A 144179-nucleotide genomic window follows, 5' to 3' on the forward strand; every position below is an offset into this window, starting at 1 on the left:
CAATTGAGTATCTGTTTGTGGGGTGTTATTTCTGCGCCGCTCTCCTCTACTTCATAATGTCTTATCGTTACGATCGCATGAGCGTGTAATGATGCCATCATGTCCCCTTCATCATTGACGCTTTCAATATCACCAAATTATACTAAGGAGTCCGTTTGTTCTGTCTCCGCTGCACTGTTACTCGACGCTAACTGCTGAGCTGGAGACTCGTCTGGTCTCTGTCTGCAGCAATTTCTCCTTCACCATGATGTGCCTCCACGCCTTCTAAATATTTTTCTTCGCTAATACTGTTTCTAATTTGGTTTGCCTTCTAATTTTCATTTGCTAATAAAAGAATCGAAGAAATAAAATTTTTTATACTGTACCACATTTGCGATATCACACTCACTATAACATTCCCTATTATCACACACTTAGATGGAATGTCCCCAAAATTATCAACACTATTGTGGAATTAAGTAAATCGCTCTGGAGTGGTAAAATGGTTCCAATATCTCTGAGCACTATGGGACTTAATCTCTGAGGTCATCAGTCCCCTAGAACTTAGAACTACTTAAACTAATCTACGGACATCACACACATCCATGCCCGAGGCAGGATTCGAACCTGCGACCGTAGTGGTCGCACGGTTGCAGACTGTAGCGCCTAGAGCCTCTCGGCCACCACGGCCGGCGATGTGGAGTGGAGCAGTATCCGCAAGACCTTAGTGAAAGCTGAAAAAAAAAAACCATGATAAATATTGGCGTCAGCAGCTACCCTGATTTGGGAAGAAATCCGATCACAATATACACGAAAAATCGAAGTTTCCTCACTGCATTATCAAATCTCCTTTTACTGAATACTAATCTTCAATGAGACGGTCATTTTAAGCTTCACACAACATCTCAGTGATATTCGTAATCCTTGGCAACATTCTCCATTTTTTTGCGAATGCCGCCTGTGAGCTTGTAGATGTGCATCATCTCGGCCTACTGAAAAGCAGATCGCTCCTTGTCCAAATGCTCAAAGAAGTTACGCAACGAAGTTTAATTCTACGCAGTTTTACTAACAAGATGGCGCTAGCATTGAATTTCAAGTACGGATATTACTACAATTATTTGTGGTGTCGTTCCCACTCGTCTCTTATAGGATGCCTAAAGGATGCTGCTTTCGCGGATAGTTATACAACAATTCAAACAAATCACATTAACGGTTTTTATTACAATAAAGTAGATTGGTTTACAAGAATATGTCGCAAGAGATTGGCGATATGCAAGCAATCAGTGTCTTTCGCTATATAGAATTTCCATGCCAGTCGTCAAACTCAAGTTCCTATGGATCATTAACAACGGCTCCACTAGCGTCCATCTTCTACTGGCCGGCCGAGGCTGGCAGGAGCGGAGCATATATCCTCTTCGGGTGGAGGCCGCTCCTGTCGTGGTGATGTCCTAGGCAGCGTACTATTTGCTGACATCGTCTGACTGCCCTCTTTGCTCTTGCGTTCTTCATCTTCGTGCGGGGTTTGTCGATATGCCGAAATATTATTAAACTGAATAATTTCATGAGAGACATTTACTGTTTAACTGTATTGTCCGGGTATACTCCAATATTTTTTTATAATATTGTGTGTGTAGAAGCTGACAGACATTATCACATTTCATTAGACGTACTTCAAGAACATTCCACCGAAACGTCAGTTCATTTGCGAAAAGACATACAACAAGGTTCTGGGAAGGTTAAAAGAAGGATACGTACAATAATGATTAACCACTTCCTAATAGATTCTTTAAGCGAAATGGAATTGCCTGCTCGAGAAAAATAAAAAGGATTACACGAACAGTATGCTGTGAATTCAGTTTAGGGAGTCCGGAGAAGTTTATTTGAATCTAGCAAAGCTTGTGCATGTGAACTGTGTGGTGGTGTCTATAGAAGCCTGCTCAAAAGGTCAGCCTAAGGAATCTGCTCCTGAAGTGAACACACAAGGTGCATGCAAAATGTCTCTTTAAGAATTCGTGTGTTCACTAAATGGAGACACTGTGCTCACGGCATCTCCTCTGCGTGCAATTTTGCGCTTAAACACTTCGCTCGCCAATAACAAGATTTTTCCCAGCTTCTGTCAATAGTACTTGTACGAGAGCAGTTCAATAAGTAATGCAACACATTTTTTTCTGAAACAGGGGTTGTTTTATTCAGCATTGAAATACACCAGGTTATTCCCCAATCTTTTAGCTACACAACACTATTTTTCAACGTAATCTCCATTCAATGCTACGGCCTTACGCCACCTTGAAATGAGGGCCTGTATGCCTGCACGGTACCATTCCACTGGTCGATGTCGGAGCCAACGTCGTACTGCATCAATAACTTCTTCATCATCCGCGTAGTGCGTCCCACGGATTGCGTCCTTCATTGGGCCAAACATATGGAAATCCGACGGTGTGAGATCGGGGCTGTAGGGTCCACGAGGAAGAACAGTCCACTGAAGTTTTGTGAGCTCCTCTCGGGTGCGAAGACTTGTGTGAGGTCTTGCGTTGTCATGAAGAAGGAGAAGTTCGTTCTGATTTTTGTGCCTACGAACAAGCTGAAGTCGTTTCTTCAATTTCTGAAGAGTAGCACAATACACTTCAGAGTTGATGGTTTGACCATGGGGAAGGACATCGAACAGAATAACCCCTTCAGCGTCCCAGAAGACTGTAACCATGACTTTACCGGCTGATGGTATGGCTTTAAACTTTTTCTTGGTAGGGGAGTGGGTGTGGCGCCACTCCATTGATTGCCGTTTTGTTTCAGGTTCGAAGTGATGAACCCATGTTTCATCGCCTGTAACAATCTTTGACAAGAAATTGTCACCCTCAGCCACATGATGAGCAAGCAATTCCGCACAGATGGTTCTCCATTGCTCTTTATGGTGTTCGGTTAGACAACGAGGGACCCAGCGGGAACAAACCTTTGAATATCCCAACTGGTGAACAATTGTGACAGCACTACCAACAGAGATGTCAAGTTGAGCACTGAGTTGTTTGATGGTGATCCGTCGATCATCTCGAACGAGTGTGTTCGCACGCTCCGCCATTGCAGGAGTCACAGCTGTGCACGGCCGGCCCGCACGCGGGAGATCAGACAGTCTTGCTTGACCTTGCGGCGATGATGACACACGCTTTGCCCAACGACTCACCGTGCTTTTGTCCACTGCCAGATCACCGTAGACATTCTGCAAGCGCCTATGAATATCTGAGATGCCCTGGCTTTCCGCCAAAAGAAACTCGATCACTGCCCATTGTTTGCAACGCACATCCGTTACAGACGCCATTTTAACAGTTCCGTACAGCGCTGCCACCTGTCGGAAGTCAATGAAACTATACGAGACGAAGCGGGAATGTTTGAAAATATTCCACAAGAAATTTCCGGTTTTTTCAACCAAAATTGGCCGAGAAAAAAAATGTGTTGCATTACTTATTGAACTGCCCTCGTACTTTTACTTTCATCATGGATTGCAAAAGCATAGCCTCCAGTACGGTGTCTGTCTGCCCGCTCGCTACTGAAAATTGTGGGCCCTGAGTCTCCGTCAGGAATGCATGTTCTTCAGTCAGCCAATTACCGGTCGTCTTAGCACGGAAAAATATTGAAACGGCACACTGTTTTTTCAAAAGTTCTCAGGACGTTGGTTTTTGCCTGTGGATGGCGAATTTATTCCATCTCAAAGTCATGGCGTCTGCCAGTCATGCCGCGCGGGGTAGCCGTGCGGTGTGAGGCGCCTTACCACGGTTCGCGCGGCTTCCCCGTCGGAGGTTCAAGTCCTCCCTTGGGCATGGGTGTGGGTGTTGTCCTTAGCGTAAGTTAGTTTCAGTTAGATTAAGTAGTGTGCAAGCCTAGGGACCGATGACCTCAGCAGTTTGGTCCAACAGAACTTACCACAAATATCCAATTTCCTGCCAGACATCTCTACACCTGGTGGTAAAAAACTAAACACAAGACATCTTTCGGAACGTTTTTCTTGATTTCAGACAAGAGGAAAAGATATGAATGTCTAGATATGAGTCTCCTAAGTCCCATCTTTTGGGAATCCCGCTGGATGTCCATCTGAGCTTAAAAAACAGGCCGGGTTTCCGTAGGAATGCCACCCAATAAAAGTAGGTTGCTCCTTTGCTGGGAAGACTCGCTACGGTGCCGAGTGATTCGAGTGTAAGTCCGGCATTACTTCCTTTAGGCTGGCGAAAGCGTGCTGTGATGCAAAGCCTAAGTGCATCTGCCGTGTCTTTCTGCGATGCCCTAGGTTCACTCTTTCGCTATCCGTACCCCAGACGTTGGCTGCTCCCTCACCGCTCGCCAAGGACTGAGTTTCACAAGGGGAACCCAACCACTACGTAAGCCAATATTGTTAATTAGAGAAGAAGAAGATGATGATCTGACCTCATTAAATCAGAGAAAGACTCGATCGATCTGAACGTGATTTATCCAAATATTAATAGGATTTGTTTGTCACAAAGGGGAAAAAGAAGTGAGGAGAAGCACGTCACAGACAGCCTGAAACTTCTCACAATCATTCGAATTAAAAAAGTGCAGTAACTTGGGTTCGAAAAGGCGTACATTGAAAATCATAAGCACTTCTTCATCTTAAATATCGTGAAAGAAATTTCTTCAACTGAGAGCTGCTTGCTTTCCATATTTTGAGACGTAGTAGTATGGACCAAAGCAAGAAAAAAAAACGACAGTACTCTTGCGTTCTGAATTTCATATCTTACGATATATGAGCACTTGATCACTTTCGCTAACGTGAACATCATCTAATCTCATGGAAAAGTGCTCACAGTGTGAGTGGTTGAAGGCCATACTACTTGCACACAGCCTCACTAAGCGTAGTGTACGTTTTACTCTATGATGTTTCAAGAATGGCATGGGCGTCGATTAATCAATCACATGGGATTTGTACGATTTTTCAACACGTACTGAATCCGAGGCTAATGTAGGGGCCAATACCTCTCGCTAACCACGAGATTGTGTCCACGTGACGAGATGGACAGACAAATTGGCCCTCTAGTATTCCAGAAATAACATAAAAATGACCACGAATCTGTTCCGAATTGAACACGGGATGTAACAAGTTACAGCACTCTAATTGAACCACATTTGTCGTGCTGACGCAAATATGTGCCGAGCCTGGAAAATAAAAGTGGCCTTCTTTATCACAAAGGAAAGTCCCTCAAATTTCTCAGAAATATTACTAAAAATCTACCATGAACTATTGGCATTCTCCACAACTAATAGATGCGGACTACTCGGGACAGTTAGCACTTAGGCAGAATATGGTAACTTAAGGGAACACAAAAGGAACTGTTTATCACTCTACACTTTATATTCGCCAAATTACAGAAATGAGGAAAGTCAATGAACTCTGACTTCCCTAACAACTACGAACTTGACGGAGATAGAAGTATTGCTTTTATGTCCGTCCCGAAAGCTGAGTGGTCAGCGTGACGGATAGCCGTCCTTTGTGCCTGGGTTCGTTTCCCGGCCGGGTCGGTGATTTTCTCCCCTCAGGGACTGGGTGTTGTGTTGTCTTCGTCATCATTTCATCCCCTCAGGCGCCAAGGTCACCCAATGTGGCGTCGAATCTAATACGACCTGCAACAAGGCGGCCGGACTTGTCCTGCAAGGGGCCTCACGGCCAATGATGCCAAACGCTCATTTTCATTTCCATTGCTTTTATTACTACACGACATATCCTGATACCTAAATCTTTACGGCGTGGAAGACGTATTTATGTTGCTACTGCACACTTACCCCTCCTAAGAACGAATGCCTTAAACATAACGGATTTCACACAACGGTTCTCAGTTCAAAACAAGTGGTGGGTGAATTAGACCTGTGACCGTGGCGAACCATGGAGCCTGCCAACCGTATGTGGCTTGTCTGCGCGATTATTTAGACCTGCGGTATACTCATGCCCACACATCAATACATTCGGCACTGAACGAATGCAAAATGCATAAAAATGGTAATAGTAATGAAACGGTACAAACAGTGCTGTTTCAAGCCGATTGTGCAATATTTTTCGCACTCATCTGCCCTTGCTGTCTTCGGAATTAAGTGGATGACAGTTTTCCGAAATCCTGATGGTATGTCTCCATACTCACAGACTCTACACACCAACTTGATCGCTAGTCCGTTACTTCACCAGTGATGGGAGAAGTCCGGCAATACGAGGTGCGCCTAGAAAAAAACCGGACTGATGCTGGAAAAAACATTTATTTACAATTATTTACAATTTCATGTTATCTCCTTCAATGTACTCTCCTCCTCGGTCTCTACACCGCTCCATACGAATTTTCCACTGTTCATAGCAATGCTGCAGATCATTTTCGGTAAGTCCATACATTACTTCCGTCGCTTTTTCTTTTACTGCTTCAACAGTCTCAAATCTAGTTCCTTTCAAAGCTGACTTGACTTTAGGGAAAAGAAAAAAGTCACAGGGGGCCAAATCAGGTGAGTAGGGTGGATGATCTAAGATGGGAATGTTGTGTGCCAAAAACGTCTTCACTGACAACGCACTGTGAGCTGCGGCATTGTCTTGGTGAAGGATCCATGACTTTTTTCTCCACAAATCGTTCCGTTTTCTCCGTACTCGCTCACGTAGGGTAGCCAGGACGCTAATGTAGTAATGCTGATTCACTGTTTGTCCCTCTGGTACCCAATCAATGTGCACAATCCCTTTGATGTCAAAAAAAACAATCATCATTGCCTTCAATTTCGATTTTGACATTCGTGCTTTTTTTTGTCGTGGAGAACCAGGAGTTTTCCAATGCATCGATTGGCGTTTAGTTTCGGGATCGTAAGTAAAAAACCACGATTCATCGCAAGTAATAGCATTTTGTAAGAAGGTGGGATCACTTTCAATGTTTTCCAGGATGTCAGAACAAATCATTCTTCGGCGTTCCTTCTGTTCAATTGTGAGACACTTTGGAACCATTTTTGAACACACTTTGTTCATGTTGAAACTTTCATGAAGAATCTGCCGAACACTTTCCTTGTCAACTCCTGTTAACTCAGACACTGCTCTGATTGTTAAACGGCGATCTTGTCGAACAAGTTTACCGATTTTTTCAATGTTTGCATCAGTTTTTGCTGATAATGGTCTGCCAGTGCGAGCGTCATCACTGGTGTCTTCGCGGCCATCTTTAAATCGTTTAAACCACTCAAACACTTGTGTTCGCGATAAACAATCATCGCCGTACACTTGTTGTAACATTAAAAACGTTTCACTTGCAGATTTTCCTAGTTTGAAACAAAATTTGATGTTAACACGCTATTCTTTCTGTACACTCAACATTTTCCGACGCACAGACAAAACGTCAACTACTTAAAACAGACGCCACGGGCAGACTGAGTGCAGGAGGCAGATGAAACTCGAGCAGTAGGCGGAGCGAGAGTCACGTGACAGGTCACGCGACTTTCAGCCTTATTGCATTCGTTTTATTGTTTCACCAGTACTAGTCCGGTTTTTTTCTAGCCACACCTCGTATGTGATGGAATCAACCGTGAGGAGTGGATTTTCCGTAGTCCTCTGGCGAAAACCTGAGAAAGTCGCAGCAGTGATGCCGATTATACACACTGTAAAGCAACAGCGAATCCAGTACGCTATGAAGAACACATAAAGCGGTGAAACAGGGTAAAGCAATTAGTTCGCAATCCGAGAACCGGGGACGCTCTTTTATGTGTGTGCAGCGTTGCGACACCCGCGGTTTTGTGGAAGTCCTTCCGTAGGATGGGTGTTGGAAAAGCACGTCACAAAGTGCTCCAGATTTCTGAAATGACGAACTGAATTACTGTACCTGCACCAATCAGCCGATGTGCTGCAAAAATCTACCGCTTCCAGGCTATATAGTTACCGACGATACTTTACACGATACGTCGTTACTGCCAGTACCTAAGAGGGCCTGCTGAAAAGTAATGCCTCTTAATTTTTATGTGAAAATTCTTCAACGTTCTCTTAAAAAAGAAAAAGAAAGAAAAACGTTATTAGCATTCCACAACCGTGTCCATGTTTACGTAGGAGTTTCAGCCTTCTCCTAGTAGAGGACTTGGAATTGTGGCGTGTATTATGATGATGTGTAACGTAACAACGTCGGCGCGTGAGAAATAGTGTCCTATAATCGAGATTGGATTTTTAATAGTTCGTCCACTCATGGAACACCCTCTTCCTCATCATGACAGTGTCAGACCACACAGGAACGCTGCTGCATTTGCAACAATGCGACGCCTTGGTTCATTGTCATCGCTCACCCTCTTATACAGTCCCGACTGGGCCCTGTGCTATTTTAACCTGTTTCCGAAACGTAAAGAACACCTTGGACTACTTCACTTTGATAGCGACGAAGGGGTTCAAGTAGAAGTGATACAGTGACTCCGTCAACTAAGACGAACATTCCGGAGTGACAGTATTAAGAAACTGGTCTCTCGCTGAGCGAAATGTGTTCGTCGCCAGGGTGGCTATGTTGAGTAATGAATATGTAGACATGAAGAACAAAGACGTAGAATTTATAAAGGTTGTTTGACTTAAAAAGCTATAAGAGTTCTCATATAAAAAATTCCGTGGAACTATTTTTCAGCACGCCCTCGTACTACGATTCAAGCCACAAGCATACTCTCGGGCAGCGAATAAGCATGCAATCGCTTTATCAAACTTCCTAGCAGATTAAAACAGTATGTCGAAGCAGGGTTCGAACGGGAAAACTTTACCTTTCGTGAGCCTCTTGAGCTACCTGACCAGTTCTCGCAGCTTTACTTCCGCCAGTATCCAATCTCCTACGTTCCAAAATTCACCGAAGTTCTCCTGCGAAACTTACACAAGTCTACTACTCCTGGAAGAAATTATACTGCGGAGATGTGGCTTAGCCACAGGCTGGGGGACTGTTTCCAGACTTAATTCTCATTCTATAGCTGGGTGTGTGCTGATATTAAACTCTATGGCAGATTAAAACTCTGAGCCATACCAGGACTCGAACACACGACATTTTACTTCTTCCTAATTTCATAACCAAGAATTGTGAAAATGATGACGGACAAAACTGATAAACAAAAATTCATTTGAAAATATTCCCAGAACTTCGGGTCTTTTGCACTTCACGGAAGAAGATAGCTGTAAAGAAAACTGTACGTCTTCCAATAGTCGTCTCTGGAGAAGTTTTTCCGTATGAAAATATTTTTCGCTCTGTTACCAACGTAAGAGAACTTCTTGTTAATAACGGAAGAGAGATGTATGATTATGCCTCTGCACAACAGCAATGTTGTACTGTTTATGTCAATGGTTAGCACTCTGGACTCGCATTCGGAAGGACGACGGTTCAGAACCCGCGTCCGCCCATTCTGATTTAAGTTTTCTGTAATTTCCGTAAATCACTTCAGATAAATGCCTCAATGGTACCTATGAAAGGGCACGGTCGACTTCCTTCCCATCCTTACCTTATCAGATGGGACCGATGACCTCGCTGTTTGGTCCCCTCCCCCGAATCAACCAACCCACCAACTGTTTATGACAACCCACAATCAGATAGGAAGTTATGAAACCAAATCTTTTACAGAGTATCCAAGAAGATCGGTCAATATTCAGAAATGAGACTGGAAAGAACATTCGAAGGCAAAATTATAGTTAAATTGTGTTGTAAAGTCTATACCTTAGGAGCTATGAGCACTTTTTGATCTTCCATACTTTCCTCTCCCTGAAATAATCTGATTGTCGAGATCAGATAAGCGTCGCTGTCTTGATATGTGCCCATTTTTGGTGTTTATTTTTGTGCAGATAGCGGACTGGTCCCTATCCACCTTTGCTCAATGTATTCAGGAAACCGAGACGCTGTAGCTACCCTTCTGTCGTACGCGGTCATGTTTTTAATTAATGAGCCGCTCTTTGCTTTGCATAGTTATGTTATCGCGGACGCGGCCTGGAATTTTTGCTTGGAGGTCCGGTAAAGACTGATGCTGCAAAGAAGTACGCGCCTCTCGTAACCTACCTCTTTCAGACCCAAGGTTGCACTTTATGTGTAATTTTTTAAAACAGGAACTTTTAGGATGTAAAAACCAGTCAGAAATTCATTATAAAAATGATAAACTTATATTCAGAAACTTCTAGAAATTTGGCAACCGCCTAAGTGTGCTTGCTGGGCCTTTACCACAACTTTTCCTATGATATACATAATCTATGTCAATGTTTCGTTCTCATTTCCTTATGTGATAAAAGCAAAAACAGTTGGCAACTTTTAGTAACTACAGGTACACATCACAGCTACCGCATTTTGTTCTTGTATGCCTTTTTCAATAGGCTATTTGGCAAATTCTTTCATATTTTAAATCATCAACAACAGGCCATTGATCAGACTTGTCCCACCCCCATCTGTGCATAGAGAACATACTGTAACGAGGTATTCCCTCATGGCCATCTGGAATGACGCTACAATGTGTATGCCTCCCGTTAGAACTTTATTTGCTTTACTGTCTTACCTATACTGAATTCACACCTACCATATCCGTCAGATGTTAATTTACCTTTGAGCTCTACTTCTTAGATTTTATATGTACCATACACATCCATCTGCTGATCACCCACATCAGTTTCTTCCATTGATTGATTGCAGTTGCATACAGTTGACGTGCAGAATGAAAAGTTCTTGATATACTGTGAAATTGTTCCTAATTGTTGTCCTGCTTTAGTCATGTAGTAAATATCTGCACAGGCTCCAGATTATTGTTCACTGAAATAACTTAGGAAATTAGATGCTAGATTTGTAACTCCAGCAACTTCCTGAAACGAATTAAATGAAAAAATTATTGAACAATATTCTATACACACAAAATCTATGCTTTAATGTAAGCAGGTAATGTAAGTGGTAAGGTGTACTGCTCTATTTGATCTTCATAAGGTGATGCCACCTCGGAAAAGTCTTCTTTCCGCAAATGTGTCATCGACTAGATTTTTCACCATTTTCTGGTGCAGCTGTAGCCAGATCATGTACGTTTTGTTTCTTCCGCTGTTGCTTATGTTGTTCTTGTTGGTTTACGTTATCCAGATTTCCATTTTAGTGTTGTTGCGTGACATATTCTTGTACTCCAAAGTGGATGGATGTTCAAAATCTTCACCTGAGGAGGACGACCGACAGGAACTTTGCATTCAGGAGCCAAGCAGAATAAAATGCATCACCATTATTGATTAAATCATCTACATATCGTGGGTCTAGCAAAGCAGCAATTGCAGAATCACTCACAGGTACTGAAAAAGCATAAGAAATGTCATTCTCTTCCTTGATTAATAGTAACTATTAGACACAGTGATATGATCAATGTAATGACAAAACATCACAAGATCACATAAAATTAAGTGGCTGTCAGACATGATAGATACAGATATTGAAACAATTGTAGACAGCAACATTTTGACATTATTATGAGCTGGCCGTGGTGGCCGAGAGGTTCTAGGCACTTCAATCCGGAACCGCACGACTGCTACGGTCGCAGGTTCGAATCCTTCCTCGTGCATGGGTGTGTGTGATGTCCTTAGGTTACAAGATTTTAAACATGGCTGCAACAGCAACTCTTGAAATTCTTCACGATAAAGGATGACAGCCATAAACAGTTGCAGGATAAAAATTTATTAAAATTTCTTGACCAAGGTTTCGGTACATATAAATATACCTTCATCAGAAGTAAAAAATCTGAAATTACATCATGTAATGGAGATTAATAAAACAATTGTGCCAAAGGCGTCGTCAATAATTGAGACATCTTCTCCATTAGTACAACATGACTATGGGCACAGGGTCAAAGCGAACAGTTTAGCACCATTACTTCGCCTGTGAACACTCTTGTCTCGATAGTTCACAGGCGAAGTAATGGTGCTAAACTGTTCGCTTTGACCCTGTGCCCATAGCCATGTTGTACTAATGGAGAAGATGTCTCAATTATTGACGACGCCTTTGGCACAATTGTTTTATTAATCTCCATTACATGATGTAATTTCAGATTTTTTACTTCTGATGAAGGTATATTTATATGTACCGAAACCTTGGTCAAGAAATTTTAATAAATTTTTATCCTGCAACTGTTTATGGCTGTCATCCTTTATCGTGAAGTCCTTAGGTTAGTTAGGTTTAAGTAGTTCTAAGTTCTAAGGGACTGATGACCTTAGACGTTAAGCGCTATAGTGCTCAGAACCATTTGACAACTTTATACTGCTGTAAAAATGTGACACTAGGCCCAATATGCACTACTGTCCATGTCCTAATGTTTCACTCTGTATCTCCATTAATTTTCAAATAAACAATTAATTAATGAGATATTTACATAAGACGATCTATTTAAAGTAGATTTATGCCATGAAAATGACCTACACCAACTTCTAAAACAACAACAGAGATAAACACTTCAACACAGGCTTCCTGGCCGCCATCTTAACTCTAACTACAAGTTCGGCGACTGCTGGTGCCATCTAGTGATGAGTAATGCAACTAAAAAGCATCGCACATATCTAAACTCTCCAACTAAAATTGTGCAGTGCCAGGCTGAACTCCGTATCGTTAATCTCAAGGAAATAAATGAGGCAACACCAAAAATGCTTAATTGTGCGTTCAACTCCTGAAAGGGCTACTGTACTTCGTCCTTTGTTCAAGTAGACCATGGTATTTAGTATTTTAGGTGCCTATGTACTATGCGTGAATGGAATATGTGAGTCATTTAATATGTAGCTGCACTGCTCTCCTTTCTTTTCCTCCTGTGTTTGCAAATAATTTCACTCTCTGATAGGTTATTCCGATCAATTTTTCGATACCGTGTTTGGCTTAATAGAGATATTGACTGTGGAGTGAAAAATGTACTTGGCATTTCGCTGAGTCACGAGCGAATAGGAGAGAAGTAGCCTACTGATCATGCAAATAGTTTCATTTTGCTCCCAATCAGTTGAGTAACCAGTCTAGATGATATTTTGTCAGGCAGACCAGTAGGTTCACGGTGATTTGCATAGAGAAAACTAGCGATTTATTCGGTACGTACCTATCCCTGATTGCCGTCATCCATAGCGTTAGCGATTGCATCATTAATCTTTGTCCCAATCAATCATGCCGTTAAAGAGTGATATCTCTTGAAGATATCTCCATTAAACTGATTGTTTTTTTTTTTTTCGCTGGGTCTGACGTTTATCAAGTTACGACAGACTCTTGGTCAGAGAAGGGCACGGTCCGCAAAACACCACCTACCCACGGTAGTTGAAATTATAATAGGAACTAATGGGTGTTCCTTTCCTAGCTTAAGGACAGAACAGCATTTTTGTAAGGGCTTCCACAGTGTGATAGCGGCTTCGTGGTTAAGTGATCACTGTGTTGGACTGTGGGGGTGGCAGCCGCCTTCCGGAGTCAGTGGCACAGCAGGGGACGCAGACCTGCCGGGTGAAAGCGATCTCTAAGCAGTACACGTTTATACGGGCTCGGGCTGTGAGGGTCTTCACGGAAGGTGGAATGGGAAGAGAAACCTGTTGCGGTGAAACGGCTCTAGCACAGACGAAGTCCGGCGTTCAGAAGAAAAAAAGAAAAAAAAAGATAGCCTTGGTTCTTTTGAAAAACTAGGCAGGAGAGGGAGTTTTGCTGGAAATTACCCTTTCAGTTGCTACATAGTACATAGACTAGCACGGAATGGCGGAAGGCTTTACGACTCGAAGTAGGGAGGGGGCACTCGTCTAGAGAGGAGCTCTGTGACGGACAGGAAGATTCAGTCCTTCAGCTGTTCTTTTGCAGTAGCGGAGTTATGAGTTCTGTGTAAGAGTGTTGTTGGGTCTAAGCCTTCTGCGTGATCAGAGAGGACGTGTCTCTGTGTGCGCCATCTTGTGCACAATATAGAGAGACAGAGACTCCAGTTGATCAGCCGATTATCGAGTAGATGTAACAGCGCGTCTCTGGGAGCCCTATATTTGTCGCTCAGCAAGCAGAGTGCGAAAATTAAGAAGCTCTGAGAGCAGTTGGGCATTTTAAGTGATCTTTTTATTCTCGCATGCTTATAGTGAAACTTTCCTTAGCTGCCCAGTGGGCAAGCAGCTGATCTTACACACGGTACGATACCAGAACAATTCACAGAGAGGTGTTAAGGCCACTATTAGTCCAAGTGAATAGGTAGGTTTCATAGCTGCAGCGATAGTCAAGCGACGATATGGGAGCTATAATCAGTCAGGATCAGTAGCTTTCACTGTCGTGTTGGTGATGCCGCAGCTCGATATAATATAGGGCCTTAATTCAATAAATCCGTTGAACTCCGTGCCATTGTGCTGTAATCATAAACAGTCAGATTCATCTGGGAGTTGGCTACTTTTCTTGCTATAACTCAGCGGCATCTCTTTTGGTCAGTATTTAGTCAGATCACGTTGCACAATGTTTTAAGAGGGCGACAAATTTAATACCAATTAATACCAAGGAAAACCCAGAGTGATAGTTAAAGTTAGGGAATATTCTTGTCAATAGTTACTTTTCATTGAATAAAAAATGTTTTTGAGAGTAAATTTTGTGCACATTCATACATAAACTCTTTTTTTCTTTGTCTTCAAAGTTTCCCACCCCCTTTCCAGTACAAAAGGAGTCAGCGAAATTGGCATTCAGCGCTGGGATTCACAGCTTTCTTCATGATCACAGAGAACACAATTGATTTTATGTAACACCTTGGGTATTTTATTGGAGAAGCAGAGGACGCATCACAACTCTCATGACGTTCATTATATTACTGACTCTCTGCCAGCAGAACTGTAATCAGTGGCTACCGTGAAACTGTCGTCTTTTCCGGCTCTTTCTCTGGATCTATATCACTGATATCCTCCTCCATCCACTCACAAAAAATTCCATCAAACTTAGGGTTATTAAAACTGACACGTTCCTGTGAACACATTTCGTACTGTACTGAAGAAAATGGGTACATAGTTCACGAGGTGCCGTCCAGGACACCACAAAATAAGTCAGTATCTCATGTCAACTACAAACAAAGAAGGGGTTAATGCAACCGGCAATAACGCATTTTAGCGTTGGAGATTTAATTGGGGGATGTAGAATAATTCCGGCAGAATTTACCTAGGAGAGAGAGTTCGAAAATTTTGGCGCAGTCTGAGAGACCGCAACCCGTGGGTTAAAGGTTAAATCGGGTAATGGTTATGTAATGAGATTAGGAAACGAGACACTGAAACTAGTGTAGTGTTAGGATGTATTTCACTTCGTCTGTTTGGAAGGTAGCCTTATATGAAAATAGTGGTATCGTCCAGAGATAGTATTGTCACACCAAAGTCGGCAAAGCATATCGATACCATAGACATTAGCGATGTTCGCTGCAATCCGCAACGATGAGTGGGGGCCGCTCCTGGGGACACGCCCTCTCTCACAGCACGGCAGCGTCCTCGCACGGTAGTCGAAAAGAGACGAGGATGGAATTCCTCTGTTCCAATTCGTGACCTCAGCTGAAGCAGTCAGCAGCACTGAGTAGGATTAAAGTGTTATTCAAACGTCAGATGGAAATATACTTTACTAAATTCTGAACATGTTACTTGCAGAGAAGAGTTTGTTAATTAGTGCATCAAGTGGTGATTTAATAGTCAAAGCAATTATTATCAGGCACTCCTTTGGTAAGGCACAGTACTATTTTAAGTAAATTTTTTATCATTCATTTAATAAAGTGAAATAAAATTTCATGTGTTGTAGATCAATATGAGCAATCAAGGAATCCACAGTCATCGCAGGACGATTGTGGTTTCGTCTGGTCATCACGAAAATGAAACGTCGATACTAAGGACAAAAAAAGGACAGGAAAGGAAAATCAGGATTTAAGACCTGGCAACGTTGAGTTCATTCGAGATGGAGCAAAGACTCGCAATGCGGAAGAATGGGGGAAGGAAACTGACCGTGGCGTCTCGAAGAAACCTCAAATGATTTAGGGAAGTCACGAAAAGTCTAATTCTGAATAGTGAACGGATGCGTGAACTTATCTACGTCTATATTTGTGTGACTGCTCTGGAATTCATACTGAAGTGTCTGCCAGAGAGTTCATCGAACCACTTTCACACTATTTCTCTACCGTTCGCCTCTTGAACAGCACACGGGAAAAATGACCACTTAAATCTGTCAGTGCCAGCTGACATTTCTCTAATTTTATTACAAAGATTATTGCGCCCCAAGTAGCTTGACGTCGACAAGTCGCGCGCAAAAATCTTGCAGCAACGAGAAATTTATTTGTTGTAATGGTTACCACCCGTACTTGCATATCACCTTCTTGAAACTCTCTCCCCTACTTTGCTATAGTACAGATGCCCTACTTTGAACTATTTCGATGACCTCCGTCACTCCAACTGGTAAAAATTCCACACTCCCCGTCAATACTATATCAGAAGATGGACAAACGCAGTGCAGGCAGACTCTAAGCATTCTACCAATGAAACGCAGTTGTTGCTCCCCTTTCCACACAACATTATCTACGTGATCGTTCCAAATTGAGTTACTGCTGCTAGTAATCCCAAAGAATTTAATCTACGTGACAGCCTTTGGATTTGTATGATTCATTGTGTAGCTGAAATTTAACCAATTTCCCTCACAAATCATGATAAAGATCTCGGAATTTCCATTATTCAGACTCAATTGTCACTTTGTGTACCACACAGGTATCGTTCCTAAAACTTTTTGCAATTGGTTTCGATCTTCTGATGTCTATACTAGAAGGGAAATGACAGCATCATGTGCAAACAATCTAGGATATCTACTCAGATTGTCTGCCAAATCGTCTGTATAGATTAGGAACAGCTGAGGGCAAGTAATACTTCCTTGGGAAACACCACAAACCACTTGTGTGTACTCAACGACTTTCCGTCAATTACTACCTTTCTGACAGAAAACCACGAATCGAGTCGCGCAACTGAGGTGGTACTTCATAGGGAAAGGCCTTCTGGTAACCTAGAAATATAGAACCTGTTTTGAGATTTATTATCATAGCTCTCATTCTATCACGAGAACAAAGAGGTGGTTATTACACAAGAGTGATATATTCTGAATTTCTGCTGTGTGTTAGTCAATAGATGTTATTCTCCTCGGTAATTCGTAATGTTCAAACACAGTGTATGCACCAAAACACTACTCCGAAACGATGTCAGTGATATAGGTCTGTAATTCAGCGGAAGATCCCTAATTCCTTTCTTCAGTCTTGGTATGCACGGTTTACAGCTGGTTAGTTGGGGACCAAACAGCCAGGTCACCTGATTAGGGAACGATGGGGAAGGACGTCAGCCGTGCTCTTTGAATGGAACCATCCAGGAATTTGCCTGAAGCGATTTAGGGAAATCACGGAAAATCTAAATCAGGATGGCCGGACGCTGGTTTGAACCGTCGTCCTACCGAATTCCCGAATGTGAGTTCAGTGTTCTAACAACTGGGCCACCACGCCTCGCTCTGTGCTTGGTATAAACTGTGCAACTTTGCAGTCTCTAGATACTTGTTCAGTGTAGCCAGGACGTGTCCTCGTTTGACCTTGGACAGTTGGAAAATATGCGCCAAACGACTCTTGTACAGTGACACCGACTTCGACTTTCTCATCATAGAGATGTGTCTGGTCTATTGTTAACGTTGCAACAGATAGCTGGTCGCAAGTACGTTTAAAACCTCCAATTTCTTAGATCAATAGAATTATTGTGTGGCAGGCTTTTAAAAGTAACTGCGATAATTTTACACTGATTTTTGTTAAGTTATGACTATAGATAATTACACCTACTTATCCAGGTGCCTGCAGATGGCGTAATATAACACCGAAATCGATTGAAAATACACTCCTGGAAATGGAAAAAAGAACACCGACACCGGTGTGTCAGACCCACCATACTTGCTCCGGACACTGCGAGAGGGCTGTACAAGCAATGATCACACGCACGGCACAACGGACACACCAGGAACCGCGGTGTTGGCCGTCGAATGGCGCTAGCTGCGCAGCATTTGTGCACCGCCGCCGTCAGTGTCAGCCAGTTTGCCGTGGCATACGGAGCTCCATCGCAGTCTTTAACACTGGTAGCATGCCGCGACAGCGTGGACGTGAACCGTATGTGCAGTTGACGGACTTTGAGCGAGGGCGTATAGTGGGCATGCGGGAGGCCGGGTGGACGTACCGCCGAATTGCTCAACACGTGGGGCGTGAGGTCTCCACAGTACATCGATGTTGTCGCCAGTGGTCGGCGGAAGGTGCACGTGCCCGTCGACCTGGGACCGGACCGCAGCGACGCACGGATGCACGCCAAGACCGTAGGATCCTACGCAGTGCCGTAGGGGACCGCACCGCCACTTCCCAGCAAATTAGGGACACTGTTGCTCCTGGGGTATCGGCGAGGACCATTCGCAACCGTCTCCATGAAGCTGGGCTACGGTCCCGCACACCGTTAGGCCGTCTTCCGCTCACGCCCCAACATCGTGCAGCCCGCCTCCAGTGGTGTCGCGACAGGCGTGAATGGAGGGACGAATGGAGACGTGTCGTCTTCAGCGATGAGAGTCGCTTCTGCCTTGGTGCCAATGATGGTCGTATGCGTGTTTGGCGCCGTGCAGGTGAGCGCCACAATCAGGACTGCATACGACCGAGGCACACAGGGCCAACACCCGGCATCATGGTGTGGGGAGCGATCTCCTACACTGGCCGTACACCACTGGTGATCGTCGAGGGGACACTGAATAGTGCACGGTACATCCAAACCGTCATCGAACCCATCGTTCTACCATTCCTAGACCGGAAAGGGAACTTGCTGTTCCAACAGGACAATGCACGTCCGCATGTATCCCGTGCCACCCAACGTGCTCTAGAAGGTGTAAGTCAACTACCCTGGCCAGCAAGATCTCCGGATCTGTCCCCCACTGAGCATGTTTGAGACTGGATGAAGCGTCGTCTCACGCGGTCTGCACGTCCAGCACGAACGCTGGTCCAACTGAGGCGCCAGGTGGAAATGGCATGGCAAGCCGTTCCACAGGACTACATCCAGCATCTCTACGATCGTCTCCATGGGAGAATAGCAGCCTGCATTGCTGCGAAAGGTGGATATACACTGTACTAGTGCCGACATTGTGCATGCTCTGTTGCCTGTGTCTATGTGCCTGTGGTTCTGTCAGTGTGATCATGTGATGTATCTGACCCCAGGAATGCGTCAATAAAGTTTCCCCTTCCTGGGACAATGAATTCACGGTGTTCTTATTTCAATTTCCAGGAGTGTACTATAAGATCTATAAATACAATTGCAAGTGCCGTCCCTACTACTCATATGCAAAGAACTAATGCATGAAACTGGATGGATTTGTCAAAAATTGCAGCAACACGTCGCACCTGGGTAGACAGCTGTTTATCAGTCTTACTATTGGTGGAGGATTCGCATGCTCTTAGCATTGTATTCAGACGTCAGCTTCGTGTAGAATGACACAAGATGATGAACTGCTACTGTTGAAGCGGAAACAATACAGAACCTTCTTCCCCCTAAAATCGTCGTGAAAGACGCACCTGCGTACAAGAAAGACGCTAAGTAACTTCTACTGAAGACAACAGATTCTCGATCTCAGGAGAATAATATCTAGATAAATTAAAAAATTTACAGTCCTGCTAACATTTGGAGTTATTTACGCATAATCAAACTCTGCTTTACATAATCAGATCCATGAGCGAGAAATAAAAACAAGTATATTTCAAAATTTGTGAAGCATATTAACAGACTTTTGACATACACGCGGGAAACAAGAAAAACATACCTCCAAAGGAGCAGCGATTCAGTGGTCGTGTAGTGTAGAATGGATAAAGAGACGAAATATTGAAATAAGGGGTAAAATTTTCAGAGTTTGTGGCTAGTGGCGATGGTGGAAGGAATGATTTCAGATATTTCTTCTTTTTCTTCGCTTGCCGGTTTAGGCTATTTACTGACTGTTACGGCTCCCATTCTTCCGCCAGTTATGTAGGATATCATTTACCTTACGATTCCTAGCTTCCTAGATATTCAATCAGCGTCTCCTTTATTGTTCTACATATGTTAAAATCATTTCCTGTATCAAGATTTCCGATTCTCTCTGTTCTTTCACATCCCATGCACCTCTTGGAAGATACATCTCTGTGCTATGGAAATATATTTCCTGTTTCGTTTTTGCCACCCACAAACCACTGTCGTATATTAGTATTTCTCGAACAACAATCTTAGAAAACATCAATCTTACTTGTTTGAGAGATTTATTTTTCAGGTCTCTGTTCACTGTTTCGAAAATATTACCCAATTGTTTATTTTACATTGGATGCTGTCATCATAATCATACAATATATTTCAGCCAGAGAATTTGTTCTATTAATTAATTTTTGACAACACATATTTGTCTAACTGTGGTGTCCGCGTCCGCAGCTCGTGGTCGTGCGGTAGCGTTCTCGCTTCCCGCGCCCGGGTTCCCGGGTTCGGTTCCCGGCGGGGTCAGGGATTTTCTCTGCCTCGTGATGACTGGGTGTTGTGTGATGCCCTTAGGTTAGTTCTCGCTTCCCGCGCCCGGGTTCCCGGGTTCGGTTCCCGGCGAGGTCAGGGATTTTCTCTGCCTCGTGATGACTGGGTGTTGTGTGATGCCCGTAGGTTAGTTAGGTTTAAGTAGTTCTAACTTCTAGGGGACTGATGACCATAGATGTCAAGTCCCATAGTGCTCAGAGCCATTTGAACCATTTGTGGCGTCCGCCTACAAAAGGCATTATTTTAGTTTCCTGCATCGAAATTTTAGGGGCGATACTCGCAACGGATGATGGGCCATCAAAAGTTTCCTTTTGAAGGCCGTTCATTCCAGAAGCGGCATGCCAATCAGGAACAATTGCCGTGATCATTGAGGTAATCAAATCTCTGACGCACCATGTTGAAGATAACCATTTGGTAAAACACCATTACTACCTCCTGCACATCCTCGTTGGACTGAAATCGTCAGCCATTCAACGCCTTTTCCGATGGACCGAATGTGTGGTGATCAAGTGGGGAGAGATCAGCACTATAGGCAGGTGATCGAGTGCCTCCTCCGAGGTTGACTGACGTCTTGTGTTGAATCGCAAGCAGCACGGAATTTGGTGCACCATGCCACTACAATGTTTTTCGCTAGGTATGCAGCTCACTACATATAGGTGTACGAGGTGTGGCTAGAAAAAAACCGGACTAGTACTGGTGAAACAATAAAACGAATGCAATAAGGCTGAAAGTCGCGTGACCTGTCACGTGACTCTCGCTCCGCCTACTGCTCGAGTTTCATCTGCCTCCTGCACTCAGTCTGCCCGTGGCGTCTGTTTTAAGTAGTTGACGTTTTGTCTGTGCGTCGGAAAATGTTGAGTGTACAGAAAGAACAGCGTGTTAACATCAAATTTTGTTTCAAACTAGGAAAATCTGCAAGTGAAACGTTTGTAATGTTACAACAAGTGTACGGCGATGATTGTTTATCGCGAACACAAGTGTTTGAGTGGTTTAAACGATTTAAAGATGGCCGCGAAGACACCAGTGATGACACTCGCACTGGCAGACCATTGTCAGCAAAAACTGATGCCAACATTGAAAAAATCGGTAAACTTGTTCGACAAGATCGCCGTTTAACAATCAGAGCAGTGTCTGAGTTAACAGGAGTTGACAAGGAAAGTGTTAGGCAGATTCTTCATGAAAGTTTCAACATGAACAAAGTGTGTTCAAAAATGGTTCCAAAGTGTCTCACAATTGAACAGAAGGAACACCGAAGAATGATTTGTTCTGACATCCTGGAAAACATTGAAAGTGATCCCACCTTCTTACAAAATGTTATTACTTGCGATGAATCGTGGTTTTTTACTTACGATCCCGAAACTAAACGCCAATCGATGCATTGGAAAACTCCTGGTTCTCCACAACAAAAAAAGCACTAATGTCAAAATCGAAATTCAAGGCAATGATGATTGTTTTTTTTTGACATCAAAGGGATTGTGCACATTGATTGGGTACCAGAGGGACAAACAGTGAATCAGCATTACTACATTAGCGTCCTGGCTACTCTACGTGAGCGAGTACGGAGAAAACGGAACGATTTGTGGAGAAAAAAGTCATGGATCCTTCACCAAGACAATGCCCCAGCTCACAGTGCGTTGTCAGTGAAGAGGTTTTTGGCAAAACACAACATTCCCATCTTAGATCATCCACCCTACTCACCTGATTTGGCCCCCTGTGACTTTTTTCTTTTCCCTAAAGTCAAGTCAGCTTTGAAAGGAACTAGATTTGAGACTGTTGAAGCAGTAAAAGAAAAAGCAACGGAAGTAATGTATGGACTTACCGAAAATGATCTGCAGCATTGCTATGAACAGTGGAAAATTCGTATGGAGCGGTGTAGAGACCGAGGAGGAGAGTACATTGAAGGAGATAACATGAAATTGTAAATAATTGTAAATAAATGTTTTTTCCAGCATCAGTCCGGTTTTCTTCTAGCCGCACCTCGTATACCGGTGATTGTACTTCGACAGCCAACAAAAGAATTTCAGCACGTTGGTCCTGTTTGAAGGCATTTGGTAATAACACCACCATAGTTCACGTTGGCACATGAGCCACACGAACGTCGGAAAGGCACGAATGCCACACCAATCCCTAGACTCTTATACACCCGCATCGGAGATGCGCTACATGGCACACACGCTGCAGCATCACCAGCAAACGATAACTTTTTGATCGACGCTTACACTATCATTCAGTTCATGAAGAGATAGCTCTCTGCACGTCATTTTCTTTCCTTTCTACCGACGTACGGCTATCAGCTACTCTAATACTGAGAAATACAGGGTTCGCAAAAAGAAGGAACAGATTTGAAACATTTATTGCTTCCGAACTACATAAGATAGAAAAACACTGTTCCAAAGCTCCACGAATGAGAAAAATTCTAATTTTTATGCATTCAATGTGAGCACCAAGTGTTACGCCACAAATATCAAAACGGAGACTCATTTCCTGCCACACACAAAGCAGCTGGTCTTTCGTTATCGAATTCACAGCTTCAACAATGCGATGTCGCAGGCTCTCAAGAGTGTCAGGGATAGTTGGGCTGAAAACGCGATATTTCACGTAGCCCCTCAGATGGAAGTCACAAGGTGTGAGGACTGAGAAGTTGGATTGGAATATGAGGAGTAGAAGATGACCTTCATAGCTGGTAGCCTCCCAAGTCTCCAGACCTCACACCTTGTGACATTTATCTGTGGCGCTACGTAAAAGACCGCGTTTTTATCCCCCCTATGCCTCATTCTGCTGAAGACCTGCGACATCGCATTGTTGAGGCTGTGAATTCGATAATGGGAGACAAGTTGCTTCGTGTGTGGTAGGAAATGAGGCACTGCTTTAATATTTGTCTTGTAGCACGTGGTGCTCACCTAGAATGAATAAAAATTTGAACTATTCTCTTTCCAGCAACTTTGGAACTGTGTTTCTATTTTTTGCAGTTTGGAAGCAATAAATGTTTGAAATCTGTTCCTTCTTTTTAAATAGTCCTGTATTAAAAACAGTCGTAGGTTGCACAATGTTCTTTATTAACTCATGAACAACATGTTTCACCATAAAAAGGCTACTGAATCACCAAGCCACAATGTAACGGAATAATGTTCATAATAATGAAAGGTTATTTAGCTGAAAAGTATAACTTACTTCCAAACTGCGTCTGTGGATAGTATCGTCGCAGCAGATATGAAAAACGATTGGAGATACCGGATAGAAATGATCCGAACTGAGACGAACATACCACAAGCGGATGTAACTAAGAAAAACCAGCTGTTAGAAAATCCATTTGAGTGGAAGATATATACGTTTGTCAATGACACCTGATGGTCATTTTAATAAGATGACATTAAATGCAACAAGAGTCTTGCAATCACTAAAACCTGAATGTAATAAGACTGCGTGATTTCATTGCACAGAAAAACAAACTGACAAATTAGAATTTATTGTAGTAATATAAAATGAAGTGATGGCTGTCCAGGCAGATATTAGCAGCTTCCTCAATATGTGGGCAGCCTATCATGTATTGTGTGGTTATCCCACTAACAGTGGAACGGGGTGTGGCGGTAGGTGCCTGCCATTTTGCAGTGTATATCGAAGTGTGGCTAAGTGTGGGAATTTTTTAGTTTATCAAAATATACCTTTGCGATGCCGATGGACGCTCACTAATTCGGTGTCTTCGTCCGTAGGATTACACCATCCAGAAAAATACAAAATCTACACAGAAATCATCTACAGGGGAGCCGTAACATCTTCAGTGAACATAGATCTCTTGTGTTTGGAGAGAGGAGTCTGATTATTGTCGAAGAATCCAGAATAACACAGATCAATTGTATTGCCTTAACTACACCAAACAGATGTAATACTTCCAGCAGAATAAATGCTTTGCAAACAACAGTGTTGAATTTACAGTTTACTTAGCCCCTCTTTTAATCGTAAAATACGGTAGACCCTAAGAACAATAAATTTTGCGTGGCAGATGGATGGAAGCATAAACCACACCTGCCTACAAGAAGGGTAACAGAAGAGATTCGCAATACTATTTGATCTATTTGTTACAAAAAATTGTGGAATATGCTAGTGTATCTCGAAGAACTTGATATCCTACAAGCCAGGAGAATGTATGCTGAAAACATCAGTCACGTGGAACCTAGCTCGCACTTTTCTCGTATGAAATTCAAAAGTCATGGATCAATGCAATTACACTGATGTAGTATTACTTGTCTGCTGTAATCAAGAACTCAGAAACGCTAATTAATGGAACTACAATCATATGTGGTATCAAACGTATTTTGTAGGTAAACTGAGGAATTTCTTGGTAGGGAGGGCACAACACGGCACCTTAGGTGGAGAGATACCAAAAGACCTAGAAACAACTTTAGCGGTGCCCCAACGAAGGGTGCTGGAAACGCTATTGCTCTTGTTATATATCAACGAGCTGGCAGTCAGTATCAATAGTAACCAAAGACGTTTGCAGATGATGCAGTCATTTATAACACTATTTCAGAGAAGTTGTGCAGACATCCATCCACGCATTGATAACACTTCAAAGTGGTGCAGAGATGGCAATCTGTTTTAAATGTTCATCAGCTTAAATCTGGGCATTGAGCAAGTCAATAACGTGTTGGTCTCCCTCTGGCCCTTAATGCATGCACTTACTCGACTTGGTGTTGAAAGACACAATTGTTGGATGTCCTCCTGAGGGATAAAAAATGGTTCAAATGGCTCTGAGCGCTATGGGACTTAACTTCTGAGCTCATCAGTCCCCTAGAACTTAGAACTACTTAAACCTAGCTAATCTAAGGACATCACACACATCCATGCCCGGGGCAGGATTCGAACCTGCGACCGTAGCGGTCGCGTGGTTCCAGACTGTAGCGCCTAGAACCGCTCGGCCATCCCGGCCGACTCCTGAGGGATACCATGGCAAATTCTGTCCAACAGATGCGTTAGATCGTCAAAGGGCGGAGATGGCAAGAAGGAAGTGCCAATAATGCTAAAAGCGCAGTTGTGGAGAGATCCGGCAATCTCGCTGGCCAAGCCAGAGTCTGGCACCCAAGAAGCCAATAAATAAACACTTTCACCGTGTAATGGTGAGCAATGTCGTTCTGTAACATGAGACCAGGATGCTTCGTCATGAATGGCAACGAAATGGGGGGGTCGAATATCGTCGACGTACCACTGTGCTGCCAATGACTACCGAAGAGGTCCAGCTACGAAAAGAAGTGGCACCCTGTACCATCACTCATGGTCCCTGTGCCGTATGGGTGGCGACAGTTGGGCTGGTATTCCACCGCTGCCTGGGGCGTTTCCAAACACGATGGATCAAGGGGCCCAGGGTTCGATTACCGGTCGTGTTGGGGATTTTACCTGCCTAGGAACTGGGTATTCGTGTTGTCCTCATCATTTCGTTGTCATCAGCAGCTTTCGTGACAGTGGCTCGATTGAACTGTGTAAAAATTGGACTGTGTAAAAATTGGTACTTTGTACGGATGCTGATGACTGCGCAGTTGCCCGCATCTCGTGGTCGTGCGGTAGCGTTCTCGCTTCCCACGCTCGGGTTCCCGGGTTCGATTCCCGGCGGGATCAGGGATTTTCTCTGCCTCGTGATGGCTGGGTGTTGTGTGATGTCCTTAGGTTAGTTAGGTTTAAGTAGTTCTAAGTTCTAGGGGACTGATGACCTTAGATGTTTAGTCCCATAGTGCTCAGAGCCATTTTTTTGACTGCGCAGTTGAGCACCCCACAAACCAAACGTCGTCATCATCATCAGCCAGACACGACGTCGCTGTCCATTGGGACTCACTGAGAACTGGTTTTAATCAATAAAAACAATTTTACTCCAGACAATGAGATTCCAGGCCGAAGACGTGTCTGGAGACGCCACACACAGCGGTTGGATATTCCTTGACTGCCGCCTGCCATAGTATCCGACAAACAGAAGTGATGGTGTATGATGCCATTTCTTTTCATTGCAGGACCCTTTCTTATAGTCATCTGTGGCACTTTTAAGCACAGCGATTTCGTCGATATTTTACGATCCGTTATGTTGCCATTCGTGGCGAGCCATTCTGGGCTTACGTTTCAGTAAGATAATGCCCGGCTGCACAAGGAAAGAGTTTCTCCTGCTTGTCTTGGTGCGTGGCAAACCCTACCTTGGTCAACAAGTTTGCCGAATGTCTCCCCAACTGAGAGCGTTAGGAGAAACACGGCAGCACCTTCCAACCATCTCAACATTCTGACTATCTACCGCTCCAGTTGGACAGTATTTGGCACGGTATCTTTCAGGAACGCATCCAACAACTACGTCAGTTAATGACAAACCGAATAACTGATTGCGTAAGGGCCAGATGTGAACCAACAAATTATTGAATGGCTCAGTTGGCAAGGCTTTTGCACTTGAATGAATTGTCGAATTTTTCTAAAACTGTAATCATTTCTTTCTCTATAAAGAAACATCACTTCTACCAAATTCCATCCCATTCGGACAATTCCTTCGTGGCCTGCCTTATTTCTCTTTCTTTTCTTTTTTCAGCAGTGATTCTTTCCACGTTCCATATCGGAATGGGATGATAAGACAATCTAATACGAGGTACAATCTGAAGTACCCTCCGCCATGTGCTTCAGAGTGAGTTGGAGAACATGTCTAAGATACAAAAAAATCCTAGAAATGTTCTTTGTGCCAGGGATTTCTAATCGAGCCTGTGACAATGAAACAGCTATGAATTACTTCCGTTTTATCGAGAGCATTAATTGGAAGCAACCAAAACAGTGTTTTTGGCAAGAGTAACATCAGGGAAAATGGATAGCACTAGAACACTAACTTGATTGCATGCACTGCACCTTCGGGGCAAATACAATTATTACAACTAGTGTAATGCCTTGGCGGGAGAACTAATTCTAATAGCAGAAAACTTAATTTTATCAAGCGTTAATATTCTCTAGTGGAGCAAAAACTATACTGTAATTCCAGGGGCTTGTTATAACTCAAAAATTATGCTTCATACGCAGTGAGGATGTTGTACACCACTTAACACGCAAGGGTAACGTTCTTTGCATAATGAGATGCAAATTGCGCTCTCAGAAACAAGCACTTGCGCTTTCTGCACCCAGCTCGTTAAAACTACAGTTGTATACACGCTTTGTTTCTTCGCATTTCCAGATAATCACTCGATTTTTGTTTTTATATCTAATAGTGCCAATCGGGTCGTAAATAATCAAATCAATGAGACATATGTTGACTGTAAAATACACTGAGAATCGTACGAACTTCGAATTTTTAAATTATTGTACTAACTTTAGTTCTTAGCCCGGGAGAGAAATGCTTCTCTGAAGTAACTGATGAGTTTCAGCAATAGCACAAACCGTAAAACGATTTCGTGTTTGTTCTATATTCGAAAATTTTGATTTTTTTTTGAGTGAAAGGTCATATCACTAACTCTCTGATGTCAAAGTAAGCGGGAGAGAGTTGAGGTATTAATCAACGCTCCCAACCTTGCAATTAACAAAGAATCAAACATCTTGTTCTAGTCCAGGTTTCCCGAGAATCTGACGTACAGGCATCCAATTAATTACAAAAACAGCGCATCAACTTTCTAAGGAGACATCTTACAAAATGGAAATGCTAGAATGAGTTCAAAACTACATGGTTAGTCAGATTAATGTGGCCATTGCGTAATTCGATATCAACATGGAAACAGTGTTGTAATGTGGGAACGAAGCGGTTTATCTGACGTACAAAAATATATGATCATTGGTTTTCAGGCCAAGGCTGGAAGCATTTCAGAAAAGGTTAATTCTGTGAACTCTTTTTGCCACTACGGTTAGAGTATACGCTGCAAAAAAGCGCTATCCAAACACGTCGCCGATGCCTCTGTGGTACCATGGGCCAAGATGAAAGGGATGAACGACGGCTTTAGACATCTGTATGGACGAATAGACAGTTGGGAAACTGACCGTCTGGATGAACCAAAGGGCTACCAACAGTGTGTCCTCAAACATCTTTCAGAGGAGGTTGTTCTGTATTGGCCTTCACAGTAGGCGACGAAGGCTGGTATTTGAACACCAGAACCGGAACTAGATATCCACAGACGGGCGACAGGTGGCCTTTTCAGATGAATTACGTTTTATGCTTAACTTCTGAGGTCATCAGTCCCCTAGACTTAGAACTACTTAAACCTAACTAACCTACGGACATCACACACGCATCCAAGCCCGAGGCAGGATTCGAACCTGCTACCGTAGCAGCAGCTCGATTGCGGATTCAAGCGTCTAGAACCGCTCGGCCACAGCGGCCGGCTCGTTTTACGCTAAATCAGACAGAAGGCTGTTGGAGTGTAGAGTGTGAAACGTGTCAAACAAAACACGATGCATCCATTATGGTTTGGGAATATTTTCGTGAAATTCCCCTGGTGACATCGTCATTCTGGAGGGGAAAATGGATACACACAAGTATGCATCTACTCTTGGGGGCCATTTCAAACGCGGTATTCAGGTTGTTTGGCCTCGGCACGATCGCATCTACCAGCAGTCACATAGCTCGCAGTGCACATGTGTGGTTCAAAAATGGGAAGCCTCACAAATAGGTAAACGTACATGGGTATCTTATTAGTAGATTCAGTTTTTTCTGGAAAAACCGTTCTCATAAATGTACAAAGATATCCAAAGAAGAACTGGATTTTATTACACTGCAGTTGATTTTATAATGGTGATACATAAACAAAACGTGTATCAGGTTTTGAAATCTTCTTCTAATTAATTTAATGCATTATCGTATTACCTTTTTGTTGCGTATATTCTTCGCAAAGACATATTTGTAACCTATTCAATAACATTCTCGATAAATGGATATCATCATTCAGTGAGTGGAAGGTACAGAAATACTTTTTTCGTCTATGAGGTAGAGGTCACAAGTTTCTCTGATCGGGGAAATTGTACACTCTCAGAATTTTCGTTTGGTGGTTTATTGCAGGGAGAAAATGTCTGCATGACCTCTTATTATATATTATGAAAGCGATTTCCCTATCACTGAATTTCAAAAACTATTTTATTTTCCCACACACACACACACACACACACACACACATATATATATATATATATATATATATATATATATATATATATATATATATACTCCTGGAAATGGAAAAAAGAACACATTGACACCGGTGTGTCAGACCCACCATACTTGCTCCGGACACTGCGAGAGGGCTGTACAAGCAATGATCACACGCACGGCACAGCGGACACACCAGGACCCGCGGTGTTGGCCGTCGAATGGCGCTAGCTGCGCAGCATTTGTGCACCGCCGCCGTCAGTGTCAGCCAGTTTGCCGTGGCATACGGAGCTCCATCGCAGTCTTTAACACTGGTAGCATGCCGCGACAGCGTGGACGTGAACTGTATGTGCAGTTGACGGACTTTGAGCGAGGGCGTATAGTGGGCATGCGGGAGGCCGGGTGGACGTACCGCCGAATTGCTCAACACGTGGGGCGTGAGGTCTCCACAGTACATCGATGTTGTCGCCAGTGGTCGGCGGAAGGTGCACGTGCCCGTCGACCTGGGACCGGACCGCAGCGACGCACGGATGCACGCCAAGACCGTAGGATCCTACGCAGTGCCGTAGGGGACCGCACCGCCACTTCCCAGCAAATTAGGGACACTGTTGCTCCTGGGGTATCGGCGAGGACCATTCGCAACCGTCTACATGAAGCTGGGCTACGGTCCCGCACATCGTTAGGCCGTCTTCCGCTCACGCCCCAACATCGTGCAGCCCGCCTCCAGTGGTGTCGCGACAGGCGTGAATGGAGGGACGAATGGAGACGTGTCGTCTTCAGCGATGAGAGTCGCTTCTGCCTTGGTGCCAATGATGGTCGTATGCGTGTTTGGCGCCGTGCAGGTGAGCGCCACAATCAGGACTGCATACGACCGAGGCACACATGGCCAACACCCGGCATCATGGTGTGGGGAGCGATCTCCTACACTGGCCGTACACCACTGGTGATCGTCGAGGGGACACTGAATAGTGCACGGTACATCCAAACCGTCATCGAACCCATCGTTCTACCATTCCTAGACCGGCAAGGGAACTTGCTGTTCCAACAGGACAATGCACGTCCGCATGTATCCCGAGGCACCCAACGTGCTCTAGAAGGTGTAAGTCCACTACCCTGGCCAGCAAGATCTCCGGATCTGTCCCCCATTGAGCATGTTTGGGACTGGATGAAGCGTCGTCTCACGCGGTCTGCACGTCCAGCACGAACGCTGGTCCAACTGAGGCGCCAGGTGGAAATGGCATGGCAAGCCGTTCCACAGGACTACATCCAGCATCTCTACGATCGTCTCCATGGGAGAATAGCAGCCTGCATTGCTGCGAAAGGTGGATATACACTGTACTAGTGCCGACATTGTGCATGCTCTGTTGCCTGTGTCTATGTGACTGTGGTTCTGTCAGTGTGATCATGTGATGTATCTGACCCCAGGAATGTGTCAATAAAGTTTCCCCTTCCTGGGACAATGAATTCACGGTGTTCTTATTTCAACTTCCAGAAGTATATATATATATATATATATATATATATATATATATATATATATATATATATATATATATATATATTGAACTTGTGGCTAAGTATGTCACAGATCACAAGTCAGATGTCAGATATTATTATGAGAATATTTACAATTAACAACCAAACTATAATTATAGATCTTAATGCTATTAATGATACTATAGATATGAAATATAGCATGTCCTCAGAACAGCTATGACATTGTTTGTATAGCATAGATCTGTTCAATATCATCAAAAACATGTATGGTAATGACAGACGAGAAAATTGAAATGACAATGGTAGTGGGTGTTACGAGAGAAAAAAAACTGATGGCCTTAATGGAGTGCCGGCCGCTGGTGGCCGAGCGGTTCTGGCGCTACAGTCTGGAACCGCGCGACCGCTACGGTCGCTGGTTCGAATCCTGCCTCGGGCATGGATGTATGTGTTGTCCTTAGGTTAGTTAGGTTTAAGTAGTTCTAAGTTCTAGGGGACTTATGACCTCAGCAGTTGAGTCCCATAGTGCTCAGAGCCATTTGAACCAGTTTTTGAACCTTAATGGAGTGTTGTGTACCCAAGAGGGAAGGAAGGTAGAGGGGTGGGGAAGTTCTTGGATTGAAGTAAGCTTCATACAAATCTTGCCAAGACAATTGAATGCACTAAAATGTCAGTCACATTGTAATTCGCTCTTCTACCTCTAAAAACTATCCCTTCAACACTGTCATGACTTCATTGACAAATTTACCAGTGATATCGTAACAGAAACAAACCTATTGACCATCATCTCAGTTCAGAACAAAGTGGATTTGAGGTTATCTGGTCCCTCACAAGGAAAGTTTGTGAGGAAACGGCTGTGTTACATAGTAATACTAAGAGCTGTTAGTGAGAATAAGTGTTTCTGCTATGGTATTCAGACAGAAGCTAAGTTAAAATAAAGCAAGCAATTTTGTCAGACTTCTTCGTTAATATGATGATGATTCAGTGAGGGAGAGTAATAATAGATTCCAATAGTAATCTTTTATTGAATATATCAGATCACAGTGACATACTTACTGAACTCTCTCTAGCTTCACGTCTTTACGTTTAACATGGTGGTGGACTCCCTTACTGTCTGGATGATTTCTGTGTAAGTGAGAATGCACAGCGTAGTGGACTTGAGACAGGCAGGACAGGGAACGCTGTGAAAAATGAGGCCCCTTGCCTTCAGCCAGTCTTAGGTATTGTCTCTATGAAATTCAGGATGCCGGTCCCAGCCATGGCGGGTAGCACGCTATTGTGTGTTTTACAACCAAGCCCTTCCCACTGGCCAAAATTCGCCAGGTGGTGACTGTAGCAGCACAGGGGGCAACTTTCTCGCGTTTAGAAGGAACTCCTTTGAAGACAAATATCAGAAACTTTGTGAATGACACATAGCTTGCAGAAAATAATGGCGTAGCCTCATGATCAGCTTTATGACTTCAGATGACCTGTGATGCGAAACTAGTTACTGGGCACAAGAACATATCACAGGTAAATTTGTAACTGGTATAGTGACGGAACTGCAGTGACTGTTTTTAGAGTCAGAAGGGCCAGTTGTAATGCGGCTGCCAATTTAGTGGATTGCATTACCTTGGCAGGATTTTGTGTGCTTCAAGAAACCTTGCTACTGCATGGCATGTTGCGTTTTCTGCTGTTAGTAGGCCTGTTGGGTTTGGTGGGAAGATATGGCAGGTTGTAAGCTTTAGCTAAAAATTATAGAGAGCAGAGGTGTACACATTTAGTGCACGTATGGAAGATGACATGGTCAGAGTGATGCAGAGATATGAGCACATTTTGCGTATCAGCTGTGTACGTTGGAGACAGGGAATGGTGTGCATCTCGGCAGCTAAGGAGGGTCCAGACTGCGGGAGTGTGACCCTCTTCTGCAATGCAGGGCCATTCCCACAATGATGGCGTTCAGCAGGACTGTTACTGACAACTACAGTGATCATAACTGCCGCCAACGTCATGACAGGGCTTTTCTTGTTCCGATCTCAAGGAAATCAGAACAATCATATGTCTCCAGTCAGCACTGCTCAAATAAATTTATGAGTTTCTCAAAAAGTATCAGTGTCACTCTGTTTTTCATTGTGGAAAACGAGATTTGAGGATAATTTTGAGACCACCATTAGCATCAGAAGGGCGTTTTATTGTTACTTCAGGTAATACTGCAAATCAACAAATCCACTAGACGAAACTTCCTGGCAGATTAAAACTGTTTGCCGGACCGAGACTCGAACTCGGGACCTTTGCCTTTCGCGGGCAAGTGCTCTACCAACTGAGCTACGCAAGCACGAGTCACGCCCCGTCCTCACAGCTTTACTTCTGCCAGTATCTGGTCTCCTACCTTCCAAGCTTTACAGAAGCTCTATTCCTCTAAAGTTTGGAAGGTAGGAGACGAGATACTGGCAGAAGTAAAGCTGTGATGTGCCGCGCGGGATTAGCCGAGCGGTTTAAGGCGCTGCAGTCATGGACTGTGCGGCTGGTCCCGGCGGAGGTTCGAGTCCTCCCTCGGGCATGGGTGTGTGTGTTTGTCCTTAGGATAATTTAGGTTAAGTAGTGTGTAAGCTTGGGGACTGATAAGTCCCATAAGATTTCACACACATTTGAACATTTTTAAAACAGTCTGCCTTCGGCAGTGACACAGTGCGGACCGTGTTGTCTGCCGGCCGCGCTGTGGTGCGCGCGCCTGTTTGTTTACGCCGGAGCAGCTTCGCGTGTGCGGTGTTGTGAGTCTAGAACGAGATGGCACACTCGTACAGAAAAACGACTTTGAAGTTCAGTTTTGCGAACGACTACACACGACCAAAGGCACACGAGATTGAACGTTTCTTAAGAGAAGAGGTAAAAATCGATCCACAGGAAATCGTGGGAATCAATTTATCGATCGTTTCTACCGTCGTCTATGTCAAGCTTGTTGACGAGGCTGCTTGCGAAATACTTCTACAACGATCACCGAACGGGTATCGTTTCTGTCATGCGGACGTGAATATTGGTGCGGTTACAGTCGATCACGCGGGAATGGGGATCCGCACAATACGAGTCTTCGAACTTCCGTTTGAGGTCCCGTCTGAACTTGTTACCGACTCCTTTCGCCCATACGGTACAGTTCTATCCTATGTGGCCGAAAAATGGACGAGTTTTACCACGTACCCCGTTTTAAATGGGGTGAGACAAATACGGATAGAACTGCGAAAGCACGTTCAAATGGTTCAAATGGCTCTGAGCACTATGGGACTCAACTGCTGTGGTCATAAGTCCCCTAGAACTTAGAACTACTTAAACCTAACTAACCTAAGGACAGCACACAACACCCAGCCATCACGAGGCAGAGAAAATCCCTCACCCCGCCGGGAATCGAACCCGGGAACCCGGGCGTGGGAAGCAAGAACGCTACCGCACGACCACGAGATGCGGGCTGAAAGCACGTCCCCTCTTATTTGTACATAGGAGGTTGTCGAGCGATTATAATCTATGATGGGCAACTTCGAACTTGCTCGGGGTGCGGGAAAGAAGGTCACGTCTGCTCGGAATGCCTCCAGCGACGTTTAGTGCAAACTCCACGGGATGACGTTCAGGCACCACAACAGATGACTGTCTTACCGTTGACCTATGTGGAAGCCCTGAGAGGCGATGTGAGGGAGATTTCCGATGGGCACCAACAGCTGCCGCCTATAGAGAACATGGACACCAACGCACTGGAACTCCGACCACCGGTTCCACCACAGCAGACACAGGACACCACACAAGAGATGCAGCTGACGGCCGCTCCAGGCTCATCCGCGGTGGCTGCCAGTGCTTCCACCGAGAGCGTGGTAGGCTAGGCCCAAGACGGAGGATACGCAACCCAAACAGCCGATGCGGAAGCAAGGCAACGGAAACAGCGTTCGCCGAAGAGAAGAAAGAAGCGTCAACTGACTTCTGCTGACGATAGCCATAGTCCCGAGGGGACAGTGGACGACAACGACAGTATCGACCTGAGACAGTGGATTCAACAGATACCGAGATGACGATGCAGGAATTACACAGCGACGATAACTTGAACTCTCCTTCTGGTGACCGGAAGGCAGAAGTGGAGATGACAACTGTCCAACATCAGAGCGGTGACGACGTTGCCTCCCATCCTTCGACCAGTTCCGGAAATATGCTGGGGGACTGGGCGCAAGAAATGGACCAACAGGAACAGAATGAAAATACGAACGCGACGATTGAGGATAGTCCTGGCCAGAGGCCGGGAGGGGTCGGGAAATGTTGAACAACTTAGTGTGGTGAGAAGCGCTAGGGGTGCATATAGACGCTTAATGACACCGCCCTACAACTGATGAACACACGCCAGGCGTACCGCATTGCCACGATAAACATTAATGGCATTCGGACACCGCTTAAAATTCAAATGCTGAAAGATATGTTACGCGCTGCGGACGTGGATATTGTACTCCTACAAGAAGTGCGTTTCACATCGCCGCCAGAGTTCTACGGCTACGAGGCACATTATTCAGTGCACGATGAAAATGGATGCGGTGTGGCGATTCTCACCAGGGAAGGAATAGGACTGGAGAACGTCATGTCTCTCCCTTCGGCACGTGGCATAGCGATCACTGTCGACAGCGTTCGTTTCATCAATTTACACGCGCCATCTAGCTCCACAAAACGCAGAGAAAGGGCGACCTTTTACACCGAAGAGATAGCACCGTTGTTCGCTGGACGCTGTGATAACTATATAGTGGGCGTCGACTTTGTGTTGTCGACAAAAAGGACCAAGTACCGCATTACGTGCCATGCATGGAACTGCGTGCGTTGATTACCGAAATGGTGCTTCTGGATACCTGGGAACTGCAGCATGGCGACAGACCGGGTTATACGTTTATAACGGGACATTCGTCGAGTAGACTTGATAGAGTGTATGTGACACGAGCTCTACGGACGGCGATACTGGATGCCGAAATCTGGCCAGCGGCTTTTAAGGATCATATGGCGTACGTCTGTACGATTTCACTCACGCGTCAGAAGATGTGGCGGAGTAAGGGTAACTGGAAAATAAATTGTGCACTTTTACGTGACACTGAATGTCGCCGGACGATAGAGGCGGCCTGGGAGACCTGCGTTCGCCGCCAACGAGCATACACCTCGGTTCTCCAGTGGTGGATTAAATGCGCAAAACCAACGTTACGGAGAACGTTGATCCGATACGGGCAGGACAAATCGCAGTGGAACCGCAAGACGGCTGATTTTTAATTTACAGCCCTGAGGGAGCCGATTACCCAACAACCATCGCCGGAAAGGCACACGGCCATGCGCAGGATAAAAGCCAAGTTATTACAGCCGACGAGACTAAGAATGGAAGGTATAATGGTCCGGGCGCGATTGGCGGACACAGTTGCTGCCGAAACGCCCTCCATGCACCACGTAGTACGTGAACGCCAACGACGACGCAGGACATTGATCAGGGAACTAATCTCTGAAACTGGCCAGCAAGTTGTGCACCAGCGTGATATTGCGCATGTGTTTACTGACTATTTCCGCCAGTTATATGGACCTGTACAAGTGAACCACGAGACACTACAATATGTCATCTCGGAAATGCCAGATAGAGGACCACCACTGGATGCAGAGACTTTCATCACAGCGATAACAGAGGACGAGCTGACGGATGCAATTGCCAGGGGGGCTCCGAACAAGTCCCCAGGACAGGTCGGCTTCCCAATTGAATTTTACCGTGCCTTTGCATACCTCATGGGACGGACCTGGATTCAGATGTACAACGAACTCCTGTTACCGCAGACTGAGATACCTGCCGAATTCACGGAGGGTATCATCATCCCAATACCCAAACCACGCGGTGGCAGAAGACCAGGAGATTATAGACCACTCACTCTCTTGAACTGCGACTATAAGATTTTCGCGCGTATCCTTGGGGCTCGCCTGCGGTCTTCAATTTCTGATAGACTCCTCATAGATCAAACTTGCCTCGGCGGTAAGAGTAACGTACATACGGCGCTCGGTGACTACCGAGATATCATCGCATTAGCAGCGGCATGGCGAGTGAGTGGGGCACTCGTCGCTGTTGACTTTGATCATGCGTTCGACAGAGTGGATCATACCTTTTTGCATGCGGTGATGGGCAGATTGGGAATGCCACAGGCCTTCATTCTAGTGATCATGCGACTGTTACACGGCGTGCGATCATAGGTCTCGGTGAATGGACGGGGCACTGACTACGAGGTGCGGCTAGAAAAAAACCGGACTGATGCTGGAAAAAACATTTATGTACAATTATTTACAATTTCATGTTATCTCCTTCAATGTACTCTCCTCCTCGGTCTCTACACCGCTCCATACGAATTTTCCACTGTTCATAGCAATGCTGCAGGTCATTTTCGGTAAGTCCATACATTACTTCCGTCGCTTTTTCTTTTACTGCTTCAACAGTCTCAAATCTAGTTCCTTTCAAAGCTGAATTGACTTTAGGGAAAAGAAAAAAGTCACAGGGGGCCAAATCAGGTGAGTAGGGTGGATGATCTAAGATGGGAATGTTGTGTTTTGCCAAAAACGTCTTCACTGACAACGCACTGTGAGCTGGGGCATTGTTTTGGTGAAGGATCCATGACTTTTTTCTCCACAAATCGTTCCGTTTTCTCCGTACTCGCTCACGTAGGGTAGCCAGGACGCTAATGTAGTAATGCTGATTCACTGTTTGTCCCTCTGGTACCCAATCAATGTGCACAATCCCTTTGATGTCAGTTTTTGCCGACAATGGTCTGCCAGTGCGAGTGTCATCACTGATGTCTTCGCGGCCATCTTTAAATCGTTTAAACCACTCAAACACTTGTGTTCGCGATAAACAATCATCGCCATACACTTGTTGTAACATTACAAACGTTTCACTTGCAGATTTTCCTAGTTTGAAACAAAATTTGATGTTAACACGCTGTTCTTTCTGTACACTCAACATTTTCCGACGCACAGACAAAACGTCAACTACTTAAAACAGACGCCACGGGCAGACTGAGTGCAGGTGGCAGATGAAACTCGAGCAGTAGGCGGAGCGAGAGTCACGTGACAGGCCACGAGACTTTCAGCCTTATTGCATTCGTTTTATTGTTTCACCAGTACTAGTCCGGTTTTTTTCTAGCCACACCTCGTACATTGTTATTTCAAGGTCAGTTCGTCAAGGTTGCCCCCCTTTCGATATTTTTGTATGCAATGGCTTTGGAACCCTGTCTATATGGTCTCCGAAGACGGTTGGAGGGAGTGCCGTTGCCACAACTGACCTTCCATTGCCGCGCTTATGCTGACGATGTGATGCTGGTGGCACGGACAGGCGAAGAAGTACGTACGGCGTTGTCATGGATACAGCGATACGGGATGGCGGCAGGAAGCGTGCTTAATCTCCAAAAATCACGCTGCATGAACGTCGGTCGAGGATTACAACCGGGGGAGGAAGGCGCGCTCATGTTAGTTAAGACCATAAAATGCCTAGGTATTACCTTCCACACGGACGTGCAGCGGACAGCAGCGGATAACTACCGACGCTTATTGAAGCTGATGCGGACAATGGTGCTGTTACTGAAATTAAGAGCGTTGGATATGATTCAGAGGGTGACCTATGTTAACGTATACCTAACACCGAGACTCACTCACGTGGCGCATGTCCTGCCTTTAAGGCGCACAATGGCATCACGGATACAAGCAACTTTCGGAACCTACGTGAGTGTGGGACACCTGTTTAAGATCCAATACACATCGCTTACGCTACCACCTGGAGAGGGTGGACTTGGTATAGTGAACGTATATGAAAAGGCACGGGCGTTATTCGTCAGTACGAGTTTCCGACAGTGGCGCGGTCAATTTCGCAATATGTCGGGTGCGTTGGCCGATGTACTAGCGCCCACTTCAATGCTGCCCCCAGTCAATGTGGGCCATATTTCACCGAAGCTGTCACATTTCAAGTCCTTTTTTTTTTTTTTTTTTTTTTTTTTTTTTTTTTTTTTTTTTTTGGGAGCTTAGCTATGTCAGAGATTCCTTCCCAACAATACGACTACCGACGACGCGAGATGCATACCAACTCTTACTGCGCCGGTGTCCCAGGAATACCCTGGAAAAGAAGTACCCAGACAAGAACTGGCGAAAGATATGGCGCGTTATACGGAACGTTTACCTCCCAACGTCGGTACGCTCAACATGGTATGTGGTGGTAAATAGGAAGTTCGCAACGAATCAACGGCGGCATGCGATTCATTTGGCAGACACTCCACTATGTTTAGGCTGCGCAACAGTGGACACTGATGAACATCGTTTAGCATGTAGTGGGACGGGTCCAGTGTGGCACTTGGCACAACAGATATTGGCGTTCCTGTTACGCTCCGCCCCTCACACAATTTCATCAGACACACTTTTGTTCCCCAAGAATCTTATTTTCCGGTCCAAAAAACCAATGCAATGACATGGGTACGGGGAATGGTGGTGGGCTACGTGTATAACGAATCGGAAAAGGACAAAATTGATTTTTGGCATTTTCTCCTGGATGGACACACGAAGCTGCAACAGAATAATAAATCTGCGCAAGACTTCGCTAATTACTTGCGACTTACATTTACCGACCCGCCGGACAGATGGGGTGTGACGGGTGAGAGATGAGATGGACGAAGAAGCCTAGATAGACATCGATCACACTTACGGACCCTTAGTTAATTTCGAGAAGACGACCCAGTCTTACACCAACGTCTGGAGAACGAGTCGATAGATGGCTCTCTTGCTGTATCGAACGTCGGGTCGTGAGCAGGTGTCGCCCCCGACACGAATTTCATTTCATTGCTACAGGAGCATGTTTCTTTTGCATTTGTACTATCCGCAATGTCTTCATGTCTTTCATTTGGGCATTTTCAGTTTTATTCATTTCCTTAATTACTTAATTTTCTAATTCGGCACTATTTGTCAACATATGGACATTGTAGACACTATTTATGCGTTAGTACAACAAAATGTATGTCAGCGAAGGTGGTAAGCCTGACACTGGCAATAAAAAAAAATAAAAAAATTAAAAAAAAGGTTGGTAGAGCACTTGCCCGCGAAAAAAAGAAAGATGATGGATAGAGCGTCTGCCATGTAAGCAGGAGATAAGAATAAAAAAAAAGTTGGTAGAGCACTTGCCCGCGAAAGGCGAAGGTCGCGAGTTCGAGTCTCGGTCCGGCAAAAAAAAAAAAAAAATAAAAAATAAATAAATAAATAAAAATTGTTGGTAGAGCACTTGCCTGCGTAAGGCAGAGGTCCCGAGTTCGAGTCTCGGTACGGCACACAGTTTTAATCTGCCAGGAAGTTTCATATCAGCGCACACTCCGCTGCAGAGCGAAAATCTCATTCCGCTAGACGAAGTTTGCATAAACAGTTTGTGAAATATTTCATATTCATTCACTATCTGTTTGGAATAATTTTTTAACCAAATAAATTACTCTATTAATAGAAATATTGTTTCTGTTCAGCACCTTCCATTCATATTTAGTAATTTCTCTATGTAAAGCTGCAGTTTAAAATTTGTATTAAATCTTCCACATTATCTGTTAAAATTGAGGACATTAAATTATACCTTGGATCTTAAAGGTGTATGAAGCTCTTAATTAGACTTCTGGATCGGAGTAATATTTCACACACATTGAGTTTCACAGAAATTGATAAAACCTTCTAAGGGTAGGATTTCTTGGATTTTTCTGGGAACCTTTCCGAATGATTGATGTCAGGTTTTTCCTCATTCGTTTCACATTCACTGTGTGACTTATTAAGAGACAGTACATCATACTTTAGAAGATTCTAATACCTACTGGCATAAATTAATAACTCACGTAATTTCTCTTCTCTAGCTTCATGTTCATTGTTCAGTAGATTCTGCTCCACATCTGTTGATTTATCTGTGTTGCAAATAAGATTTACAAAGTTTTGGATGGTAATCTACGTTCAGGAATTCTACAATGGGCTGAAATGAGTACAAATACCAATCGTAATATACTTATGCCAGGTTTTATATCAGTCTCTAGTCAATTTTGAGTGTTGGCAGGAAGCAAAGCGCTAAGGAAATTTAGTTAGAATAGCAACTTGAAGCTTAATGAAGGAAGATAAAGCTATAGGTTTTTGTTTTTCAGGGGAGAATCAAATAATTTACCCCACTGAACAATCAAGTTTCTGAGGTGACGATCATATAGATAGTGTAACGAATGGCACTTCATTAGAAAACGAGGATTGTACAATGGGGAGTAGCATACATCAAGAACACAGTGAGGTCACATCACAACGCAGGCAAGTAGTGATGGTGATTTGAAATTCTATGGATGAAGAGAGCAGGGAGTAGAACCAGGTAGCGATAAATGTTACTTCAGCTGGATCATGAGCAGCCTCACCAGACAGAATGATCGAGATGGTAGATGACGATTTGAATGTCATTAAATTTTTGAAGGCAATGAAGAGAGAAATAAAAACATGAGAAAAATATGCAAGAGAAAGTAAAGACTTTGAAGAAAAGACACAAGAAAAAATAAGACAGTAAAATAAAGGCATAGGAAGAAAAAATACGGGTGACAATGAGGCAAGAGAATAAAGACATGGGTTAAAAGATAGGGAGAGTAAATAAAGACACAGGAGAACAAGAAATTTGAGAAATAAGGGAGAAACGAAGAAAATATCTGAACTGGCAGAAGTATTGAAAGAGATATCACGGAATGTGATGGACAAATCCCAAAAAATAAAAATAAAACAGAGAAATAGATAAAGGAAGATGGTAAGAACAAAGATAAGAAAAGTCGTGTAGCTATTTTCATGATAGAAGAAAGAGACGAAAATGTGGAAAGGTAACAAAACGCAAGAGAGAAAAGGAACATATCGCAAAGGGTTTGGACGGTAACATTATGAAGTGACAAATCATTTAGCGAAATGTGGAAACCCAGCACGGGATTCGATTTGACCAATCCAATATCTGTTGGAGAAACTGAACGAGAACAGGCACTTCTTGTATTGAAAAATCAGCAGGCGGTTATGAAGCTTACAGTAGGAAAAGGAGACAAATGAAGCATTTAAAAATTTTGTGAAACAGCCATGGAAAGTCAGGACCAAGTCAATAAAGGATGATTGATCAAGTGAATGACACAAGTGTACGCCATTGGGTACAAATCATGATCACAGAGAAAGTGAATTAATCTTCAGCCTGAGCAATACTGGGAGCTCTCACGATGTACTATTCCAGAAAAATATGAGAAGAGTGGAAACGATTTTCAGGTGGGAGCACAGAAAGCAATGTATTATTTAATTATAAGCAGTTTTTGAAATATTGGAAATTTCAAAATTACAATGACGGGGGAACATGCTACATCCAGAAACGTGGATGTCCCAGTTCAATATAGTGTTACCTCTGTCTTGGCCATTGATGTACAAGCTCGAATTTATTTGCTGTCGGCCGGCCGGAGTGGCCTTGCGGTTCTAGGCGCAACAGTCTGGAGCCGACGACCGCTACGGTCGCAGGTTCGAACCCTGCCTCGGGCATGGATGTGTGTGCTGTTCTTAGGTTAGTTAGGTTTAATTAGTTCTAAGTTCTAGGCTACTGATGACCTCAGAAGTTAAGTCGCATAGTGCTCAGAGCCATTTATTTGCTGTCACTTGGAAGAAGGGGCAGAAGGAAAGGTGGGAAGCATAGCAATTACATGTTACTCATACAAAGAATTGAGAGACTTTCTTGGAGAACTAATTGTCATGGAAGACTCAAGAGAGAATCAAACACAAATGTTTAATGCCACAGATTACGCAGGGTCAGCATTCAGAAGCCTGGAGCATCTCCTTGAAGCGATGGTAAGGAAAAATCAGCTCCTAGATGTACATTATACACCAGGAGAGATATTTAGATACTGCTACACTAAAATACCATCACATTATCAGCAATCGTTAGCAGGAAGATGTAACAAAGATATCAACACATTCTGGAACATGCTGAGTGAGTTAGAATTTACATTCAGCAAGCAGCACAGGCAAGAAAGAGGACACGATGAAGATACTTCTTGGAACTATTGCGTCCTCAAAATCACAGCAAACACAACAACAGGAATGGACACGTAGGGAGTTGGTACATATTTCCAGGTGCACCAGGAGGAGGATAATCATGGACCCCAAACCAGAGGCTGGAATAATGAGATGAGGGACATTATCGGACTATGAAACAGCGGGTGGAACAATCAACGAAGTAATCGTAATGGACCACCGAACATCAGATGCAATAATCACTGCAGTAACTACAATGGAGAGCGATTAGCACAGAACAACATGGGAGGTGATATGACCTGAGAACAGACAGAAACATTTGAAATTCTGTGATCTAAAGTACGTAATATCCACCGTGGCATAGCACTACATGACACTGATTACAAGATAGTGTGGGAGTGGTTGGTTTATATTTGCCACTCCAGTCAGAATCAGCCTTATAAATGTGATGAAATATGACATTTCGGAAGCATTACTAGAAGAGAAACAAGCGGCGACAATGAAGGACAACCATCCTGTGAATAAGAGCGACAATAGAAGAAAAAGAACTCTCAAGTTTACTGGGTAGTGGTAGTAAAATTTCGCCCTTAGCGGAGACCACTTTTGACAGCTTTAATTGGCCAGAACTTTAGTTGAGAAAAACTGGAAGAAAAGGTGGCATCGTAGGAAAATTACGGAAGTAATGAGACAGATGAGGCTCGAACTCGTACGTCAATGGCATATGCCAAAAGAAAATTTCCTCGTGGTCCCTAAAGCAGCGATTGATTTAATCATCACTGTGGACTTTCTCGGTGACTACAGTGCACTATCAGACGTAGAACTTGGTGAAGTCGTTTTGCAAAATGTGTAGAAGTTCCAGCCAGATTGGATCTGAGGAACAAGCCACCCACGTGCAGATACCGGCGAGCTGTTTGAAAATATGAATGGACAGAGGAGATTGCCGCAGAAGGAATATGGACTGAAAAGGAAACAATGAAGAGGATTCAGAAGATGGAGAAGAAATGGGATAAAAAGGGGATCTGGTCAAGCTATCAATAAATGTGTGGAATAGATCACGAATAGTGATATGGAATATAGATGGAGTTATAGCAAATACTGGGCGACAACTGGGATGTATTTCGACCAATAACTGGGACAATCAGTAATTTTCAGTATGGTCTTAGCGTGATGAACCAATATAAATTCTTTGTACTTCCTCAAGCAATTCCACTCGCACAGCAGACCGAAAGTTAGACAAGAAACAGGACATATGTTACAAGACAACAACTGAACAAGAAATTTGCATATATAACAACCCTCAAGAGTCACTGAAAGCAAAGATAGGCCTACGCACTTTGTGTTAGATTCATAGCAGATTAATATTAGTACGATGATCACGCCAGATATGGAGAGGCGAAAAAACCATAAGATCTGTTACAAAGTTTTCACAGGGTGAGAGTCTTTCCGTCGATCGTTCTTGGATAGGGTTTCTGGCAGATGGAACGGCATGGCTCTGAGCACTATGGGACTCAACTGCTGAGGTCATTAGCCCCTAGAACTTAGAACTAGTTAAACCTAACTAACCTAAGGACATCACAAACATCCATGCCCGAGGCAGGATTCGAACCTGCGACCGTAGCGGTCTTGCGGTTCCAGACTGCAGCGCCTTTAACCGCTTGGCCACTTCGGCCGGCTGGAACGGCATCCATCTCACAGCAGATACACTGCATTTTTCGTATTTGGTCAGTGTTATCAGTTTCAATAGCTAGCCTTTAGCCTAAATATTTCTTTGGTTGCATTGAATCGGATGTTAAGCGGAATTCTTAATGAATCATTGAAACGAGACACTACCTGTTACGTCAATGACCTGCTGATTGCAACAGAAATATGGTAAGGTCACATCAGGAATTGCTCCGTGCTCTAAGAAGGGATGGGGCAACCATCAACTTAGATATATCCTGTTGCAGCTCACAGAAGATGGAGTTTACAGGACATACTGTGTCACCGGAAGGAATATCATCGAACCCAGAAAAGATATAGGCAGTAGCACAGTTCCCGACATCCCACACCGGAAGGAATTTGAGAGGATATCTCGGGATCATCAGTTTCTAACAAAATTATCAGGATGGGTGCACTAGCAAGGAAAAGCTAAGATTACTGCTCACGGTCACGAATGCTAAAGCGCTCAGTCTCGCTTCATATTTCGCTCACCAACACGTCATGCAGTCTGAGCGCGAGGAGGGGAGATGAGGGGAGAATTGCGAACGCCGTCATGCCTATGCGTAGCAGAACTGCAGTGCCCATTGATTAAGTGACTGCATACTAAATATCTGGAATTCTCAGCCCTGTTTTCTGTCATTCTCATACACTTTTAACGCCTTGTGGCGACAGATCGCTAGAGCACCTCTTCCTGTGCAAACAGCTAATGGCTCTGTAAACGTTGTTCATACGACGAACAAATAATGAAGGGTAAACATTGCTGACACTGCCATTCTGCCGAAATGAAGAGAGTTGCACTGTTTTGGGTATTTCCGAGAAGGACCGAGCAAAGCTCAGTGATAGGCCAGGCCTTAGGCCGCACGGGGCCTGCACACACTGCAAGCATGGAGTTTGGCACGGCATGGCCGGCCGTGCAGTAGCAGCAAAAAGACCTTGTGCATTAATAGGTAAAGTCATCATGGGTATGAGATGCGAACGTAGCTAGTACGAGTACAAGACATTTAAAAATGCACTAGTAAATTCTACCATACTGACACAAACACGACCAGTTGGCACATTTCTGTATGGCGACTGACAGCACAGAAACGGACTTTAGAGTTATATTCTTTCAAGAGATTAAGTAGAAAGGAGAGACCATACATAAGACTCCAGTGTTTTGTAGGCGTGTGATATCGAAATGCGAGATAAATTGCTCAGTTACAGACATCTACTGCGAATAATATGATTATTAATATCATATTGACCTCCTCTGTGTTACCATAGACGAAGTGTTAATGATCCCATTAGTTTTAAGAATGGACTGCACGTGAGTTGCCTAGTTGCTTTCACCGCCCTAGTAATATACATAGAGTTCTGTTAAGTTTTACCAACCTAAAGTCTTAGGAAGATGTCCATCCACAGATATCAGCAAGTAAATCGTAGATCCGTTCTCTTGAGGCTGTGTGAACTGTTGGCGAGGGAGTATGTTACATAAATAGCTGGTTCGTTTAGTATTTAAGAATACCACTCGCACTTATTGAAGCAGAACACGAGAAACGCCAAGTGAAAACTTTATCTACTGCCTTTTGCAGAATTCATATGTTAGCGATAAGATCACAAGCTTTATTTCTCAACGTAAATAAATGATGAAATTTTATTAATATCCTTAAATTGGCTGAGGCGTAACATTTCTAGGCAAAATTCATTTAAACCCAACCACACCAGACAACACATCTGCACTCCTGACTGCCTGGTCTGCTCCGATTAACACTATACTAAACTTGCATAAAAATTGTAATATGATGGTCCAGGTCTATCTCCCGATGTGACTACCCAGCCCCATTTCTCGTACTCAGGTTGGGACCTGGACTTCAGTTTTGCATGTAGTTCTGACTTTGAAAATAAGCAGCCAATAGCTTTCTATTTAGAGATACGTATTCCAGAACGTTAACTGAATTTCATGAACCGTTATTAAAATATTAATGAAAGAAAACTAGTATTTTGGTACGCAGCCTCTGAACGTATCAGCCATTCACATCGACAGACTGCAGTTCTGGCGGTGTTCCCCATGAGATAGGTAACATCTGCTAATGACACCTCACTCAACTTATTGCTCATATGCCTAATGCTGCAACCTATACCGCTCTGAGAAAAGAGTATAGGAGCTGAGTATGATGGCTTTAGCTGTGGTTTGGGGTTGGAGAATTATGGACGTACACTGACGTGCTGAAATCACAGAAAGGATAAGGATATGGTAGACTCTAGAGAGATTTGTATGTTGTTGAGACGCACCGGTGTGGAGTACGTACAGACGATTAGTATAATAATTACAGAGAAGGATTGTCGAGCTGTAAGAGATACCTTACATAGCGGATGTTTGCCTTATGTCACATGGCTGTTGCAAGGGATAAAGATACGCAAAAGGATCATCAATTGTCACTTTCTATCTTCTAGTTATTATAATTACCTGATAATAGATAGGTAGGGTTGCACTATGTGCTCTTTTATATCATATGCGACGGCCAGCGCTAAAGACGATGATTCGTATATGTATATACTGACGTCCTTGCAGCTGATGCTAGTGGACGTGAATTTTTTGGGTGCTTTGTATTTATAGTTAACTGATATCATAGAACGTCCGAATGACATTTTTGTTCAGGCTGAACAGTTGTTTCTATATGGGCATGAGTGATACATGTTAGGGCAGGAAAAAAAAAACTTGCGCTACGGTCACAGGTTCGAATCCTGCCTCGTGCGTGGATGTGTGTGATGTCCTTAGGTTAGTTAGGTTTAAATAGTTGTAAGTTCTAGGGGACTGATGACCTCAGAAGTTAAGTCCCATAGTGATCAGAGCCATTTTTTTTTTTCAGAAAAGTTGTTTGTGGAGTGAAGGAAGACATTGATGAGCGATGACTACAGGAATACGTGCTGCGCTGCAGAACATTCAGATCCTCATCAGTCTGCAACAGTCACATCTCCAGCAACAGCATGTACTGAAATATAACATGTAGATTATCCTAAATTTGTGTGCGAGTTTGTAAATGAGTGTGTGTGTGTGTGTGTGTGTGTGTGTGTGTGTGTGTCTTAAAAGCATATAGGAGAGAAGAAGCATTGTAGATAAAAGGATGCTCAATGAGAATGATGTACAGATCATAGGGAAATGAGGGATGTATAATAATGGTAGAGGCACGGAAAGAATCTGAAAGTTAATCGAATACCAGTATGTAATTACATGTGGAGCTTAAGGTAATAAGACGAGCATCTCAATTTGGGAGAGGTAATTTGTTCTATAGATGGTCTGAGGTAAGATCCTGTGACATTTTTTGTGCACAGGAGAGATTGGGACCATATAAATATACTGAAGGAAAGGATCGGAATAGAAATCTGAAGAATAACATGAAATACACAAAGGTGGTCCCATTCAACAGCGAAATATGTAGTTCAATTAATCATTATGCCTTATAATTTATTTCTACGATCTACAGGAATAACTAGATTTACTGAGCAAGCAAATTAATTGGGCTGGGATTATTGGAATGGGGAACATACAAATACATTGTTGATTCGGCACTAACCCACGCACCTACTATGATAGGATCTAATTGCCATCAGCAGTATTGTCAGACAGTCATGATAAGAACCACTGATTAAAAAACTGTTAGTGTACGCCACCTAAAATTTGATGTAAGGAGTTGAACGGTCTTTGATTCACACTTGACGTTTCAAATGGACCTGTATTTGTGGTCATTATTTTGTTGAGTTTACTTTTAGAGTCAGTACATTCTTGTACAAAGTTTCTCTTTACTGTTAGAGTCAGTACATTCTTGTACAAAGTTTCTCATGGAGCTATTCTTTAGGACAGGCTGAAGACTTTAAAACAATTATGTACAGTGTCTGGCCTTAAGGACTATGTCGAATCGTACAGACACAGGGAGCAGCGACATGATGACGGCTTGCAGCGTGCGAACAGCCTGATTTAACGGGGGCGTCGAGCAGCAGGGCCACATATAGAGAGAGGAAGACGGCACACAGCACCACTGGACAGCATGGGGCGAGCAGCAAGCACACCTCAGCTGGTAGTAGCTGGGAACATGGACGCCTGGGCTACAGCTGGCAGGCAACTTGTGCTGAATATTCACATAAATGGTGCATAATTGGTTTCGGAGACACAGCGGGAAGGTCTCAGGAGACGAGTGGCACGTGGCGGAACTAGGTGAACAGCCGTCTGGAAAAGCAGAGCAGCCAATGTCAACAAATGATTCCTATGCATTACGGGATCCCTCTGGACAGGTAACGCTGGCATGAATCACAGCAAACGAGCAGTGTACCTCAGAGAATGCACAACAGAATGTGTTTTAGTACCATGAAGTGACCTTTCCTGTTGCGGAAGACAAGTATTCATTAGCCAGTCTGTATCACAACACATTAATGTGCTACGCAACCATTATCAGTTACAGTTTCTTATCTCTCAGCAAGAACTTCCTGACGCTATCTATCGTCTCTCTTGGTATAAATCAGCATACTATTTTCAGTTGAACCTATGCCTTGCAAAGAATGGCTGACTAAGCTACTCGACAACTAAATTCTGTTCATTTCTAGCGAGTGGGTTGGCAACACAATGTCACAATGTCATGGTTCAATCCAGTGGTCAAATACATGACAAGAAAGAGTTACAGCACCTTGGACATTGGAGACAATGTCGATGCTTGTTCCTCGTTACACACTTTTGGCCAAGGAGCAGCCACAATGGGACAAGACTAGCCATGTAGACATCGAGCAAGGTGATGTCATCCAGCATCACTCTCACGCCTCCCTCTATGAACGCTGGAAGGTGGCCCACCTGCATCCACTGAACTGATTGTATCTACCAGATGCAATATACACATGCAGCGGTTGAACTGCAAGCTATCCCAATGTACTATGTGCCTCAGTGAACTCCAATCACACTCATGTAACAAAGTGAACCCCTGTGAACATGTAACATTCCAAAATAATACCACCCAAAATATCTGGCTGACTTCGTGTTTTGAATTTTTTTAAACATTTATATTGATATCAATGTATTTATGAGTGTTTATTGTCATGCATTCCGTTGTTTTATTCTATTTATTTTGATGTGTCATATATTGTCACTGGACTGTATATTTAAGAGGTTTACACATAAGAATTCCATAACTCGACAGACGTTTGTTTCTATATTTGATTATCATTGTCACACTAGATAGATCTAGTACTCACATAGCGTTTTCAAAGACGAAGTAATTTAGTTAGTCAAAAGGTTTGGTTAATTGTATGTAGAGTTTCATTTGAGCATGCAGTTAATTGATTAAGTATTTGAAAACATGGCCACATGTAAATTCAGTAGTCCAACTTGCTTTCCATCACGTCAGCTAGCTCTAGGGATCATATTGTACAAACTTACTGCATTTTTAAAGATCTCTCTATAATTCTGAATCGATCACACTTATTGATTACTATATTCACAATACATGATTAATAGTCACATGTTCAAGATTATATTTTGAACACGCTTTTGAATTACTACAGACATTCGCTATGTATTTGGTATGAGTAGACCTTTATTGACTATTGTTTTGATCCTGTGAGAAGTTTAGTCGACAAGGAACCATATTTCAGAGGAAGAGCCAGGCAGAGTAAGAGATTTGAAATGAGTAACGTAATCTTCTCTTACCTGAGTAAAAAGACTTTGTTTTTAGTTTCTTCAGCTGATACACGAGCCATTATTTGCTATTGTCTTCCATAATTACGAATGAGCTGGTTTCAACACTTAGTCCAGCAATCAAGTAAGACTGGAATAGTTTTCTTGCAGGGCGTATGTGATTCTGTGTGTTTGTCATTTGATTATCATTTACGTATAGTAGTTGGCAGAGTTACTTGGTGTATGGCGGTTATAGCTAATAATATGACTTGTGATTTGGACAAACCAATGCTTCACCTAAATTTTGCTTGTTGCTGCCCCTTTTCCTATATTGAGAGAATCACCTACTGTAAAAGATTTTCATGGAAATGGAAATGTTATGCAACATGTCACGCAATTTGGCAACCCTTTTGCATTTAATATGAGGATGATAGGATGATTCAGTAATTAGAAAGGGATAACAGTGCAGGTTACAATAACAATGCCTTTAGGAAAATATATCTTATCAGAGTGCCTGTACATGTTGAGCTCTGCCTAAGTTCGTACCTTTACGTTTAACATGGTTCTGGACCTACTCATTTTCAGGATGATTACTGTGTACACAGAAAGGCGTTGCATGCTGGAATTGGGAAAGGTGGGGCAGAGTAGGTAGTGGGAAATGTGGACCCCTTGCTATCAGCAAAGACTGAAGCCTCAGTCGTTGTCTCCACAGGATGCAGGACACTGTCGTCAGCGAAGGGGGGGGGGGAGAGGAAGGCGAGAGGGGGGGGGGTGGTAGGAGACTATTGTGTGTTTTACAACGAAGCTCTGCCGAGTGCACAAACTGATATTGATGTTGTTTCATTGAATGGTTCGCACACTGACACTTGTTTATATGGCCCAGCATTGAAATATGCAGCAGTTTATGGAAGGACTGCACTTCCATCACACTGAACGATTCTCTTCAGTCTTCATTGGTACAGTTCTTGCAGGATATTTTTCCGGCCGCAGTGATATTTGAGATTTGCTGTTTTACCGGATTCCTGATATTCATGATGCACTCGTGAAATGGTCATACGGGGAAATCGTCACTTCATTGCTACCTCAGAGATGCTGTGTCCCATCATGGTGCGCCGACTATAACACCACGTCCAAACTCACTTAAATATTGATAACCTGCTATTGTAGTAGCATTAACCAACTGTAATAGGATGACTGGATGCCGGACACGTGGTCGGGGTTGTAGGGCGTGGCTGGGTAGAAGAAGGTGGCTGTTTTTGCAATCTTCCTCTTTATTGTTGGTTCTTCCAATACATTTTCCGGTAGCTCAGCTCCACCGCTCGTGTCGTGGTGGAGACCTGCTGATGTGCGCAGCCTGGGGAACGTGACGCCGTGCTCGGTCAGCGGCTGCACAGGCGGTAGGAGGTTAGCAGCACGAGGCCCGGCGCAGCGCACCTCCTGCAGCCGCGGTGGCTCGTGACGACGCCGGGAGTCACTGGTGCAGCAGCGGGCAATGCCCTCCGCCGGCCGGTCCTCGGAAACAGCGTCACTGATAGCGACGACGTAACAGCGACCGAGCGCCCAGTCGGTCGAACCGATGCCGACGCCCTTCTCTCATGTCCTTAAATAGTGCAGACCGCTGCTGAATCCGCCGGTTACAAGGCGCCGTGTTTATTAGAACGTTCTCGATGAGTTGGGTAACGCAACCGCACCACTCGCGGCCCGCGCCTGCGTAATTCTGCTAATGGTGCCTTCTGGCTGCCACGCATGTACACACATACCGACGTTCGTTGCGAAACTGTGTCACCTGCATAACGCGCTGTCCAGTCTTCGTCCGCCGTCTGCTGTGAGGCTGGCGCATCGCGCACTGAAAACACACTAATCACAATTTCACACCATATTTCCTAAAAATAACCCCTTGCTCTCTACACAACCTAACGACCACGCCAGACACTTGTTGTCTTATACAGGCGCTGGCGATCACAGCGCTATATTCTGCCTGTTTACATGCCTCTTGAATACGCATGCTGACGCAAGTTTCTTTGGCACTTCAGTGTACACGACAATCACTATACTTGGATATAGAGCAGATAGAAAGATAAATGAATTGCGGTGGTGAAGCACCGTATTTCTAAGCATGGAAGGCCATTGATCTCATTACATACATCTGACATCACTTGGCTTGGCCCCAAACAACGCATGTTTGGTCGTCCTAATGTAAACAAATTTTTTTATGCACGTGTAATTATACGTCCTTAATGTAAACAAACTTTTCTCTTTTAGGGTGCTGCCAGCTCATGACACACCCAATCCCCCACGCCATACCCTCCCCCCACTCATCTACATCAATTGAGTGTTATAAAACAGACAGGAAAGCTGAATGGTGCGCTTCTTGTAGGTTGACGTATAGTAGCATATGTCACTTGTAATTTCTTACCCAATTAGCTTATGACTGTAACTTCTGTCATCCCTATCTTATTTCCTGTAAGTTACATTTTTCCATTTATTTTCATTAATAAAGATTTTGACTGCTCCCAAAAGATGGTTGCGTCTATATTTACATTAATTACTTTTTTTATAACCCAAAAAATTACATCACACAATTTGACAATGCAGTACAGATCTGAAATACGATTGGGCATTATTCTATCAACTGAATTACTCTAGTTTAATGATGCCATAGCTGTCCAGGCCCTCCAACATTTGACCATCTTCCATTTATATTGAACGTTTTGTGGCAATCTGTTACAATTATGATACAGTTTTGTCGAATTTCTCTGTTTTGCAAATACACAGTTTCCAAATCATCATCTGGAATCACACATAAATACAGAAATGCAAAAGTTTAACAACGTAACAGTGTACTGTTTGAAGGAATTACACTGACATACCATACTTATAATTCTAACATTATTCATCAGAATATGCATTTACTGCAGGTCACACACTAGACATTGCTAAATTACGCTAACAGCCTACGTGTAAACAGGTTCCGCAAACCAATTGTGCTGCTGCCACAGCCACCTTTTTATTTAAAACATACAAATTACGGGGAGGAGTTCTATAGTCATGTCTACAACTGCCAATACCACACCATCACCACCACCACCACCACCACCACCACCACCGTCAATCCAGTGTGAACACTTCAGTTCCTGATTCCTATATGAGACGCCAATGACCAACAGTCACCAGCAGCATCGTAGTAAAGCCCCTCATTTCCAAGTATTCTTTGTGTCAGGGGTATAAAGACATAGGATTCATTGTAAGACTTGAGACGACTAGCCTATGCGCTGCAATGTGTGCAGTAGACAGATGAAGATATGCATGATGGACAATGAATGTATGTGGACAGTCTAAAACTTTTACATTCTTATAACAGTAATATATTCAGAAATCAGACGCTATTAACATTGCAATACTCTTTTTTTCAGAAAGACATGCAGAGTAACAGTTTATTGCGTCAACTGTACTTCATTTAAACAAGTAATCCCTGCTTATCCTATGTCAGTGCAGCGGTACATTGCACACAGTCTGGAATATTCTGGCTTTCACCGTTATAAAGTGTAACCCATCTTTTCTTAACACACTTAGTATGTAATACCCACTAAACAGGTACTCACACTATGCAGCTCCACACAGGCACTTTGATTGTGAACTTCAAAATAATGGCGAACCTCCTGTCCTGTATTGACTCAGACACTGCACTAACCACCGCCAAGCCCATGTGTCTCAGGCAGAGGCATTTGATGTGATTCTTCTGATTAAAGATAGCTTTTGTTACCCCAATGAGTCGAAAAGTTATTTTATAAACAAGTCCATTACATACATTCCATTCTAAATACATAGCACAAATGTTGCATGGAGAGAATATCTGTCAGTAAAATTTGGTAATTAGCTGCATTGTAGTCATTTTGCAAGGCATATGTCGTCGGAAGTAATATGCCCACAACATTCTTCATCTGATTTTTGCTGTGATTTACAATTGTTCTTCTGCAGTGACTGCCACTGCAGTGCGTTTAACATTTTGTGCTGACTAAACACTGTTTTCATTTCATGGTCATTCTCAAGATTGGTATGGGAGGAAGTAATGTAAAGGATATTTTGTAGAAAAATCAATTACTCACATTTCATTCCAAAGTCACTGTCTTTGTTGGCAGAGTACAGTCTATCTCTCTTTTATACACTCCAGGAAATTGAAATAAGAACACCGTGAATTCATTGTCCCAGGAAGGGGAAACTTTATTGACACATTCCTGGGGTCAGATACATCACATGATCACACTGACAGAACCACAGGCACATAGACACAGGCAACAGAGCATGCACAATGTCGGCACTAGTACAGTGTATATCCACCTTTCGCACCAATGCAGGCTGCTATTCTCCCATGGAGACGATCGTAGAGATGCTGGATGTAGTCCTGTGGAACGGCTTGCCATGCCATTTCCACCTGGCGCCTCAGTTGGACCAGCGTTCGTGCTGGACGTGCAGACCGCATGAGACGACGCTTCATCCAGTCCCAAACATGCTCAATGGGGGACAGATCCGGAGATCTTGCTGGCCAGGGTAGTTCACTTACACCTTCTAGAGCACGTTGGGTGGCACGGGATACATGCGGACGTGCATTATCCTGTTGGAACAGCAAGTTCCCTTGCCGGTCTAGGAATGGTAGAACGATGGGTTCGATGAGGGTTTGGATGTACCGTGCACTATTCAGTGTCCCCTCGACGATCACCAGTGGTGTACGGCCAGTGTAGGAGATCGCTCCCCACACCATGATGCCGGGTGTTGGCCCTGTGTGCCTCGGTCGTATGCAGTCCTGATTGTGGCGCTCACCTGCACGGCGCCAAACACGCATACGACCATCATTGGCACCAAGGCAGAAGCGACTCTCATCGATGAAGACGACACGTCTCCATTCGTCCCTCCATTCACGCCTGTCGCGACACCACTGGAGGCGAGCTGCACGATGTTGGGGCGTGAGCGGAAGACGGCCTAACGGTGTGCGGGACCGTAGCCCAGCTTCATGGAGACGGTTGCGAATGGTCCTCGCCGATACCCCAGGAGCAACAGTGTCCCTAATTTGCTGGGAAGTGGCGGTGCGGTCCCCTACGGCACTGCGTAGGATCCTACGATCTTGGCGTGCATCTGTGCGTCGCTGCGGTCCGGTCCCAGGTCGACGGGCACGTGCACCTTCCGCCGACCACTGGCGACAACATCGATGTACTGTGGAGACCTCACGCCCCACGTGTTGAGCAATTCAGCGGTACATCCACCCGGTCTCCCGCATGCCCACTATACGCCCTCGCTCAAAGTCCGTCAACTGCACATACGGTTCACGTCCACGCTGTCGCGGCATGCTACCAGTGTTAAAGACTGCGATGGAGCTCCGTATGCCACGGCAAACTGGCTGACACTGACGGCGGCGGTGCACAAATGCTGCGCAGCTAGCGCCATTCGACGGCCAACACCGCGGTTCCTGGTGTGTCCGCTGTGCCGTGCGTGTGATCATTGCTTGTACAGCCCTCTCGCAGTGTCCGGAGCAAGTATGGTGGGTCTGACACACCGGTGTCAATGTGTTCTTTTTTCCATTTCCAGGAGTGTAGAATAGATGCCAAAAGGAGTACATCCATGCCTTGGGCTGCTGAACTAATCCTCCAATACACTGTTCTATCTATACCGTGAATGCAACAAATGAAAAAAAATGTATCCCGACACCTACTAGTGGACATCAATGGGATGTGTGTCTACTAGCAAAAACACACATCGTATTTAGGTCCTTTGTAGAAAGTACATACTCTAAATAATCCAGAGTTCTTCTAATATTATATAAGGGCTACACATGTGTCACTGCGCTACTACGTAAGTAGTGATAATCACAGCAAAATCTATACTTCCACATTCCATGTGATGACTTCTTTGATGCAATGGTGACGGCAGGTTTCTTGGAACTAGACGTTCCTTTGTTACACCATTTTCAATTGAAAGGCGATGAATTCCACTGTACTAGCTTGAAACTTATGGAGGACTTTATACTGTTTTCATTTTACAGATGGTTTATCTGCTATCGAATTCTGTGTTTAGTTATGAGTGTTGCCAGCAACAGGCTGAGAGAATTAAACAGGTCATTGAATTCCACCAACAACTTCTCCATAGGTACTCTCTCTCTCTACTCCCTCCGACGCGTTACATGGTTGTTGTTGACTGTATTGTGGAGAATCTATTAACCCTCATTCCAGCTCCATTCACGAGGGAAATATGGGTGTCAATACAATTTATATGTTAGAACTAACTCCTTGCTGTGGTCATTTTGCTACAAGTATGTGGAAGTATGTTATACACAGCCTGTATCGACTCTCATGGTTTCTTTCTAAACAGTACAAACCTTTTCATGGTAACAGCACCTCTCCTGTAGCATCTTTCATGGGAGTTTTCTGTTGGATTTCCCCGTACTATTCTCACGCCAACTAAGCGACACTATGACAAGCCACACAGATCTTCATTGCTATTTTATGGTAATTACTATTCCCAGAAATATTGTGAGAGAATAGTTCTGGATTTATTATCCAATTAAGCACAATACATTAAGACCTATGGAATAACAGTATTTGTGCAACATTAACAGTTTAGTGTCCTATTTTCTTAAGATCTATGGAACAAGGAGGTATACAATGTGCACCACATATTCGACGGCACACTTACGCTGTAACAACCCTCCAAATACAGCTGTTCAAACAACACGTGTGCTTAACTCAATTCGCAAAGACTCTAGTTTTAGTCGAAGATTTATTAATGGCGAGAATAAACGGAAAGATGGATTATCAGTTATCCACTGCAAGTAAGCCTTGCTTCCGCACTTCTAATTTTACATTGCTTAGTTCAGTTGGCCTGTAATTTTCTCAGTAGCAATTTATATTTTTCAGATGTGTTACTTATTGTCGCCATGCATTCTTGCTATCGTTCTCTCCTAAATTTGCTGTTTTCTTTTGCACACGCATAATACGTTAACTTCACTTAAAACAACAATTTTTTTAATAAGGCATGCTTTAAGCCGCTTGATCACATTGGTTCTTTTCCGTAACACCAGTGAAATATTATTTATTGTGAAAACCAAATATAACTAACTCATATCCACATATAATGGTGTGACGGAGAATAATATTCTAGGGTGATACATACTGCAACCTAAAATGCATTCGCAACATTTTTAATGATTGTGATCTGTAATTAGAGATCTGTAATTATATGTGTATGTTGTGACAATCAATTTGTGTCTGTTTTGCACACACGCTATTATTCCACGCCTGTGGTGGGAGGAAATTTTGTGGCTGTATTTATTAAAGGATTAATCACAACATCTTTTTCAATGTGAGACGTTACTCACAACAGCTCTCCTTGATGGGAAAGTTTTCCGCATTAACTGCACCTCAAGGCGAAACTTTTCTTTATGGTGATTAGCCATAGTCCATTTGATATACAGCTTTCCCTTCGTATGAGATGTGGAATAACAATACGCGCAATGTACACACAAACTACCTGTAACATGAATGAAATGGAAATGAAGTCCTATGGTTCTTGACAGAGTGTAGGGGAACGACGCGGGAGACCCGCACCGCCGTAGTAGGCAATGTCCTAATGGAGGTTGTTGCCTTCCTCCGACCATAATGGGGATCTAGCTGCGTAAACCATACGCATTATAAAAATGGATTGGTGTGTGTGTGTGTGTGTGTGTGTGTGTGTGTGTGTGTGTGTGTGTACTGCACATCTCCCCCTAAACCACTGGTCGAATTTCAACCAAACTTGGTACAGACCTTCATTACAGTCAAGAACAATTGCTTGGACCTCAGAATAATCTACCTATGATAGTTCAGAAGATGTGACGTCATAATCAGTAAGATGCGTGAAAAACGGCTGCATTGTGCATGATGTCTAAGTTTATTACTCCTTTATTACTAGCTCTATCAGCAACATGCTTCGCAGACAGTGTCCACATATCGTGTTGAATGTATCTACCCACATATATCATAAAATGACACATAGTTCAAGAAATATGACGTCATAAACTCTGAGATTCGTGAAGAAACGCCGTACCATGCATGAAGCTATAATATTTTTTTCTTTACTACTAAGACACGCCTACAGTTCAATGAATTTAAGGAGAAAGCGATAACTGTCTGTAGAACTGTGAAGAGGTGTTGCCATAGAGACGATTGCAAAAGTCGCGTTGGAAGCACTCGGAGCAGCTGCTCCAGAAAATGTCCGGGATCATGTTTCTTAATTTGGATACTATACTTATACGTTTGTACGTTATGCATATTTCTTTGTTCGCCTGTTTCATAATTTCAAGGCTGTCTTCACAAACACAAGAATATTAATTTTTTTTTTCATAGCAGTAAAGGAAAAGGTATTAAAATTCATGGAGAAGAAGTAAAAACTTTGAGGTTCGCCGATGACATTGTAATTCTGTCAGAGACAGCAAAGGACTTGGAAGAGCAGTTGAACGCAATGGACAGTGTCTTGAAAGGAGGGTATAAGATGAACATCAACAAAAGCAAAACGAGGATAATGGAATGTAGTCAAATTAAATCGGGTGATGCTGAGGGGATTAGATTAGGAAATGAGACACTTAAAGTAGTAAAGGAGTTTTGCTATTTGGGGAGCAAAATAACTGATGATGGTCGAAGTAGAGAGGATATAAAATGTAGACTGGCAATAGCAAGGAAAGCGTTTCTGAAGAAGAGAAATTTGTTAACATCGAGTATAGATTTAAGTGTCAGGAAGTCATTTCTGAAAGTATTTGTATGGAGTGTAGCCATGTATGGAAGTGAAACATGGACGATAAATAGTTTGGACAAGAAGAGAATAGAAGATTTCGAAATGTGGTGCTACAGAAGAATGTTGAAGATAAGGTGGGTAACTAATGAGGAGGTATTGAATAGGATTGGGGAGAAGTTTGTGGCACAACTTGACTAGAAGAAGGGATCGGTTGGTAGGACATGTTTTGAGGCATCAAGGGATCACAAATTTAGCATTGGAGGGCAGCGTGGAGGGTAAAAATCGTAGAGGGAGACCAAGAGATCAATACACTAAGCAGATTCAGAAGGATGTAGGTTGCAGTAGGTACTGGGAGATGAAGAAGCTTGCACAGGATAGAGTAGCATGGAGAGCTGCATCAAACCAGTCTCAGGACTGAAGATCACAACAACAACAACCCCAATAAAAGCACAGTTAATTTTTTGTTTTAATTTCTGATGGAAACGGTCAAAACGAATACCTGAGGTTTTGAATTAGTAATTTATAAGTGACGGACTCTACTATGCCTCAACCTACAGGGTGACACCCCAGTTTTACGCCACTCAAATGACGGGATGAGCGAGTGGGAGTGGTAATGGGGCGAGAGGGAGGGTTAGTAACTAAAAGAGAACAGTTTTTTTATATTAACGTCATAAATTACACTTGCATAAACAAAGCAACGATGTCATTGTCTACATTAGGAAGTGTACAGGAGCATTATTGGGGGCTAAGGCCAAATGAAGTAGCTATTTACATAAGGAGAACGATAACCATTTTGTGCTAGATTGTATCCAACCCCCCCCTAATGGGCTACAATTTTATGTGTCTGTAGTTTTGGTATGGTAGGGCTATTAACATTCATCTGATAGATGTCTGTTTGCAAAACAAAATATATCTAGTTTTAAAAATAGAAATAACTACTAAAATATAACATTCTCACTACAATCTGAAAAGGTGTGTCATTCAGTTGCATTATGAAATTAAAGGAATCTATATCCTCAGGCAATTATTTTCATGATTCAACATTAATCAGTTCTTTATCACTTAAAATAAAGCCTTTACTGGCGGCATTCGATAGCCTGCAACAAGGTATTTCGTCCATCTGAGCTATCTGAAACAAAACGATCCTCCAATACAAAATTTAACAAACATTATACAGCGTGGCATATGCAGGTCAGCTAGCGAATCATTATGTCACTACGAAATAACTACACTCGCAACGCTCAATAAACGTATAATATGACTTGTATACAAATCTGATACCTGTATGTGTATACATTGGATTAGCGGATACCCAAACGCGTAAAAATGTTCAGTGCGTCCAGTACACGTAAATCAGAAAACTGCAAGCAAAGTGAAACTTTTCCTAGAGCAATACTGACTGTAATAGGATTTTAACGGAAGTATTTCGTATATTTACGTTACTATCCGAATACATTTCCGACTAAAATAAGTCATTAATAGAACCTGTATATACAATTGCACTAATATGTATGATCGTCCTCAGATTAGTTTAAACTTCAACTTTCCTCCTTTCTTAAATTCGGCCTACACAGCAGCTCAATCATTTCTCCCCAGTATCTTTTTGTTTCCCAGGAGTACAGGTAAAGCGCGGTATGAAGGAGATCTTTCGAGAAATTTGGAGCTAAGAGCAGAAGTACTGGCAGAAATGATGCTGTGAAGGTGTGTAACTAAAAATCCTTGGATGGCTCACTCAGTAAGATTATTTGCTTCGGATCCGATTCGCTATACAATACTTGGTGTTAAAAGATTTTTGCATCAAGTGATTGTTATCAGATCTAAAAAATAAATATACGAGAAAACTTTTTGTTTGTTTGGAAATCCACGTCTACAGTCTTAGTATGCGTTGATATCTGTGCACCACAGTATCGTAACTTGTTCCTAAATGAGCAGTTTCAAAAGGTGCACACTACGTACGTAAGGGGTACGCATAATGTTTGAAATAACACCTCGAAGAAACCAACTTGCTAGGATGGATCTTTCACATGGTGTTAAACTTTCTCTACGTATCCACCGTTCAAAACAACATATTTTTCCCAATGGCGGCTGAAATCGTAGGGTCTTTTGTTGTAGCAGTGCACAGTATCGCCATTCAGGAAACGTCCTGTGTCAGACATCACCTCTTCTGCATCCTGGAAATTCATACCGCGCAATGATTCTTTCACCCAAGGAAAGAAGAGTAACTTACTGATAGAAATATTAGGATAATACTTGAATGACGCTATTGTTGTTGTTGTTGTGGTCTTCAGTCTAGAGACTGGTTTGATGCTGCTCTCCATGCTGCTCTATCCTGCGCAAGTTTCTTCATCTCCGTGTACCTAATGTAACCTACATCCTCCAGAATCTGTTTAATGTACTCATCTTATGGTCTCCCACTACCATTTTTACTCTCCACGCTTCCCTCCAATAATAAGTTGGTGATCCCTTCATGTCTCAGAACATGTCCTACCAACCGATCCCTTCTTTTAGTTAGATTGTGCCACAAATTCCATTTCTGACCGATTCTATTCAGTACCTCCTCATTAGTTATGTGATCTACAAATCTAATTTTCAGCATTCTCCTGTCGCACCACATTTCGAGAGCTTCTATTCTTCTGTTCTCTAAACCACTGGTATGTATCGTCCATATATCACTTCCATACATGGCTACACTCCATACAAAGACTTCCAGAATGTACTTCCTGACACTTAAATCTATACTCGATGTTAACAAATTTCTCTTCTTCAGAAATTCCTTCCTTGCCATAGCCAGTCTACATTTTATATCCTCTCTTCTTCGGCCATCATCAGTTATTTTGCTCCCCAAATAGCAAAACTCATCTACTACTTTAAGTGTCTCATTTCCTATCTAATTCCCTCCGCACCACCTGATGAAATTCTACTATATTCCATTATTCTCGTTCACCTTATATTCTTCTTTCAAGACGATGTCCAATCCGTTCAACTACTCTTCTACGTCCTTTGCTGTCTCTGACAGAATTACAATGCCGCCAGCAAACCTCAAAGTTTTTATTTTTTCTCCTTGTATTTTAAGTCCTTCTCCAAATTTTTCTTTGGTTTCCCTTAGTGCTTCCTCAATATACAGATTAAATAACATCGAGGATAGGCTACAAACCTGTCTTACTCCCTTCTCAGCCACTGCTTCCCTTTCATGCTCCTCGACTGTTACGTCTACCATATGATTTCTCAAAATGGTTCAAATGGCTCTGAGCACTATGGGACTCAACTGCTGAGGTCATTAGTCCCCTAGAACTTAGAGCTAGTTAAACCTAACTAACCTAAGGACATCACACACATCCATGCCCGAGGCAGGATTCGAACCTGCGACCGTAGCGGTCTCGCGGTTCCATACTGCAGCGCCATAACCGCGCGGCTACTTCGGCCGGCCATATGATTTCTGTACAGTTTGTAAATTGCTGTTCGCTCCCTGTATTTTACCTCTCCAGCCTTCATAATTAGAAAGCGAGTACTTCAGTCAAAACTATAAAAAGCTTTCTCTAAGTCTACAAATGCTAGAAACGTAGGTTAGACTTTCCTTAACCCATCTTCTACGATAAGTCGTAGGGTCAGTATTGTCTCGTGTGTTCCAACATTTCAACGGAATCAAACTGATCCTCCCCTAGGTCGGCTTCAACCAGTTTTTCTATTCGTCTCTAAAGAATTCGTGTTAGTATTTTGCAGCCGTGACTTATTAAACTGATAGTTCGAATTTTCTGTCGACACCTGCTTTCTTTGGAATTGGAATTATTATATTTTTCTTGAAGTCCGAGAGTATTTCGCCTGTCTCATACATCTTGCTCACCAGATTGTAGAGTTTTGTCATTGCTGGCTTCCCCAAGGCTATCAGTAGTTCTAATGGGATATTGTCTGCTCCCGGGGCCTTTTTTTGACTTAGATCTTTCAGTGCTCTGTCAAATTTTTCACGCAGTATCATATCTCTCATTTCATCTTCATCTACGCCCTCTTCCACTTCAATGACATTACCCTCAAGTACGTCGCCCCTGTATGAACCCTCTATGTGCTCCTTCCACTTTTCTGCCTTCCCTTCAGTGTTTAGGACTGGTTTTCCATGCGAGCCCTTGATATTAATACAGGTGGTTCTCTTTTCTCCAAAACTCTCTTTAATTTTCCTGTAGGCAGTATCTATCTTACCCCTAGTGATATATGCCTCTATCTCCTTACATCTGTCCTCTAACCATCCTTGCTTAGCCATTTTGCACTTTCTCTCGATCTCATTTTTGAGACGTTTTTATTCCTTTTTGCCTGCTGCATTTACTGCATTTTTATATTTTCTCCTTTCATCAATTAGATTCAATATCCCTTCTGTTAACCAAGGATTTCTACTAGCCCTCGTCTCTTTACCTACTTTATCCTCTACTGTCTTCACTGTTTCATCTCTCAAAGCTATCCATATTTCTTCTACTGTATTTATTTCCCCTGTACTTGTCAATCATTCCCTAATGCTGTCTCCAAAACTCTCTACATCCTCCTGTTCTTTCAGTTTATCCAGGTCGCATCTCCTTAAATTCCTACGTTTCTGCAGTTTATTCCGTTTTAATCTATAGTTCAAAACCAACAAATTGTGGTCGGAGTACACATCTGCCGCTAAAAATGTCTTACAATTTAAAACGTGATTCCTAAATCTCTGCCTTACCATTATATAAACTGTCTGAAATCTACCAGCGTCTCCTGACCTCTTCCACGTATACAACCTTCTTTCATGATTCTTAACCCAAGTGTTAGCTATGATTAAGATATGCTCTGCGCGAAACTTTACCGGGCTGTTCGCTCTTCTATTCCTTACCGCAGCCCATGTTCACCTACTTCTTTTCCTTCTCTTCGTTTCCCTGTTATCGAATTGTAGATTATCAAATTTTCGTTTCTCTTAACTATCTGAATAATTTTTTTATCGCACCATTCGATTCTTCAATCTGTTCATCATCTGCGGAGCTAGTTGGGATACAACCTTGTACTACAGTGGAAGTCGTGGGCTTCGCGTCCATCTTCGCTACAATTATGCGTTCACTATGCTCTTCGTATTAGCTTATCCGCGCTCCTTTTTTTTTATTCATTATTTGACCCACTCCTGCATTACCCCTGTTTTATTTTGTATTCATAACCCTTTACTCACATGACCAGAATTCTTATTCCTCCTGTCTCTGAAGCCGGCCGAAGTGGCCGTGCGGTTAAAGGCGCTGCAGTCTGGAACCGCGAGACCGCTACGGTCGCAGGTTCGAATCCTGCCTCGGGCATGGATGTTTGTGATGTCCTTAGGTTAGTTAGGTTTAAGTAGTTCTAAGTTCTAGGGGACTAATGACCTCAGCAGTTGAGTCCCATAGTGCTCAGAGCCATTTGAACCATTTTTGAACCTGTCTCTGAACTTCACTAATTCCCACTATATCTAACCGTTTTCAAACTTTCTAACCTACCTGCCCAATTAAGGAATCTGAAATTCCACACTCCGATCCACAGAACACCAGTTTTCTTTCTCCTCAAAAAGACGTACTCTGAGTACTCCCCGACCGGAGGTCCGAATGGGGAATATTTTACCTACGGAATATTTTACCTAAGAAGACGCCATCATTATTTATCTGTACAATAAAGCGCATGCTCTCGGGAAAAATTATGGCTACTGTTTCCCCTTGCTTTCAGTCGTTTGCAGTACTAGCACAGCAAGGCCGTTTTGGTTAATGTTACAAGCCCAAATAAGTCAATCATCCAGACTGTAGCCCCTGCAACTACTGAAAATGATGCTGACCCTCTTCAGGAACCACACGTTTGTCTGACCTTTCAACGGATATCCCTCCGGTGTGGTTGCACCTACGGTACGGCTATCTGTATCATTGAGGCACGCAAGCCTCCCCACCAACGGCAAGATCCATGGTTCATGGGCTGATGGGGTGAGAGGGGTGGGGGGGGGGGTGTGAGGGGGAATATCATGTGTGACCGTGTCTTGCGCAGCAGAATGAGCGGCTGTGTTGTCTTGGAGGAAATCACATTTTGCTGACATGGTAGTATGTGACACTATCATCTTTCCTCAGACAAAGAGACCACTATCTGGTAAGAATTCAGTGAATCCAAACACCGCGGGCATATAGAGTAACTCTTCATCAGTAAACTTATCTACAGGCTGTAACTAATACTGCTGGAAAAAGAAACTCGAGGTACAACCGAAAGAGTGCTTGAGGACTAAATGTAAAGTGTGCATTACTGAAAATTCAGAAGCGGAGAGTATTGCACCTGGAAGATAGTATACATGCGAACACGTTATGTTTGCTGGATGGTTTTCTAAGAATAATTTAAAGAATGTGCTCCACAAACAGCCATAATCCGTTTCCAGCAATGTTTTATATTTTTAGTGTTGTGAGACATGAGGTTGCACCCCGTCAGTATTTGTATATAGTAAAATTTCTACATACTCAAGTGCTCGATGATATATTGAAGATATTAGGAGGGTATTTTTAATTATTTAATGTCTTAAAAATTTGTTTTAAACTTATAACTGGTTTTTGATAATACTCCATCTTAATTTGAGAACACTGATTGATGGTGTGTAGGAATGGAGTGTGTAACACGTACAATATTAAATACCATATCGGTCAGACTTCCACAACTGCAACACTTTTAATGGATGGAAAGTTTACTTCTAGCTATGTGACCATGTTGTACCTTGGAACAGTTTTTCACGTTAGGAAATACCTTTTGTAATTCCAAAAAAAGACTAACGCACACATAAAGTGATTGCTGTCATTTCGAAACGGAATAAGAATATATAATACAGTGCTATTACAGGGCTGGTAAGAGCCTAAAATTAAAAAAAAATTTCTATTGCTCTTCCGAGTTACAACACTCCGTCTTTGTGTGAGAGAATGGAACTGATTTCTTTCCAAGGAAGACAGACTGAACATACCAGTGACATCTGCACTATCGTTCAAATATTTTCAGTGTAATGCCGTTAGAAGTGTAATTCGGGGTAATAAATACCAAAACACTAAAAATCTACCCCACCAAAATTTTGTCGTTGGTGTTGAGATTCAGCCTGAATAATAGAAAGCTCAGATTAGATTATCAGCAACATTACGAAAAGAGTAGATTGCTACTCACCGTAAAAGTGCCACGTTGAGTTGCAGACAGGCATAGCGCAAAGGCTATTACACATTTAGCTTTCGGCCAAAGCCTTACCGAGCGAGGTGGCGCAGTGGTTAGCACACTGGTCTCATATTCTGGAGGACGACGGTTCAAACCCGCGTCCGGCCATCCTGGTTTAGGTTTCCCGTGCTTTCCTCAAATCGCTTAAGGCAAATGCCGAAATCGTTCCTTTGAAATGGCACGGTCTATTTCCTTCCCCGTCCTTCCCTAATGCAATGGGACCGATGATCTGAGTGTTTGGTTCCCTCCCCAAACCAACCAATTAGTCAATGCCTTCAGAACACAACATACGCATACACATTCACGGAAGCAAGCATGGTCACGCACACATGATCGCCATCTCCTGTAGCTCGGACAGGAATGCATTTCACCTCTGTATGCACAAATTGAAGTTACTTCTCCATCCGGCTGTACATCCAGGCTAATCTAAGGATCTTCTGTATGGATTGTGATCCGGGTTTTGAGAAATAGAAACACTGATTTACGCCGTAGCTTGAGAAACCAGTAGTGTCACGAGAACAACAAACTGGACCAAACTCGCATTTGGTGTGAAAGTCTAGCGATGGAGCGCATGGGTGGTAACCGAAAGGTTGAGGGATCTGATCCTGGCTGCATTCCTTTCCACCACTCGTCTTTTAACTTAGCATTTACCTCTCAATTATGTGGAATTAAGCATATAGATATGACGATAATTCATACGGCCGATTTTTGCTTACCTCCGATTAGCAATCGCAGTTCGCATTCTTAATATACTGCAAATTCTTCCAACAACGTACACTGAGGCACTCAGCAGTAAAGTATATAATAAATACAACAAATAACGAAAAAGTAGCAACCTCATCACTTGGGTGTGATGAGAGACTTACAATTCGAAATAATCACATGTTGTTAGTAACAGTTTCTCGACAATATTTCAAGAACAACTGCATAGCTGAAATACATGTGGATACAAAATGTGGTGCTTCATTTTTAATGCTACAAGTAAAACGTTCCACTTTCTTTCCTCCGCCCTTGACCCTGCCAAGGCCAGAAACACTAACAGGTAGATACAGATAGGCAGTTTTTTGCCTCTTCGGTAGAAGGCATTGTCTTCACACAAGTGCGAGAAATTCTGTTAACCAGCAGTCTGCTCACACAAAGTGCTCTGAAATGTTTCTGTCCCTAATAGCTGCACACGACTACCAAAAACGTAATGTCAACTGCAAGAAACCAAACCACTTGCTTGTTCTCGAATCCAGAAGATACGAGTCGAAGGAGAGTTACCTTAAAGATCCCGCAAGCATTATCAATGTATGTGGTCCTATCAGTGCCTACTTATGTAGATAACTTACTGTCGTCTTACAAAAAATTATGTCTAGTGTGTAATAACGACATTAAGGAATATCATTGAATATGAAAATAAGTTTGAGAGTGACTTGTTCTCTCTAAAGATCTGAGCTGAAGAGCCCAAGGCAAAGAATTGTAGCGATGAGTCTCCCAAATGCATTAGAAGGGAGTGATGTGACACAAGTCAAACATGTACGTCACCTTATATTTTCTTTTATTTTTGTCACCTTAGACAGCCTCCGATACATACTGAATCTCACTCTGTCTCCCTCTCTCTCTCTCTCTCTCCCTCTCCCTCTCTCTCTCTCTCTCTCTCTCTCTCTCTCTCACACACACACACACACACACACACACACACACGCACACACACACACATACATACATACATACTTATGCATGTTATGCAGACAATATATACGTTGATTATAAGCTGAATGAAACGCCAAAAAATTTAATGTAAGCCCAGGTTTCGAACCCTGATCTCCTGCTCACTATGTAGATGCGCTAGCTACTACGCCACCCCGGCCCAGTGGCTTTGTACTACCGCATGGACTACCCTTAGACATTGCTCCCACCTCAACCGAAATTCCCGTTCAAGCCTCAGCCCACTAGGTATTTCTCCTAACCTCGAAGAGCATTGCAAAGCCTCTCCAACTGAATTGGAATAGCGCCTCAGTATCCAATGAAACGAGATATCCTGCATGAAATAGAGAGACACACTGAAGCGACAAAGAAACTGGTATAGGCATGGTTATTCAAATACAGAGAATTGTAAACTGCTGACTGGTGCAGTTGTTAGATCGTTTACTGCTGCTACAATGGCAGGTTATCAAGATTTAAGTGAGTTTGAACTTGATGTTAAAGCCAACGCACGAGTGATGGGACACAGCATCTCCGAGGTAGCGATGAAGTGGGGAGTTCCCCGTACGACCATTTCACGAGTGTACCGTGAATATCAGGAATCCGGTAAAACATCAAATGTCCGACATAATTGCTGCCGGAAAAAGATCCTACAACAATGGGACCAACGACGACTGAAGAGAATAGTTAAACGTGACAGATTTGCAAACATTCCGTAAATTGCTGCAGGATGACCATCAACAAGTGTTAGCGTGCGAACCATTCAACGTAACATCATCGATATGGGCTTTTGGAGCCGAAGGCAGCCCACTCGTGTACCCTTGATGACTGCACGACACAAAGCTTTAGGGCTAGCCTGGGCCAGTCGACACCGATATTGGACTGTTGATGGCCAGAAACATGTTGCCTGGTCGGACGAGTCTCGTTTCAAATTGTATAGAGCGGATGGACAGTTACGGGTATGGAGACAACCTCATGAATCCGTGGACTATGGACGTCAGCAGGGGCCGTTCAAGCTGGTGGAGGCTCTGTAATGGTGTGGGACGTGTGCAGATGGAGTCATATAGTGATATGGGACTCCTGGTACGTCTAGATACGACTGTGACAGGTGACACGTACGTAAGCATCCTATCTTATCACCTGCATCCAACATGTCCATTGTACATTCCGACGGACTAGGGCAGTTCCAGAAGGACAATGCGACACCCCACATATCCGGAGTTGCTAAAGATTCGCTCCAGGAACACTCTTCCGATTTTAAACACTTCCGCTGGCCGCCAATCTCCCCACTATTGGTCATATTTGGGATGCATTGCAATGTGCTGGTCAGACGAGGTCTCCACCTACATCTACATCTACATGGATACTCTGCAAATCACATTTAAGTGCCTGGCAGAGGGTTCCTCGAACCAGCTTCACAATTCTCTATTATTCCAATCTCGTATAGCGCGCGGGAAGAATGAACGTCTATATCTTTCCGTACGAGATCTGATTTTCCTCAGTATATCTTGGTAATCGCTCCTCCCTAGTACGTCGGTGTCAAAATATTTTCGCACTCAAATGGCTCTGAGCACTATGGGACTCAACTGCTGAGGTCATAAGTCCCCTAGAACTTAAAACTACTTAAACCTAACTAACCTAAGGACAACACACACATCCATGCCCGAGGCAGGATTCGAACCTGCGACCGTAGCGGTCGCGCGGTTCCAGACTGTAGCGCCAGAACCGCTCGGCCACCAGCGGCCGGCATTTTCGCATTCGGAGGAGAAAGTTGGTGATTGGCATTTCGTGAGATGATTCCGTCGTAACGAAAAACGCCTTTCTTTTAATGATGTCCACCCCAAATCCTGTATCATTTCTGTAACACTGTCTCCCATATTTCGTCATAATACAAAACCTGCTGTCTTTCTTTGAACTTTTTCGATGCACTAAGTCAGTCCTATCTAGTAAGTATCCCACACCGCGCAACACTTTCCTAAAAGTGGACGGACAAGCGTAGTGTCGACAGTTTCCTTAGTAGGTCTGTTACATTTTCTAAGTGTCCGGCCAATAAAACGCAGTCTTTGGTAAGCCTCCCTCACAACATTTTCTGTGTGTTCCTTCCAATTTAAATTGTTCGTAATTGTAATACCTAGGTATTTAGTTGAATTTACGGTTTTTAGATTAGACTGATTTATCGTGTAACCGAAGTTTAACACGTTCCTTTTAGCACTCATGTGGATGACCTCACATCTCTCGTTATTTACGGACAACTGCCACTTTTCACACCATTCCGATATTTCTTCTAAATCGTTTTGCAGTTTGTTTTGATCTTCAGATGACTTTCTTAGTCGATAAACGACAGCGTAGTCGGCCAGAGTGGCCGAGCGGTTCTAGGCCCTATAGTCTGGAACCGCGCGACCGCTACGCTCGCAGGTTCGAATCCTGCCTCGGGCATGGATGCGTGTGATGTCCTTAGGTTAGTTAGGTTTAAATAGTTCTAAGTTTTAGGGGACTGATGACCTCAAAAGCTAATTCCCATAGTGCTCAGAGCCATTTGAACCATTTTTGAACGTGAGCATCATCAGCAAACAACCTTAGATGGCTGCTTAGATTGTCTCCCAAATCGTTTACATAGATAAGGAACAGCAAAGGGCCTATAACACTACCTTGGGGAATGTCAGAAATCACTTCTGTTTCACCCTGCAGGATTCATGGTGTCAGCACTTTTGCGTGTTCGTGGAGCCCTACACGATATTAGGCAGGTCTACGAGTTTCTTTGCCTCTTTTCAAGTCTGAAACGTTTGTTATCATAGATCTTTGAGATCTGAAAAGGCCTCATTCGATATAAACGTATATCTTACATCACAATGTGCTCCCATCATTACCATGAGATGTCACTCCAAACGACAAGTCAGTATGAAACACGTAATATTCATGCCCCGAAACAACTTTCCTACCATCCAATGCTTACATCTCGAAAGTTATATAAAAGTGATGGTACTGGATTACTTAATATCGTCCTGTGAAAGTTTTTCATAACTCAATGCAGTGGCCGGCAACCTGCAATACTACGTGAGACAAGTCATCAAGCCATCGATATTTTGTAGTACCCATGCGAATCCGAACCGGGTCCCTGGTCGCTGTTGTTGTTGTTGTTGTTGTTATGGTCATCAGTCCAGAGACTGGTTTGATGGAGCTCTCCATGCTACTCTATCCTGTGCAAGATTCTTCATCTCCCAGTACCTACTGTAGCCTACATCGTTCTAAATCTGTTTAGTGTATTCATCTCTTGATCTCCCTCTATAATTTTTACCCTCCACGCTGCCATCGAATATTAAATTGGTGGTCCCTTGATGCCTGAGAATATGCGCTACCAACCGATCTCTTCTTCTAGTCAAGTTGTACCGAAAATTTCTCTTCTCTCCAATTCTATTCAATACCTCCTCATTAGTTATGTGATTTACCCATCTAATCTTCAGCATTCTTCTGTAGCACCACATTTCAAAAGCTTCTATTCTCTTCTTGTCTAAACTATTGATCGTCCACAGTTTCACTTCCCAGAAACGACTTCCTGACACTTAAATCTATACTCGATGTTAACAAAATTCTCTTCTTCAAAAACGCTTTCCTTGCCAGTGGTAGTCTACATTTTTCAAAAATTGGTCAAATGGCTCTGAGCACTATGGGACTCAACTGCTGAGGTCATTAGTCCCCTAGAACTTTGAACTAGTTAAACCTAACTAACCTAAGGACATCACAAACACCCATGCCCGAGGCAGGATTCGAACCTGCGACCGTAGCGGTCTTGCGGTTCCAGACTGCAGTGCCTTTAACCGCACGGCCACTTCGGCCGGCATACATTTTTCGCATTTTCATTTCAGAGTAATTGAGAATCATCTATACCGTTACTGAGACATGAGTAGTTGCCGCTGTTCTGATATCACGTATATCTTAAATACCCTGCCGAAAAACAATACATCATTTCAGAGATTTCCAATTCATTCAAGATTTATTTTTGCAACAGTGCACATGGAGCACATGAAATGGTTACATTTACAGATCAGTGGCACAAGGAGTTCTGATGTACTAGGCGTCGACCCGTGCTGTAACACCCTTATTAGTACGTGGTGTAGCTTCCAGCATTGCAGGCGCTGACTCTGGCATCCAGTCGACTCTACAGATGGCGAATACGGTCCTGCTATACGTCAAGCTAGAAGCTAGGCTTGCTCGACCTTTTCACGTAGTTCTGTAAGAGTTGTCGATTGACAAGTCGCACTAGTGACTTCTCGTCCCATCGTATCCCACACGTGCTCGTTTGGGGACAAGTCCGGAGATCATTTTGGCCAGAGCAGTTGCCCGATGTCTTGCAGAGCACGTTGAGTTGCTCGGACAGTGCGTGAACCAGCATTTTCCTGTTGGAACAACACATTGCCTTACTGTTGCAAGAACGCCAAAGAATAGTTGTTGTTGGAGTCTTCAGTCCTGAGATTGGTTTGATGCAGTTCTGATGCTACTCTATCCTGTGCAAGCTGCTTCATCTCCCAGTACGTACTGCAGCGTAAATCCCTTCTGAATCTGGTTAGTGTATTCATCTCTTGGTCTCCCTCTACGATTTTTGCCGTCCACGCTGCCCTCCAATACTACATTTGTGATCCCTTGATGCCTCAGAATATGTCCTACCAACTGATCCCTTCTTCTAGTCAAGTTGTGCCACAAACTCCCTTCTCCCCAATTCTATTCAATACCTCCTAATTAGTTATGTAATTTGCCCATCTAATCTTCAGCATTCTTCTGTAACATGAATAGTTGTAACAACACATAACGAATGCTCTTAGCGTCTTCTCCAGAAACAGCAAAGTTAAACGAGAGTTGTAGCTTATCGCACTCCAGACTACTAGGCCTGTGGTGGGGCCAGTACGTCTTGGACGTCGTAGGCGGAGACAACAATCACTTGCCTGGGGACAAAATCTGTTTTCATTGTTGAAGACCAGGGCGCTCCATTCCATCTTCCAAGTGCTCCTCTGACAGCACCAGTCAAGCCGTGTAGGTCGATGGTGTGGCGTGAGTGAAAGACAGCCTTGAGATGTGTGTACCTGTAGTCCCACTGTTAACATCCAGTCCGCAATAGTTCGCGTTGACACGTCTGGGGTCACAAGCCCTATTATGTGTGCTCTGGTAGGTGCAAGAGCTGCCTGCGCTGCCCTTAGAGAGCGTCGACTCTGACGGTCGTCTGTGCGTGAACGTGTAGAACTTTGTCTACAGTTGTGAGGATGTTCGCGTGATCACTGATACCAGTATCGTTGCTCAACTGACGCAGCACGTCCAGCTTCTATGGCAATTTTCTTGAAGGACCATCCCGCCAATCGGAAGGCCACAATTTTTCCCTTTCGAGACTCGCCCACTCGGCTGTAGGAACCATGAGTGCCTCCGTGGCACGGTTTGCAGCTTGATTCACAAGTCTGCACCACAGTGAGCCCTATGGCTGCAAGCATTCCCTATGGACGGGTAGACGCAGGTGGAGTGCTGGTAGCTACGCCATTACACTTATCTGTTGGCGGATGACGTTGAAACCATTATCAGTAAGGAAACTGCTACAGAAGCAAAGGGAACTTCACAGCAAACATAAACATAGCCAAAGCCTTGCAGACAAACAAAAATTACACGAAGAGAAATGTATTGTGAGGAGGGCTATGTGAGAGGCGTTGAACGAATTCGAAAGTAAAGTTCTGTGTACTAACTTGGCAGAAAATCATAAGAAATTTTGGTCTTTTGTCAAAGCGGTAGGTGGATCAAAACAAAATTTCCAGACACTCTGTGACCAAAATAGTACTGGAACAGAGGATGACAGACTAAAGGCCGAAAAACTAAATGTTTTTTTCCAAAACTGTTTCACAGAGGAAGACTGCACTGTACTACCTTCTCTAGATTGTCGCACAGATGACAAAATGGTAGATATCGAAATAGATGACAGAGGGAGAGAGAAACAATTAAAATCGCTCAACAGAGGGAAGGCCGCTGAACCTGATGGGATACCAGTTCCATTTTACACAGAGTACGCTAAGGAACTTGCCCCTCTTCTTGCAGCGGAGTACCGTAGCTCTCTAAAAGAGCGTAGCGTTCCAAAAGACGCCGAACAGGTGTGCAAAACTATAGACCTATATCTCTAACTTCGATCAGTCGTAGAATTTTGGAACACATATTATGTTCGTGTGTAATGACTTTTCTGGAGACTAGAAATCTACTCTGTAGGAATCAGCATGGGTTTCGAAAAAGACGATCGTGTGAAACCCAGCTCGCGCTATTCGTCCACGAGACTCAGAGGGCCATAAACACGGGTTCCCAGGCAGATGCAGTGTTTCTTGACTTCTGCAAGGCGTTTGATACAGTTCCCCGCAGTCGTTTAATGAACAAAGTAAGAGCATATGGACTATCACACCAATTATGTGATTGGATTGAAGAGTTCCTATATAACAGAACGCAGCATGTGATTCTCAATGGAGAGAAGTCTTCCGAAGTAAGAGTGATTTCAGGTGTGCCACAGGGGAGTGCCGTAGGACCGTTGCTATTCACAAAATATATAAATGACCTTGTGGATAACATAGGAAGTTCACTGAGGCTTTTTTCGGATGATACTGTACTATATCAAGAGGTTGTAACAATGGAAAATTTACTGAAATGCAGGAGGATCTGCAACGAATTGACGCATGGTGCAGGGAATGGGAATTGAATCTCAATGCAGACAAGTTTAATGTGCAGCGAATACATAGAAAGAAAGATCCTTTACCATTTAGCTACAATATAGCAGGTCAGCAACTGGAAGCAGTTAATTCCATAAATTATCTGGGAGTAGGCATTAGGAGTGATTTAAAATAGAATGACCATATAAAATTAATCGTCGGTAAAGCAGATGCCAGACTGAGATTCACTGGAAGAATCATAAGGAAATGCAATCCGAAAACAAAGGAAGTAGATTACAGTACACTTGTTCGCCCACTGCTTGAACACTGCTCACCAGTGTGGGATCCGTACCAGATAGGATTGATAGAAGAGATAGAGAAGATCCAATGGAGAGCAGTGCGCTTCGTTACAGGATCATTTAGTAATCGCGAAAGCGTTACGGAGATGACAGATAAATTCCAGTGGAAGACTCTACAAGAGAGACGCTCAGTAGCTCGGTACGGGCTCTTCTGAAGTTTCGAGAACATACCTTCACCGAGGAGTCAAGCAGTCTATTGCTCCGTCTTACGTATATCTCGTGAAGAGACCGTGAGGAGAAAATCAGAGAGATTAGAGCCCACACAGAGGCATACCGTCAGTTTTTCTTTCCAGGAACAAAAAATGGTTCAAATGGCTCGGAGTACTATGGGACTTAACTGCTCTGGTCATCAGTCCCCTAGAACTGAGAAGTACTTAAACCTAACTAACCTACGAACATCACACACATCCATGCTCGAGGCAGGATTCGAACCTGCGACCGTAGCGGTCGCGCGGTTCCACACTGTAGCACCTAGAATCGCTCGGCCACTTCGGCCGGCTTTTCCACGAACAATACGAGACTGGAATAGGAGGGAGAACCGATAGAGGTACTCAAGGTACCCTCCGCCACACACCGTAAGGTGGCTTTCGGAGTATGGATGTAGATGTAGATCAGTGCATCTACTATCCCTCAAGTGACATATGCCGCCATCGGGTCAAAATCGACGTATTCTTAGCAAGTGTACTAGACTTTCATTCCGGCAGTGCAGGTTAACAGAAAGTGGTGGAGCATTAATGGAGAAAATCTGTAGGTACAAGGAAAGACTGTATAAACGGAACACAAGTCAGGCAAGACGGCAGCTCCCACTGGCAGTGAAAGCCCTTCAGTGTGGCGCGTGGCGCAGCCCCATCAGGAGTCGCCGTCCCGTCGGGTGTTGAATTAGCACAGCGAGTTCCGCCGCCCACTGTGGAATCGCGGCTCCACCCAGAACGGCAGCCACAGCCGCAGCACACGACTTGGGCCCCCGCGGGACCCGCCTTCCGCCTCGCATTCCCCGGCACAGTAATTATGCAGCCGCGTGTCGGGTATAGAGTGTACAAGGCACAGCCGGCACCGGAAACATGATTAAACCTGCAGCAAATTGCCGCGCTGCGTCGGCGGTCGGTTCAATTATTTAAAACGTCTGCGGCTGAATGGCGTTTAGCCGGCTTTTGTGCGGGCGCCCCGGGCCGTTTGTCTGTAAACAGCGCCGCGGCGCTACTGTAGGCCGGCGACACCCTGAAATATTGAGGCCGGCGCCCATTCAGGCAACGCAATTCATCCCGGCCGCAATTTGCGTGTCGGCGGTGCTCCATTAAGCACCTCGGAGCGCGAGCCGGCGAGGCCCGGCTGTCACGAACATCTCCGGTTGCGCTTTGCGCTTTTCTTTGTTTTTCTTTTTATCTCGCCCTTCACTCGGGGTTCAACTCTCTGTCGCTGCCTACGTTGTTAAAGAAGGATTACCTTAACGTGCCCCGGCTTACACTAATTCACTTTTGGAAGACAATTTCAGACGTCACAACGTATTCCCAGCTACCTGCTGAACTCTGTCTGTTTACACAGTTGTAGTTACTTGGGTGTTACAGCCTTGTTGGATTAGTTACTGTGTTCGCCATAATTGTACCATATATAATAATTCTCACACATGATATTTCGACTTTTACATGATTTTCTAGTGCTTAACATGCTTAACATGCGGGAAACACACTATATGTCTTCTTCGTCTTCTTTCGTTTCTTGCTACGTTGGGCAGTTAAATCAATCGATTTTTTATGTTTGTGCCTTTACATTAGCAAAGTATTTCTAATATTGTTTTCCTTACTTCTTCAGAGATTTGAATTATTCGATTGATTTTAATTTTGACTTTAAACCTCTCTTTCTTGCCTCTGTCCTTTTTTTTTCAATTTTTTCTAGAGAATGTGTTCTGTGATTTGGATTTCTCTTAAGTCCCTCTCCTCTTCCTTAAATCAATTTGGTGGGGATTTTTTGTTGCGGAAGGAGTCAAAAAAATTTATTTATTTATTTATTTATTTACAAGCATTCTAAGACTGTGTTCACAAAAATCAATTCTTCTTTTCCTCTTTTTTTCCGAGATTTTTTCGGTGGCGTGGTAAAGTGTTAAGACGTTTCATTTTTGGTGTGAGTTAGTTTGTTGTTGTGGAATCTGAGGCCAAAGAGTTTTCATAGTACTTTCTCTTCTTTGATGTCCAGCCTTTCATCTGAGCCATGGATGGTGATGGACAATGTTTGGGCTGTATACAGGGCTTCCGGTTTCATCACTGTATTGTAGCGTCTTATTTTTGCATTCCATGGTTCAAATGGCTCTGAGCACTATGGTACTCAACTGCTGAGGTCGTAATTCCCCTAAAACTTAGAACAACTTAAACCTAACCAACCTAAGGACATCACACATATCCATGCCCGAGGCAGGATTCGAAGTCTGCGACCGTAGAGGTCGCGCGGCTCCAGACTGTAGCGTCTAGAACCGCTCGGCTACTCCTGCCGGCTGCATTCCATGAGAGAACCTTTTGGTTATATGTGTTTTAAGTGAGTTGGAGAACAGTTCATCCTTACTACTTCTAGATTCCATTGCTTTTTTTTATCGAAGGCACTCCAGCTAATCAAGTCCCCAATATATTTGAATTCTTTAATTATCTCTATTTTTTGTTTTTCCTCTTTTATATGTTTTGGTGGGCTTTTTATGTTAGTCATTATCTTGGTCTATTTAAACGAGGTTTACCGACCTATTTTTTGGCTTTTTTTTTTTGTAGTTCGAGGGATTGTTGTTTGGCTTCTTCCTAGGTCTCGGCTAGTCGAGACTTAACATCTGCAAAAGCAAGATATTTGACTTTTATTCCTTTGGTTTATTTCCCCCTGTCGGATTCCACAATGGATTTTCACGTTACACTCTATGACTACTTTTTCTAGGGTACAATTAAACAGCAGTGGGCAGAGACCGTCTTATTGTCGTACACCAGTATTTATATCAAAAGCTTCGGAGACTACCATGAATTTGACTTTGAAGTATGTCTTCGTAAATTTTTTTCTGATTAGGTTTGTGGTTTTGTTGTCTGTGCTGAATTCCTTTTGTACAGACATGATGGATTTTCCGTCTGTTGAGTATTGTGCTTTCTGAAAGTTAATGAAAGTGTCAGTATTAGTAAATAATAGAGAATACTATGAGCCTGTATGGCTCATACCAGCACTCATCACCTACGCAATCAATACGTAACACATGGAAATAAATCTCATGAAGCTGGTTTTATGGATTCTGCACTTCTCAGTAACACTACAGTCTCAGTTTCACTATATATACATCACATTATGTAATCCTTCTGTCCTCTCTTTCAGGGTCGCTGCTTCATACGAAGTGATATTAGTAGGTATTGTGACCAATTGAAAACTTTCGTAATATTTGTTAATATTTATTTAGTAGAAGTGTGTTGCTCCATTTTAGAAAAGGCGATTGTCACTCTTCCCACAGCACCACTTAGAATGAAACATGCACGGAGTCATCTCATTTCCACCTGTTTATGGCAAATACTACATAGCTTAATGACAAGTGTAGAAAGTGCAGGCCAGTCAGTGTGGCTGAGGGGTTCTAGGCGCTTTAGTCTGGAACCGCGCGACCGCTATAGTCGCAGGTTCGAATCCTGCCTGGGGCATGGATGTTTGTGATGTCCTTAGGTTAGTTAGGTTTAAGTAGTTCTAAGTTCTAGGGGACTGATGATCTCAGATGTTAAGTCCCATAGTGCTCAGAGCCATTTCAACCATATAGAAAATGCAACTCCAGGTTCATGAGATATATTTCTATCTCTTACGTACGGATATTGTGTGCGTGTGTGTGTGTGTGTGTGTGTGTGTGTGTGTGTGTGTGTGTGTGTGTGTGTGTATTCCCTGACTTTCCACTTATTTTACTAATGTTGACAACTGTTGTGTTTTCAGCACCTTAAGGCGTGACGTTCATGAAATTCAACGAAAATGTTAATTTTCAATTATTTTTTAACTATTAGTAGAACTCATGGACAGTAATTTCCCAGAGCATCCATTACAAAATCGTATCCTAACTGCCTAAAAATTAATTAAATGTGTGACGCGACTTCCCTTCCACATCCACTTACTGAAGCAACACTTCAATACTAACTATGTAAACAACGATTCTGTGGATTGCTTCCGAGCAAACGTTCTCGGAATGCACGTAGAAGGCTGTGATACATACTCTTTGGTTTTATAGATACCTATGACTCGTCGCGTTCTTTCCAAAAAACAGCAAACCAGTTGTTAGTTTATAAAGAAGCAATTCTTGTTTTGCCTTGTGTTACAAAGATTTACAGAAGTGTTCGACTACGAAGTAGTTCTTGTAATTAACGATGGGACGATAGGGAACGTGTAGGTAATAGGGAGATTGGCCTTTAAGGTACGAAATTTCACTCAAGACATTTTGACAAAATATGGTTACAGCGCCTCTCCGCAGCAGATAATTGAGACGAAGATCTGTTAGAGGAAGGGAAGCACAAACCAAGAAACTAGAAGAAAGGCCTTAAAGGGAAGAAGAACACTGAGTACAATTCTGGTTCCTCCTGAAGATGTGACATAAGAAGAAACGTTAGGTCAAACCCTAAATTCAATTTATTTAAAATTATGTCTTTTAAAGTTTGTGCATCTTTTTCCCAAAATCTGTCAAGGTTAGAATTATGAAATTATGTGCACTTGTTTCTATGAAAACAGTAAATGTTGCCTCAAAGGTAAATTTTGAAATTTGAATGTGTGCTCAAGTATCTACATCTACATACATACTCCACAAGCCACCTGACGATGTGTTCAAAAACCTTATGTGAGAAGCTTACTATATGCAAAGGCATTAAGCAGAGAAAAGTTTGTAGAGTTCTCCTGAATAGTTTCTGGGAAAAGTTGAAAAATTATGTTTTGAAAATAAAGTTTTTAAATACCACAAAAAAGTTCAATATATATCATGCAAGGAATTTAATAGTAGTGTTAATTTCATCTAAAGCAAATTTTCATTGCTGTATCTTCAAAACTGTGAATTAGGCGCATCTTTGAAACAGTGTTTGCTTTTCATGAACGTCTCCCTTCACCACTTGGAAGTGACATATTACAGTAATTAGTGCAGTTCATCGGACCGTCACGTCACCTATCTCTTACCTATTTGTGTAAGAAACAGTCTCAAAAACTTGCAAGGTTGTTGCAGGGTAAGTTGTGCTGAGAAATAATTATTAAGAAAAAACTTTGATACGTTGCGCTTTCTCCCAGTTAATTAGCATTGAAGTTAGCCAATGAGACCGTTGTACACAAATATTCTAGCAGCCTGCCAGATGCAGATACTGTCAGTTGTTCTCATACTCATGGTAGCACTAGAGACTGCTCAGCTTTTGGCTCGGGTTCGATCCTTACCATCACTCCATGTTCATTTTTTGTATGGCTCTCAGGTTCATTTTCAGGAAACCATACAAAGAACATGTTTGACAACATCGTCTCTTTCGGGCCACTTGAAATTGTGCACCCCAATGGTCCGATTAACTCAACTGCTCATTAACTCGGATACGCCCTGAGATATTAAGTTTTTGTCTTCGCTTTTACTTCTCAGCACAACCTGCCCTGCGACACCAATAGAATATGTCCAGTCTGTTTTTCGCCACTCTATATAAATCAAAATTCCCATTATAATTTTTCTCTGTGTGTTCACCCCAACATCACGAAATACTGTACAGTTTTGCATACTGATTCATGACATATGTTTGTGCACATAATTTATGAATATTTCGTATAATTGGCTAAACTGTGATGCATTGACGTCGTCCGCCACTGTGGAAACGATGTATCGATAGTTACGATGCCACAGCGTACGTGCAAGCTAGTAGGTTGGCTACCACGAGAGCGGACGATCTACACCGACGACAGCGCCCTCTAGCCGACGTTGTTCAGCTCTACGAGCGCTGCTCCACTTTCGCCCAGTTCATCAAGAGCAGACGGCCGACAACCAAAACTTTAGCTTAACTTGCTATTGAGACTTTCTATCTGGACCACGGCCTCGCACCTAATTGCTTACCTGTAAAAAGTTATGTATTCAAGTGTATAATTCGGATTCGACTATAGTAAAACCACTTTTACTTTACTTGCAGTACCGAAAGCTTTAACTCCCCAGCTGCTAGTCGCTTCCTACATTCTTGCTATGTTACAGATTTCAGGAGCAGACCCACGCGTCGCCTTCCAGGCGAATACAAAACGAAGTCATTGTAATCTAGCGGTGAATCGCCGAACTCCTTGGAATCATCCATATGAATTACCAATTGCAGTCCCTCGCGGCGTTTTTCTATCTGTATGTAAAGTATAATGTGAGGAACTACCCTCGGGTTTAACTAAAAGACAGACTGTTTCGGCTTCTGGGTTTGTGGCTACTGAGCATAGGCGAAAGGTCGGCCAGGTACAACGCCTGACAGTCGCGAGCTACTGTTACCAGGACACTGGCAGCATCTACCAACAACTTTATAAACGGCGGTCAGTAGAAGACGTCTCGCCTCATATATAAAAGTGATGAGAACAGCTTTTTTTTTTACTGTAGACTTCAGTAAAGGGGTAAAGGAGAATGTAGGAAAAGGTCAGACACAAAACGAAGCTCGCTCGGTACTGAAGCTGTTCGGACGGCTACCATGTGTCCATTGCTCGAGCTGAACTAAGTTGTAATCAGGCACACCACTCTCTACTGACACTCCAGTCTGCAACTGTTCCTAGTTCGTACTGCACTCGGGACGACAAAGTGGTGCAGTTGTTCGCAGTTCCAATCACTGCCATGAGATGTCAAGAGATGTCACCCCCAATCCCAGATAAATATGGACCAGCAAACATTCGAGCCCCTGAGAGCTCGTCTGGTGTGTGCTGCTTAACTCGTTTAAGTCAAGTAAACTGCTCATATTTAGTTACCCAGCGTTGTTCTCCACACAGTAGCTCCTAAACTTCATTACTGCTGCACAAGACACGCCATCTGGTTATAGAGACATAGTGCTGCCCATGTGAAGCTCAGGAAGACCACCAGCAGTTCTATATATTTTATGTAACAATTTTTGTATTGGGTTCTAGATCCACGTCTTAATATGAGATTTGACTAGTTTCAGTGGCAGACAGAAACTTCGCATAATATTTCTTCACTGTGATTCACCACAAAATAAAAACATGTTGGTCCACTTCAAAAAGGACGTCGTCAGTGTTGACACCCTACTTGTTACAAGAATATAAGTTACATACAGCGTCATCTGAAGCTATCAGACCAAACTACTAACGGTCGCTCCCATCAGTGTGATAGTAACAGGCTTAACTCACAAAAAATCCCTCCAGAACCTATCCCCCCCCCCCCACCCCTTCCAAGCCTTTCAGCGAGTGCTGCTTGTTTTTATAGTGGGGTGGAAATCATTATACACTTCTGGAAATGGAAAAAAGAACACATTGACACCGGTGTGTCAGACCCACCATACTTGCTCCGGACACTGCGAGAGGGCTGTACAAGCAATGATCACACGCACGGCACAGCGGACACACCAGGACCCGCGGTGTTGGCCGTCGAATGGTGCTAGCTGCGCAGCATTTGTGTACCGCCGCCGTCAGTGTCAGCCAGTTTGCCGTGGCATACGGAGCTCCATCGCAGTCTTTAACACTGGTAGCATGCCGCGACAGCGTGGACGTGAACCGTATGTGCAGTTGACGGACTTTGAGCGAGGGCGTATAGTGGGTATGCGGGAGGCCGGGTGGACGTACCGCCGAATTGCTCAACACGTGGGGCGTGAGGTCTCCACAGTACATCGATGTTGTCGCCAGTGGTCGGCGGAAGGTGCACGTGCCCGTCGACCTGGGACCGGACCGCAGCGACGCACGGATGCACGCCAAGACCGTAGGATCCAACGCAGTGCCGTAGGGGACCGCACCGCCACTTCCCAGCAAATTAGGGACACTGTTGCTCCTGGGGTATCGGCGAGGACCATTCGCAACCGTCTCCATGAAGCTGGGCTACGGTCCCGCACACCGTTAGGCCGTCTTCCGCTCACGCCCCAACATCGTGCAGCCCGCCTCCAGTGGTGTCGCGACAGGCGTGAATGGAGGGACGAATGGAGACGTGTCGTCTTCAGCGATGAGAGTCGCTTCTGCCTTGGTGCCAATGATGGTCGTATGCGTGTTTGGCGCCGTGCAGGTGAGCGCCACAATCAGGACTGCATACGACCGAGGCACACAGGGCAAACACCCGGCATCATGGTGTGGGGAGCGATCTCCTACACTGGCCGTACACCACTGGTGATCGTCGAGGGGACACTGAATAGTGCACGGTACATCCAAACCGTCATCGAACCCATCGTTCTACCATTCCTAGACCGGCAAGGGAACTTGCTGTTCCAACAGGACAATGCACGTTCGCATGTATCCCGTGCCACCCAACGTGCTCTAGAAGGTGTAAGTCAACTACCCTGGCCAGCAAGATCTCCGGATCTGTCCCCCATTGAGCATGTTTGGGACTGGATGAAGCGTCGTCTCACGCGGTCTGCACGTCCAGCACGAACGCTGGTCCAACTGAGGCGCCAGGTGGAAATGGCATGGCAAGCCGTTCCACAGGACTACATCCCGCATCTCTACGATCGTCTCCATGGGAGAATAGCAGCCTGCATTGCTGCGAAAGGTGGATATACACTGTACTAGTGCCGACATTGTGCATGCTCTGTTGCCTGTGTCTATGTGCCTGTGGTTCTGTCAGTGTGATCATGTGATGTATCTGACCCAGGAATGTGTCAATAAAGTTTCCCCTTCCTGGGACAATGAATTCACGGTGTTCTTATTTCAATTTCCAGGAGTGTATGTTGACTAGCAACTCCTATTTCACTACGTAAGAACTGCGAAATATGTTAAGAATCACATTATCATTAGCACATTTCCAGACGACAATCAGGCACCGTTTTCAATATGAGATATATTTGTTGATCTAGGTCAACCCTTGGATGGATGATTAAAAAAAATACAAACCATAATCAATAAAATAATCCTTTGAACGAAATATGATTGCTATATATATCAAACGTTGCCATGGCAAAGTGTTTCGAAAGTTACTGACGCATTTTTATTCACGTCATAATTAAGTAACATTTATTAAAACACCGTATTTCAGATGAAAAAGACTACTTGTATGATCCACTACACCTACGTGATAACTAAATTGCGTCATAATAGTCTTAAGGAATGACTCAAATAGCAAATTGAGCAGTATTCTTATATCAAACTTTGTGGGATTAAGTTCGTTGCATATACCACAACTCCCTCCCATACAAAACACTTATATGAATAATAACCGCTTGCCTGCCCTCGTAAAAAAATCATTTGACAACCAGTTTAATGGTCTAGAAGCCACATCATCAGGTTAAATCTGTTAAGTTACAAAAAGCGTTTGCTACAGTTGTGGTCGAATTATTGTTAAAATCAATAGTGAGAAATATAGCTAATTTATTACATGGTGGATCATGACATTAAAGTTGCAGAATGGAGGGGACCGAACATTTCTTGTCTATGAGTAAGTGAAAAGTATGTGTCCACTGTCCTCACGTACGCCTAAAAATTGCCTTAAAATCTTTAAGAAATGACAAGAAATAGCCTGGCAACCTAATGTAGTAATAAACTAATAATGGGTAGAACAACCAGACAAAAAATGAAAACGAAAAATGGGAAACGCCTACCAGGAATCCAAACGGACGACGGTAGGCCGAATATAACCGGTTAACCGTTCCAAAGAGGGGTACAACCCATCCAAAGTGCCTAAAAATTAGTGAAGCTGTGGGAAGTATCAAGAAGAACCCACGTAGCAATAATAACGGTATAAAGATGATAGCTGATGGGGAGATTTATGTGAAAATGAGATACCATAAGCACAACTGACCGCAGTTAATGGAAATAATTTGATTTGTCATATGTTAGTTAAGCACCTACTGAGAATAATACTTGGAAAAATCATTATCGGAATGTAAAGGCATAAATTATTATTCGAGTTGTAGCTGTCAGAGCACATTATAACAAGTAAGTGGTATGTAAACAAAACGTATTACTGAACATTTTAGTGAACAACGGTAACATATTACTTTAGTAGTACAGTCTTAAAAAGTGTGTGTATATGGAAATCCAAACCATAATAGACAAAGGATATACTGAAGCTATAAAAATACGGAGTCATTAGTCAAGTACTATACAAGTCATTAAGTACAGGGGTAGATAAACTTAATTGACATTTTTATGAAAAAATCAAAGGTATCCAGAATTTTACGATGACATACGTGTAGTTCCAGTTTTACATTCAGTGTCTTCTCGGGAAACTGCTCCCCAAGGATGTTAAGCATGTTCCCCTTATTTTCTTGACGTAAAATGGACAAGTTTGAAGTCGGATCAATAGCCGTATGCCATTGCTACCTTGCTCTAATCTTTAACTAAATTATTATTCAAGATGTCTACTTACGGATGCCGTTCGCCCTTATGCAAGACAGTGGGAAAACATTTTATGTCACTCCGAATAAGAAGTGGTTCTGATTTCCGATAAACGATAGTCAAACTTTTTGAACAGAGTGTTAGCTATATCTGAGTTCCGCGTGTGAAATCGATAGGTGCCACTCTGCGGGAACGCCTACGCCTCGTTTCTGGGTAACCGGTGGGCACACTTCCGCAAGGGGACAGCGATGTGGCGCTGAACAACGATATGTGGGAGAGCGAGGCAAACATTAGGAGAATTGACTTATTGAAGGCACAGTGTGCTGTTCGGAGTTCGCTGTTGGTGCAGACGTACTTTCTTTTTCCGTCGGGCTGACCACTGAAGCAGAAGTGGCAGCCAGGCCTCTTGGTGCTGAGACGGCCGTCCGAATTCGAGCTGTTAGTCCCTCAACCATTTGAATGTTTGTAAACTGGCTTGATATTTCTTCTTGTGTGAAAACTGTTGCAATTTTATGATGAACATTTTCTCCAATCATTGGTGCAGCGAGTTGAACTTGTCGAACAAGTGTCCTGAGCCCCTATCATCGTGTTTCCAACGCACCTTGCAATTGTGTTTCCTGTGCTTGCTACTACCGGGTGGGAATGCGCTCGTGAATTAACTGTATTAGGCTGTCTGTATTCGTTTTGACCACGGATCGCGAAGTGTTGCATGTCTGTGTTTTTTGTTGATTTCCCTGTTAACTACACCAGGTGGGTGGTTGTCGTGGTTATTGAAGGAATGTACCTCCCTGGCGCTCACACGACCGTTGCGTATTAGGCTGTTATACTTTTGTGGACTGTGCTTTTAAGAGATTTGTTTTAAAACTTCCTCCTTGGTTTGAATTCTATGCCTTTCAAATAACTTCCGAGAATTCAGCCAGGTAACACTTTCAGCGACCGCCGATATTTCGGCGGGAGAACACCCCGCCATTTTCAAGGCAAACTGCAACGGACAGGCGGCGTACATGCAAATTTAATACCTCGGTTCTCCGACAGAAGCAGGAAAGATAACACACACACACACACTGAACACTAGTGCCACCAAAGATGACCAAAGTCAGAGCTATCGATAGTGAGACTATGAATTCGCAGGTGAGGCAGCATTGACTCTGTTCCTCTGTTTTTTGACAAGGGAGAGAGCCGGATTCCAAACAGAGTTTAAACAGAAACCTCCAGCCCTGCTAACGAGGTTGCTCGCTAATTTAATCTCAACTGCCTCCCTAATGACACTGTCCCAATAGCTGGACGTGCATGCCAATATCTCGGTGTTATTATATAACATGGGGTGACCAGTATCCAAGCAATGTTCCGCAATAGCAGATCTATTTGGCTGCTGTAATCGTGTGTGCCGTTTATGCTCAGTACATCTGTCCTCCACGGTCCTGATAGTTTGACCAATATATGCCATGCCGCAGCTACAAGGAATACGATATACACCCGCCTTACGCAGTCCAAGATCATCCGTAACGGAACTCAAAAGTGCACTAATTTTAGATGGAGGTCGGAAAACACATTTCACATCGTATTTCCGTAAAATACGACCGATCTTATTGGACGTGTTTCCTACGTAAGGCAAAAAGGCAGTAGACTGTACATCGGGTGATTGATGATAATTCTGAGTCAACACCTAAGTCTACTGCCTTTTTGCCTTACGTAGGAAACACGTCCAATAAGATCGGTCGTATTTTACGGAAATACGATGTGAAATGTGTTTTCCGACCTCCATCTAAAATTAGTGCACTTTTGAGTTCCGTTAAGGATGATCTTGGACTGCGTAAGGCGGGTGTATATCGTATTCCTTGTAGCTGCGGCATGGCATATATTGGTCAAACTATCAGGACCGTGGAGGACAGATGTACTGAGCATAAACGGCACACACGATTACAGCAGCCAAATAGATCTGCTATTGCGGAACATTGCTTGGATACTGGTCACCCCATGTTATATAATAACACCGAGATATTGGCATGCACGTCCAGCTATTGGGACAGTGTCATTAGGGAGGCAGTTGAGATTAAATTAGCGAGCAACCTCGTTAGCAGGGCTGGAGGTTTCTGTTTAAACTCTGTTTGGAATCCGGCTCTCTCCCTTGTCAAAAAACAGAGGAACAGAGTCAATGCTGCCTCACCTGCGAATTCATAGTCTCACTATCGATAGCTCTGACTTTGGTCATCTTTGGTGGCACTAGTGTTCAGTGTGTGTGTGTGTGTTATCTTTCCTGCTTCTGTCGGAGAACCGAGGTATTAAATTTGCATGTACGCCGCCTGTCCGTTGCAGTTTGCCTTGAAAATGGCGTGGTGTTCTCCCGCCGAAATATCGGCGGTCGCTGAAAGTGTTACCTGGCTGAATTTCCGGAAGTTATTTGAAAGTTGTATACGCCAGGAGAAACTAGGGTTTCTATTCCTTTGTCTTTGCTGTCAAGTCGATTTGTGTGTGTGTGTTAATACAATTTCGTATGCTGCAGGGGAAAGCAGGGCTTTTATTGAAAATTTTAATGTACACACTTGATAAAGAAGCCCAGAAGTGGCCTCGCTGTCGGGTTCCTCAGACGACAACCAATTCGGAACAAAGAGCCACATTGACGTACTATTTAATTTCTGAATGCGGTAGGTAACGACTCTGTCCGAACCAGTTAGCCTGCTATTTAAAATGGTTTGTATTGTAATTTTGAACGCTTGAGTCACCTTTTGGATGAGCTCCACACTTTCCGACATTGCCACCATTCCCTGTCGTCATCTGTTGTTCTGCCTTCCCCTCATGCCCCATTTAACGAAAGTTAATTACGAATTTTGTATTTATTGTTCCTGGCTGTTCAACGACTTTAACTGTAAACATTTTTAAATTGAACCTCAATAATTTAACTAGTTTTTTCTAGTTTATTTTCCTTATTGCCACAAGGTGTTTTACCTAATTAATTAATTTAGTACCAGCAGGCATTTTACTTAAATGTATAAGTTGTAAAATACCGTGATCAGCTTTTATCTACCATAATGTTTCACCGAGCGAGGTAGCGCAGTGGTTAGCACACTGGACTCGCATTCGGGAGGACGACGGTTCAATCCCGCATCCGGCAATCCTGATTTAGATTTTCCGTGATTTCCCTAAATCACTCCAGGCAAATGCCGCGATGGTTCCTTTGAAAGGGCACGGCCGACATCCTTCCCCATCTTTCCCTAATCCGATGAGACCGATAACCTCGCTGTCTGGTCTCCTCCCCCAAACAAACCAACAGATAATGATTCGATGTCGACGGGGCGTTAAACCCCAGCATGTATCAGTTACGCCATTTTTGCTTGCTTTTGCTTTATGGTTACTGTTCTAAGCCTAATTTTAAATGGTCAATGATGTCAGTTCCCTTTGCTTCATAAAACTAAGATGTTTTTACTAGTACAGTCGTGAAGCGTTTTGCGTCTCTAACTTGTACTGAACCACAGTCATACAATATTTTTTTAAGGAATACACCGCCTTTCGACTGTATACTTCCTGTGCACTGTCTATATTTCAGCTTTCACGTCATTATCGAGTTCAATGATAAAGGCAAGAATAAGCAAATAATAAGACACGACGCAAAAAAATGGAAAAAGTTTAAAATATTAAATGCAAGCTGATGTAAAAGTACGAGGTATGAACTTACATCTGACACCATTAATGTGTTTTGCTGTGTACTGCGCAGGACGAAAGCTACTTTCGAGTAGAAATGTTTCGAGATTTTTGGTTTATGTCTTACTATTTGCGTATTCTTGCTTTTAGGATTGTAGTCGATAGTGGATTTTACATAGGAAATAAACATTCAAATGGTTATAATTGGCTGTTCGCTATGAGCCATTAAGACTGTTTTAAAATTGTTATGTATTGATTTATAAGAAGATGTAGGTCATTTTTAAAATATGGGATTCTCTGTTTAGATTAATATTGCTGTGAGGCATTCATGTTGTTACTAACCTTGTATTTGTCTATTGTGCTACAAGAAGAGTAAGAAGCTGTCATTCTTAACTACTTTCTCGGTGGAGATTTGTAATATTTACTTATTCTGCCTTACAACGTGCTGCTTCAGAACCATAAGACGTTTCACAGTAAGTGTTTCGGTATGTTTATTTTCTGACTCTTAAATTGTTGTTAATACTTTATGTGCCTTTATTCGCCCAGGACGTTCGAGTTACCATACCAGTTCCCTACTGCTTCTCTTGTAATAAAATTTTAAAACAGGAGTCAAATGCAAAACCCGTAAATTACATGAAGATAAATGTTAAAGGAAATATCAGCAATGAGACTGAGATGAGGAGAGACTGATAATTTCAAGCAAGTTTACATTGTATCCAAACGTGTTTTCCGTCAGAAGAAACTTTTAGTATGTGAAAATGTGAGTTAAGATAGACAGCTTACTGCCTTTAGCAGTCCATTATATATTCATCGATTACTTTCAATCATAAATAAAAGGAACGTATAATTTAATAGTATTGTAATATCCAACAGCAGATGAATAATTTAAGAAATTTACTGAAAAACACCATTCTTGCACCTTTAACCCAACTTTTAGTTCCGCTTAAAGAATACAATTAAATAAAAAATTAACAGGTGTGTATCAGACATTTGCTCTGTAATCAACCAACTTGACGCAGGTATAAAAATGTGAATCTTGCTACTTTAATTACCTCAGTAGGTCAGTATATGAGTATAGATATAATATATGCCTGCACCCCGTATGTATTATCACATAAATGAAGTTCACCAACCTCCATAGTGACAATGCATGTGTAAAATCCATCTGATCCCAAATTCTGAAATCCATGGCACCTGTTATTTTTCAGTTCCAGATACGGTTTCTAACGTCTCCAGATGCATCCTCCCCTCATGCTTGTACTTCACCCTACATATCTGCATGCCTTGCATGCACTTAAATTGTGAAATCTTTGTAACACTCACGCAAAAATACTCCTCACTAATATTGCACACTACAAATTTAGGACTCATGATGGTCTGTCGTTTCTGTCTACATGTCAAAATTAAAGGCAGAATTTCTGATATTCTCTAGCAAACATACGTAGCCGAAGGAATAATAAGTAATCAAGTTCACAAAAATATAATGAGAGTGATCAGTATCTCTTCAAAATGTTTTTTTCATATCTAAATGTTATTGCTATAGTCTGTACACTTACATTTAACTAATCAGTTCCATTCGAATATGATGTAGTACCGCATTCAAAACCTTTCATAACAATCACTCCGTATTCTCTAAACTACATCATGCGATGATGAGATACAGAGACAAACAGGGTACTACAGTTTCTAAACCATTTGCAGTTGACAGTATGACTAGAAGTTTTACGTGGCAGTTTATGCTGAAGCTGTTATTTTTCGCAGCCTTGGGAGCATTCTTTAGCTAGCTTGTAACAGGTAATTAACTTAGACGGACCTGAGAGTCATAAATCTGTTCAGTACTGAAAGCAGTTCCTGAGCTGTTAAAAAACGTGGAAGTCGCAGTATCCCATGTGCAACAGACACAGGAGAGTGCTCTGCACTTCATGCAGCTGCATTATGCGAGAGACTAGATGAAATCATTTTGGCGAGCTATAGATCTGAAATCCAGGTGAAGCTCTCGGAACTTCAGACTGCGGGAATGGCCATTGTCTGCGCCTGTACTACACCGGAGTGTTCAATTAAATCCGGGGAAGAAGGGCTCTGGATCACAATAATGAGACAAAAGGTGAGTTTTCTCACACATGTGTCTACGTGCAAAGCTTTTGGCTGACTGGGTTTGCAAAGCTGTTACGTAGTGGGAGAGATTTTCTTCCCTTCTTCCTATGCAACACCATAACAAAACTCGAGAGAGTAGGAATTGTTAAATTAGTTTACAAAATTGTTATTGATCAGTAGACGCAAGATATGTTCCAATTGGCCGACAAGGTTCCTACACTGGTAGAAGCAGCTTTGATTCAGGAAGTATGGGCGGAAAGCTGTGGCCGAGTGGTTCTAGTAGCTTCAGTTTGGAACCGCGCTGCTGCTACTGTTGCAGGTTCGAATCCTGCCTCGGGCATGGATGTGTGTGATGTCCTTAGGTTAGTTAGGTTTAAGTAGTTCTAGGGGACTGATGACCTCAGATGTTTAGTCCCATAGTGCTTAGAGCCATTTGAACCATTTGAAGTAAGGTTAGAACACACTTTCCACAGAGATACCAGTGAGTCGACTTGCACCAGTTCGTGGCACAGTATGGCAGAGAGAGGTGTCTCCGACTTCAGAGCACAGAAATCTGACTGGACTCAGAATTTGCAGCCACTATTGCAGCTGCCTAAAATGCCCATTCTGTCTAAGAGTGGTAAGCAAGAGCCGTCAATGCTATCACTGAGCTGAGGGGGGTCATAAGAGTTATATATTTACATCAGTGTTAATTGCAGTATTAACATTTGTAGCAGGCTAGCTGCACCCATCATACACTATGGTGAATTTTGGTGTTGTACTTGCTTTTTTAAGGTTATTCCTTGAAATAAAAAAACGACTTTTACAGTCATCAGCCGTATCTGCTCTATAGTTTGACATAAGCTTTCATTTTCCCACCCACCAGTGCCAACATTATACTTCATGATTACAATCTTTGTCCATTTATTAAATATTTATATGCTTCATTCCGTACTTGAATCACTTTATTTTATGTCTTTTAATGAAAAATTAAGCTGTGGTGAACACAAGTTATATTTGATAGTTAGGTGAGCCCCTTCATTAATATATGTGTGTGAGCACGTGGGACCTCTACTTCCAAGGTTTATTGGGTACTTTTCATTCAATAAGACATCACCCGTTGCTCGACATTGTGACCCTTAGATTTGTACGCTATAACGGGGATCTTTGCTTCCATGTAGGTCATCAAGCGTCGTATTTATAGCATCTTAGGTGTGTGCTGAACAGCTCAACCGTCACCTCACAGAAGTAGTTTTGTATTTCAAAGTTTACTATTTCTTTATGTAAACAACTGACTTCGAAATTGCAACACTATGAAAACAGCATGCAATGAATGTTAATTTTGCATCAAGTATACTGCGTGCCTACATATACAAATGTTTAACATGAAACCATAAAACATAGATAGGCGTAACGATATCTACATTCCGCATATAAGGAAATACTGTGTAGCGACTTTCTCAGCAAAAAGTTCCATTTCAATATCGTTTGTTTGTGAGAGCGTCGTGTTGTACCTCATATAAAAAGCAGAAACGGCTGCCATAATGCGTTGTAACCCGACACCATCAGGCACGTTACGTATAGAGACTGCGATTTACTGTTCCGCGATATTGCTGCTCGCATTGGTCGGGAACACACTACTGTCAGGTGAATTTGGAATATGTGGGTTCAGAACGAGTGAGGTGACGGAATGGTTGTACAGTGGACTCGCATTCTGGAGGACGACGATTCAAATTTGTATCCTGCCATCCTGACTTATGTTTTCTGTGATTTTCCTAAATCGCTTATCGCAAATTATTTCCAAGAAAGGGACCGTTATTTCCTTACCCTATTCGAGACTGTGATTCGTCTCCAGTGACTTCGTTGTTGATTGAACGATAAACTTCATCGTGCGGTAGCATTCTCGCTTCCCACGCCCGGGTTCGATTCCCAGCGGGGTCAGGGATTTTCTCTCGTGATGAGTGGGTGTTGTATGGTGTCCTTAGGTTAGTTAGGTTTAAGTAGTTCTAAGTTCTAGGGGACTTATTACTAAGATGTTAAGTCCCATAGTGCTCAGAGCCATTTGAACCATTTTTGATAAACTCATGTCTTCCTAACTTCCTTTGCGGGATTTTGAGACGGTGAGGCACAGTGAGGCAAAAAACTGATAACAACCGACACAATACACATGAGCTGAGACACGAAAAGCATAAAATAAGTGCGAAATGTTATTTCAGTAGTTGAAGTTTCAACATAACAGTCATCATTCTACGTTCGTAAGGTTAAATTCAAGACACGAAAACGCAGATTAGTCTGTGGTCATATTGACCTCAGTGGTACTCAGTGCAAAAACCATGAATAAATTTTAATGTATTGTAAATATAAAACTAAATGAAACATCACTGGATAAATTGATCCAGCAAAATTAAGTCATTTATTTAGAAAATAATAGTTTTAAAAACAAGGGAGATATATATTTCTAATTTGCTTATGGGATCATAAATACCGTAGTGGTACTAAGAACGTTATACAATGTACTAAACGAACCACGCCTCGATTTAAAAACTAATGCCATCGTTATTGACAAGGCCTTTACGTACACCCATGTAATTTTTATTTACTGCAATTGTTAGGATACTCTTAGGTATAATGCAAAAATGGAGAGCTGTTTGCTGCAGAAAATGTGCACACCAGTTGGACTTCTCTGATTATATAAAACTACGCCAAGGTTTCTGCCCGCAAGGCCATTATTTAGTGGTATATGTCAGGACGCCTCAAAGCTGCTCTATCGTCTGCTCGGTCTGAAAGTCGTCCATCGACACACTGGCATCGATTACCACAAACAGACGCCATGCTCGGTGCTGAACGCCAGTGAATTCTATTTAAATTCCGATTTGGCTATGCTTCTACACCCCGTAAGTTTCTTTTGTGTCTAAATTTGTGTCAACATAAAACTACTAGTTGTAGCCCCGTAGCTCAAACGTAACTTCATGTAATTTGTTCCATACCATTTGCGTTGACATTCGGTATGTAGCCTCTGTCTGAATTTTATCTATTCTCGTGCATCTATACATCCGAGTTAGACGACCAATCGTACCAGCTCATCACACTGTAGTCGTTGTGCAAGGACCTGTGTCTGTCCTAAGGACAGAGGTGTCGTTATGTCCAGGCCAAGAGTCCAATAAGCAATGAATTTTTTTCCTGCAAGTGGTAAGACGACATTTCGCATGTAACAATGAAAATTATCTTTCCTATTTTTCAAAATTTCGCTATGTAGATTACAGAATTTTTGCAAATGAGAGGCATTTTTTAAATTTTTGTTCTAATTTTACTTGATGTTTCTGAAGACGGATATAAAGCTGCAGAAACAGTAATCCTCTGACACTTATCACTGCCACTGTTTTGTATGAATGTGTCATAGCAGTTATCGATTACACAAGCAGCTCTGTCTTTTTTTCGTCAGAAATGAAAAAAGAGGTTTGAACCCAGTTCTTGCACGAACCCTGACTAAAGGGCTTTATATTCAGCATTGTAAGACAACAATAAGCTCCAGTTTCACATCAGATACGAATATCTCTGTAGTATTCCTATGGTACAATACAGAAATGGCTGTGCCACACCAATGTTGACATTGTGAATGAATACCACTGACGCTAGCAAAGGCTCGCTGCAATCCACAACAACCAGTGAGAGGTATACCAGAGGACCTCACCTCCCTCTCATCATAATAGCGACCTAACACTGAGGTCAACATAGCCCCAAGTATGCAAGAGCTCAGTCTATTTCAAGTGACCTGATCTTAAGGAGTCAAATAACAGTCAGGATCAACCATTTGTGAAAATTTCTGAAATGTCGAACATTGTACCTCAAGAGAACTTATGCTGATTAGTGCATCAAGTCACATTTCGTTAATATTCCAGAGACATACTTATAAAAATTAAGTAAATCTTCTGTTCATCAATTTAATAAAGAGAACTAATATTTCATGAGTTACTGGTCCTATTTGCTGACTGAGCAATCAAAGACCCCACTGTTGAGGCCAGATGAAAGCAGTGTTATCTGGTGACAATAAATGGCGACAATGATCGGTGTTTAACTGACCTGTATTTCACGCCAGCTGCCTGTATTGCATACGTCTTTTTTTACGTTTGATGGTCCACTTCTAATCAGTTGTGTTTGTGTTTGTACTATTTTTCATCATGTCAGAGCCTCCTCCATGGGAAATGTTTCTAATCGAAATTACGCAGTTACATGATTAGATTAGAGATTAGGTTCAGTTTTCGTTCCATGGACCCAAAAATGAGATTATTCTCGTGAAAGTGTAACACGTCAGAAAGTATAGCGTAAAAATCATAGACCATTTGAATACAAAACTCATTTCCCTGTCAATTTGTCAGAGGAGTGACAAGGTATTTGAAGGTGTTACAGTAAACTGAAACTGCTAATATTTAAAGAATTAATACGCTGTCAGAATGAAACATACATTGATCATACACACAATACCTAGTCTACGCTGTTATGACCAAGCGCTCTCAAAGCTGAAATCCAACAGACACTTTTACCTACGCTGGTCTGATAATCGCTGCTGAGATAGTCATCTACAGCCTAGAAGGAGTTGCCTGCCAAAAAGTTTTTCAAAGACTGTTTAAACTGTGCTTTATCTGAAACAAGTTTTTAATGGTCTTTATGTAGATTGTTCTTATTCCTAGTGTTGGTACGGTGTACTGAGCTATTGATGGAAATAAAGATATGTTATTTTCAACAAATGTCATTAAAGAATAAATATACTGAGAAGCAGTGGTTGGAATACCCTGTTCTTTGATCAAGTACCTGCATAATGTTATTGAATTTACATCACAAATGAATCACATTACACGCCGGAATGTGATCCCTTATGACGTAATGGAACGAAAGAAAGTAAAGTATACCAGTAGTTTATATTTCTATCTTTTACATCTGATATCATTCGAAATGCACATACTCACTCCTTTCATAGATTCATCAGTTCTGTGGCGTGACCTTTCCAACTGACTTTATTATCGAATTGTAATACCAGAAATTTGACACTGTCGACCTCTTTTCCCTTCAAGTCTTCAGATGTTATACAGATGCTGAAAGGAAATCTCTTACTGGTTCCGAGCAGTATATAGCGAGTCTTTTCAGAGTTTAACGACAGTAAATCAGCTTTACCATTTATTAATGTCAATGAACATTTAAGTAGCTGCCATTTCTAAATCTGGACTATTTATTGCAATGTTTGTATCATATGAAAAGAAAACAAACTCAATATCTGGCAATGTAACAGGCAAGAGGTCATTACTGTACACAAGAAAAGGCAACGGACCCAAGACTGAACATTGTGGAAGACCACATGTAAATAATTCCAATCAGATGAAGACTACCACGACATCCTTTGTTTCCTGCTAGTTAGATAAGACTCGAACCGTTTTAGTGCACTGCCATTGACACCATAATATTCTAATTTACTTAGGAGAATGCTGTGATTTACGCAATCAAAAGCTTTGGAAAAGTCACAGAAAATTCCAGTACCATCTTAATTGTTATCTAATCAATTAAGCACATTCTAAATGTACATGTAAATAGCCTTCTCTATACTGGAATCCTTAAGGAGCCAAAACAGTGACTTGGACAATGTATTATTTGCAGTCACATGCTTAAGAAGACACTTCAATACGTCCCTTTCAAGCATTTTTGAAAAAGGCGACAAAAGTGGAATTGGTCGATAGCTTCTCAGTATCTCTTTATCCTCCACTTATTATAAGGCTGAACTTCAGCATATTTCAGCTAGTCTGGAAATGTTCTGCTTGTAAGAGATTTATTACACAGATAATTTGAGACAGAACTCAAGTCACATGAAGACTCTTTGATTAACATCACTGATATCTTGTCATAACTACTAGGTACTTTGATTTTAAGAACTTTATGATGGACGCTACTTCTTTCAGAGAAGTGAGTATCATTTCAGTTTTACTGAAGTTAAGTGTAGAGACTGGTCCCATACATTCCATTGCACTGTTTAGTGAACCTAAGAGCCCCAAGATGTCAGAAACAGAAACATCAGAACAGAACAGAGGTTGGCAGCAATACACACACTTATTACCAATGTCCCACTTATTTTTAAAAATAGCTGTTCCCCTTCCTTTCTGGCCCCACCTCTCTCTGTCTTCACTATCTCCCATACAATTTTTATTTTGTTGCCTGGTGTAATTATCTTTTCCTCATAATAAAGCTGCTCAGATTTCTGAATTACTTGCTTCAGTATTTTGCAGTATTGTTTGTAATGCATTAGAATGGTAACATCAGAGCTGATCCTAAATAGCAGATGCAGTTTTTCCTTTTTATCCCACATGATATCTCTATTCCTTGTGTAATGCATAGTTTATTTTTAGACTTCTGCTTGGTTTGAGCTAGCTTTACGGAAAAATAATTTTCAAATGAGGAAGCAAGTTTATTAATTAATGCTCTGTATTTTCCTTTTCCGTGAGAAATATTGTAAACATCTTTAGAGTTCATGCCTTTGAGAATCTTCTAAAATTCTCCATTATTGCCTGATTTATTACCCTGCTGTACTCAGATTTAATAGATTTTATATCCTGACAAGCTTCAACATTTAGCATAAGATCTGCATCTCATGACCAAATAGCCCATTTACTATTGGTTTTGTGATATGACTTTTTCCCTAGATTTGTTACAAAAGTACTATCGATAGCAGTGTCAGAGCATTTACGTACTCTAATCGCAAAGTTCACAGAAGGAATTAAATTGGATGACAGTTTTACTGATTGCAATAATTGTTCAATGACACAACTCTTCAATAAATCCATATTGAAACGATAAGCAACCACTATTTCCTTGTTTTTACTGTAAAATACAACAACGGAGCTTCCAGATCTTTTATGAAGATGTTAAATTTTGCTGAAGGTGCTCTAAATATGCTTATTATTCTTCAACACAAGTAAGCAACTCATTAAGCACAGGCGCAGAAGACTGAAAATCTGTTGTTAAGTGCCAGACAACTGACAAGCAGCACTGCCGCCAGCAGCTGATTACTTCACTCCTACAAGAGGCAAGACGAAGTATAGTCAGACTTCGGGGCGAAATTGGAGTACAATGCTTACTTTTTATGCAACGTTGGTCCTGCAATTTAACAGCGATGTGATAAACTGTGAGTTGAAACTGCTCGCGAGAAAGTCACACATGAGATTTTGGGAGACTTCTAGATGAATATTATGATAGTGAAACCATGTAGCAGCTGCACGGTTTAAAGCGTTTCTTTTGAAGGCGCAACGTGCTCAGACAGTCAAAAAGTAGATAGCCAAACTCAGAGGTTTCATTAGACACTGAAAATTTAGATGTTGATATAGAGTTCACTATAGTGAAGTATTGTTGCGTGATGCCATTACACAGAATGCATCTGATGCACACATTTGTGCTGTATTTCTAAAACTGCTCTTTATTCTCATGAAAACTGCTCTTTATTCACATGAAGTGCTGAGTGCTATTGACAAAGGATTTAAGATTGATTCAATATTTCTGGATTTCCGGAATGCTTTTGACACTGTACCACACAAGCGGCTCGTATTGAAATTGCGTGCTTATGGAATATCTAGATTTGTGATTTCCTGTCAGAGATTTCACAGTTCGTAGTAACTGACGGAAAGTCATCGAGTAAAACAGAAGTGATTTCTGGCGTTCCCAAAGGTAGTGTTATAGGCCCTTTGCTGTTCCTTATCTGTATAAACTATTTGGGAGACAATATGAGCAGCCGTCTTCGGTTGTTTGCAGATGACACTGTCGTTTATCGACTAATAAAGTCATCAGAAGATCAAGACAAACTGCAAAACGATTTAGAAAAAATATCTGAATGGTGCGAAAAGTGGCAGTTGACCCTGAATAACGAAAAGTATGAGGTCATCCACATAAAGGCTAAAGGGAACTCTTTAAACTTCGGTTACACGATAAATCAGTATAATATAAAAGCCGTAAATTCAACTAAATATCTAGGTATTACAATTACGAACAACTTCAGTTGGAAGGAACACATAGAAATTGCTGTGTGGAAGGCTAACCAAAGACTGCGTTTTTTTGGCAGGACACATACAAAATGTAACAGACCTACTAAGGAGACTGCCTACACTGCGCTTGTCCGTCCTCTTTTAGAATACTGCTGCGCGGTGTGGGATCCTTACCAGATAGAACTGACGGAGTATATCGAAAATGTTCAAAGAAAGGCAGCACGTTTTGTATTATCGCGAAGTATGGGAGAGAGTGTCACAGAAATGATACAGGATTTGGGCTGGAAATTGTTATAAGAAAGGCGTTTTTCGTTGCGACGGAATCTTCTCACGAAATTCCAATCACCAACTTTCTCCTCCGAATGCGAAAATGTTTTGTTGACACCGACCTACATAGGGAGGAACGATCACCACGATAAAATAAAGGAAATCAGAGCTCGTACGGAAAGATATAGGTGTTAATTCTTTCCGCTCGCAATACGAGATTGGAATAATAGAGAACTGTGAGAGTGGTTAGATGAACCCTCTGCCAGGCACTTAAATGTGATTTTCCGAGTATCCATGTAGTCGTAGATGTAGATGTAGATGCCTGACTCTGATTTAAAAACATTTCTGTCTGTACTGAAATCTGAAACAGTTGTGGACTGATCAGAGGTTGGATTTGAGATTCTTTGTGTTTCAGTTGCTCATGGTGCACCAGACACTCGATCTCTTGTACAGAATAGTGTTAAGGTAGTTCAAAACAGAGCTCAAGCGGTAACATCAGTAAGAACAGTAGAAGTACAAACTTTCAGTCTCGTTGCACACGGCATGTTTTACTAAACTCTGGGAGAAAGTCATATGCTCAGTGCTTTCCGAGGGATGATCAGAAATATTGTCCTTGTCGCAACGCTATTTGCCTCCAGTGAGAACGAGAAGGTCACATCCATACTGTGTGTTTACACTGCAGGCAGGTAAGTGCGACAGCTGCCGTTGTGCAAACGCCCGGCAGCTACAGCTTAGCCGTCAGCAACAGTTCATAGTTCAGGCGAAGACACTCACTCAGGCACGAGCCGAACAGGCCGAACCAAATACTTACGCATCGCGGAAAGATTCCGCTGCATTATGCGGGTAAGCGAACGAACTTACTGTTCGTTTAATAGTGGTAAAACAGACGGCTGAGTTACAGTTGGAGACCTGTGATTCTGTTCCCTGATAAATAAAGAAACTTACGGCAGAACCGTTAGCCAACCACTTCAGCAGCCTACTTTTGTTTTGCCGGGCTGCAATGGACAAGAGATTCCAGTCCTCGGCATGTGTATTTTTGCCAGCAACACTCCATGGAGTGTCAAAGTGTCTTTCATTTCCTATAGTCAAAAATAAAAACAGTGGAATCATTTTTGGGTTAGATTTATTTCACTCATTCAATCTGTGCATCCTAAATTATGTGTTACAAATTACTATTTCTGTGCCCCCCAGTAACGTTTCTGTTCTGACCAGGTATAAAAGGGAAAAAGACTTTGAACTGCACATCACTGTGAAAGACTATGCACAGACGGGATTTCCTCGTGCACTATCTGTCCCCCTCACAACACATCATCAAGTTGCTCAGGAATTGGGAAGATGACAGGATAATGGGGTCACCAAACCTGTTTATCCAAGGCAGTGAGCATCACCCTGTTTCTTTCTGAAGAAACTTACGTTTGTGTGCTGACTTTAATGTAGCAGTAAATCCACAAAGCGTAGTTGACTATTTTGCACTTACATTTCTGGAGGTGTTGATGAACAGGCTGGGATGGGGCACATACTTTTCAAAGATAAATTTGTGAAAAGCATATGTACAATTACCACTGGACAAGTGGTCCAAGCAATACTTTGTAATAAACACTCAGATTTGTTTCATTTTCAAAGACCACCTTTTCGAAGTACTTCATCTCCTGCATTTTCTGAACGGTTGCTGGAACAGTTAACATCGAAGTCCCTTCTTGTAATAACTGTAGACACAATACTGTCAATGTGAGTCGTACGCCCGCGGAACATTACTCACATTTGGACAATTTCTTTCAAGTTCTTTCAACAGCTGGCTAAAAATGCAACGAAGAAAACTGCTCCTCTTCGATGCAGAACGAAACTATTTAGGTCACATAATAAATGCTCAGGAACGTTCCGCTTCGATCTAAATAAAAGATGACAGTGAAAATCTTTGTAGATCTTCAGATTTTATCGTACTTCTGCTTGTAATGTGAAAGCGTAAAGAAGGTCGTCTTTAAGCCATGAATGTGAGCGGTCTTGCCAGCGTGCAGATAACAGTTATTAATTAATACAATTCAAGTAACTTATATTCGATACTGCAAACCGGAAAGTTATTGTTATGAAGGTGTTGAACGGTGCAAGAATTGTTTTGAAGGAAGGAGAAAAGTGATGACTGTAATTTGTGACAAAAACGTGAACCAAGGAGCTAGCTCAGGACAGGCTGAAATCAGATCGCACCATACAGTTACAAAAGTACTTATGTAAGTTATACTGTTTATAAATAAGCCTTAAGCATTTATTAATAATTTCATTTGCAAATGCAATTTTTTTATTGTTCATTGTCAAAGGTCCCTTAGGTGATTATAAATTTCATACTGATTACGTAAAGAAATCCAGGTTGTTCTTTTCCAAATAATAGAAGCCTTTGCGTAATCAAAAACTAGCCTCCTTCTGACAACGATCAGGAGCCGACCAGAAGACGGACGTCTTCGACCGCTTTCGTATTTCCTGTGGCAAAGCTGTGCCTCACTGGGAATACGACATTCCAGTATGAAACACAATATATATATATATATATATATAATTATCAGATTAAAATTGAAAGAATTGAAATATATCTAACTTATTAGTTCTTTTTCTTTTATCATACTAGACGCCGATTATATATCTGCTGGTGCCCCCTAACATAAAGGAGTTCATATCAGTTACAGGGAAACTTAGCTATTGTTCAAAATTTATTTCTAACTCTGCAGAAATTTCTGCTCCGCGTAACCGGTTGCGCTGGAAAAACGTTACTTTGGTGAGATCTAAAGAATGCCGAAACACATTTCAGCGTCTGAAAGAGGCACTGCTATGTCTTAGATATCTGATTCAGTCTGACACAGCTACGTCTGTTGTGTTAGCTGTGGATGTAACTTACGCGATCGGAGGAGGAGAAGGAGGACGATACGGAGGAGAAGATTAATGTTTAACGTCCAGTCGACAGCGAGGTCGTTAGAGACGGTGCACAAACTCGTATTAGGAAAGGATGGGGAACAAAATCGGACGTGCACTTTCAGAGAACAATCCCAACACTTGCCGGAAGCGATTTAGGGAAATCATGGGACACATAAATCAGGACGGCCAGGCGTAGATTTGAACCGTCGTCTTCCAGAATGCAAGCCCAGTATCTAACCACTGCACCATCTCGCTCGGTATATGGGATCGGAGCAGTGTTCTATCATAAGATTCGTTCTTCCGATGGACCTGCTATATTTGCCTCGAAAACTCTTAACAAAGCGCATTCTAACTAGAGTTAGGCTGAATGAGACGCGCTCGTCGTTATCCGTGGAGTTACGAAATCCCACCAGTACTTGTGCGGTCAGAAGTCCTATTTTCTAACATGCCATCGGCCGTTGACGGCCTTGTTCAATCCTCCGAACCTTGTCCCATCCCGAAAAGCGCAAAAATTACAACTTTGTGTCCATATATTGTCTGATTATCAGTATGAGTTGTTGTACAGGCCCACTGCCGAACATTCGAACCACGATATATTGCCTCGGTTACCGGTCGGTACCGACACGGCGTTTGATTTGTCTGAAAAATCATGTTTTCAAATTGATTTCCCAGGAAATCGAATGTCTACAAAAATTTATTCTCGATGTTAGGCGTGTTGTTGCAGCAGCTGTTTCTGACGCAGCTCTTCAGGTTGTTAAGCAATACGTGCGCCATGGGTGACCATGCAGTTTGAAAGACATTCCCTACCCAGTGATTCGACACTGCTTTTCGTATCGACAGCCGCATTCCGCGCGTTCAGGTGCTCTGCTCGGATACAGAGAACGACGATGCACAGCTTGTGATTCCTCAATCCGTAAAGTCCTGTCTTTGTTACACCGAGGTCATTGGGGCGTACTTCGCACAGGCAACTCCCCGGTCATTGTTGTACTTGGCAGGGCATGGCCTTAGACTTAGCAAATGACCACCTTTTACTCCCACACACGTTACCGGACACTAGTAGTTTTTCTGTCCTCCTACTGCTCGGTGCCACCTAAGGGGATGTCACCTGCAGAATTGTTACACATTCGTAGGCACCATACCCTGTTACATCTACTGCGGGCGCCACGGAAACAATTCATTCCACTAGGTCGGAGAAAGTTTAAGCTGCAGAATGAAGTCTTTCACAAAGTCTTTAGCAGCGTTGGGAAAGTGCAGCCATTACAAAAGCGATCTGACGCTCCTTGTATCTGATCTACTGCTGGGTTTCTCACCTGCAGTCGTAGCCGTTTTGCAGCCTGTCGCGGCCACCACTCATCTGCATGGTGGTATGGAGTCGAGGCGACGTCGTCACTGCCGTTGACGTCACCGGCGCCGGCTTTCGATGTCCGTGAACGAGCCTACCAGGAAGGTAGCCACACCGCTCTAAAGGCCCCCTCACTGTCCAACCGACAATAGCGTCAGCGTCTCTCGATGCTAGGGTGCACCATGCGTCTGAGTTTTCGGCAAGTGTTTCCGGACGCCCGCGCGCATCATAGCCACAGTTACATTCCATGCCTTTTCATCTGCGTTCGCATTCCGTCCTCACCTTTACATTCTTCACGTGCGTCTGCCCTACAAGACGACGGTACAGATATCTGAGGGGAGGGAGAAGGAATGTGCTATCGTCCAGAGATCGTGGCGCCACACATCAAAGTCGACAATGCGAATCGATAGCACACACATTATCGAGGGTCGCTGCAATCCGCGATAACCAATGGGAAGCACGCAGAACACTTACTTCTCTTTCAGCATAGCAGTACCCTCACGCTGAGGCCAATATAGTGTCGAGCATGCAAGAACTCAGCCGAATTCCTGTATCATAGTATAGAACCAACGAGTTGGTAAAGTTTATGATGAAGTTGTACTGTTGTTAACGTCGAACGTTGTACATCAAGATATCAGTTTGCCAATTAGCGTATCAATTGATAATTTGCTACTTTGAAAGTTGTAAAATATCCAGTACTCCTATGGTGAAGAAGTGTGTCATAGTCAAGTAAACCTTTCATTCATTAACGTAACACATTGCGTGCAAGAGAAAGGTTGTTGGTAGATCTCATAAATTCATATTATCTGATGCAGACTGTGTTTTTTCCAACTATGGTGCAGGGGAACAGTAGCACAGCCATAGACTACGTCTTTATTAATTCATTACTAGACTGGCATTCTGTTAGTAAAAGGGTGAATGGCCTTTCAGACCATGATGCACAAATTTTAACATGAAAGGGCTTTTGTGTTCAAACAAATATCGCATATAATTACAAACTATGTAGGAAAGTTAATCCAACAGAAATAGGGAGTTCTTTAAACCTTGTCAAGGAACAAGAGTGGCAGGATGTTTATAGTGCCGATAACATAGATGATAAATATAATGCATTCCTTAACACATTTCTCATGTTCTTTGTGAGTTGCTTTCGATTAGAACGTTGTAAAAGGGCTATTAGTAGTAGTAGTAGTAGTAGTAGGCAACCCGAGTGGCTGACTAGTGGGATAATGATATCATGTAGAACAAAGCGGGAGTTATATCAAAATGTTAGAAGCAGTCACGATCAAGCTATAGTAGCCCATTACAAACAGTATTGTAAGGTGCTTAAAATGTTTTTAGGAGGGTAAAAAGTATGTGGTACGGAACAGAATAACTAATTAACACGATAAAATTAGAACCATATGGTCAGCTATGAAGGAAGTGTCTGGTCAGCAGCACCACGATATGAAAGTTCGTAGTAAAAGTATTACTGTTACTGATACATCAGATACATGTACAGTATTTAACTATCATTTTCTGAGCATTGTTGGTGGGTGAATTAAATAAAAATTTAGTTTCTGCAGGGAATCATACAAATCTCTTGACAAATGCCTTTCCTATACTTATGTCCGAAATTATCCTCTGTGATTCAGACAAGGGGTGATTGAGTCGACAGTTAAAACCTTGTAGACTAAGGACTCTCATGGTTATGATGGAGTGTCTAACAGAATATTAAAGCACTGTGCTTCACATGTTAGCCCTGTATTTAGCCATATTTGTAATTTTTACTTTAGCAATGGTCAGTTTCCTGAGCGATTAAAGCACTCAGTTGTAAAGCCGCTTTATAAAAAGGGAGAAATGGATAATGTAGATAATTTTAGACCTATTTCTACGCCATCAGTGTTTGCAAAAGTTAGGGAAAGGCTGTGTATGTAAGGATAATTGAGCATTTTATGTCACACGATTCGGTACAGTTCGGCTTTAGAAGTCGTTAACAACAGAAAATACTATATTCTCTTTTCTCTGTGGGGTACTGGATGGGCTACACCAAAGTTTTCGAACGATAGTCATATTTTTTGATTTAACTAAGGCGTTTGATTGTGTTGATCACAAAATATTGCTCCAGAAGTTGGACAATTACGCAATAAGTGTAGTAGCTCACAACTGGTTCGCCTCTTACTTTAGCAACAGACAGCAAAAGGCCATTCATTACTCACACTGTTGAGAATGGCTGTGAGATGGGGTCTGAGTGGAGTAGTCAAGTGGGGGGTGCTCCAGGGATCAGTGTTGGGGCCACTTCTGTTCCTTATTTATGTAAATGACATGCCCTCTAGTATTATGGGTAACTCGAAAATATTTCTGTTTGCTGATGACACTAGGCTGGTAGTAAATGATGTTGTGTGCAACATTGGCTCGGTTTCAAATTGTGCAGTTGACCTAAGTTCATGGCTTGCGGTTGGGGTGGGGGGGTGGGGGGGGGGGGGGAGAGAAAATAAACTAACTCTAAATCACAGTAAGACTCAGTTTTTGCAGTTTCTGACACACAATTCGACAAAACCTGACGTTTTAATTTCACAGAATGGGCATTTGATTAGTGAAACTGAACAGTTTAAATTTCTTGGTGCTCAGTTAGACATTAAACTGTCGTGGAAAGCCCACGTTCAGGATCTTGTCAAAGACTTAATGCTGCCATTTTTACTATTCGGACGGTATCTGAATTGAGTGATCGTTCGACACGAAAATTAGTCTACTTTGCTTACTTTCATTCGCTTATGTCGTGCGAGATTATATTTTGGGGTAACTCTTCCCATTCTAAAAGGATAGTTTTGGCTCAGAAACTGGTGGTTCGGGCAATAAGTGGTGTAAATTCACGAACCTCTTGATGACCCCTGCACAAGAGTCTGGGTATTTTGACATTGGCGTCTCAATACATATATTCCTTACTGTCATTTCTTGTTAACAATATTACCTTATTCCCAAGAATTAGCAGCTTTCACTTAGTTAATGCTCGGCAGAAATGAAATCTGTATTGGGATCGGACTTCCTTAACTCTTGTGCAGAAAGGTGTGCAGTATACTACTGCATCCATTTTTTGTAAGCTACCTCTCGAATTCAAAAATCTTAGCAGTAATGCATGCCCTTTCAAATCTAAACTGAAGAGTTTCCTCATTCTGTCGAGCAGTTCCTTGAAAAATTAAGCTGATTCTTGTTGTATTGTTGATTGCGTTTACTTAAAGTTATGGATTGACTTTTTTGGGTTCATAAACAGTTTAGTTTTTCAGTTATTACTTTTATGTTGTAATTTCATGTACTGACTTTCGATGGACTTTGAGATTTGCTCCTCAATTTGGTCCTACGGAACTTGACGTGTAAATAAATAAATAAATAACATTTCATAAGCTACAGTTCGTGTGTACCATCTCGCCGAGCAATCAAATAACACCAGTTAAAACTGTCAAATTAGTTTCCTATGATTACAATACTACCTATTACTGACATTTCCTCTTCACGTTTCCTCGAGGTAAATTTCGTAATTTTGCGACTTCCTTCTCTTATAACCTATAATTCCCGGTATTCGCTTAGCCACGCCGAAGAAGCCTGTAAATCAGCAATGTTTATCACATAATTCAGAGCAACTATTCTCGTAGATATCCCACGATAACAGTGCACTTACTCAAAAACAATTATAAATCTTTCAGATAGGTATTTTCATACTTTTATAGGTTTCATTTTGAAGCATATTTAGCTCTTCATGTATATCTTTCTTCCATTTATAAAATTCACGTCCAAAATTTACGAAACGAAACTGGCTTTGCAGGCGGATTAAGTTTCAGCGTTTCCTTCCCTTTCCATTCAACAAAAAAATTTACAGCCCTTTCTTTGTCGCTGAAATCTATTGCTGTACATGATTTCTTTGAGCAATTGTTATTCTGGGTTTTAATTCACACAACAATCATCATTTGAACTGAATGGACCACAAGAATTGACCCATACACGTTTCAATTATGCAGTAACACGCCTTTCAGACTCCTCTTTGATGAGTCTAGAAAAGTCTCCACTGTATAGGACCATGTCCAATGCCATAGAAGTGCAATAACTCGTTCTGTGAGAAAAAAACAAGCTAATTCTTTCTCTCTATTACCATGAGTAATGTGTTCCTGGTTCCAGAAGATTCTTACTTTTTAACCGGTGTAGTTCCACAGATTCCTGAGGCAAATTCAAATCTCGTACGACAGCATTACGTTCACTCAGAGAGAACAATTAAAGAGTAAAGTCGCATTCAGGCTGGTGGACATCACTATCATCTTCGCGATTGCGTCAGCTTCATTTTCTACATCACCTTCAGCGACATTCTCTACAACAGCTGGAGTAAGAGGAGCAATAAGATCTTCTCCATGTGCAAACTGGCCTAATGACTGAATTAATGCTTGGATACACACTTTGCCACTTATTTTTCGAAATGCACCCCTGAACATTAACTAAGCTGAGGTAACAGTCATTAAGATGATTTTTAGTCTCCCTCCACACCATTGGAATCACAAATGACATGCATGTTTTCTTTCATTTTGTCCACAATCTTAGCCTTTCCACACAATAGCGGAAAACTGTGTCTGGCATCCATTAAGCTTTTTACACAAAGTCTGTTTAGCCGCTGCATTATTCCCAAAATGTTTAGGTTCTTCACACACTTGAGTGTTGACATAGTAGCAACTATCATCAGCAGGTGAAATGTTTTATTAATACTGTCTTAAATTTACAGAATAATCACAATATAGCTCTGGTAATCCAACCCTATGGGACAAGTTATACTTTCAAGGTCACACAACAACAACTAGCATCCATAGGTGTAAACAGTCTAAAGGTATACAGGGCCGTACTGAGAGATATTCCTCCAACAATACGCATAGCCTAATGCGACAGCAATACACGAGGGTCACTCCAACAGAAAAGCACACTATTTTTGTAAAAATAAAGTTTTCATTCTGCATGTGCGAAAGTTTTACAGTGTGTAGATACATCCTTTCCGTTTGTTTTCAAATTTAGTTCAACCTGTTCCCGTGAGTGGCGCCGTCACTAAATGTCTTGAAGATCGCTGCTACACTTGACGTTCGGCAGAAGCAACGTGCTGTCATAGAATTACTGTGCTGTGAAAACGAGACAGTGGGAAACATCCACAACAGATTGAAAAAGGTGTATGGAGATGCTGCTTTCGATCGCAGTGCAGTTAGTCGGTGGTCAAGAGGTTACGTGATGAAAGCGGGCTGGCAATATTGAGGATTGTCCTCGCAGCGGCCGGCCTCGTACTGCACACACTCCAGACAGTGTGCAGAGAGTTAACAAAGTGGTGACTGCTGACAGACGCATCACAGTGAACGAATTGTCACGCTGCGTTTGGATAGGGGAAGGAAGTGTTTTTGCAGAATACTGAAAGAGTTGGCGTTAAAAAAGGTTTGTGCCAGTTCGGTTCTCAGGATGTTGACAGTGGCTGACAAAGAAACAAGAATAACGGTATGCAGCGAACTTTTGGAACAGTACGAGAGTGATGGAGATGAATTTCTTGAATGAATTGTGACAGGTGATGAAACATATCTCCATCATTTTTCACCAGAGACGAGGAGGCAATCAGTGGAGTGGCATCATGCAAATTCACCCAAGAAAAAAAATCGAACCACACCTCCTGGAGAAGTTATGGCTACGGTGTTTTTCGATTCCGAAGGACTCTTGTTTGTGGACATCATGACAATTGGTAGCACCATAAATTCTGATGCATATGTGACTACACAGAAGAAACTTCAAGCTCGACTGAGTCGTGTTCGACTACATCGGCAAAAGCAGGATGGTTTGCTGTTGCACGACAATGCACGGCCACATGTCAGTCAAAAAACCATGGAAGCGATCACAAAACTCGGGTGGACAACACTGAAACACCCACCTTATTTTCCTGACCTGTCTCCATGCGACTACCATTTCTTTGGGAAACTGACTCTCTTCGTGGAAGAATGTTTGAAGATTATAACTCCCTTGTGCACGCTGCCAAACGGTGACTCCAACTGGTTGGTCCAGAATTTTACCGTGCGGCTATACAGGCGCTGGTTCCAAGATGGCGTAAGGCAGTTGAGAGGGATGGAAATTATGTGGGGAGATGAAAATATTGTTCCTAAAGGGTGTATCGACACACTGTAAGACTTTCAAACATGTAGAATAATAGATGGATTAAAAAAAAATAGTGTGTATTTCTCGTATCTTTGAAGTCTGTGGCGAAACAGTAGGTGATAGAAAAAACCGAAAACAGATTTGGAATTAAAAGGTTGAGGTAGTATAATATATTAGTTTTCAGTCATCTGATACCGTGCAGGCTATTGTAGTAGAGAGCAGTACGTTTTCATCGACGACAAGGGTTTACCAAAGACAAGGATAATGTCGGTAGTGCCCCTGGCAAGTGTGAGGAGACTGCTCTGGTTCTCTATAAACATAAATGATTTGACGGATAGGGTGAACAGCAATTTGCGGCTGTTTGCTGATGACGCTGAGATGTATGGGAAGGTGTCGCCGTTAAGTAATTGTAGGAGGATACGAGATGACTTCCTCAGTATTTCTAGTGAGTGTGACACATGGCAGCTTACTCTAAATCAAGGCTTAACAACTGGCCGGTTTTGAGCGCGAGTACTCGCGTCTGCTCAGGCACGTGCTCGCGAGCAGGTACAAGGTCGCGGGGTAGGGAGGGAGGGGAGGGAGGGGAAATGCGCGCCCACGTTTGAATGTGATCTCGCGTTCTTAGCAGATTTAACTAGCCATCTGAATGCTTTGAACATTTTACTACAAGGTAAAGATCTGCTAATTACTCATTTCATAGATCGAATATGAGCTTTCAAAATGAAATTGACACTTTGGGTGAGTCAGCTGGAAACAGGAAACCTAGCTCATTTTCCTAAATTATCATCCATGCAAGATGTTCACAAAGACTGTGAACGTTATTCACATAGTTTAGTTGATCAGCGCTTTCAAGATCTGACAGCACTAGACAGTGATTTTGATCTGTTCTCTCCATATTCAGCGAATATTTAAGAGATTCGTCCTGAGCTGCAGCAAGAAATTATTGACCTCCAGTGTGACAGAGAATACAGAGACAAATTTCAGGATAAGAAAAACATTTTAGAATTCTACAGACACTTCCCTCAGGATAGATTTCCTCGTTTGCACAAACTGGCGGCTACAATAATATCAATTTTCAGTTCCACGTATGTTTGTGAACAACTGTTCTCTGCAATGAAATGTAACAAGACGCCCCTGAGAAACGCATTGTCTGATCGAAATTTAAACTGCACGCTGCGCCTAAAATGCACAAGAACAATTACTCCGAACATAGACGCAATTGTAAAGGGCAAAAAGTACAAGATAACCGAGAATCCCACACTTCAGTGACACCTTTTACTGTGTAACAGTTCACACATTATTGTGAATGTAGAGGCATACACTAAGCTAATAAAATTATGTGGCATGTGCACATTCTCCTTTATTTGTTTCATTTGTCGCAGTAATAATTCGTGAGTGATATCCCTGCAGGTGGCCGCGGATTTACATGACTGGCGGCAGCTGTTGTGTGCCCCACGTGACTTTCCCCACTCTCCGTTCTGGTCCGGTAGTGGGGGTAGCGTGCTCGCGCTGCTCCGTGCTCGCGCCTTGCTGCTCACAGCTTGCTCTGCGAGCACGTATGTTGTGAAGCCCTGCTCTAAATGAAGGAAAATGCAGGTTAATGCAGGAGAGTAGGAGAAACAAACCAGTAACTTTCGAATACAGCTTTCGTAGTGTGCTGCTTGGCACAGTCACGTGTATTAAATATCCAGACGTAACGTTGGAAAGTGATGTGGGATGAGCAAGTCAGGAGGATGTTAGGTAAGGCTAATGGTCAACTAAGGTTTATTGGGAAGATTTTACGAAAGTGTAGCTCATTTATAAAGGAAACCGCATATAGAACACCAGTGCGATTCACTGTTGAGTACCGCTCGAGTGTGTAGGAGCCCCATCAGGTTGGATTAAAGGAAAGCAGAAACAGTTCACTGGTATTCTGCTAAATTCTTGTCGGTAGGTTCGATGAGCCCCCAGGTATTACGGAGATGCTCCTCGTACTCAAATAGGTGTCCCTGGACGAAAGAAGAGGTTCTTTTGGCGAGGCACTTTTGAGAAAATTAACAGAACCAGAGTTTGAGGCTAACTGTAGAACGATTCCACTGTGGCCAAAGTACGTTTCGCGTAGAAACAACGAAGATAAGATACGAGAAATTAGGGTTTTTGTGGAAAAATATACACTAGATTTCCCCTTGCTCCATTTGAGAGTGGAACAGCAAAGGAAGTATATGGTAGTAGTATAAAGTACCCCCCAGCTGCAGCGTAAAGTCAGCACCGGCACACCAGCTGGGAACGATAAAGAAGAGATGGCTGTGAGAAGGGGTCAGCCACACTGACCGACCTCCCCCCAGAACGACAACCCGACAGCAGCGGCCCCTAGGTGAAGAGGACGTAAGTGCCAAGTGGTGGGAGCCCGTTTCGACAGGAGCTTCAATGTTAGCCATTTCGTTAGTAAACTCTACATAGCACAGACTTGTGCTTGTCTGTTCTGAAGTAGACACGATTTTGTATGTCGGCCTCTGCTTGCGACACAAGTACGAAACTTAAGTATTGTAATTGACTTGTTGTAATACAACTTATTAATATGAGTTGTTTGATTGTTTGTCTAGTGAACCGAGTATTTATGATTCCTAGGCACATTACCCTCCGCCATGCGCCGTATGTATGTGGATGTAGATGAAAACGATAAATGCGGAGTAGACAGCGCGATAGTGCGTCAGTACATCAGATCACATTATGACGACATCTCGGTTTGAGGTCGAAATAGCGTACCACTTTGACTACAATGTGCGGCCTGATACCCGACAAATTCTTTCTGAAGACGTCTGCCTCGGATGACATCAATGTCACAAACTCGTTAAGTATATTATCGGTTGAAAAGTACTTGCTATATGGAGGTCCACCGCGTTACCCATACAAACATAATAGAAAACATTAGGTTTTTTTTTTGTCATCAGTACTACTCTCAGAGTAGTACTCGCAATCTACGTCATCAGTTATTTACTGGATGTATTACAATCTCTGTCTTCCTGCCTCTAGTACAATGAAAGTTAATCCATCATGTCTCAGCAGACGTCCCATCATCATACCCCTTTTTACGTGTGTTTCCCATATAATCCTTTCCTCTCCCTCCTCATTCCTTACCTTATCAGCCCTCCTAATTTTCGACATTCCTCTGTAGCACTACATCTCAAATGCTTCGATTCATTTCTGTTCCGGTTTTCCCACAGTTCATTGTGCACTCCCATAGAATTCTATTCTCCTAATGGACATTATAAGAAATTTCTTCCTATCTTTGACACTAGCAGACTTCTCTTGGCAAGGAATGCTCTTCCTGCCATTGTTCACTCCCATACAATGCTATGCTCCAAACGGACATTGTAAGAAATGCCTTCCTATCGTTGACACTAGCAGCCTTCTCTTGGCATGAAATGCCCCTTCTGCCAGTGCTAGTCCTCATTTTTTGTTGTAGTTGTTGTGTCCATCACGGCCTCTCTTGTTCCCTAGGTAGCATAATTGCCTAATTTGGTCTACGTCGTGACCACCAATTATGATGTTAAGTTTCTCGCTCTTCTGGTTTTTAATACTACCCATTACTTTCCTCTTTGTTCGATTTTTTACTGAGTTCACATTCTGTACTCATTAGACGGTTCGGTCTTTTCGGCTGATTCTGTGGTTCCGCTTCACTTTCATTGAGGATAGCAGTGTCATCAGAAAATCTTAGGATCCTTTCGCCTTGAATTTTAATACCACTCCCGAACGTTTCTTTTTTTCCTATCAATGCTTCTTCGATGTATAAATTGGGCAGAAGCGCCGGAAGACTACGTCCCTGTCTTACACTGTAATCCGCGCCTTCGTTCATGGTCGTAAAGTCTTATTATCATCTCTTGTTTCTTTTACATATTTAATATTACCCGTCTATCCCTATAGCTTACCCCTATTTTTCTCAGTTTCGACATCTTCCACCATTTTTCATTGTCAAACACATTTTCCAGGTCTACCGACCCAGGGAACGAGTCTTGATTTTTCTTCGGTCTTGCTTCCATTATCAACGGCCATGTCAGAACTGCCACTCTGGTGCCTTTACTCTTTTTTATAAAGACACACTAATTGTCACCTAACATGTCCTTTTCCATTCTTCAGTCTATTGTTATCGGCAGCAACTTGAATGCATGACCTCTTAAGCTGATTGTGCGATAATTTTCGCACTATTTTCTAAAAGTCTGATGTTATATCGACAGTCTCATACACTCTACAGACCAACGTGAATAGTCGAATAGTCGTTTCGTTGCCACTTCCCCTAATCTTTTCAGGAATGGAATATTATCTGTCCCTTTTGCTATATTTTGTCTGTCCTTCAATGTACTTTTTCCACCTATCCCCTCTTTCCTCTGCATTTAACTATGTTATCCAAAGTTTCTTCGCAGTTTTCTTTCTTGTACTTACGTTTTACTTTCTTACATCTCTGAGTGCCCTTTATAAAGGTGTCCGTTCCTCTTCAACTGAACTGCTTACTGAGCTATTCACTATGACAATCTATAAACTGAGACAACTTCAAGCGTATCTAATCATTCCTTAGTACATGCGTATTCCACTTATTTGCACATTGATTCTTCCTGATTAGTGTCTTAAGCTTCAGCGAACTCTTCATCATTACTAAATTGTGATCTGAGTCTGCAGTTGCGCTTGATTACGCCTTGTATTCAGTACCTGATTTCGGAATCTCTTCCTGAGCATGCCATGATAGAGGGTGGGGCGTGGCCCGGACGAGAGGATACGATTGGACGTGAATGTACACATATAACCACATCCCGTGACGCACACACTTCGTATATGTCAGCCACGCAATCCAGTCCGGTTCAGAGAGTAGTCCGGGTAGTGTGAGTGGAGCAGTGCAAAGCGGACGATGGTACTTACAGTGGGCAACGGGTGTTTTTTGTGGAAAGTTACGTGATAACAAAGTCGGAAATTGGAAATTTGTGGTCAGGTCTTCTGGGACCAAACTGCTGCAGTCATCGGTCCCTATGCTTACATACTATTTAATCTAACTTCAATTTACGCTAAGGACGACTCACACACCCATGCCCGAGGGAGGACTCGAACCTTCGACGGGGGGACGCCGTAACAAAGTCGTGAAAACGGTGTGGTCAGTTGTTTGCTGAGAAGTGTAATGCTATCCACAGGCTAGTAGAGTGCCATACAACTCTTAGTCTGAAAATGGCGGCAAAGAGGATCTGTCCTTAACTACTCAGAAAATGTGGCTGCAGTTCACAATAAAATGCAGAGGAGGAAGCGGGAAGGTGGAAAGAGTAGACTGAAGGCCTCTTTGATGGGGAAGATTTGTCTGATGTGATAGAAGAAACAGGAGTAAATTTAGAAGAGATAGGGGATCCAGTATTAGAATTTAAGACAGCTCTGGAGGACTTAAGATCAAGAAGGCAGAAGAGATAGATAACATTCCATCAGAATTTCTAAAATCATAGCGGAAAGTGGCAACAAAACGACTATGGACGTTGGTGTATAGAATGTATGAAACTTGCAATACACCATCTGACTTTCGGAAAAAAAAATCATCCACACAATTCCGAAGACAGCAAAAGTGAGAGGTTAATCGCATAATTAGCTTAACAGTTCAAGCATCCAAGTTGCTCTCAAGAATGATATACAGAAGAATGGAAAAGAAAACTGCGGATGTGTTAGATGACGATCAATTGGATTTAGGAAAGGTAAACACAGGAGAGAGGCAATTCTGACGCTCCGGTTGATAATGGAAGCAAGACTGAAGAAAAATCAAGACATGTTCAATAAATGGTGCAAGATGTTCGTAATTCTGAAAAAATAGGGGCAAGCTACATGGAGAGACGGGTAAAATACAATATGTACAAGAGGCAAGGAGAGATAATAAGACTGGACGACCAAGAACGAAGAGCTCGGGTTAAAAAGGGTGTTACATAGGGATTTGGATTCCGCCCCAATGTTCAGTCTGTACATCGAAGAAGTAATGATGGAAATAAAAGAAAAGTTCCGGACTGGGATTAAAATTCAAGTTGAAAGGATATCAATGATACGACTCGCTGATAACATTGGATCCTGAGTGAAAGTGAAGAACAATTAAATGATCTGGTGAATAGAATGAACAGTTTAATGAATTCATAATATGGATTGAGAGTAAACGGAAGAAAGACTAAAGTAATGAGAAGTAGCAGGAATGAGAACAGCGAGAAACTTAACATTAGGACTGAGGGTCACGAAGTAGATGAAGTTAAGGAATTCTGATACCTAGGGAGCAAAATGACCAATGACGGACGGATCAAGGAAGAGATCAGAAGCAAACTAGCACTGGCAAAAAGGGCATTCCTGGCCAAGAGAAGTCTACTAGTATGAAACATAGGCCTTAATTTGAGGAAGAAATTTGTGAGAATGTACGAGGGTTCCCCAGAAAGTAATGTGTGGCATTTTTTTTTCTCCAGTACTTGTTTATTGAACATAATGAGAAAATGAGAACTACACACACGAAATAATTGCGTTTTATCTACACACCTATTTTTCCACGAAATCTCCATCCCGTTTTATGGCCTTCCTCCAGCGCGAGGTCGTGTATGCCCTTTCGGTACCAATCCTTCTCCTAGAGGCGGAGCTAGTGCTTCTCTGTGTGAATTACCTCTTCATCGTCCTCAAAATGTCTTGCACGAGTCGCATCCTTTAATGGCGGATGGCAACATCAGCTCGCTGAAACATGTCGGGTGTGACGTTCTTCCCGACCGCTGCAAATCGTGAAGCTTCGCCGAACCGCCTTCTGATGACCTCATCCTCCGTGCCCAGGGACTAACTGTACTTCTGTCCACAGCGTTTGCAAATATTGCACACAATGTTTTTCTCTGCAGTGAGAAATTCAATGACGGCACGTTGCTTGTAACGTACATCACTTACAGACGCTATTTTGAAATTGTCCTACAGCTATCTGCCGGAAGTGACGGAAACGTGGCACGCTCACTCAGGAAACTTCAGATAATACATACGTAACATTTCACATTCGTAGCACTGTTTTCGGCTGAGAAAAAAAAAAGATGCAGTGCATTACTTTCTGGGCAATCCTCGTACGTTTGGAGCACATAGGTGTATGGAAGTGAAACATGGGCTGTGGGAAAACCGGAACGGAAGAGAATCTAAGCGTTTGAGATTCGGTGCTACAGACGAATTTTGAAAGTTAAGTGGACTGATAAAGTAATGAATGAGCAGGTTCTGGGAAGAATCGGAGAGGAAAGAAAAATGTGGAAAACATTGACAAGGAGGAGGGACAGGATGATAGGACATCTGGTAAGACAATAGGGAATGACACCATGGTACTGGAGGGGGCTGTAGAAGGCAAAACATGTCTGTAGAAGCAGACAGAGACAGGAATACATCCAGCAAATAATTGACGACTTAGGTTAGAAGTGCTACTCTGAGATGAAGAGGTTGGCACAGTAGAGGAATTCGTTGTAGGCCGCATAAAAGCAGTCAGAAGACTGATGACAAATTAAAAAAATAACTGTAGTCCTTGTTGTGTACATAGTTCCGCTTAGTCAGCGCGTACACAACTTTCCCACTAGAGCGCACCCCCGCTAAGCACAACAGCATAGGCGCAGCGCTCGTCCGTCTCCTCACTACGAGATGGCGCTGCCATAGAGACGGACCAAATTCTGCTTCCGCCGATCCGCGTATTAATATGTAATGCAGCCAATGGGATTGATATTAACGTAGAACCTCGCGCAGTGATACATGAACAGTAAACAGGTATTATAATAAGTGTACAGACCTACGATTAGTCAGTCTGCATTTGTCTGCACCAGTCTGTACCAGTCGGCATTAGTCTGTACCAGGCTGTGCGAGTTCTACATTTGTCTGTACCAGTCTATAGCCAAGTTTCAGTCTGCGCCTAATAAGATTACCATATTCCTGTACATAGCAATGAAGATAAATGTATAGACACTTTGTCAAGTATCAGAGATATGTGAGAATAAGATTAACGTACCAAGACCAAAGGAACTTCAGATTGTCAATTGTATCATCCAGAATCAAGTTAAGTAAGGTTTATGATGGTTATTATTTTAATAAATGTGTGTGAAAATTAATCAAGTTCTGTTTAATGTTGGTCACCATCAATCTGCTACTCTAAGCGTGCAAGTAGCATTTCTATCGTCTGACCTAATGGCAGAAGATAAACACGCCACGATAGGACCACGAGACATATTGCTGACACTCGCCTACTTCGTTAGAGCGACAAGTCAAATAATCTGATGGTGTGTGTACTGAAGGTCTTACAGCACGCACACCACAGTCCTCAAATCGACGTATATACCTCACCAGTCCTAACCATCTTCAAGAACTGCAGCTGAACATTTCGGATGAAACTGCAGCAATTCCAGCAGTCCAGCTTTAATCAACCTACAGCAGCTTGCTGACCGGGGCCCAAAAGTGCCAAGAGAAGAATGGTGTTCGCTTTCAACATCTGCTTTTGTCAGGTTAGTACTGTATTTCTTCGCTGCTGTGTTTCTTTGTACCCTGAAACTTTGTTTTCGGGGCCACTTTTAAAATGGCTCTAAGCATATGCGACTTAACATCTGAGATCATCAGCCCTGTAGACTTAGAACGACTAAAACCTAACTAACCTAAGGACATCAGACACATATATGCCCGAGACAGGATTCGAACCTGCGACCGTAGCATCAGCTCGGTTCCAGAATGAAGCACCTTGAAGAGCTCGGCCACAGCGGCCGGCCGGGGCCACTTTTATTTTGCCCCACCCGGTATAACTGGAATCTCCTGATATCCCTCGGCCTTTTTCAAATATACCTCCTTCTCTTGTGAGAACCAGACGCCCTTCTTCTCTTGTGATTCTTGAAGAAGGTATTCGCTGTGACAAACCGAAATTTCTTGCGTAACTCTATTAATCTATCTCGTCCGAACAAGTCTCGGAAGGCCAACGGTACCGACCAACCTCCATCTCGTCTTCAGCCGTTAGTCGTCACTGGATGCAGATATGGAGGGGCATGTGGTCAGTATATCGCTATCCCGGAGTTGTCAGCTTATGTGACCAGAGCCACTGCTTCTGCGCCAAGTAGCTCCTCAACGGCCTCTCAAGAGTTGAGAGCAACTCGCTTCCCAACAGCGCTCGTCACAATCTGACGGCCACCAATCCGAATGCAAGCCAAGCCCTATGGCGCTTAAGTTCCGTGACCTGAAGGGAACCGGTGTTACCACTGTGGCACGGTCGTTGACCCCATTACGAAGCCCATATTCTCCCGTAACCCTTTCATCTGTTCCTTCCCCTGACACCGCGTTTCAGTCTACCACGACTATTAGATTTTCTTCTCCCATTGCTTATTGAATTACCCCTTCAAGATCCTCAAATACTTTCTATGCATATCTTTTGCTTGCGACGTCTGCATGTACTAATGAACTGTTGCAGTCGGCATTGGTTTGCTGTCTATTCTGATGAGAACAACCTGAAACCTGACAGTTCAAAAAAGAAACTGTCATGCTTCTTGGAGAGAGAGAGATTGATTTTGATTGAGACTTTACTTTAAGTCGTAACTGGTACCTGAATTTTGGTTGCTGCCTCCTCAAATGATCAGCTTCTACACCAGTTGGTGATGTATTATAATTTGGAGGAAGTTATTGTTCCTTAAGATTTAAAGTACGACTCTGTTGGTTACTTGGTCGTATTGCGGATAGCTTTGAGCCCAGGTTTTCGTAGCTTATTACACCTAAGGCACCACTGTTGTAAGTAAATACGATCAAACAGCAATCTGTTTTTCGTGAGAAAAGGAGACTGCTTGGCACACAAACTTCCTTCAAACTACACGTCCTGCTACCTCAAAATTGGTCAGTGGAGTTCAGCCACATACTATTGTGCAAGACCATAATCCAGTTACTGTAATTAAGAAATTATGAGCGGTTGTTACGTATTGAATGAAAAGTATAGAGAATGCATTTCCTTTCCTGTATTTTAGTGACCTATGTACACTTACAATTCTGTCGATTGATAGCCGGCGACGACAATGAAGTCCACCTCATTTTCCAAAAACAAGATATTTCTATTCTTCACTTACAGAAAATTTTTATACATAAATGTTTGGCAACTCTTAAACATACATTACTCATTTTTATCACTGCAATAAAAATTTTCGTAACATGTAACAATACGTTCTGAGCGACGGCCTAGCAACACGTCCTCTTTCCACAAGATACAGATTAACAGTCCTCTTTTTTTTAATAAACCAATTATCTTTTTTTTAGAGCCCTTACTCAAAGATTCACAACTACTATCGTTGCGGGGATTGCGCGCTAAAGAGTTCCTTGCTGTCCAGCTGCGCTTCACTACACTTCAGGTACTTTTTGAATCACATTTACATTTACGGTATTTACGTACGTTACTGAGCTTCTCAGAATAAAATCAGGAACAAATTACACTCCTGGAAATTGAAATAAGAACACCGTGAATTCATTGTCCCAGGAAGGGGAAACTTTATTGACACATTCCTGGGGTCAGATACATCACATGATCACACTGACAGAACCACAGGCACATAGACACAGGCAACAGAGCATGCACAATGTCGGCACTAGTACAGTGTATATCCACCTTTCGCAGCAATGCAGGCTGCTATTCTCCAATGGAGACGATCGTAGACGTGCTGGATGTAGTCCTGTGGAACGGCTTGCCATGCCATTTCCACCTGGCGCCTCAGTTGGACCTGCGTTCGTGCTGGACGTGCAGACCGCGTGAGACGACGCTTATCCAGTCCCAAACATGCTCAATGGGGGACAGATCCGGAGATCTTGCTGGCCAGGGTAGTTGACTTACACCTTCTAGAGCACGTTGGGTGGCACGGGATACATGCGGACGTGCATTGTCCTGTTGGAACAGCAAGTTCCCTTGCCGGTCTAGGAATGGTAGAACGATGGGTTCGATGACGGTTTGGATGTACCGTGCACTATTCAGTGTCCCCTCGACGATCACCAGTGGTGTACGGCCAGTGTAGGAGATCGCTCCCCACACCATGATGCCGGGTGTTGGCCCTGTGTGCCTCGGTCGTATGCAGTCCTGATTGTGGCGCTCACCTGCACGGCGCCAAACACGCATACGACCATCATTGGCACCAAGGCAGAAGCGACTCTCATCGCTGAAGACGACACGTCTCCATTCGTCCCTCCATTCACGCCTGTCGCGACACCACTGGAGGCGGGCTGCACGATGTTGGGGCGTGAGCGGAAGACGGCCTAACGGTGTGCGGGACCGTAGCCCAGCTTCATGGAGACGGTTGCGAATGGTCCTCGCCGATACCCCGGGAGCAACAGTGTCCCTAATTTGCTGGGAAGTGGCGGTGCGGTCGCCTACGGCACTGCGTAGGATCCTACGGTCTTGGCGTGCATCCGTGCGTCGCTGCGGTCCGGTCCCAGGTCGACGGGCACGTGCACCTTCCGCCGACCACTGGCGACAACATCGATGTACTGTGGAGACCTCACGCCCCACGTGTTGAGCAATTCGGCGATACGTCCACCCGGCCTCCCGCATGCCCACTATACGCCCTCGCTCAAAGTCCGTCAACTGCACATACGGTTCACGTCCACGCTGTCGCGGCATGCTACCAGTGTTAAAGACTGCGATGGAGCTCCGTATGCCACGGCAAACTGGCTGACACTGACGGCGGCGGTGCACAAATGCTGCGCAGCTAACGCCATTCGACGGCCAACACCGCGGTTCCTGGTGTGTCCGCTGTGCCGTGCGTGTGATCATTGCTTGTACAGCCCTCTCGCAGTGTCCGGAGCAAGTATGGTGGGTCTGACACACCGGTGTCAATGTGTTCTTTTTTCCATTTCCAGGAGGGTAGTTAAGAAAAACGGCAGTGAGGCTCACATAACATTACAAACCCTATTGCAGAACTGTTCACAGTAACTCAGTGTCTGTTCTAACTTCTTAACATATCGCACTCCCTTTATACTCATCTGCTGCTGTTGATACTACCATGTACTCGTCTGATCAGAAACTATCGTCCCCTTTCCGTATCACTTCACTGACCCGCCTATATGTAGAGCTATACTACAGAAATTCTGTTAAATGTCACTGGATACCATTTCTTTACGATCTCCTACACAATGTGGTCATGCACTGAATAGTAAAGGCTACAACGGATAACGATGCTGACACATCCCAGATTTCAATGCATTCGACCGTGTTCTTGAAATTAAAGAGATGTCATGTGACGTACAGAATTAAGAACGTAAAGGAATTTGAGGGCAGAAAAGCCGCCAATGGAAGAATTTGGTACCACTTCCCATTCCCCATCCCCCTGTTTCCGAAAGCTCGTGTTCTACGGACTGGACCTATTATAACATGACTTCCATCATAACGACGTACTTGCATCTTGTAAACTCATCCAATTGCTTCTGTAGTATAATACGATATTTCAGTGCCTGTGTTATTCTGAATTACGATGCAAAATTCTTAAGCAACTTTGCATCGTTATTAAAAATAAAAAAATGGCTCTGAGCACTATGGGATTTAACATCTGAGGTCATCAGCCCCTAGAACTTCGAACTGCTTACACCTGACTAACCTAAGGATATCACACACATCCATGCACGAGGGAGGATTCGAACCTGCTACCGAGAAGACGCGCGGTTCCACACTGAAGCGCCTAGAACCGCTCGGCCACACCGGCCGGCCATTCAGAATAACACAGGCACTGTAATATCGTACTTATCCGCCAACACCAGGCAAGCGACTTTCAAGTAAAATGTTTCACCTCTACAGGAATATATATAATGGATGTACGAGTACAGGTTGTAGACGCAACACATGGAAGTTTGGGTCTGGCCCTGAGTCGTGCGGTGATAGCCAAAAGGTAAGGCGGACGTTCGCGATTAGCGGGAAATCCGGGTTCGAGTCCCAGTCCGACTGAGATTTTCATTGTGGCCATTCCATTCTATAGGCGATGGTGGCCCATATTCACAATTGCGAATACATTTGATGTATTCCATTGGATAAGGACTAAAGTTTACGGAGAAAGTGAGTTATAAACATCAACAGCAGCAACTATGTAGGGAGAGTTTAGATATAAAGCAGGAGTCGAGATCTCCGAAAAATTACGAGGGTCACTCCAAAAGAAATGCACACTATTTTTTTTTAAATCCATCTTTTATTATACATGTTTGAAAGTTTTACAGTGTGTAGATACATACTTTAGGAACAATATTTTCATTTCTCCACATAATTTCCATCCCTCACAACTGTCTTACGCCATCTTGGAACCAGCGCCTGTATACCCGCACGGTAAAATTCTCGATCAACCTTTTGGAGGCACTGTTTGGCAGCGTTCACAAGGGAGTCATCATCTTCAAACCTTGTTCCACGAAGAGAGTCTTTCAGTTTCCCAAAGAGATGATAGTCACATGGAACCAGGTCAGGACTGCAGGACTGTAAGGCGGGTGTTTCAGTGTTGTCCATCCGAATTTTGTGATCTCTTCCATTGTTTTTTGACTGACATGTGGCTGTGCATTGTCGTGCAACAGCAAAACATCCTGCTTTTGCAGATGTGGTCGAACACGACTCAGTCCAGCTTGAAGTGTCTTCAGTGTTGTCACATACGCATCCGTATTTATGGTGGTTCCACTTGGCATGATGTCCGCAAGCATGAGTCCTTCGGAATCGGAAAACACCGTAGCCATAACTTTTCCAGCAGAAGGTGTGGTTTTGAATATTTTTCTTGGGTGAATTTGAATGATGCCACTCCATTGATTTCCTCTTCGTCTCTGGTGAAAAATGGTGGAGCCATGTTTCATCACCTTTCACAATTCTTCCAAGAAATTCATCTCCACCATTCTCATACTGTTCCAAAAGTTCACTGCATGCCGTTTTTCTTGTTTCTTTGTGAGCTACTGTCAACATCCTGGGAACCCACTTGGCACAAACCGTTTTTAACGCCAACACTTTCAGTATTCTGCAAACACTTCCTTCCTCTATCCCAACGTAGCGATACAGTTCGTTCACTGTGATGCGTCTGTCAGCAGTCACCAATTCGTTAACTCTCTGCACATTGTCCGAAGTGTGTGCAGTACTAGGCAGCTGCGAGGACAATCCTCAATATTTCCGTGCCCGCTTTCATCACGCAACCTGCTTGCCCACCAACTAACTGTACTGCGATCGACAGCAGCATATCCATACACCTTTTTCAACCTCTTGTGGATGTTTCCCACTGTCTCATTTTCACAGCACAGGAATTCTATGACAACACGTTGCTTCTGACGGACGTCATGTGTAGCAGCCATCTTGAAGACATGCTGTGACGGCGCCACTCACAGGAACAGGTTGAACTAAGTTTGAAAACAAGCGGGAAGGGTGTATCTACACACTGTAGAATTTTCACACATGCAGAATGAAAACTGTGTTTTTACAAAAATAGTGTGCATTTGTTTTAGAGTGACCCTCGTATTTAACCTATGATTAGCAGGGTTTACAGCACTGTAGAACTGTACGATTAATTCCGTGAAGCCCGCATCTCGTGGTCGTGTGGTAGCGTTCTCGCTTCCCACGCCCGGGTTCCCGGGTTCGATTCCCGGCGGGGTCAGGGATTTTCTCTGCCTCGTGATGGCTGGGTGTTGTGTGATGTCCTTAGGTTAGTTAGGTTTCAGTAGTTCTAAGTTCTAGGGGACTGATGACCATAGATGTTAAGTCCCATAGTGCTCAGAGCCATTTGAACCATTTTTGAATTCCGTGAATTTCGTAAGCTTTCAAAAATTAAGGGCACGGAAAGTAGATGGCATGCCACCAAGATAGCTCCTGCCCTGTCGGAAGTGAAAAGGAGGTAATGGAGCACTTGGGCCGACATTGTACGGGATAAAGGTTAATGGCTGCTGACGCTAGTTTCGTAGCTCTGCGATTCTATCGGCACGAAACAGACCTGGAAGAAAAGCCCTGTCGTTAGCGGGAGAGAAATCACCGGCGACCGAGTTGTAGCCGATAAAGGACTAGACGCGACCATAAATCTGAGTCGCGCGGTATTCCCGTCCGCTGCGATAAATCGCTGTAAATTCCGGGAGCGCGGCGCGGCTGGTCGCAGGCGCTGATGGCGTGATGCGTATTATGGACGACCCGCGGCTCCCAAAGCACTGCTTCATCTCTCCACAGGCCCGCGTATGAAGAGGGGAGCTGCAGAGAGCCCACAAAACGGTCGTGACCACAACTCGTTTCAGTAACAGATCATCTCATTCCTGGCGCAGCAAAATTTATGATACAATTTTCAAGAAGCTATCCGTAAAGCTGACGTAGTCATGCAAGCACGAACAAGAATTGAAAAGTCTGCTAACATTCATGGAGGTACTAGAGAGTTTTACTGAGAGGCACTACTGTTATTCAACTTTAAAACCGACGCGCCGCTCGCCATTAGGCAGTGATGGGAACAACAGAGTGAAAACAACCGACCCAGTCATCTGTTGGAAAACAATTACATTTAGTCCGTTGTAGTTTGAGATATCTGTTGAATTATTCATTCGTTATCGATCTGCAGGAGCAGCCGAAGGAAACCAATCGATTCAGTCCAGCACATTCGGCTTCACTGAGTATCAGTAAGTAGCTTTTTCTTCAGTTCTTCGGTCATGTTTGTGAACAGGCGGTTACTTAATAGTCAACTCTGTGCCCGATCAAAAATTCGACGGGCTCAGTGGAGTGGGAACGGAAGAAATCATATGGCTGGATAAAAAGTGATCTTGAAGATGAACGCCGGCCGCTGTGGCCGAGCGGTTCTAGGCGCTCAGTCCGGAACCGCGCGACTGCTACGGTCGCAGGTTCGAATCCTGCCTCGGGCATGGATGTGTGTGGTGTCTTTAGGTTAGTTAGGTTTAAGTAGTTCTAAGTTCTAGGGGACTGATAACCACAGAAGTTCAGTCCCATAGTGCTCAGAGCCATTTGAACCATTTGCTGAGAACCATTTGAACTATTTTGAAGATAAACGCATTGCGATTTACTGTATCCGCAAGCATGATTCATATAACGAAATTGTATTAAGTAAATAAATTCAAAGAAAATTAACAGACGATCATAAATATTTCTAGAGAGAGAAATACTTCCGCCAAGTGATAATATATTCTTAAAAAGTAAGTATTTATGTCACCAAACAAATACAAAAATCGTATCGTTCAAACGGTTTTTCACGCCACTTCATTTGGCGATAGAAAATTATCGGTGACAGGTATAAACCAGCGGATAAAGAGAAAGACAAAACTTAACTAAATTTCGACAAGAAATAATTAATGCATTTAAACTCAAATAATGTAGCACTAGTTATTAACTTTTTAGTACAAAGTAAAAACTCTATACATAATGCGAGAAGTACGGAAAATTCGTATTTAAATAAATAAACATAAGTTCCTTGAAATAAGATTCGTTATTTGTCTCTGAAAGTTGACAAGCCTAGTCATGGATCGTATAGAGACTGAAAAGGCTGGCAAAGTATGTAAATCAAATTACTCAAACACGGAGACAGTGAGAAAAATTCATGTAACTGACGTAACCGTCAGACACATGTGTCAGTCGCGAGTAAGTGAAATTATTCGTACCCGGAGAGTGAGGGAAAACAATTATGTAGCTGATGCGGCTGCAGAAGCTAGAGGTAAAAAAGGAAGGGACATGGGGCTATAGACTTACGCTGTGCTTTGTTTTGAAGCCAGAGTGGGTGGGGCGTGCCGCCATCTTAAATAGCCTAAAACATTAGCAGACTACGGTTGCCGATTGCTTGTTGTTCAATATTTCTGTTGTGTGGACGCCACAGGTGTTTTAAATAGAAAAAATTACAGTGCTTACACGAATAACTTAACGTCAGGAAGACAATTTCTAACATTTTTTCTGTTCTTGAATGTTTATTTTGCTCTAGCAATACGATACATTTGGCCTTGTTAATGTAACTTGCATTTCGTTGATAATTTCAAATAACCAAGAAGAAAAGGATGTGATGTAGTCCATTTAATTCCACTTATAATGTACTTGTATTGATAAGTAACAAAGCTGGAACTCCGAAACCGGTGCTTGTTTCTTTACTGGTACTGTCTCTTATTCGTTACATCTTCAGCTTTCAGCTAGTATGCACAATATTTTTAACATTCATGTTTCAAAAAACTTGCATACATATTCACTGTTAGCCCACAGACTCATGCAGTGAGAAATGAAGCAAGGCGTGCTATCGTATTTTGTGCATGACAACGAAGTGAAATATTACTGAAATGTGAAAGAAACAGAACTACATAGAGGTATACCGCCATGCAGAATAGAGTTCTTGTGTTATTAGATTGTCAATGTATTAGCCTAACTGTGGTTTTCACATCTTCTCAACTCTGAAAACTTACCTTTGTTGCGTCTTCCAGTGTGTGGCCAATAATAGCACTTCACAGGGTAAGAACACCATATAACTTCTTTTAAGACATGTTCCAATATTGTGCAACGCTATAAATGCTATTAAGGGAATTATCTCAAACGCTAGTAGAATGGATATTTGCTTTAACATGATCTAAGGTTTTTTTTTTATTTTTATTTTTACAGCAGTGATAGCCTAACCTGTGGAACGTGTAACTGTCAGTTTTTTCAGGAAAGTACAATTTCAATGCACATCTACTTAAATCAACTGCTTGATTTTACTTTTTATTGTCATTCTGAGCTTTCCAAAGTTTATAAGCCTATACCATGCTTCGTGATATACCAACAGTTAGTAAGGTAGTTAGTGTTTTGTGTTCTATGCATCATTTGTACGATAAACCGTAATGACGTACAACAATTAGTGTTATTTAAACGTAAATCGTTTTGCGAATAAGCCTCCATATTGATCGTTTATCAGTTTCTATTAAATAAAGAGAACCAGATGTTAGTCAGTATTGCAACCTATCACCATTTTGTATATTACAATAATAGATAGTCCTCTGCGGAGTAAGAGGAGTCGTCAAACAGAAACGTTTTGAGTTTAGTATCAAATTTTACTTTGCTGTTTGCCAGGCAGTTTGTATCACTGTGGATGTAATCAAAACTTTTGCTTGCAGCTTTGTCAACCCCTGTTTGTGCTACAAACAACCTTAATGTGGCGTAATAAATATCATTTTTTTTCTTCAAGTATTATAATTATGTACATCAGTGTCCCTGATGAAGTGCAGCAGATTATTTACGAGCAACGTCATAGCTATACTGTGATGCGCATAGAATGCTACTCACGCGCCGAGAAGCAGACAGACACGAGGAGTAGAGTGTTCACATAAGTTTCCGGCCACAGCCCTCTTCATAAATAAAACAAAACACATGGACAACCATACATAAAAAACTCACACGCACATGACCGCTGTCTCCGAATTTTTGCGCCTCATCTTTTATAAAGAGGGAAAAAATGTAAACAATAAATAATTATCGGCGGGAGGAATTTAAGGCATGAGATATTGCACTAACTATCAGAGCGGTCACGTAGCCGTTTGTTTGGCGCAAGCCGGCATCTTTAATGAAACAACTGCGTTTCCACGCAATCAAAGCACCAGATCCTATTTACGATACGACCACGAAAGTCGATAGATATCCGCAACAATCTAAACTGAGCACAGGCACGGCAGATTGACGTCACGAGGAAGTATCACGGCAGTGAATTATGGAGGTGAAGATGCGGTGAACCCAACTGAAAGAGAAAACAATGACTGTCCAATACGTCGTTGAAATTAGTGGGTTGTCCCAACAGTAGTTGTATGACGGAAGCTATCTGTAGTGATCGCTGTGGCACGAATATAACACAATTACGTACAGTTATATATAAAGACGAAGGCCATCCGAGGGAAGCAGTGGCTGAGCAGAGAGACAGACATGGCTGTGGCCATTTTTCTGATAATACGAGGGTCGAAACTTTAATAGTGGCAGCTCTTTATTTACAGCTCGTACGAAATAGATACGTGTTTCAAGGTTTTACTGACCTTCAAAGTAGTCACCAGCATTGTGTATAACACCTTTCCAGCGATGTGTAAGTCGTAGGATAAATAAAACAAGGGTAACAGAATGTAGTCAAATTAAATCATGTGTTGCCGCGGGAATTGGATTAGGTAATGGGGTACTATAAGCAGTACATGAATTTAGTTATTTACACAGAAAAATAACTGATGATGGCTGAAGTAGGATATAAAATGCAGATTGCCTATATCAAGAAAAGAATTGCTGAAAAAAGAGTAATTTTTATTGACATCTGATATATATTTAAGAACTAGGAAGTCTTTCCTGAAGGTTACTGTGTGGAGTATAGCCTCATTCGGAACTGAAACGTGAACGATAAGCAGTTCAGACGAGGAGGGAATAGAAGATTTTAAAATGTGGTGTTATGAAATAGAGATGGAGTGTGAATCGAATTGAAGAAAAACGAAATTAGTGTTGCAAGTTTGCAGAAAGTGATTTATGTGGTACATCCTTAGACGTCAAGAATCGTTAATTTGGTTACGGAAAAAGTGATGGGTTTAAAATGGTAGAGATGTAGAAAGGTATGAATATAGTAATCAGGTTCAAAATGATGTATGTTGCCGTAGGTATTCAGAGATGAAGAGCCTTACAATTGATAGACTAGTATGGAGAATTTCATCAAGCAAGTCTTCAGATTGGAGTCCACAACAGCTTGCCACTGTGGTCGAGCGGTTCTAGGCGCTTCAGTCAGGAACCACAATGCTGCTATGGTCGCAGTTTAGAATCCTGCCTCGCTCATGGATACGTGTTATGTCATTAGGTTAGTTAGGTTTAAGCAGTTGTAAGTCTAGGGGACTGATGACCTCAGATGTTAAGTCCCATAGTTCTTAGAGCCATTGCAACCATTTTTTAGACCACAACAAAGTGGCAAATATCGTGGAAAAAGATGAAGATTAATATTGGGTAAAATGATAAATTAGAGCCGTATCCGGCCTGAAAGTTGGTTTAAACTTTGCAGTGCCTGATCCATGACGCAACTAAGTTGTTAACATTATTTATTTTCTCTTTCAGTTTGGTAATGTAGCTATGTACTGCCATGAAATTCTGAATTTCTAATAGTTCATCAAATAACGTCTCTCCGTTGAAAATTTTGTCAGGAAGAAAAGGTTGTATGTTGGCAACTGTGAGTGCTCTCAGCACTAATAGTCATTCGTTAACAGTGACTCAGAACAATCGATGAAGCCTGTTGCTTATCTACTCTCTCGCGCCGTCTCAGAAGCCAGAGTCCCCGTTTTCTAGAAGTTAACATGAAGACTGTGTACTTTTCTCACCTACAAAATTTCGTCTACCAATGTTCGGAAGTTACTTTTTCTCCGCCAGTGGCGCAGTTGCTGTGCTGGTAAAGAATATTCCACCAGGAGCCAACAAAAATGTTAAGTCCTAATATTTCACTTTCTGACCCTCTGTTCTCAAAGAAAATCAACTCAAAACGTTGTGCCATTCTTACGTTAGACTACAGCCACCAGTCTGAGATCTTTTTAGCAGCTAGTATGGTCTTCTCTAGCCGTGGGAAAAGAGTTACCAGAGAAGGGTAATCTCGTTCCCTGGCGTCAGCCTGCCAGACACCCGCCAGAACGAGTGAGGTGGCGCAGTTGTTGGCACACTGGACTCATATTCGGGACGACGACGATTCAAAACGGCGTTCGGCCATCCTGAGTTACGTTTTCCGTGATTTCCCTAAATCACTTCATATAAATGCCGGAATGGTTCCTTTGAAAGGGAACGGCCGACTTTCTTCCCCATCCTTCCCTAATCCGATGGGACCGATGACCTCGCTGTTTGGTCCCTCCCCCCACACCAACGAACCAACACCCGACAAGCTACAATTTTGCAAGTCCGCTTCCATGCGTTTTACGACGGCTAAGATATGTCTAGCGCGCTAAATGTTCCTTTGACACAGCCACAACCGCGCCCAATGGCTCGCAGAATTCCTCGCTGCAGGAGTGAACCTTTCATGGCACCTCTCTCTAATAGGTCAGAGTCCATAAAAGGACTGTCCGCCAGCTGGCCCTCACGTTTGTAGTGGTCTGCCACCTTGGCTCACACTGTTGCAGAGTCACTGGCACAACCACATTGACGCTGCAGAGATTACTTCTGGTCCTTTAGTTTCATGTGGACTGTGCCTATGACTCAAGCTGCCTCCACCTGTGTTGGCCACCTGTCAGTTTCCAGAACACGTCGTCCCTTTCCTGCACGCTGTCCGTTTTGCTTGCGCTTCACTTTGAACATACAGTACTACGAACTGCAGCCTGTCACAGGTTGGAAATTCACCAAATGAAACTGTAACAGCAGGGTATGTTAATTGTAGTACAGTAGAGAAAAGGAAATCAAATCGCCCCCTACAATCACTGTTATAGGTTTATCCAACACGGGGAAAGTGTTTGCACGATCTGTGTTGTGTACATAGTTCCGCGTAGTCAGCGCGTACACAACTTTCCCACTAGAGCGCGCCCCGCTAAGCACAATTGCGCAGGCACAGTGCTCGTCCGTCTCCACACTACGAGATGATGGCGCTACCATAGAGACGGACCAAATTCTGCTTCCGCCGATCCGCGTATTAATATGTAACGCAGCCAATGAGATTGCTGCTAACGTTGAACCTTTTCTCCTCGCGGATCACACTCGCGCAGTGATACATGAAAGCGCGAGGTATTATAACGAGTGTAAAGACCTCCGATTAGTCAGTCTGCATTTGTCTGCACCAGTCTGTACCAGTCAGCATTAGTCTGTATCAGTCTATACTCAAGTTTCAGTCTGCGCCTAATAAGATTACCATATTCCTGTACATAGCCATGAAGATAAATGTATAGACACTTTTGTCAAGTATCAGAGATATATTTGAGAATAAGATTAACGTACCAATACCAAAGGAACTTCAGATTGTCAATTGTAAATAGCATCCAGAACCAAGTTAAGTAACTTTTATGCTTGTTATCATTTTAATAAATGTGTGTGAAAATTAATCAAGTTCTCTTTAAAGTTAGTCACCATCAATCTGCTACTCTAAGCGTGCAAGTGGCATTTCTATCGTCTGACCTAACGGCAGAAGAAAAACACGCCACGATAAGACCACGAGACATATCGCTGACACTCGCCTACTTCGTTAGAGCGACAAGTCAAATAATCTGATGGTGTGTGTACTGAAGGTCTTACAATACGCACACCACAATCTGCATAAGATTAATTATATTAAATTGAATCTTACATATCGAGAGGAAAAGTGTGAAGGCGAAGTGGTTGCATGCTATTCAATTAATACGTTTTACTGCTGATAAAAAATAAAGTTTCTATTCTATTTTAACATGTCCATACCTGAAAATTATTTGTTACGAGGAGAAAAAGAAAACTGTATACAGTCATTTAAAACTAGGTCGACAAACTGTATCATATGTCTACTGATTTTAATTTGCTCCCTGAGATCTGCCGAGGCTCTAGTAGGGGCACCACAGCAATGCCGAATCGAACTATGGCGTGCAAGGCTTACCAGTACTGTGGGATGGATTACACCAAGCGAATGACTACCTCACGGCTGCACAGAGAATTGGAGTACATGGAGATCCCTCAGCAGACTACGCGCGGGTGTCACGAAATGTGAGAGGAATCTGACTAAATGGGGTTTACTGGAGGAGCCGCGACTCTGTGAGTGTGGAGCAACGCAGACTACCTTCCACCTGCTCCAGCGTACCCAATGTCCAGCAACATGCACAACAGAAGACCTGCTACATGAAACGCCAAATCCAATCGAGGTCGCTAACTTCTGGGTAGCAAAAGTGTAAATAATTGCTTTTCAAATCTATATGCACACGACATCTAAATATTGTACTTCATTTTATACATCGTAAATGCTTCTGACACGAATAAATAAATAAAAAAATTTGCTTCCTCCAGTGTCATCTTTAAACACTTCATAACAGTCAGTAATACTTCGCATTCGGCTTCTTATGGGTGGTTTCCTCTTAAGAAATGTTCTGCAAAGGTTGAGTCCGTCTTACCCAGCCTGCAGCTTATTTTATGTTCCAAGAATCTGCTCGTCATAGCTATAACCCATATATACAGGGTGCAACAAAAATATACGGCACAAATTTCACGACACGTTCGTCACACATATACGCAGAAATTATGTTATATGAACATAGGTCTTGAAACGCATTGTTTCCATGTCGCAGCTCACTTTCTCCAACTCATTAATCGTGGGAAACACTCAAGAACAGAACGTTAGAGTCATGGGGAACATGCATCTGGTTACTCTCTGCACCGCCAGTGTTTTATTTTACATGTGCCAGTTGCCATGTGACGTTCGCCTTTGCTTGTTTACAGGTAACATCAAATGTCCCAGCTATCAATACGACCGTTGCAAACACACAAGTTAACACGTAGAATTAATCACAGACTTGGCTCGTGCTATGCAGTATACACAAATTCAGAGATGGCAAGTGCCCAGTTGATTTATGGCGACGGCGCACGCGTTCAATGTTTGTAGCGGAGAGATTTCCAGGACGAAAGTGCCCCGACACGACATTTGAAGCCACTGACCATCGTCTTAGGGAACATGGAGCAGTCAAGACTGATACTCACGATCGAGGAAGGCCTAGAGGGACAAGGAAACCGCAACGCGATACGGCAATTCTGCATGCAGTTGACGGTAATTCTAGTCTCACTACAAGACATGTACCTTCAACAATGCATCTTGACCACATGACTGTCTGGCCCGTGTTACACGAATACCAACTGTATGCACACCATTTACGGCCTTTGCAGGCACTATCAGCAGCTGATTTTCCTTAGAATCGTTTATTCAACAGAGCGTCAACCATCATTTTATTGTCACGGTCCTGTTCAAAGATGAAACGTCGTTTCAACGATATCAGATTGTAAATTTATACGCCAATCCTCGCGCTGCAGTTGTAACAGGTCATCAACAAGGATTTTGTGTTAATGTTTTGGCGGGCATTGTTGATGGCTGTTTAGCAGGGCATCACTTTCTTCCACCCAGGCTCAACGGATAAAGTTATAATTTCGTAGAGAATGTTCTACCTGATCTGTTAGCAGATGTGCCTTTAGCTGTGTGACAAAACATGTACGTTATGCAAAATACAGCAACTCCTCATTTTAGTGTTAACATCCATCAGCTTCTAAAATAACAGATTGTGTGTCAGATGGATAGGTGGAGTTGGACCATTTGCCTGAACTCGACCCTTTCCGGACATGAGCGCAATGGACTTCTATTTGTGGGGACATTTGAAAACTCTTATGTATGTAAATCCAGTACAACATGTTCAGAGTCTCCATGCCCGTATTTTGGAAGGCTGAAAAACCGCACGCAATATCCAGGCAAACATCAGCGCATCCGAGATTTACTACGACAGCGGCTTGTGCACGTATCAGTGCCTAAGGAGGCCATATTGAACATTTCTTGTGAGAAACAGTTGCATGTTGCATGCCGGCGCGTTCTGCTCCTGTGTTTCCCATTATTAATGACTTGGAGGGAATGACCCGTAATGTGAAAACAAAGCGTTTCCATAACCAAGTTCATGTAAAATAATTTCGTCGTCTACGTATGAGAAATATGTCCTGCAACTTGTGCCGTAGATTTTTGTTATACGCTGCATTTTTCCACAGTTTTTCATAATATTTTATGCACAGTACTCTACGCAAAAGATTTAATTTTGTCTTTACAACTAAATAATAATTCAAAAATGCTATTGATGTCGTCATATGCAGTTATTAGTTTGGAGGCTCGAATTTTGGTGAAAGGTTCTCTGAATGTTTGCGTAATATTGGACAGAGCAATAGTTTTTTGTAATTTCTTATAATGTCTTTAATAAATAAATTAATATGTTAATAACTTAAAGAAACTGTAAGAGCAATAAAAATATATATATGAACGAAATGCTCTCGGTTTGAGTTTCTCTTACGGCTTCTTCTCTTTTACTACTCAAGCAGGCCTGCAGTTTATGCTTTCACGTGGGGATGAATCAATCTCATAAATTATAGAACAACTCTACTGCAGCAGTAGTAGAAGTATAGTATGTAAACATGAGAAACCGCTGAACAGAGGAAAAGTTTAATTAAATAAGGGATCCTAATCAAATTAGGAAATTAAAACGGCATTTATCTTTTACTTTCGTATTATCATCGAAACTCAACGTTGCAATTTAAATACGTTTGGAAGCTCAAATACTGAGTCAACGAATCAATATCTGTTATTCTACGAAGTAATACACCAACAATTTCGGGAGTAATAGCCAGTAAATGCACTGCTTTCTCTTGATCATCCAGATGACTGGTAACGGAGTATTTAATTTAAAACAAGCGCCGGGACGTGGACTGGTACCAGCGATATAAAACCTTTGTCGTCTCGATTCGTTAAATACAGTGATATAATTTCCTAATAGAAACAATTTCATAATAAAATATCAATAAATAACATTAAGCGCTCTGAAATGGATATTACTTACTGACAGGTTTCAGATGGTCAGAATTGGAGTACCCATACACCAACCGTGTTATGCATGTTCTTTCCCACCTCCTAAGTTGTGATTATGAGCAGCAATACTTCAGAAATGTGTCAAATTGAAGGCCTTACTAAAGATAGAGCACCTGCTCAGTTGGACCACTGTAGGTAGTATTCATCAGGAATGATGTACAGAACTGTATCTCTAAATGTCCCTTCTTTCAATCATTCTGCACAATCATCTATACATTAAGCATGTATAAACGAACTCTAGGACAGCAGTTGCATCCTATATACACTGGTTCATGATACATGGCAGCTTCGACTCGTTATTTTTAGATGGTTATGACTTGTCGCAGTGCAGCAGAATGGGAGGAACATAGCATTTCTGTTATAATTTCTTTTTTTAGTTTTTTTACATGTTACTGTATTAGACAGGATTTTCCAGCACAAGATTAAGATAAAACCTCAAACCACACACACACACGGGAATACTGTCTACATCTACTTCTTTTGTCGATTGTGAAGACAGTTGCTGCACGGCCGAAGCTGGTAATTACCTTCAAAAAAACTGTGTTCAAGACAATTATGGAAAATATTATGGTGTACAAGAACCCTGGAAAGACTAAATCTTGGTGTTTTTTAATTCAGTGTGAAAGGAAAGTATGTGAAGACCCTCTGACTTGCAGATTATATGCAGAAGTGTACGTACTGACGGATCAAAGCAGTCACGATACATAAAAATTTTCTATGAGTCCTATCTACCTTAGCCATTAACCCAATTTACTTTAAGACCCATACCAAAGAACAGAATTCAAGAATTAGTCTCTTTACAAGATTTAAACACCATTTTCGTGGGTGAATTTATATTCATTAGACTTCCTCAGTTGATTCTGGCACCTGCCTTATCCACTAGTACGTTTACTTTATAGTTCCGTACGACATCACTCATCACAGTACTATTTCAAAGCTGATGGTTGTCAATGAATATAGTGAATAATTTCCGTTTCTGCCACTATAAAATATGGGCTTCTCCGCTTAGCCAGGAGAATTCAATTTAATTTATTTATATTGAAAGTAGACTGACAATTTTCCCCGAGCGCCGATCATATGCAAATCTTTCTGTTTTTGGCGATAATTTTGTAATGGACTCTTCAGCGTAATCCACGAACAGTCTCACAGACACATATCGACAGTCAGATCATCTATGCACAACGTGAACAGCTAAAGTGCTACCCAAATCTATAACGTAATTAAATCAACCATTTGAAAAGGGTGATTGAACTAGAACCGTAAATGCTTCCTTTTCCTCCATTCCCATTTCTCCAATTCCGCCCCGCATGAGTAAAAGGTGAAAAAGATCTTTCTACAGTCGCTCGTCGGCATAGACATCTTGAAAATGAATAGAGAATTATTGTGCACTTTAGAAAGAATAAGAAAAGAGAGGTAGAAAAATAATGCTAACCCTATTTTATGAATTTAGAACGATCGATGAATAAACAGATGTGCCATCGTTAATTACTTCTTTTCCTGTCGCCCTCTGTTGCGTGTAGCCCTCTCCCCCCACTCCTCGATCAATACCGAACCCCGTCCATCCCTACACACACAGTGAGAGATCGCTGATATCACAAAGGCACATTCAACGGTTAATAATAAAAACATTTAACAGTTGCCAACACCGTTCAAAATATAATAACCAAGTAAACGCAATTTCGTATGGCAGAAGAAGAATAATTGTAAAACATGAAAAAGAACTTACGTAGACCAGTATTTACGACATCTCTGTAAGTCGAAATTTGCATTATGACTACATCGTAGATAAGTATTAAGTGTCAGACCTGTTTATAACCTTAATATACAGCGTCCAGAACGAAAGCCAAGTAGTTTAAACAAAAATGTGTTTATGTTCCAGGCAACTGAAGACGCCATTGCACTTAATAAAGGCGAAACGCGTATTGTAAGAAAAACACTTTTTATCCACTTGTGATTAGACTGTTCTAAGGTAATAATTATCAACATAAAAGGGCATCTGTGTATGTTACGGTGGATGCAAGTATGAAATTTCCAAACCTTTCTGTAGAATAGGGAAGATAATTTTAGGGAATTTAGGCACCGTAAAGTTGAAGACGGAACGAAGAACGAACGTCTTGAAACGACGGTCATCTGTAAAGGTGGACTTATTGATCAGGTATACAGAGGTAGAAAACATTAATCTGAGAGACTATCTGGGGTTTGTGTAATACTTTTTTTTTGTTTAGGGAGAGGGAAAGAGAGGTAGGGATGGCCGAGGACTGTAAATGGAGGCAAGATGAAATCGATAAGAAAGTCAGTGAAAAGTTTTCAGACACTGTACGATATTTGTAGGTGTTACATATAAGTGCAGGATCTGAAGAAGTTAGGATTGAGAAATGCTTGTGATGGGGAGAGTAAGCCGATGCTGAAATCTGCATTCCGTTTAAGGAATTGGATGAGGGAGGGGCAGAAGGGGTTGTTATGTTTACCAGAGCAAAAGGGTTAGATAAGAGCTATGTAAGTACGGAGAATGATCGAAGAATGCAATCACTATAGATTGCTAATAATTACTCTTTCTGGATGGAAGCTATGGTTTGTGTGCAATCGAAATGTGCGTAAATGTTGATTTGCCTAAGGTATGTCACTGGCATAAGCGTATCCATAGAAGGTGATGGGCATAATCGTTACCGAGATGTCGCGGCATTCCAACGCTGCCCTATATTACAAAAATCTTGATAACTTTTCAAATATCGATTAGAACTTACGTTCCTATATTTCGTCTAAGAGACCATCAGTCTTACTTTCCATGCCATGGAGATATTCGACTACAGTTCAATCGAATCTCAAATCGACTTTGAGGAGTGGATATCTAAGTCGATGGAACAATTTCGAATTTAAAGTGCTTTTCTGTATAAGTTCCTATAGCGGGAAAGAAGAGTTAAGACTGAACGAACGATTAAACAATCTGAGAAGCATCACATCTAACACATCAAATGATCATTTCTTTAACTGAAACTCGTGTTGCTGAGCAGACCCAAGATATATCACGACCACAGATTCTTACATCTAATAATGCTCGTTGTCTAAAGTCGATCATCAAGGAATTAGGAGTTCGGAAAGTCCCCATCAAACATCTGTTTTGCACACTGCCGAGTATCCCCTTTCAAACGACAGCCACAACATCTCTAGAAACGATTAACTGTTGGTGATCAATGGTGGAGCAACGCGTCGTTGTGTTAACAAACAGAAATCTTTATAACTTAGGAATGTATCAAATAGCAGCAAAATAACAAGATTCCATGTGACGCAAAATTATACTAACTTTAATGACAACAAAAAGGCCTATCGTCTTTGAGGATATCCTCATTCAAAGTGGTGTCAGTGACCTTGAAGAAAATGTAGCAGCAATTATTACTAACGTACATAGCGCATAGGTTACGTGTTCAGTACAGAAAATAATGATTCTGGAGCACTATATGTCAAGGAATATCTGGAATTACCTAGAAGCATAAGTATAAGGGTCGATCAAGAAGTTTCCGTTTGCTGGCTTTCCTCCACTGTCTATGCAACCCAGCGCTACTCCGATGCAGGTATATAAGACCGACATGTAGGCAAGATGTCAGTGTGACCTTCGAATGGAAAGTTTTCATCGCACATTACATGTAGAGAAAAAGCATCTCGTGTCTAGAAAAACAAAGCGCTGTATAGCAGCTATGTAGTATAACTCTTCACCATGAAAGTGACCCTCCATGGTATACAAACTTATACAAACTTCTAAAGAAAAGATAACTATTGTAGCACAGATCAAAAGCTTAAAATAGTGCTACAGATAGATCAATTGCAAACGAAATGTAGTTGGATCTCAGTAGGGCAATCCCTGAAGTCTTCAGCGACTACTGTGGTAGAGTCTTAACGAAAGACGTCTCACGTAAACCAAAGAAGTTCTGGTCAGTGGTACGAAGGCTTGTGTCCAGACACTTACTCGTTACAAATTTATTAAAACTGAGGGCAACAGAGGAAGAGTACAAGCGCTGAACTTTACTTTCAAATGTCGCTTTCCAATGGAATATATAAAGTCATGTCCTGGATTAATTCTCGACCCCCTCCTCCTCAAAGGCGAGTGATATTCAGAGTTTATACAGATGTCTAATAGGGTGTGGGAAACCTCTGGCGTTCAAAGCAGCTTCCTGTCGTTTCGGAATAATTAAGTGTGTGTCCTGTACGGTTTCCAAAAGAATCTTACGTCATTCTTCCTGCAAAATAGTGGCAAGTTCAAATAACGCTGGTGCAGGTGGTTACCGACCGCGCACTCTTCTCACTGAAGAGAAGCACAAAGGGTCAATAGAACTGCGACCTGTTGTCTGTGGTGGACAGAGGAAATGCGACATTTGATCCTCGCGCTCACAAACCCATTCCTGGACGTCGTGAGCTGTGGGAAGAGGGGTTCTGTCGTCAAGGAACACAGCATCACCAATTGGGAACAAACATTGTCCCATAGGATGGACCTTATAACCCAAAATGGTCAATAAACTTTGGAGGTAATGCGATCGTGAAGAGTAGTCATGGGGCCCATGGAATACCAAGAAATGCTACCCAGATCATCAGCGAATATACGCCATTTTTCACTCTTGGGTTGTAAACTAGGCCAGAAATTTGAAAAAAAGTATGAAACAAAACTCATCCGCCAAATGACTTTCGTCCATTGCTCCAAAGTGCAGATTTTATGGCATCGGTACACGTTTTTCTGTTACAGAAGTTTCCATCACTGATGATTAGTTTTGGAATACCAGCTAATCTTGCAATTCTCTGCTTATGGAGCTCCCATCGTGTTGTTTTGGTGTTCCGTCTTCGCGACTGCGAAATTAAGTTCTGCAGTTAATTTTGCAGCTCTTGTTCTCTTACGTTTCGTCACAATACTATTCAAAGAGTGTCTGCCACTATCACTCAGCACACAATTTCGTGACTTGGCGGACGATATTTTCCCAGTTTCCCTGTATGCGATATAATATTCGGAGCGTTTTCTCTTGAAAAACCAAACACTTTGACTACTATAGTCACGGGAACCATCCACCATATGAACAACAATTTTCACACCTTCAATTTCACTTAACTCCTAGATAATGCACTCGTAACTAGACATAACAGTATTCTGGTCACGACTAGCACTGTCTACTATCAGCATTTACGATCAAGCATGCATTTCTCGCGGTATTTTGATATATTTGTCCGACGTGTGTAGATATTGCAGCATGCGGCGTTGAGAAATAAAATGAATGAAAAACACACGACTCAAGGAGTCTACATCTACATCTACATCCATACTCCGCAAGCCACCCGTCGGTGTGTGGCGGAGGGTACTTTGAGTACCTCTATCGGTTCTCCCTTCCATTCCAGTCTCGTATTGTTCGTGGAAAGAAAGATTGTCGGTATGCCTCTGTGTGGGCTCCAATCTCTCTGATTTCATCCTCATGGTCTCTTCGCGAGATATACTGCTTGACGCCTCGGTGAAGGTATGTTCTCGAAGCTTCAACAAAAGCCCGTACCGAGCTACTGAGCGTCTCTCCTACTGAGTCTTCCACTGGAGCTTATCTACACTCCTGGAAATTGAAATAAGAACACCGTGAATTCATTGTCCCAGGATGGGGAAACTTTATTGACACATTCCTGGGGTCAGATACATCACATGATCACACTGACAGAACCACAGGCACATAGACACAGGCAACAGAGCATGCACAATGTCGGCACTAGTACAGTGTATATCCACCTTTCGCAGCAATGCAGGCTGCTATTCTCCCATGGAGACGATCGTAGAGATGCTGGATGTAGTCCTGTGGAACGGCTTGCCATGCCATTTCCTCCTGTTGCCTCAGTTGGACCAGCGTTCGTGCTGGACGTGCAGACCGCGTGAGACGACGCTTCATCCAGTCCCAAACATGCTCAATGGGGGACAGATCCGGAGATCTTGCTGGCCAGGGTAGTTGACTTACACCTTCTAGAGCACATTGGGTGGCACGGGATACATGCGGACGTGCATTGTCCTGTTGGAACAGCAAGTTCCCTTGCCGGTCTAGGAATGGTAGAACGATGGGTTCGATGACGGTTTGGATGTACCGTGCACTATTCAGTGTCCCCTCGACGATCACCAGTGGTGTACGGCCAGTGTAGGAGATCGCTCCCCACACCATGATGCCGGGTGTTGGCCCTGAGTGCCTCGGTCGTATGCAGTCCTGATTGTGGCGCTCACCTGCACGGCGCCAAACACGCATACGACCATCATTGGCACCAAGGCAGAAGCGACTCTCATCGCTGAAGACGACACGTCTCCATTCGTCCCTCCATTCACGCCTGTCGCGACACCACTGGAGGCGGGCTGCACGATGTTGGGGCGTGAGCGGAAGACGGCCTAACGGTGTGCGGGACCGTTGCCCAGCTTCATGGAGACGGTTGCGAATGGTCCTCGCCGATACCCCAGGAGCAACAGTGTCCCTAATTTGCTGGGAAGTGGCGGTGCGGTCCCCTACGGCACTGCGTAGGATCCTACGGTCTTGGCGTGCATCCGTGCGTCGCTGCGGTCCGGTCCCAGGTCGACGGGCACGTGCACCTTCCGCCGACCACTGGCGACAACATCGATGTACTGTGGAGACCTCACACCCCACGTGTTGAGCAATTCGGCGGTACGTCCACCCGGCCTCCCGCATGCCCACTATACGCCCTCGCTCAAAGTCCGTCAACTGCACATACGGTTCACGTCCACGCTGTCGCGGCATGCTACCAGTGTTAAAGACTGCGAAGGAGCTCCGTATGCCACGGCAAACTGGCTGACACTGACGGCGGCGGTGCACAAATGCTGCGCAGCTAGCGCCATTCGACGGCCAACACCGCGGTTCCTGGTGTGTCCGCTGTGCCGTGCGTGTGATCATTGCTTGTACAGCCCTCTCGCAGTGTCCGGAGCAAGTATGGTGGGTCTGACACACCGGTGTCAATGTGTTCTTTTTTCCATTTCCAGGAGTGTATCATCTCCGTAACGCTTTCGCGATTACTAAATGATCCTGTAACGAAGCGCGCTGCTCTCCGTTGGATCTTCTCTATCTCTTCTATCAACCCTATGTGGTACGGATCCCACACTAGTGAGCAGTATTGAAGAAGTGGGCGAACAAGTGTACTGTAACCTACTTCCTTTGTTTTCGGATTGCATTTCCTTAGGATACTTGCAATGAGTCTCAGTCTGACATCTGCTTTACCGACGATTAATTTTATATGGTCATTCTATTTTAAATCACTCCTAATGCCTACTCCCAGATAATTTATGCGGTTAACTGCTTCCAGTTGCTAACCTGCTATATTTTAGCTAAATGATATGGGATCTTTCTTTCTATGTATTCGCAGCACATTACACTTGTCTAGATTCAGATTCAATTGTCATTACCTGCACCATGCGTCAATATGCTGCAGATCCTCCTGCATTTCATTACAATTTTCCGTTGTTACAACCTCTCGATATATCACAGCATCATCCGCAAAAATTCTCAGTGAACTTCCGATGTTATCCACAAGGTCATTTATGTATATTGTGAATAGCAACGGTCCTACGACACTCCCCTGCGGCACACCTGAAATTCTTCGGAAGACTTCTCTCCATTGAGAATGACGTGCTGAGTTCTGTTATCTAGGAACTCTTCAATCCAATCACACAATTGGTCTGATAGTCCCTATGCTTTTACTTTGTTCATCAAACGTCTGTGGGGAACTGTATCGAACGCCTTGCGGAAGTCAAGAAACACGGAATCTACCTGGTAACCCGTATCTATGGGCCTCTGAGTCTCGTGGACGAATAGCGCGAGCTATGTTTCACACGATCGTCTTCTTCGCAACCCATGCTGATTCCTACAGAGTAGATTTCTAGCCTCCAGACAAGTCATTATACTCGAACATAATAAGTGTTCCAAAATTCTACAACTGATCGACGTTAGAGATATAGGTCTATACTTCAGCACATCTATTCGATGTCCGTTCTTGAAAACGGGGATGACCTGTACCCTTTTCCAATCCTTTGGAACGCTACGCTCTTCTAGAGACCTACGTTATACCGCTGCAAGAAGGGGGGGTCGATGAAATCCTATCAGATTTGTCACAAAATTTGCAATTGCGGTAGCTCCTTTTCCAACCATAAGAGGCTGTAGGTATTTCGAACAGAAAACTGTGCCCACCATTTGGAAGGCTACACAGGCTACACGTCCGCAGCTCGTGGTCGTGCGGTAGCGTTCTCGCTTCCCATGCCCGGGTTCCCGGGTTCGATTCCCGGCGGGGTCAGGGATTTTCTCTGCCTCGTGATGACTGGGTGTTGTGTGCTGTCCTTAGGTTAGTTAGGTTTAAGCAGTTCTAAGTTCTAGGGGACTGATGACCATAGATGTTAAGTCCCATAGTGCTCAGAGACATTAAAAGCCGGCCAGAGTGGCCGTGCGGTTCTAGGCGCTACAGTCTGGAACCGCGTGACCGCTACAGTCGCAGTTTCGAATCCTGCCTCGGGCATGGATGTGTGTGATGTCCTTAGGTTAGTTAGGTTTAAGTAGTTCTAAGTTCTAGGGGACTGATGACCACAGCAGTTAAGTCCCATAGTGCTCAGAGCCATTTGAACCATTTGAACAGGCTACACTTTTCTATAATTAGGTTTTCAGAAGTGACACATGACACTATTGTCCACAATAACTCACTTCCATTTGTTGTAGAATACTAGTACCTATTATCAGCTCGAACATGATGACGTATCTAGAATAGAATGACCTCTTCCACAGCCATCAGCCTGGATTCAAGAAACATAACTCTTATACGTCTCATGTAACATCTTAAAAGCCATGGCTCAAGCTATC

This window comes from Schistocerca nitens, chromosome 7 (assembly GCF_023898315.1).
Source record: "Schistocerca nitens isolate TAMUIC-IGC-003100 chromosome 7, iqSchNite1.1, whole genome shotgun sequence".
NCBI classification, from domain to species: domain Eukaryota; kingdom Metazoa; phylum Arthropoda; class Insecta; order Orthoptera; family Acrididae; genus Schistocerca; species Schistocerca nitens.